Consider the following 133863-nt stretch of genomic DNA (forward strand, 5'->3'; position numbering starts at 1 on the left):
ATTAACATTAAATAGTAGAAACCTAGAATATATATTCTGCTTCAACAAAGCCACAGCACCGTGGTTTCCATTTAAAATGTTTGCAGTACTAAACCAGATCATCATTGCTGCTTGTCAGCTATCCTCACTTTTCAGTTGTTTGAGTGACTATTTTCTTTTCTTTTGCTGAAAGACATCATGACAGTTTGCCTGAATCTCTCCCGAGAGAATAAAAACTGCTTACTTTCTATTGATTTCTCCACTTTATTCCTCTTTCCTATTCTGCAGACTCTTCACTTTTTGCTGCCTATCTGTATGTCTTGCATTTTCCACCTGCAGATAACAGTTATCCTGACAATTATTTGCAGCGATGCGATGATCAATAAAACTAATATAAAATGGTTTAAGATTATGCTGGCTGAACCTGGAAACCACATTAACATAAGAGGGTTTGAGAGTAAAAGTCAGCAGGACAACAATTAAAGGAGATGGGTTAGGTGATGGACATGGAAATGTACTGTGAGTGTGGCATTCACTCACACCCAGCCACCTAACAACAGACCATGCATAGATAGTTATGCTTTAATTTAAACACACAGACAACAAAGCAAGAATAAGTCAAAGCAAAATTACCATGCTGTGTTAAATGAATTAGAAACATGTATGTCTGAGTCTAAAACGTACTGTAATAATAAACTATGGAAAACCCCTAATAGGATCTGGCTGAAGCATATTAAAGGTTATGTTGTGTCTATATTGTGACTGGACAGTTTCCACATTGCCACAACAGATCAAATACATGTGCCAGACTGGGAGCATATTACAAAAATTTACATTTAAAATTAGTTTCATCTGATATTATAGCTGGACAAACATGATGTGCATATGTCACAGAGATCAAGGTTGAGAAGATAACAATGGAGTAGTTCCATATATAAATCAATTTTTTTTATATAAGGTGTTGTTTATATATTTTTTGGCACAAAAACTGATTATTCTATACCAGACAGCGGGCCCAACATGTTCACCGGACATAGAGAACAATTTAAAAGGTTTTTTTCAATGACTTTGCTGGTGGGAAACAGGAAGCTGGTGGAAAACGAAACTGGACAAAGGGCTTGACCCGGGACATATCAAATCTGGATGGAGCATGGGAGCTGAAGTCTGACAGCCACTGGGTTCACCACCTTGGAAACGGAGGAAGGCACCAACAAACTGAGGTGCCAGCTGGCGGAGAGTCAAATCTCTCATAAAAAGCGAGACCATTCAGCCAACTTGGTATTGAGAACAGAGATGTGGTGACGGTTGGCTGATTTGGAGTAAACCTTTGACATCCTTAGAAGAGTCTTTGTGGCTATTTACTATACATCCTGGCACCTCAGGGCAGCAGAGTGGGCAGATGGGACCTTGGCCTCCCTCTCTTGGGTGGTGAACACCGGAGGCTGGTATCCATACGCAGTGCAGAAGGGTGAGACCAGTGGTGCTGGAAGGGAGTGAGTTGATAGCATACTCGACCCAAGGAAGGTTGTGCGACCACTTGGTGAGGTCGCAGAAGATGCGAAGCTTAGTTTCCACCTCTTGGTTTGCCCTTTCAGTTTGTTCATCCGACTGGGAAAGAAACCCACATGACAGGCTGACAGATACCCGCAGCAGCGAACAGAACTCCTTCCAGAACTGGAAGATGAACTGTGGACCTCTCTCCCAGTTCCTTAGCCAAAGGCAGCTTCTTGAGGGGGACCAGATGGACCATCTTGCAGAATCTATCAACAATGGTCAGGATGACTGAGTGACCATGCGACAAGGGCAAACTAGGGATCAAATCCATGGAGAGATGGTCCCAAGGACGTATAGACAGTGGAGAAGGTTCAGGGGATAAACTTGATTGTGCTGCTATGGGAGGTGGCTAATAGATGCATCAGATGATCTTGATTACTCCAGAGCAGGTGGAGTGTGAAAACATACACACAGACAGGGCAGAATCATAACAAATTCAGTCTTTCCACATTTTAAAATTAAAGTAAGACTTCACAAAAATATAGCTGTTTGTGTTTTTGAGTTGTGAAAGATAGATTGCTTACAGAAACTCCACAACACCCACTTATACAAATCATAACTACCCCTTTAGTACTATTATCAGTAACTATCTTTTTTCCACAGTGACATTTTTCTATTCTGAAATTATTCTAGTCTCAAAAATCTTATAATAGTTTATGTAAACATGATTTTGTACATTTATTTGACTTTCTGTTGTAATAGACGATGATTTACAGAAACGTATTTCATCATTTACAGACTGAGTTGGTATGCTGTTCATAGACATATCTAAAAAGACATTTATGTGAATACAAATGTGAAATTTTATAGATTTTGTGAAACATCAGTTTTGGTCATGTGTGTGATTTGCTTATGATGTGCTTCAGCTACATATTCTGCATATATATTGTGTGTCATGAATTGTTTTAAATTATCCGAAGAGAGTTACATTTTGTCATCATCTCCCCATCTAATTGTTTTTTCTTTTACCTAAATAATGATCTTTTTAACATCTTGGGCTGAAAGTTCAATGCTCAGTCTTATGCAGTCTACAAGTCCCTTAGGTGGTCATTACCTGACTTAATCAGAAAATAAACTGCTCTGCTTTGTGAGTCACCACATGCATTTAGCATAAGGAGCTCAGTGAATCTTGATTACTGCACACAAAAAAATCATCAACACAATGTAATATGAGACTAAATAACACTATTGTTGGATTATAGCGGTTACATTTGCAAAGCACTTGCATAAATGTTATTTAATTGGTGTCTATGTCACATTGTCTATGCTACAGCATCAGATGCACAGAATGCACGTTTTCAAACGCCATTAAAATGCAAGGCAGATACAAAGCAGAGGAACAGGGGTATCCTGAGTTCCCCTGGATGCTGGTAGAATACTAACTGTTCATAACAGCTAGAAAAAAAGATATCTTAAACCCAAACTATTACTTTTTTATTTATATAGTGTGCTGTATAAACAGTTACAAAATGTAATATGAATGAAACATTAGCTAGTAGCCACTAACCTTTACATTTTGATTGCTTAATTTGAGGATTGGTTTTCCTATTGTTCTTATAATGATTCATGGGGGAGTTTCTTTGTGTTGTATCCTTCAGTTTGTTTCAGTCAATTGAATGAAATTAAAATGCAGTTTCTAAACAGCAGTACCGGGTTTAGCACAGAATGATGGTGGTTTTTAATTGTTGATCTTCATAGTGTGTTGTAGTCTGCATATAAATGATTATTTATCCACACTAGATTCTAAGTACAAAAAACTATATTTTCTAAACAAAAGGTTAGATATGTGAAATCTGAACATTTAATAGTATCACAAAATAAAATTGGTGTTTACATCATGTTCTCCTAACTGTCCACATTTATTACATATTTGATATAGTCTGACAAAGAGGACAGGATTAGTAATCTTGCCGTTGTTTGTAATGTTCTTGTTTTACTGTTATTAAAAGCTTTGTTTAACAAGGAGATCCATCATGGGAGTTTGATGAAGTGGGGAGAAATTGTCATTTTGCTGTGTGGGCTTTAACAAAGCCTGCTCCACTGTGTTTTCTCTCTCTGGTGTTTTAGCTTGTTTTCACTTTCAAGCACCTCCTCAAACAAAACGTGACTGGTACATGCCGAATGTTCTGAGGGTGTAAGAGGGAGTGGGGGTGTGTTGAGAGGGTTAAAAAGGGGAGAGGGGAAAAAAAAGACGGAAAGAGAGTTGTTTGCTAGTTTATTTTGAGCTCCATTACCCCTATTACAGATGAGTATCCACCCTCCTCCAAATGTTGAGGATGCAGGTGGCCCACTGAGGAAAGTACCTATCAATCTCCTGCTGGCCATCCAGCTATCTGTCTGCCCATTTATTCATCAGTTCATCTGATGACAATCCTCCCAGTCTTTTCCACTCTTCTTCTGCCTCTCCTCTATCTTTCACATAATCAGCCCATCAACAAATCCATCTGTGCACCCATCCAGCAGTTCATCACCCCACCAATTTATCTACCTGTCATTCATCTATTTGTCTATCATCCACCCATCCATCCATCCAGTCTCACGCAGTCGTACTTCCATGTGTTTCAAGCGGCTCCGTCAAGTCTGCTCCTCAGTTGTTTGAAGTACTTCACATGAACACAACGGGCTGCAGTGTTGGACTTCCAAACGGATAAGAGAAGAACAGACCAGCTCTTCGATCAATATTTAGAAGAGTCTGCATTCATGTGACTCAATAATCCTGTAAGAGACACTTGTTGTAAATAATGAACCATCGTTTGAAGGAGTGGACGATGGAGTTGATTACCAAGAGGGTTTAATCGAGTAATTGAAATGGATTGGTGTGGGAGAAGTTCTCTGTTGAAAAGTGCAAATGAACAAATACCATAAAAAAGAAAATATAACTGGCCAGTAAAAACAAATTAAACATGTCCACAAAGATAGAAACTGATAAGAAATCTGTTTATGAAAACCTTTGAACATAGTTACTGGTTTTGTTATTCGACCCAGACAGTGTAAGAATCAGTCTTATGGAAAAATACACTTAATGGAATGATGTGTCTTATGGAGTCCTCCATATATGTCTTAAGTGACTTCATTAAATCAAACACGTGTAACAGTGTTGACTCTTTATTTTTCAACATTCTCTACACACTAAAGACACAGGATAAGGTAAAGGAAATAATACATTTATAATCATAAAACATAAAGCACTAAGCTGCTAGGAAATCAATCTCTAAATATAGCTTCCTCCACTATTATTGGCACCCCTGAAAAAGATATCTATATGTGTGCTACAATATGTGCTTTAATTTAAAAGTTAATGGTATTAATTCTTTCTACATTGACCATGTCCCACTAAGCTCTGTTGGGGAACATTTTGCTGTAGAGTTTGAGTTTTATCTGCGTGAAATAAAGACTAATCCACTGGCTTGCATCGCTAATACCAGTTTAGCTGGTTTGCTAAGTTCAGATAAAATTCATGCTGGTTTGCCATCTTTAAACTGAAACAACATTAAGTTGGGAGCAGTGTTGGTTAGCAAGTGGTTCCCGCAAGCGTCTAGATAGAATTGTTTAACCCAAAAATCAAGCACAGACACGTGAAGCAGGTTCAACGTCAGAAGCCCCAAAAACTCAAAGAAAATGGCAAGCTGATATTAAAGCTGCAAGCAGCATTAGGAGGTCCTCGCAGCTTCGTGTCCCTTGGCCTGTGTCGCCATCAAGGGGGTCTAGCATCGCCACCTACATGCCAACAGCAAGCCCGCTGCTCAATCTCGCATGTAACCAATAGGAGGTGATGTGAGCAAGCGTTCCCATTACCTTTGGTCAAGCTGAGCTCTGCTCCGACGAGAAGCCTTCGAAATGATAGATAGATAGATAGATAGATAGATAGATAGATAGATAGATAGATAGATAGATAGATAGATAGATAGATAGATAGATAGATAGATAGATAGATAGATAGATAGATAGATAGATAGATAGATAGATAGATAGATAGATAGATAGATAGATAGATAGATAGATAGATAGATAGATAGATAGATAGATAGATAGATAGATAGATAGATAGATAGATAGATAGATAGATAGATAGATAGATAGATAGATGACTTTGGGTAGGTGACTTTTATTATTTTTTTCTGTTTAATCCAAAACAATAAAGGTTTGGACAACATAACATTTTAACATCTTTTACTAATATTAAAAAAAAAACCTGAGTAATTTTTAGGGTGTCCTCTGGTCTCTGGAGAAGATTTCCACTTGTCTGCAGAGGAAAATGTCGCTGATGATGTTGAGAAGAGGAAAGACAAATGCAGAGAGAAGAGCTTAACTGCCGTTGTCTGACACCCCTCCAGGCCAACCATTAGCGAGCAAGAGGCAATCACCATTTCATCAACGTTCACTGCACGGTCTCTCCCTCTCTTTTTTATTTATGTCTTTTTTCTTTTCAGTTGTTTTTCTCCATCTCTCATTTTTATTCTGTTTTCATCACCTTCGCCGAGCTCTTCTCTCGTCCCTTTGGTTAACTGCGGTGGTGGACATATCTCCTCATCAGCCGCTGTATGAACTGATGAATGCTAATTTGAGTGAAGAATACAAGCCAGCTGTGTGTGTGTGTTTCTGTGTGTGTGAGTGTGTTTCCATGTCAGGTATGTGTGATGTATATGGAGCCACATGAGGGCGACCTGCTACAGGTCCAGCAGCAGTGTTACTGTGGGATAATGGATGAGGTCTCCCTCGTTTGTCCTCCGCTCAAACACACATGTGCTGGTTTCCTGCCACTTTGCTGTCTCTCTGAAAGGCTTCACTCCCCAGCTTATCGGCTTAAACCAACCCTGACAGGACCAACACCTTGTCTTGAGGGTGCAGGACATTATGAAACAATTACTCCTTTAATTGACAGTTAATTAATCTAAAGTCAATTTGACCTTGCAAGTTTCACTTTGAGATTGAGAGCTATGTTGAGGATGAGATGAAGGTGAAAGTCTGATGGTGGGATGAAGGGAGAAGACGAGGGATGGAAGGATGGAGGGAAGTGATAGACCATATCTCTACACCGGTAGGAATAACCGGCTTTATCTCCTTGTCAGAGTATAGATATATAGACCTCATGAGTGTGGGATCATGTTTGATGCTCAACATTACACCTTATCAGACAATTACCATCTTATATTGCTGAGTTGATCACTTAGATGTTAATTATGTTTCTCACCTAAAATCTCAGCAAGGTTCTTAAGTAAATGTGTGTGTTTTAGGTTTCTCCAATTTCAATTAGCTTTCTGTTGTCAAATGTTGGGGGACTAAACACCTACATCTGATGCAATAAAGCTTTCCCTTAAAATGAAATAACTTTAAGTTGTTTAAGACAAATCTAATTTAAAAACATTGCATATGATAACTAGTACCTTTGGAGAGTTTTGCTCTGTCAAATATTATCTGATGTACATTTCTATAGGGTAAACAAAGCTTGGGATAATGTCTTATAACCCAACCCTGCTTTAGAATCCTCCAGAGCTTTATCACTGACCTGTTTGGTGTGTTCTTTGGTTTTCAAAATTTTATTTTTTCATTACTGTGAGGCCTTCACAGGACAGCTGTATTTAAATTAAATGAAATTGGTGATTATAAAGTTAAAGCATGCAGCTATATCAATGTGAACTCAGTATATTTATTCTCAGGCCATCCCACAACCAGAAGGGCAAGAGACATTTTTTATTCCCCTTCACCAAGCTTTTTATCATCACAGCTGTCAAGTTCATCTTATTGCAAACCAACAGCAGTCAGCACCTGTCAAAATAGTATCAAAGCCGACCTCAACACTAAGACCACCATTTACATTTAGGTCCTTTTCTCGACAAATGCCGTCACTTTTTCTCTATCAAAATCTATGGCGCGCTGGGTAAATTTGTCTCCACTTTGTGTTGCTCTGACAAGACAGAGCTCCAACTTCATGGCCGACCGAGTTTGTGTGATTAAAGAGATGACAAGCAAAACCATCTGCTTGTCACATCCATCTGTCATCACCCAGCATTCGCCATCAGCCGCACATCACTCAATAACAACAGCAAGTCATAGAGAAGAGGAGGGAGGGGGGCATACGCCATGATGCCTCAGAGTAAAAAAAGCTAGATAAACAGGGAAGTTCAGGGCTGAAAGTTGGAGAGGCTGTGAGTGAAAGTAAATGAGGGGAAAAGGGTGCAAAGACATAGCGCAGGGTGACAAAGAAAACTATAAAACAGATGTGGGTTTTCTACATCTTTCCTCATGTCTGAACTGACTCCTTGATGCTTCTCTGTGTGATCTTCGCACAGATGCCTTACAGAAAGTGTCCTCTCGAATTCCCACCACCCTGCAGAATTCACATATCACCAAAGTGATACTTCCCCTGCCGTCTTGCATTCATTCCTTCCCTCTTAATGTGTTCACAGGCCCTTGGTTCATTGGATAATTTGCCACAAATATTCCCCCTCAATAAATTCACTCTTCAACCTTTTGGGCAATATTTTGGGAAGGTTTATCAGTGGACCACAGCCAAATTTGTTCTATAGGGAGAACCATGAAGATCTGTTAAAAGCTGATTGCTCAAGAGAGACTGTTTTCTAAATATTTATAAGCCTCTGGGAGGTGTGTGAAGCTAAATGCTGAAGTGACAGAGAACCAGACAATGCTTTACTGCTTCACTTAGGTAAATCTGCACAGTTAGAGACAGGCAGCAGTTTAGTATTACCCTATATGGTTATTATACAGCTTAGAGTTAAGAATACCTTGAAACACTGCTTCAGAGAAGGGTTCCCCCATTTTCTATGAAAAACTTAGTATTATTGGCTTTGCTTTCTAAGAAGTCAAAAGATCATACCAGTAGCCAAGCCGATACTAGTGTGACCTCTGCATGGTTCACAATACAAACTACTTTGGTCTGAGGTGACTAGATGTTTAATATTTGTTGAAAATAAAGTACAGAACCAAAAGAAACCTACAGAGTTATCTACAAAATGCCTGTTTCCTTTAAGCTAGGCAGAATTTGTTTAGATGATTTAGATGAACATTTGCAATGTATTTCTACCTAATATCTCTTTAAATTTTGAAAGCAACATGATTGTTGCTTGGCTAGCAGACTCACACTGCGTATTTGTGTTCCTTTTGCTATTCTTTCCTGTTAGTCATTTTTTCCCTTTCTTTCTAGTTTTCTTTCACCTTTTGCCTCTACAATGTCCTCACATCATCAGATAAAAACACAGTCAGCAAGGGGGCCTTTGGGGTTTGAGGGAAAACCAGCCCTCATCTTTCATCTCCTTCTTCCAGGCCCTGATCTCCCTCTCAGCCTTCTCTTTCCCCCTCATCCCCTGTCTCCTTTTCAAATCATCCACCTTTTCTTGCTCTCCCTCTCTCCTCCAGCAACTTTCTCTCAATCTTTTTCTCTCTCTCTCCCAACTATCTGGAGGATTATCGATTTAGCGTAGGCTGTGATTGAGTCTCGCTGGGTGTTATGCAGACCCTAAGGTGTCTTCTGAATGGAGAGCATCATGAGTTATGGACTAACTATAGTCACTCCACCACAACACCTGAATCACAGACAGAAGCTGTATCATCTACACACACACACACAAACCCATCTCTGTCTCTGACACAGACACACACTCAGACAGAAGTGATTAAACATGAGTAACGTGTGATCGCTGCTGAGTAAAAGTAGATTAGATTGAAGTGCTGAAAAGGACATAGTGAGAATATTTGGAGCAATATGTGCCAAACTGGGACATGGCAACACGAACATATCGCAGACTTCTTGCTCAAGATTTCAGATCACACTGGCAGTCAGTGTGGCAAGTATAAAGAATCACAAAGAAATTTACATTGAGAAATTAAATTTGTTAAATGCATTAGGACTTATTCAACTTAGACCTCAAACATTTCCTAGCATAACTTTCACTGTGTCAGTTTTTAAATCAGATGTTTCCACAACACTTGTGATGTAAAAACAAAATCCATTGCAACTCAAACTATGTGACTCCTGTGTTGCAAAGTAAAAAAAAATAAGTTTATTAAAACTGTACAATGATGCAATTGGATCCAAAGGTGTCATACGATCCCACGATCGTTATGTACTGATGAATTACTGCTGAAAAATCCGGTATTCATTCATAAAAAAGGGGTAAATTAAGGTATAAGCATTGCTTACTTTCTCTCTGAGGCCTGCTGAGAAGCTGTCTCTACAAGCCGAGTGAAGTGGTTTTCCCTGCCTGAGAGAAGGACAACAGGAGCCGCATCACCGTGGTTACAGCTAAGGAGGTTAGCTGTAGCTAACCGTTTAAAGACTGTGGATGTTTCTTCAAACTTCGCCACCTTGGACAACGTTCCTCACCACAGTTCATGAGGTTAAGTGTTTGGGCAGAATAATATAGAAGTGATTTAGATTGAAATGATCTAAACGTTTTTCATTTTATGAAGTTTGGTTTTGTTTGTGTTGAACTCAGCTATCTTGGTGCTAGCAGAATATCTGCAGCACATGTGTTCAGGTTGTGTTCTGTGTTTGTGTGTTTTTAAGACAAACTTTACTTCAAGGGTGATTTTAAACACAGAAGATTGCAGGTGCTGGAACAATGACTGTCTAAATATGGTAAGCCGGAAAAAGTGTGTACGTGACTACATGTGAGAAAATATTGTAATCAATGGCGCTGCCCATTTTCATGTGTTTTAATAAAAGCAATGTGCCCAGTGAGAAGCTCTGAAGTCGTCTCGGTGTGTGGCCTGATCACATGAGAGCTTCCCCAGGTCCAGGTATTTTAATTACATACAGCTGTCTCCGTGTGATTTATTCTTATGTGTGTAATTCCTCCAGGTTATGGTGAATAAACGAACGTGCAGAAGGCCTCTTTAAAGAGGTTCTTCAACAGCTTTCAGCCTCCTTTGTTAGATTCAACTGCTAACAGGTAAGGACACGTGCCTGCTGCCAAATATTTACCCAGAAAGGTTTAGTTTTCAATCCAGTAAATAATATGTCCCTAAACATCATTTTACTAAATTCGATAACTAAGTAAACACCATTAAGCCCCATTTCTCCAGAAAGATTTGGCTCTTTTCCAAAATATTCCCTAAATAATATTTCTTTCTAGTCATCCAGAAGGTTGGTTTTATTCAGCAGATCATTATTTAAAACATTATTTTATTAAAATAATATTTTATCTGATCTTGCATTGTGAAGGGTTGTCTAAACGTTGCTGATTATTTCCTAAGTTAGTTCCAAGACTAACTTCACTTCACTTCCAGATTCTTCAAGATAATCCTTGGTTCTCAAACATAAACATTGCATGATAATGTTGCATCACTCTTTTGGTCATGGTTTTCAACCATCTTTAATCAACTTGTTTATATTGTACATAGTCCATTAGTCTTCCCTATTCTTTAATTCTGCTTGGTAGTTTAGTTGGATTGTTTTAGCATAGTGAAGAGTTTGTTGATTGAAATATGTTTGACTTTGAGTTGACTTGTTTTTGTTAATAAATTCTTTTATTTTAAGAAATTGTGTGAATTCATTCCATATATGTGCAGAGTTTATGCTGTTCAATAATGTCAGAGCTCATCTCACACCTTTCTATTTTGTCCTAATACCATCGCCTTACTGGGCTGGTATTCACAGAACAACCCTTAACAGACCAAAATATTATTGATAAAATATTAAATAATATTCTCAGATTAATAATCCTAACACAATGCAAAAGTAACAATTTTAAATCCATCAGATTTAAATTACTGGAAATGTGGTAAAAACATTGAAGTGAGAAAGTTATCTGCTGCAATTTGTATTCATTCAGGTTATCTTTGTCTGATATTAAAACTAGTTTAATGGTCTGGAACATTTAAAAAAGCCATAACAAAAAGTCTGAAAAAGGGCAAATGTTTTATTTCACAGAAAGAGATACTGAAAATGAGGAACATATGTGGTGATAAACTCTGCAGGTGTGATCCAGGGATGAGAAAGGAAGACAGACAAAAGAACCAAAACTACAAAATAAAACAGGAAGCAACACAAGACAACAACATCGAGACTATATCGGCAAAATTCAAACCAGTAGAAAACCTAGGAACTGGGACAATACATAGACGATTACACCAAAGTTTCAGAATACAACCATCAGTGATAAAACACAGCTTAAATTTAAAATGCATTGTTTGCAAACAGAACAAAAGAAGCATTTATAAATCTGGACGTATCTTTCTTTAAAAATTACAGAAATGCCCTGTAACATTTATTCAAGGGAGATGAAATCTCACACCTTCACAGACCCACCAGTATTAATGATAGTAGTCAAAAACATTTTTCACTTTGGACCAAAAAAAAAAAAAAGAACATTTCCCACTGTGAAACAAGTTTCCCCACTGTGTGATGGTACATGTTAGATGCCCCTCAGCCACGAGAAGCCAACCTCCCCTCTGCGCAGGTTAAAATAAGTTTTCTTTTTGGCACAGTGAAGTTTAAAATGGTATCTGTGATTTTCTTCCATCAAAAACTCATGTGGGTGTGTTTGCTATGGATGAATTATGATTCTTTAGATAGTAGTTCAGAAATTACAGATGGCCAACTTAGCTTTAAATCTTTATTGCTGGATGCACTAAAATCCCTTCTACAGGTCCTTCTCAAAATATTAGCATATTGTGATAAAGTTCATTATTTTCCATAATGTAATGATGAAAATTTAACATTCATATATTTTAGATTCATTGCACACTAACTGAAATATTTCAGGTCTTTTATTGTCTTAATACGGATGATTTTGGCATACAGCTCATGAAAACCCAAAATTCCTATCTCACAAAATTAGCATATCATTAAAAGGGTCTCTAAACGAGCTTTGAACCTAATCATCTGAATCAACGAGTTAACTCTAAACACCTGCAAAAGATTCCTGAGGCCTTTAAAACTCCCAGCCTGGTTCATCACTCAAAACCCCAATCATGGGTAAGACTGCCGACCTGACTGCTGTCCAGAAGGCCACTATTGACACCCTCAAGCAAGAGGGTAAGACACAGAAAGAAATTTCTGAACGAATAGGCTGTTCCCAGAGTGCTGTATCAAGGCACCTCAGTGGGAAGTCTGTGGGAAGGAAAAAGTGTGGCAGAAAACGCTGCACAACGAGAAGCGGTGACCGGACCCTGAGGAAGATTGTGGAGAAGGGCCGATTTCAGACCTTGGGGGACCTGCGGAAGCAGTGGACTGAGTCTGGAGTAGAAACATCCAGAGCCACCGTGCACAGGCGTGTGCAGGAAATGGGGTACAGGTGCCGCATTCCCCAGGTCAAGCCACTTTTGAACCAGAAACAGCGGCAGAAGCGCCTGACCTGGGCTACAGAGAAGCAGCACTGGACTGTTGCTCAGTGGTCCAAAGTACTTTTTTCGGATGAAAGCAAATTCTGCATGTCATTCGGAAATCAAGGTGCCAGAGTCTGGAGGAAGACTGGGGAGAAGGAAATGCCAAAATGCCAGAAGTCCAGTGTCAAGTACCCACAGTAGTGATGGTCTGGGGTGCCGTGTCAGCTGCTGGTGTTGGTCCACTGTGTTTTATCAAGGGCAGGGTCAATGCAGCTAGCTATCAGGAGATTTTGGAGCACTTCATGCTTCCATCTGCTGAAAAGCTTTATGGAGATGAAGATTTCATTTTTCAGCACGACCTGGCACCTGCTCACAGTGCCAAAACCACTGGTAAATGGTTTACTGACCATGGTATCACTGTGCTCAATTGGCCTGCCAACTCTCCTGACCTGAACCCCATAGAGAATCTGTGGGATATTGTGAAGAGAACGTTGAGAGACTCAAGACCCAACACTCTGGATGAGCTAAAGGCCGCTATCGAAGCATCCTGGGCCTCCATAAGACCTCAGCAGTGCCACAGGCTGATTGCCTCCATGCCACACCGCTTTGAAGCAGTCATTTCTGCTAAAGGATTCCCGACCAAGTATTGAGTGCATAACTGTACATGATTATTTGAAGGTTGACGTTTTTTGTATTAAAAACACTTTTCTTTTATTGGTCGGATAAAATATGCTAATTTTGTGAGATAGGAATTTTGGGTTTTCATGAGCTGTATGCCAAAATCATCCGTATTAAGACAATAAAAGACCTGAAATATTTCAGTTAGTGTGCAATGAATCTAAAATATATGAATGTTAAATTTTCATCATGACATTATGGAAAATAATGAACTTTATCACAATATGCTAATATTTTGAGAAGGACCTGTAGTTCTTTGATCTGTTTGTTTCTTCCTTTTAGAAATAACAGTTTTAACCATTTTTATAATGTTCACTACCATCTGTTGACTAATAAACAGTCTGCCCATCTTTGATTGTGGCAAATCCCTTTGTTCTGGCAGGATGATAAAAGGGTAAATGCCAGTAGGATGGCACTTCTTTTTGTTGCATTTCTCACAATGAAAATAAAAAAACTGCAACAAATTCATCCATCTTCTAAACTTGCTTAATCTATGAAGGTTCACAGCGAGGCTGCTGCACATGGTACAAAGTTAAGGGCAAGAAGTACACCTTGAAATAGCTGTCTGTCCATTTCAGAAACACAAATCTGTACATGCACCTAAGAGTGATTTAAAGAGAATAATTAACCTAACATGTATGGTCTGAGACACAGAGAGGAAGCCAAAATACTCAGAGAGAACCCATGCAGGCCTTGTAGCAAATCAGGATTAGAATATTGTTGAAATAAGGTTTGAATTATATAATAAAACAGTTTTAAAAAGCTAACATATCCAGGCCAAGTCAGGTTGTAAAGGTAGGAATTGTTAAAGTTCTCTGAAAAAACTGAAGGACTGAAAAATATTCCCCCAAAAAGAGAAAAAAAAAATCAACAAGTAATTTTCTAAATGTTCTAAATTTCAGTAATAATATGAACCGGCTTCTCTTGCTCCTGTGAATTTAATAGCATCCACCTGAAATGACAAGATAGATTTTAGACGCCAGACCGACCCGGCACCTCCACACTCCTGGGAAAGCCTCCTGGGTAATATTGATGATAGTTTTGGGAACATACAACAGGTCTGCATAATTGATTAAACAGCATTACTTTCAGCATCAGTTGGCCGCAATAGTTTAGTGCTGTTTCGCGTGCTTGGTTTTTTATCCGTGCTGTAACACCACCTCCACACGCCTTCCTCCTGAGAACCATATCTGGCCCCAAAAGCAAACCGCTCATTGCAATTCGGGAATGCTATTAGGATTGGCCCCAGAGTCGGCCTCTGCTTAGCAAATAAATAATGGTAATGATGATGATCCCTCATCTTGTCACTGGGGCTCTCCCTAGGGGCCTGGCAGTGCAGGTGGAGGGAGCCTCTCTTGGCCTAATTGGTTCCAACCCTGCAGCCTTCTCTCCAGCCTCCTCTCCTTCTCCTCCTCCCTCCCTCTCTCTCCCTTGTTGTGGGCCTCAGGACTCAATCTGTAAACTTGTCTTGTCGCTTTTTGTGTATGGGTGTCACCACCAGCAATTTATTACTGCGCAGGGATAAAATCAAATGTATTAACCAGCACTTATGTATTTATGTGTCTTGTTCATCTCTGATGGACAGGCAGACTGGAAAACCCCCACAGGCACAATTTAATGCTGCTGCCACTGCCTTCCCCTGTGGTGTCTGCCGGGCAGCTGGTTTTATATTAACACCCTCAACTGATTAATGGTCCCAGTCAGGAAACAGTTTCTGTCTGTATGACTGTATGGTCCGAAACACTGACACCTACATGGTTACATGTTTTTTTAATCTCACCATTTGTGTCTCAGACATCATTTCAAATAAATGAGAAATGGAGATTAATCAATATCAGCTTCAATATATTGGATTAGAAACATACCTATAAAAAAATAATTAATCATGAAATTAGATAAACAAAAAACAAAAACCATAAAAGTAAACACCGTCAAAAAATAAACCTTTAAAAGCTCAGCAAATGGCCTGAAAAAACACCCAAAAATGTTGTTCCTGACACCCGGAAAAGAGGCAACATTAGCATCGGCTCAGTGAAGAGGATTTGTGAAATATTTCTTTAAAAATCAATACCTTCTCTGCTACAGTAGGCAAAGAGGATCTCTAATATAGTTTTATGTTATTATTTTTCCTCACACATTGCAACATTTCTCAGCGGCTGGCGGGGAGAAGATGGATTTTCTCTTCGACTAGATGCTAAATGTGATTGTGAATGTGGCGGTTCAATGAGATGATGCAGAGCCTGGGCTCTTGAAACAGGGATGCATCTCTCTCTGCATAACCATGGTTGCAGCTTTATGCCCCTTAAAGTTGGATTTTTTTTTTTAAGGCACTCAACATATCAAACCTGCTTTAAAAACTTTAATCCTAGACATGATACTTCACCTCTCCAACACATGTTTTTGACTTTGTAGAGCCATTTTATTCTCTCTAAATGAAAAATATTGTACCAGTAACGAACACTGGCTTCCAGCAGTTTGTTAAATTGGGTTAGTGGCATTTTAAGCAGGGTTTGCTCTCTTTCCAGTACAACAGTGACATCTGATGGGTAAAATGAGCATTACATTGTCATTACCTTGTCATTTTATGTATGAGTTGTTCACACTCACATTGTGGGGAGAAATTTAATTTTTGCACAGCTTTCTTAGGGTTGTGCCATAGTGTTTTATATAATTTCTATGTGGAGGTGGGTAGAGTACCCAAACATTGCACTCTAATCAGAGTAGCGCTACTTCATCATATTTTCATTCAAGTCAAAGTGAAAAGTAGCGATCCAAGAAATTACTGTGCAAATTCTGGTATTTTAAAGACTAAAATAAATAAGTAAATAAATGACATAATTACACTTTTCCAAGTTATTTTTAACATAAAACTTCTAAAACCAGTACTTATAGTAGGTAATGTATATATGTTGGGATAAAGTATTTTCAGTGAAAAACATTTACTGTTAACATAAGGTTGTAGGTGTGTATCTGTGTCTGCTGAACTTTTGGTTAAAACAAGCTTGTTCTTCATTCAATGACGTTACTTGCAGTGGTTAGAGTAGCCAGACATTTTACCCAGGTAAGAGTAGCGATACTTCATTATAATATTACTGAAATAAAAGTAAAAAGTACAGTGCAGTAAAACTACTCCTAAGAGTAAATGTAACTACCCACCCTTATTTTATGACTGGACCGTTAAATCTTTTCTTTTTCAATCATTCTGTATTGTTTCAACTGTAGTTGCAAACTTTATTGTCCTGTTTAAACAGTTTGGACTAGCAGTCTGATAAATGGCCTAATAAGACATAAGACATGGCGGCACTCAGTCACAGCGACTCGAGGCTCCCAGCTACTATTGCACCTTTTTGCATTGTCCTTTACATGTCTCTTTATTCTTTTCGTGACACACCGATGTCACAGCAACCCAATATTTTCTCCCCAATTTCATTGTACCCCCCAGTACAATGACAATAAAGACTATTCTATTCTATATTTGGGTCTAGATCAGGGTGCCCAAACTTTTTACCAGGCAGGTCAAAATTTAGTTTATATTCAAGCTTAAATTTTAAGCAGGCCACAAAGAGCAAGATATGTATATTGTATCACACTGTAATAAACTGATGTTGTAATTATGAATATATTATTTAATATTAATACTTTAATATTTTATTAAATAATATTTCGGTCTGTTAAGGGTTGTCCTGTGAATACCAGCCCAATAAGGCGATGGTATTAGGACAAAATTGAAAGTGATGAGCCAAGCTCTGACATTGTTGAACAGCAAAACTCTGCACATATATTGAATGAATTCACACAATTTCTTAAAATACATGTCAAACATTTCAATCAACAAACTCTTTACGATGCGAAAACAATCCAACTAAACTACCAAGCAGAATCAAAGAATAACGAAGACTAATGGGCTATGTCCATTATAAACAAGTTGATTAAAGATGTTTAAAACCATGATGCAACATTACCATGCAATGTTTATGTTTGAGAACCAATGATTATCTTGAAGAATCTGGAAATGAAGTTAAGTTAGTCTTGGAACTAACTAAGGCAATAATTGGTATACCTTTAGACAATAATTCACAATGCAAGATCAGATAAAACATTTTAATAAAATAATATTTTAAAGAATGATTTGCTAAATAAAACCAACCTTCTGGATGACCAATTCTCAATGGTATTTAATTAGCTGCCTTTATTTTTTAAAATAATTAAAGAAATAGTAAAATATTTAAGGAAATATTTTAAATAAGGACCAAATCTTTGAGAAATGGGGCCTAATGGTCTTTAATTAGTTATCAAGTTTAGTAAAATAATATTTAGGGAAATATTATTTTCTAGATTGAAACTAACAACCCTTTTGAGTAAATGATCTTTAGCAGGCAAGCACATGTTCTTAGCTGTTAGCAGTGAAAGCTAACAAAAGAAGCTTATAGCTTATCATCAGAATCAAACACATACCTGTAAAATACCACTAATAAAAGGGTTAAAATGCATAAGCTGGTCGGCGTGTTATGGCCGATCTTCTGTGTTTAAAATCACCCTTTAAATAAAGTTTGTCTCAAATAAAAAAAAAAAAAGAAACACAAACACAGAACACAAACTGAGCAGATAATCTGCTAGCACTAAGATGGCTGAGTTTCAACACAAACAAAACCTAACGTCATAAAACGAAAAATGTTTAGATAATTTAATTCTAAATTACTTCTCTCTGCCCAAACCTAACCTCTTACGTGAACCGTGCCGAGGAAAAGCTGTCGGGGCGACGAAGTTGAAGAAAACATCCACAGTGAACAAAGGGTTAACTTGCTAACCTCCGTAGCTGTGGAGTGGGCCGGCCAAACTGCACGTTACAGCTGTAACCATGGTGATGCGGTCCGTTGTCCTTCCTTCAGACCAGGAAAACTGCTCCACTCTGCATAGAGTCAGGGATACACAAACAGCAATTCATTCCTACTTAACTTAGTACATATGATCGTATGACACTCTTGGATCCAGTTTTGAATAGTTATGTCTGTTTGTCCGCAAAGAGACATTAGCACGCCGCGTCCCTCCCACCGTCCAGTTCCCCTGGGAACCTGCGTGGAAGAGGTCAGTTTGTTGCAAAATCGGAGTTTTTTATTTGGACAGTGACGTCACAGGAAGTCTGCTGTTATTCCCTATTTCTGGCTGTGCTGGAAGTAGGTTAATGCGATTTATTTTGAAAGTTCCAGAAAAGTTCTTACTGGCCTTTCATTTGTAACCAATGGCTGTGGTCTCAACACTAAAATCTCTATATTTTACCAAATTTAACAAATGAGTATGATTTTTGCAGAAAAGGATTTGTAAATCATGCATCCAAAACATGAAAGGGTCTCTCACATTTGTCTTATTCAATTCAATTCAAATTCAATTCAGTTAAAAAATACTGTATTAATTCCAAAAGGAAATTAATGTGCTGGTGTGGGTTTGCTTGTTGCCCCCCAGCTCAGCCGTCTCGTGTTGGGGTTTACCCCAGTGGATGAGAGGGTTGTATCCCTGCGCCTTCGGGTTGGGGAGAGGTCTCTGACTATCATTTCAGCCTACGGGCCGAGTGGTAGTACAGAGTACCCTGCCTTCTTGGCGTCCCTGTCGGGGGTGCTGAATAGTGCCCCTCCCGGGGACTCCATTATTCTGCTGGGGGACTTCAACGCCCACGTGGGGAACGACAGTGACACCTGGAGAGGCGTGATTGGGAGGAATGGCCTCCCCGATCTGAATCCGAGTGGTGTTTTGTTATTGGACTTCTGTGCTAGTCACGGATTGTCCATAACGAACACCATTTTCAAACATAAGGGTGTCCATCAGTGCACTTGGCACCAGGACACCCTAGGCAGGAGGTCGATGATCGACTTTGTTGTCGTATCATCAGACCTTCGGCCGCATGTTTTGGACACTCGGGTGAAGAGAGGGGCTGAGCTGTCCACTGATCACCACCTGGTGGTGAGTTGGAGCCGCTGGGGGAGGAGAAAGCCGGACAGACTTGGCAGGCCCAAGCGCATAGTGAGGGTCTGCTGGGAACGCCTGGCGGAGCCCTCGGCCAGGGATGTATTCAACTCCCACCACCGGGAGAGCTTCGACCAGATCCCGGGGGATGTTGGAGACATAGAGTCCGAGTGGACCATGTTCTCTTCATCTATTGTCGATGCTGCTGCCCATAGCTGCGGCCGTAAGGTCTGCGGTGCCTGTCGTGGCGGCAATCCCAGAACCCGGTGGTGGACACCGGCAGTAAGGGATGCTGTTAAGCTGAAGAAGGAGTCCTATCGGCTGTGGTTGGCTTGTGGGACTCCTGAGGCGGCTGACGGGTACCGTGAGGCCAAGCGTGCTGTGGCCCGGGCTGTGGCAGAGGCAAAAACTCGGGCCTGGGAAGAGTTCGGTGAGGCCATGGAGAAGGACTACCGGTTGGCCTCGAAGCGATTCTGTCAAACCGTCCGGCGCCTCAGGAGGGGGAAGCAGTGCTTTGCCAACACTGTTTATAGTGGGGGCAGGAGACTGCTGACCTCGACTGAGGACATTATCGGGCGGTGGAAGGAGTACTTCGAGGATCTCCTCAATCCTGCCATCACGCATTCCGTGGTGGAAACAGAGGCTGGGGACTCGGGGTTGGACTCTTTCATCACCCAGGCTGAAGTCACCGAGGTGGTTAAAAAGCTCCGCGGTGGCAAGGCTTCGGGGGTGGATGAGATCCGCCCTGAGTACCTCAAGTGTCTGGATGTTGTAGGGCTGTCATGGTTGACACGCCTCTTCAACATTGCGTGGCGGTCGGGGACAGTGCCTCTGGACTGGCAGACTGGGGTGGTGGTCCCCCTTTATAAGAAGGGGGACCGGAGGGTGTGTTCCAACTACAGGGGATCACACTCCTCAGCCTCCCTGGTAAGGCCTACGCCAGGGTATTGGAGAGGAGAGTCCGACCGATAGTCGAACCCCGGCTTCAGGAGGAACAGTGTGGTTTTCGTCCCAGCCGTGGAACACTGGACCAGCTCTATACCCTCTACAGGGTGCTCGAGGGTTCATGGGAGTTTGCCCAACTGGTTCACATGTGTTTTGTGGACCTGGAGAAGGCATTCGACTGTGTCCCTCGTGATGCCCTGTGGGGGGTGCTCCAGGAGTATGGAATCGGGGGCCCTTTATTAGGGGCCATCCGGTCCCTGTACGAGCGGAGCAGGAGTTTGGTCCGCATTGCCGGCACTAAGTCGGACCTGTTCCCAGTGCATGTTGGACTCCGGCAGGGCTGCCCTTTGTCGCCGGTCCTGTTCATAACTTTTATGGACAGGATTTCTAGACGCAGCCAAGGACCGGAGGGGGTCTGGTTTGGGGACCAGTGGATTTCGTCTCTTCTTTTTGCGGATGACGTGGTCCTGCTGGCCCCCTCTAGCCAAGACCTACAGCATGCGCTGTGGCGGTTCGCAGCCGAGTGTGAAGCGGCTGGGATGAGGATCAGCTCCTCCAAGTCCGAGGCCATGGTACTCGACCGGAAAAGGGTGGCTTGTCCTCTTCAGGTTGGAGGGGAGTTCCTGCCTCAAGTGGAGGAGTTTAAGTATCTCGGGGTCTTGTTCACGAGTGAGGGAAGAATGGAGCGGGAGATCGACAGACTGATCGGTGCTGCTGCCACAGTAATGGGGGCGCTGTGCCGGTCCATTGTGGTGAAGAGAGAGCTGAGCCGAAAAGCAAAGCTCTCAATTTACTGGTCGGTCTACGTTCCTACCCTCACCTATGGCCATGAACTTTGGGTCATGACCGAAAGAACGAGATCACGGATACAAGCGGCTGAAATGAGCTTCCTCCGTAGGGTGGCCGGGCACTCCCTTAGAGATAGGGTGAGGAGCTCGGCCATCCGGGAGGAGCTCGGAGTAGAGCCGCTGCTCCTCCACATTGAGAGGAGCCAGTTGAGGTGGCTCGGGCATCTATACCGGATGCCTCCTGGACGCCTTCCTCGGGAGGTGTTCCAGGCACGTCCCACCGGGAGGAGGCCCAGGGGACGGCCCAGGACACGCTGGAGGGACTATGTCTCTCGGCTGACCTGGGAACGCCTTGGGCTCCCCCTGGAGGAGCTGGAGGAGGTGTCTGGAGAGAGGGACGTCTGGGCGTCTCTGCTGAGTCTGCTGCCCCCGCGACCCGGTCCTGGATAAGCGGAAGACGACGAACGAACGAACGAAATTAAATGGTGTAGCTCAAATTATGCAGGTTTCTTCAAAGAGCCGTTGTAGATGCTGATGGCTGTGGGCAGGAAGGATCTCCTGTAGCGCTCCGTCTTACAGCAGATCTGAAGAAGCCTCTGACTGAAGACACTCTGTTGTTGTAAAACAGTCTCATTAAGAGGATGCTCAGGGTTCTCCATAATGTCCTTCGTTTTATGAAGAATATTTCTTTCCACAATGATCTCCAGAGGTTCTAGAGGAGTCCCCAGAACAGAGCCAGCCTTCTTTATTAGCTTGTTGAGCTTTTTCAAGTCCCTCGCTCTGATGCTGCTTCCCCAGAAGACGATTGGAGATCACACTCTCCACGGCAGACTTATGAAAGATATGCAGCATCTTATTAAGAAAATGAAACAGTTTTGTAAAATGTTTTCAGTGTTTTTAATTTCATGGTTTGGGAATTTGTTTTTATCTATTCTCAGTCACAAAAACAGATACTCCTTTTAATGAATAGGCCTTCCAAGTCTGATTTGGATTAAAGGTCTCTGGATGTTAGGGCTCAAATGAAATTACAATAAAAGCAAAAAGTGTAGTAATTAATAGATAAAAATTTTCCACTAATGTTCACTAATTATTATCTCCATTCAGATCAACTGACTGTTCTGCCGAACCACATTTGTACCATTTTTGAATTGCAGTCTCAAGTTGCACAGAATCCTTCTGAGCCACAAATGGCCCACAGTGAGCCACACGTTAGACACCTATGCTTAGACTGGATTTGACTATATTTTTTAAAACACGAACAGATCTGTTTTGTCTTGTAAAATGCCCTGAGATGAGAGTTGTGAATTAATGCATTTTAAATAAACTGAACAGACTTGAATTAAAAACATGAGGTTCAAAATGTTACTGAAGGTTATAAACGAGCTTACGCTTTTGCTTCAGTGGTCAGATGAACTGGAAATTTGCCCCCCTCAGTAACCTCGGCCTTTCACCAGTGTGCTCACTTACTCACAAAGACATCAAACCACCTACAAACACACACACAAACCATTTTGACAATCCTCCTTTATCCCTCCTGTCTGGAGTGGCAGGGTGACAGGGGTTGGAGATGACAACAGCTGCTGTGTTTTCTTCCTCTCAGTGATTTGGTCCAGAGTGGCATGTAGCGGACAGTTTCCCAGTTGGAAGTGACCCATGTCTGAGGGGTTGCTCTCTTCTCCAATCAGAGGACTGCTGAAGCCTGGCGGCGCTACCTGCGCAGGCCTTGTTGCTCCTTCCTCTGACAGATGACAGAGGAAGGAGGAGGCGTGACTGGGTGGCTCATTGTCTGCATCTGAGCTCAGTTGTTGAGAACGTGAAAGGAGAGGAAATCATACAAAGAGGGAACAAATCTGCCTCTGCACTTACAGAAATATGTGAAGAGCAAGAATTAAAGAGCAGGTTTTTCAAAGATGATTAAGCAATCAGGTAGAGAAGTGAGGCAGAAACTGTATGCTTGCTTTTCAGGACCAATAGTAATGTCTAGAAGTTTCCTTCGACATGCAGATACCAGAGCCAACATCCCTTCACACAGCAAACCGGTCTAATTACACTGCATTAAGAACAGCAACAGAAAATAAAAAAATAATAAACAGCAGATGACATAGCTTAACAAATATTGAGTGCAGAACGTTCAGACCTTGCCTCTTCACTCTTCCTCCAAACTTCAAGAGATCGATTTCCAAATGAAATGCAACATTCACTTTAATCTTTAAAGAGGACTTATCTAGTCTTCTTTCCTCTCAGCCCAGGTAAATCACTTCTGATGTCATCTCTGGTTCACATGTAGCTTAACACAAGGAATGTGATGGCCCAGGCCTGATATGTTTTTCTTCCACTCAACTTTCCAAAAAGTATTGCTTGGATACAGGAGTCTGTGAGCACCTATATTCTATGTTTTTTTGGGGGGCTTACTCTAATAATAATGAATATCTGCTGGATATCCCTCAAGTCAGCAGCATTCACTATGATTGTGTTGGGTCTTCACATTTGAATTAAAAACCATTTCTGATTGGTCTTGTGTGAAATTTTAATTTCTTAAGTACTTAAATTTTGGGTTTTCATGAACTGATAATGAAAATAAATACTGAAAGTATATATATCACTGTGCGTAATGACACTTTTTGAATTGAATTCCTGAAATAAACCTTTTGATATTCAAATTTTGTGAGCTCCACCTGTTAAAAAAAAAAAAAAAAGCTAACAGCTTTTGTGAATTCAAACAAACCACAGGACACTAAACATGTTTTCATAGATTTTTCAACTTTTATATTTTTAAAAACAAACAAAAATAACAGATTAAATAAAATTTACAGTAGACATATGCAATCATTGTGCACTTTAACTACTTCTTCTGATACGTTCTGCACGGCTGTCAACGAAAAACGCAAACACAATGGGGACGTCGGGGTGGAGCCGGGAGGGTGGATGGGGCAGTCATCGGGAGAGAGGAAGAGGATTGAAGAAGTGAGGTAGAGGGCAGCAAAGAGGAGCAGGGATGAAGAAGGAAATAGTAAAGGAGAAAGGAAGGCCTAAACTTCGTCACTCGGGAACGAAATAAAAATCACTGAATATATAGATTTCTTTAATTCCTTACATCAATTATATAAATATATTGAACCCTCAAAAAAGGAAAACGTCTGAGGAAGAAAAAAGCGCAATACAGAAACCCACAACAGCAGTAAGGCAAACAGAAAGCAAGAGAGGAGAGCGCAGTGACACTACATGAGAGGAACAGATAAGCAGAGAAAGATGGGAGGAACTATGAGAAATGGCAGCTGGGGAGAGCAGAAAGAGTGCACAACTGTGCGTATGAAAATTCATAAATCTGTGAGATTCAGAGACAATTGGGTTGCAGTGAGCTGAGGAAGGAGAGAAACACTGGCAGAAAGGGAGGGAAGGGGGGGGGGGGAGGAAATGGTTTGACTGAGATCGACTGTCCAGTGTGTTTTTGTTATGTGCTACGTGACCCTGTTGCCTGCACTTCGTCTTTCGGTGTGTGTGTGTGTGTGTTCTTGTATCATAGCAGCACACATTCAACAGCAACAGTGAAACACATGCTTGCGTGTCTTGTGTGCTCTTCTGCTTTATAAATACAAAACAAAACCAATGAATAAAAACAAACAAAAATCAGATTTGCAACCAAACACCAGCCACCTCATGATTCATACCTTCTTCCCTTTTATACATTTGACACATCATTAAACTCAAGTTTTTTTTCCCATTTTGATTTTAAATTGTACACCAACATCAGTCCCCCTCAGTTGTCATTCCTTTTCCACCAAAAGTTTCTGTGTCTGTCTCTTTCTGTGTCTGTCCTCACCCTCTCTTGTCCTTCACTGAGAGCTGGCTCTCTCCAGCACACGCAGGTCATAGTTTTTTTTGGCGGCCCTAAGTTTGAAGAGGCTGGCTCCGCTGTTGTTTAGTTTGAAGGAAGCACTCTGGGCAGCCATGGTGGTGGGGAACACTGCAACTACTGTGTAGAGGTGCGCTGGATCATGGCCATCTCTCTTCCCTCCCCCGACTCCCATGCCGACCCCGGACAACGCGCTGGCTCCGGCACAGGGACCGCAGCCTCCGGATACTCCTCGGCCTCCCTGGGGTTCCTTTAGCCACTGGATCTTAGCGCCGCACATCGACAGCTGGTTAAAAAGCTTTTCAGCCTCCGGACGTGAAATCCCTTCCGGCAGGTCGGTTACCTCGAGTACTCGACTCACAACTGGACAAGAAAGAAGCAAAGACACAGAACATTTTGATTTAAATTTAGGATTTACATGAATTACAACAAACTCCTTAACTTAAGTTCAGCGAGCTAAATGCAACTATCAACATTATGTGCTTTTTTAACTTTGGCACGACCCCAATACTTTTATACCTCGATTACCTAACTTCAGTGCTTTCCCCATGACAAAGAAGATGGTAAGGGCTGAAAAGATTTCTTAAATTACTTGATTAAAAAACTAAATATCTGCCTTGATTTTTGTAACGGTTTTACATGCAGACATTATCAACCTGTATTAGTGGAGCGACAGGCAGATGTAGAATCATGGATAATCAGTAACAGTACAAAAATGAGTTGGAGAGACTTCAAATGATCACCTGTGATAATGTAACTGTTCTGTGGCCCTCAGTATCATTGCACAGATTTTTAACAACCTCAGAGAGGAAAATAATGCCGTTTTAACCATGTTTAGATGTTCTTGTCGAGTTGGAGGACTTCTAAATTTTCTATGATGAGTATCTCAGGAGCTCACCTGTCAATTGATTTTGTGTGAAGGAAATATTTTACAAAAAACAGACAAAAACCTTTGGGTTATCAAGTGGCACAGTGTTGCAGTCTGGCATGACAAACTTTAGGTTATTCTTTCTCTGTTATAATTCAAACTCCAGCAATAAACGAGAGCCTTTAAGTTGTTGTTACAAGCATCCTGGCATCTCATCTCTGGATGAAGAAGGCCATGGTGATGGAGATAAGCAGGCTTTGAGGTTCGAGAGCCTGAGGTCGTGTGAAGGTACCGAACAGGATCATTTCCAAGGTGATTGGTATTTGGTCGAGCAACATGAGTTCACCTGCATTATCGTTTTAAAAGGATATAACCAGTTGTACCACACATTGTATGAGTAGTGCTCACCATTAGGTCCTCCTATATCTCTCTTCATGCTAACATCATAGAGGGTAAATTACCTCATTGGGGAGTTTTAAACAATCAAAGGCAACTTGTCTTTGTGGCTGCTTCACTATATGTGCTGTAATCTATTGTCTGAGACATGCTTCAAGAAAACTAGAAGATGAGTTCTGTGTATCAATAAAACTACAACATCCCAGACTCTTTAAATAAAATACCTTGAAGGATTTGCATGTGAGATACCTACAGATACCTGCATCTCCTATTCATGGAGTACCAACTTACCAACATCTGTGGTGCCAAGATCTGTTGATGCAGATTTGAGTGTTTGCTTCTTTCCTCGTGTTCCATGTTTGATTACTCCTTGACCCTAAACACAGCAACAGCTATTAAAGGGCTCAATAAAGCATTGCAATACCAGTGTACAACACCAGATGCCAGCATAAGTAACAAGTGAACGCCTTAACCCTGTGGTGTCCAAAACCATTACTCAAGTGCTGGTGTTCTTCGTCATTTAGATCTTTCCCTTGTTCATTACCAGTAGTCTGTAGAACTTAAGGACATGCTGAGAAGGTAAGTATTTAGATCAGTTGTGTTGGAGCAGTAAGAAACCTAAAACATGCAGGAAGTTGGTCATCCCTGCCTTAACCTGCAGATCTGATCAGTTGCAGCACATTAGTGAGGTGTAGAAAGATGAGACCTGTCACAGGAAGGAAGGCCCCTCAGAGCTTATCCTCGTACACTTGTAAAAGTGTTCATTTATAAGTCTTTAAAGATCCCTGTTAGACAGTGAAGCACAAATGGACTGAATTTCCTTTACCAATTCTAAAAGCAGACGCTCAGCAGATTCAATTTTGTCAGTCTTTTTATGGTAGCAATACATGTTAAAATGGACAAATCCTAACCTGATTTTTTTCTCCTGATGAAACAGACTTCTTTCCATTTAAGAAATCAGTTTGACCTTTTATTGAAGTGAGAAGAAACCAAGACCACCAGGAAACAAAATGCCTTCTTAAATTAGTGACCATCCTGACTGATGATCAAAGGAAGGTTGACTTTAATGTTTTTAATTATTAACAGCAGAAATATATGGCTGGTCTATACTAACCTGGTGGGAGTTATAGGACGACTGGCCGTGCATGAGGGGTGGAGGACACAGGCTGTACTGGAGGGGCTGCCCCAACAAAGAGTATCGCCCATCACCTGAAGAGCATAAAATATAAAAACAAAACAATCAAGTTTAAATCTTTTGAACAAGTTTTGCCTGCTGAAAATAGATACATTATTTTTACATTAAGCAGCTACTCAAAGCTTTTAGCACTATTTGAAAAAAGCATATAAACCAGAAATAATTTTGGTGAAGGCGAATGGAAATGGCCAACAGCTTTTGTTTTTCTGTGATGCTGTGGTGTCCTGACAAGAATCTAAGACTGATGCCACACCAGGTCTCTATGAGTAATGGTGCTTTCCAAATTCTTGATTTATTTTTCAGTAAAGACACTATGGCTCAGAGTTTAAGTAAATATAGGTCAGAGGACAGACATGAGGTAAAGTCATGTAGAAGGTTTGACCCCGTGGCGCAATGCCAGTCGTTTCAGCATGCTAAGGTGGACTGATATCACTTCTGGTTTGGGGCCAAAAGCCACCTGGTCAAATTTACCAGGTATGGATTGAAGAGAAAAGGCAAAGTCATGGTAGGGATTTTCAAACACAACTGAAACCTAGAGATGAAGAACAAATAAGTTTTTTTTTAACCAACCAGATTTTATTACATAACATCTAATAAAGCAATTTACTTTTATTAAACCCTGAGAGGATCTGATAATTAAAAATACATTCACCGACACAGCTTTTATTTTTCAAACATTATGTGGCAAGGAAGTAAAGTTACTATACTATAAATAGTCAAAACAGCACCAGGACAAGCTTGCTTTATTTAGTTCTCCATTTAGGGTGTACAGCTGACTGTACGAAGTACATCACTGGTGGCTCTCAAAGATAAAAATAAATTTTCCTCACACTTTCTTTGAACAATTTGTCCAGGAACATTAGAATCTATTTACATGTACCTTGAGCTGGTCCTCCAGGCCTTGGAAACTGGGAAATGAGGGGTAGTGGTCCGAGGCCTGGACATACACTGTTGACACTGCCAGAGGGAGACGGGGTGGGAGACTGAGTGGGAGAGGCGAGGGGACTCGTCAGCTGACTGTTGGCCTGAATAAAGAAAAATAAGGATTAGGGCAATATTGGTAATTAAGTGGACAAATGTTTTATTCCAAAACGTTTATTCACTTCAATTAAAAAGCTTAATTAGGGCACGGCGCTGGTGGTGTAGGGGTTAGCGTACGACCACATATGGAGGCTATAGTCCTCAAAGTGGCCGTCCCGGGTTCGAGTCCCGGACCCGGTGACCTTGGCCGAATGTCTCCCCCTCTCTTTGCCCCTCCTTCCTTTCTGCCTAGTGTCAAAAATAAAGGTCTCTAGTGCTGAAAAAATTCTTAAAAAAAAAAAAAGCTTAATTAACAGCTTACACACAAAAGTAGCTCATGTCCCTTTTCCACTAGTCCCTACTCAGAAGTTGTTCAGTACAGCTCTACTCAATTTTCCATTAGTAATGGTTACTTGGAACCGTTTCTATTTTTAGTACCTGCTTCCTTGCAGTTCAAACCGTGCCGAGTCGTGCTGAAAACACGTCAGGAAACTGGCGATCACTGATTGGGTAGGGGGCAACATAACTAGTCACAGCATATTTTGATAACTAATATCTTCAACCGATAAATCCTTGTACGCTGGGTTTATTGTGTATATGACCACTATAGCAAGCTAGCATGGTAGCTAGAGCTTACCCTCACACGTTAGCTTGTACCACTCCAGGGCTTCCCTCCCTCTCCTGTACTTATCCAGACTGCTTCGTCTTGCCACCCGCAGCTTTCCCTCGCTCTTCTTCCACCGAGTCTAACAAAGCTATAGACCAAGCAGCATGTCACTTAGTGTTGCTGTGCTGTGAGCAGCAGTCAAGGCTCTGTGTCACTTTTTCAGACTGTAGGATGGCCTTGCTATAGATGATCCCGCCCACATTGCGATGGTGTTCAATTGTAATGGAAAACGAACCAAGCCATGTAGAGTAGAACTGACCTGAGACAAACCGCACTGACTAGTTACTAATGGAAGAGGGCTATTACACAGTAAAACCCTGTTACCATTGACCAGTAGAGGATGGTGAGGATAAAAGGATTAAGAACATCATTCCTCATCAAGAACAGCTTCACGCTTTTGTTTACCTGCGGAGTGTTGTCAGGTTTGTAAAGGTCTCCTGGTTTGCTGGGCCTCTGCTCTATGCTGTAGTACTTGCATGGGTTCCACTGAACTAGAGGGGGATTCTGGGAAGGCTGTGGTCCATTGGGGACACTGAGCTGCATGACCATCACTCCAGGCCCAGGAGGAGTCACTCCTGAGAGAGCACAGACAGCAAAGATAAAATGAGGACAAACGGATTATTTATGATTTATGACACTAAGAGAAGCACTGAAATGTCTGTGCCACTGTGCTTTTCAAGCACAAGCAAACAAAATAAAAGATTTGATTCAACATATATGTGGCTTCAAACTACACACTGAAATCATTCTTTTTTTTAAATCATATCAAATACAACTGTAAAACTTTAAATCTCTCCATTCTGCATTTATAAAACATTCCAACATCATACAGTAGGTCTAAATCAGCTAATATTTAGTGGATTTGAACAGACTGCTGTTTAGCTGCAGAAGTTAGCAGTGAAATATCAAAAAAGACAACATTTATTATCAGACTTCATAACAGATAACAGAAATTACAACTGCATCAAATATTTTACGCCTGCATGTTAGTGTTACCTGACTGTTTTCATACAGTTTGGATCTTAAATGCCTAAGATAATCCGTTATGTATTTTTGCATTATTCTTCAACTCTCAAAAAGAATATACATAATATTGCTCATGTGTGTATGCAGTTTGTAGATTTTGTTTCTCACATAAGAACCAAAATTTAATTTACAGTCAGCTACATTATAGATGTACCTGTTTGTTAACACACAACGAGATCAGCCAATTCCATAGCAGCAGGTCAATGCATTTTGGCATCTAAATATGCTGAAGATGACTTACTGCAGTCCAAACTGAACATCAAATTGGGAATGGAAGACAATTTAAATGTCCTTGAACATGGCATGGTTGTTGGTGGCCAACAGGCTCGTCTGACTATTTCAGAAACCGCTGATCTACTGGGATTTTCATGCACAACCATCTCTCGAGTTTACAGAGAAGGGCCCTAAAGGAGGAAATTTACAGTGCACTGCAGTTGTATGGACTAAAATGCCTTGAGATGATAGGAAGGGAGCAGCAGCACCAAAGACCACTTGTCACAACTGAGGTATACAGAACACCATCTCAAAGTGCAACACGTGGTGCAAAAGATGCGCACTGCTGTCCAATAAGAACAGGAAACAGTCTATTCAGACAGTAACTGAGTACAAACTGAGCATTGTTTAAATGCTAGAGCCTAAATGAGGTTTGTTGCTGACCACAGTCACCAGATCTTAATCTATGGAGAACATTTGGAATGAGGGATCTGAATCAAGGATATGCAGCAGACAAACCATGAAAATATGGACTAAACTTTCCAAGGAAGTTTCAGACAGCTAGTTGAATTTATGCCATGAAGTCAGTTTAAAGCCAAAAGAGGTTAAACCCCCTGTAGTAGAAAGGTATACCTAATAATGTAGCAAATAGAGTATGTTATGAAGATAGAACTATGTACATAGTTGATTATCAGACCTTCAAAACTAACAGTTTTGTATGTGATCAATCATAAAAGAGACACTACCTCTCTAACATGTTATTTACTGAAAGCACTGATAGTACAGAGATAATGACCAAAAAACTATTCGTAACTCAGACCATCAATATAAGTAGTAATAGTAAACATGCTGGAATAACATTCTGAACAGTCAAATGCTTGGCATTGACTATATTTAGTCCTTAACAAAAGGATAAGCCGGAGTTAACAACCCTGGAAGAAATAAACATGCGAAACATGCAAAGTAAAAGATAACAGAACAAAGGGGGTGTCTTAGTCGACATAAACAGAACAGGGTCAAAGGCAACATGTCACATGACATGAGCGCGACTGGGAATAACATTTACTTCAGGTTTGATCAGCAGTAGGAAAAACTTGTTCGGTTTGTTTTCCTCAAACATTAACTCTTTCAAGGACGTTTATTTCTAGCTTCTTGACACAAACCTGATGTACCTCTGAGTGAACTTTTCCCGCAATACCTTTTACCCAGTTTTACAGATCACAGATGACGGTCTACTATCGTTTGATGGGTTGTAACTTTTCTTGTAATCTCAGTTAGTTACAGTATAAACCCCAAATCAGACAGATACTCTAGGTGACATGTACAGCCAAAACACTTTGATAAGGTAAAACTATTTAATAAACTGCTACAGCATTTTTTTAAATTCTTTCTTTAAATAATAAACAATGGGAGGTCTTACCTGAATATTGCTGTTGCAATGGTTGAGGGTTGCAGGGAGACGGTGACTGTGTGATCTGAAACTGCTCTGAGCTGGGGGGCTGCAGGTAACCTACAGACGGGCTGCAGAACAAATACGAATAAAAGGCGATAGTTGCTTTTAATGTTTGAAAAAGAAAATGTTAGCCTGCAGCTTTTATTTCAAAGCAGATAAAACGTTTTTTTAAATGTTAAAATCAGAATAATTCAGATTTACAACAGGTGAGGTCAAAGAGCAAACATTTCAACTGGATCCTTGTACCTTGTGCTGTTTTGCTGTGTGGGTGTGATAACACTGTAGTACACAGGCATAGGCCCCTGGACAGACTGGCTGACTGGCACCATGACCTGCTGCTGGTACTGTTGCTGCACCACCTGCTGATTTTCATTTGCCACTGGTACCTAATTCACGAAAAGGGAAAATCGAGTGGAAAAACAATATATAAATGGTTCTGGTTCACGAAGGTCAAAGTAAGAAATGATTGTCTAGGCATCAACTTCAGATTTTAATGTTATTTTGATAAAATATGCGAAAAACACATCACATATTTAATCAAACCAAAACAAATTCCTTAACCTATTAACATATTCTAACTGCTAGAACAAATGTAGATTTGAGATACAATAAAGTAGAGAAACTGAGGAGTTATATCTTATTTTTACCTTGTCAGCCTTTAATAATTCTGCAGTCAGTATTTCTCCATGTTTATTAATGAGTCACACACCTGATATGATGGCATCTGTGGGTATTGAACCATTATGCTTTGCATTTGGCCTCCAATACCCGTCCTTTGGGAATTGAGCAGAGCAGGATTAGGAGGCTGCTGCACCCCAATCATGTTCTGGTAGCTTGGCTGCTGGCTAGGCATCATGGTCTGAAGAGCTGATGAGAACACAATAGAAAAGAGGAGAAAAACAGAGATTTTGAAAATATTTATCAAAAGAACAAATTAAGTATTTCAAACACTGGAAAGGCATTTGTTTAATGCCAACTCTAAGTGATGATTCTCATTTGACCAAGTATGTATTAGTAATACATGCAAATTCATTGCAAAGGGTGACAGCTTAAGATTTATCAAAGGATGAGTGTTCACAATTAAAACTGAAAGAGCAGCTATAGTTTGATGCAATAGTTTACTGACCTTAGTGACCGTTAGCTACGTGGACTTGCAGACTTCCATTTTGAGTCAAAGTCCATTTCAGCAGTCAACAATGTTTATCACTCATTGTTTTAACACAGCCCACCTTTGAAAACCATAAATTAGTTTCCAAATGCTGCAACCGCCACTATTTCCCTTTAAAGACACAGAGCTTTAAATTGATCTGTGCCAAGTTGACTTGGCTAAACAGGGAAAAGTAGTTTAAACTAGACCTTTCACATGGTACACTCAGGGTAGGTCTGAGTCAAGTCTATTCATTGTTTATCTGGGCATAAAGTACATGACTAATTAAATAATGTGTTACATATCCTAAAAGTAAAGCTAATTATCATTACAACTAAATTACTGTATTAAATATTACTAATAACAAAACCATCATCCACCAATTTAGTATATAGAGACCAGGAATGTGCTGATTAGACGTCGTGTAGTGACATCCCAACTGCTCTGGTCAAGTCTTGCCTTCAGCCTCTCCTCCCCTTTATAACTGCCATTATTAACTCCTCACTTACCTCTGGAATTATCCTCCTTCAAAACAATTATCGCTCCTATACTGAAGAAACCTGGATCAGATTCCAACAACTACAATAACCTTTGCCCCATTTCTAATTTACCTTTTGTCTGCAAAATACTTGAAAAAAACAGTTGTCTCCCAACTACATTCCCATTTAACTCACAATAACCTCTACGAACAATTCCAGTCCGGTTTCCGTCCCCCCCACAGTACTAAATCTTCTAAAAATCACCAACGATCTTCTGATGGCAGCTGACTCAGGTCTGCTTTCTATTCTTGTTTTTCTGGATCTGAGTGCAGCTTTCGATACAATTTCTCACTCAATCCTTCTCCACAGATTATCTTCAACTGGCATCTCTCAAAACCCCCTTGAATGGTTTCATTGCTGGGGCTGAATGTGTCAAATCAGATAATAAAGCTATGCATGTTTTAGGAGTAAGAATGGTAAGAACAACAAAGAAGCTTTCTCAGCCAAGTTAACTCATGTTGAAGTAGGAAATTAAGAAATAAACTCCAGTTGTGAAAAGAGATCTGTAACTTCAAGAAAAGGGAGGATAGAAAAGAAGAACAGAAGAGACTGCAGCATCTGGAATGTCTTGGCTGGCTGAGCAATAATATTGATTAAATGTAGTGTGCTATTTTATTGCACATTAAAGCTACACAGTTTTCAAGCATATACATGGCTTTGATTTCAGTAACTTTAGTGGACTGTGACTTTGTTTTGACCGATGTCTATTCTTAAATGACTCTAATCAGTATCAGGGACAAAACCCTGATTGGGACATCCCTAACAGTGACATATAGTTGATAACAGTGCTGCACATCAGAAAGTACTGACCTGACTGCTGATTGGGCGGAGGCATGGGTTGTGTGCGTTGGGTTTGGTAAGACACCTGGTGGGACATAGGTTGGGACACACGGTACTGTTGGCCTGAACTGGGATACTGACCAGTAGGGTAGTATGACACCTGTATCTGAAGGAAGAAATAACAAAAACGTCAGGGGGGCTGAGTTAGGACATCATAAGTTGAGTTAAGAACGCAGGACACTCCATGCATTAGGCCATACACTGTGTTAACGGTTTCCTAAACTATGGTGAAAACCTACAATTTGTACGAGTGTTATTTACATATTATTAGACTTTACATTTAACGTGAGAGAACCTGGACCAAAAGATGAGCTAGCACTATTGTGAAACCTACAATCAATATTATAATTCTCATTAAACCTGGAATATTAGATTTCAGGCCACAGGGGAGTCAGCAGAAATGAGCTGTGAGATGTACCCCTCCTTAGTTGTTGCCATGGCAAAATAATTTCTGCTTGCCAGATACTGCAGAAGCAGAGGGACAACATCATAACAACTTCTGTATTATAAATTCTGTTGCAACCAACATACCTGTTGAGGTGGAGGGGGCTGGATGTAGCCTTGAGGAGGTGGTGGAGCCTGTATGACAGGCTGGGATGGAGGTGGTGGTGGAGGCGGAGGATGAGGGTGTCCAGTAGGGGGCTGGTAGCCAGATGGAGGCGGCAATGGCTGACCTGTCGTTGCCATGATGTAGCTAGGCTGAGGCGGGGGATGCTGCGATAGCACGGTGGGAGGGGCCTGATACATGGGGGGAGGCTCAGGGTTCTCACTGGAGCCCTGTCGACTCAGTGTCATCTGTGTGAACTGGGGTGCTAGCTCATCTCCCTGGGAAGAAGGGGAATGATTGGAATAGAGGAGTTCAATTTACAGCAAATGCTACTACATCAGAACATTAAGTTCAATAGGATCTGAGGTATAACACGTAATAAACTGACAAAGAAGACTCATATAGAAAAAATAAAGAGCTGAATAACAATTATATCCAAACAATGTGTTTTTAGAGGACACTATCCAAAAATACTCCCAATCATCAACATTTTTAATCTGTTGTTTTTTGTCATAAGTGAAAATCTTTAGTGATGTAAGTTTCAGGCATAGGAATTTATTCTCTGCAGCCTTGTTTTTAGTGACATCTGGTTGAAATGCATTGCTACCACAAGGTGGCAGTAATATATACGTTTTTTTTTTTTTGCAAACTGCCATGAAGCAGAAGAAAACCACAATATAGAATCAAGCAGAAGTTCCAACGCTGTAATCAAAAAGAAAAAGCATGCAAGTTAAGGAGTACAACCATTAAGGTATTCTGTATTGAAGTATAAAAAAAACAAAAATAAATAAAATGAGTTTCAGCACAAATAATGTTGTGTAAAGTTAGGACATCATAAGACTCAACAATCCACTGTCATTTGGGAGGAAAACATTCAGCTAAACCTTCATCCACAGATAAAAAATCAATGACTTTGTTCCAGACAAAGGAACTGCATTATGTCTTTTTAAAAAGCTCAATTAATTTTTGAATACTTCTGTTACAAAGTTTTACTTTCCTTCGAGTAAAATTGATTTCAATTTTGTCTGTGTTTAGTTCAGATAGAAAAATATGATTGTTTAAAGCTACAAAGACAGAACTATTCCTTAACTGCTGTTAAATTCCCATTCTAATGTTAATAGGAGGAAATAAGCAGAATATGAGCGTTTTTAGTAGAATCTCCCTTAATGTTTGAAGATGTCAGTCTTTATGTAGTCGATGGCTAAAGTAATAAAAATGAAGTTATAAGAGGCATCAGTACCATTGTGTACTGCTGGGGAGGGGAAACTGGCAGGAGAACCTGGGGGCAGGAAGGGCCGGAGTAGGAGACAGGCTGAGAGGGCTGCAGAGACGCCACCGGCTATACACACCAGAGAGAGAGAGAGAACAAGTATAGAGGCAGAGGGTAAATAAAGTCAAGAAAGGATTTGAGGGGGCAGTAGAGAAAGATGAAAAGAACAGAAAGAAGAAAGAATTATGAAGACAGGAAAAATGAGGGTTAGAACACAATGGTAAAGTTTTAATGAGCAGAAATAAGAAAAATGGAAACTGAAGTCGTTTTTTAATTTAAATCTGCAAATGAAACAGCCTACATTTAAAATGAATTGCTTTAACTACTAAGAGGAAAAGCAAGAGGAAAGGAAATGTCTGGTGTTAGAAATACAGCTATGTCTTGTTAAATCTAACGTTAAACTGCATTTAACCAAACTTCAGCACTCGTCCCATGATTAACCACCTTGTTACTCTGTAACACAACACTACAGATGTTTGAGTCAAAAATAGCCCTGCTAAAACTTTATATTAATTCCATTTCTTCTTTGAGATTCCTACCTGAGCAATCATGTGGTTGCCCATGGGGTGCTGCTGTGGGGTGGGTAGCAGAGCAGCTTGAGGTGGAGCCTGGGCTTGTGGCTGTGGTTGAGACGGGCAGGGTAGGAGGCTACGGCTGGACTGGGAGACTGAAAGTGGGGGACAAACATCAGGACTGACTAAGGGCAAGCCTAGGAAGGAACAGGGAGACACAAACAGGACATCTGCAGTATTTTATTTTCCATAATATGTGACCAACAGTATCTATGATTTCACAGTTCGAAAAATAGCAACTTTCAAATGTGCTAAACTATACAATAACCTGACAGCAACTTGACCAACGTCTGAGAAAACAAATCTCGTCCACTGCAAGACTTCGGTATTTCTTTCAATACCTTGCTGAAAGACATCCAAATTTGCTAGCATGACATGACACTAAGTAAAGGGAAATCTAAACTTGAATATGGATTATTTTAATATTTAACTTGCATACAAGCAAAAATTTTCTTATGCAATTGTAAGACCTGGAATTACCCTGAGCCCTGGCTGATTCAGATACAAGTGGACAGGTTGAACCAGGACTGTTTATGTCCAGCATCAATAGACCTGTGATATGATCTCTTAAAGGTTTTACATGCAAACACACAGACACGTCACACAGAGCATATCAACACTAGCTCTACTAAGAACTATGTAAAAAAAAAAGTCAACGACAGTATGTTGTTATTCAGATGGTTCAGATACAGCAGATTCAGATTTTTGACGATCTATTTTGGCAACTAAACATTTGATGAGCTTATCTATAACAGAAACATGGAACAAATTTTATATGATCTCCAAAAAGCTTAATTTTAGCACAAAGACTACTGTGAACCCATGCATGCATGGGAAGAACATGCAAACTCCATGCAGAAAGACCCCTGAGCAGGGAGTCGAACCCAGGACCTTCTTGCTGCAAGGCAACAGTGCTACCAACTGCACATCTTCTCATTCAAAGACTTGTCTTTATTTTCATGACTATGAATATTGTAGCTTCACACTGAAGGCATCAAAACTATGAATTAACACATGTGGAATTATATACTGAACAAAAAAGTGTGAAACAACTGAAAATATGTCTTATACTCTAGGTTCTTCAAAGTAGCCACCTTTTGCTTTGATCACTGCTCCGCAAACTCTTTGCATTCTGTTGATGAGCTTCAAGAGGTAGTCACCTGAAATGGTTTTCACTTCACAGGTGTGGCCTGTCAGGTTTAATAAGTGGGATTTCAAGCCTTATAAATGGAGTTGGGACCATCAGTTGTGTTGTGCAGGAGGTGGATACACACCTGATAGTCCTATTGAATAGACTGTTAGAATTTGTATTATGGCAAGAAAAAAGCAGCTAAGTAAAGAAAAACAGCAGCTCAGATTAGAGAACAGATCAATGCCACACAGAGTTCTAGCAGCAGACACATCTCTAGAACAACTGTTAAGAGGAGACTGTGTGAATCAGGCCTTCATGGTAAAATAGCTGCTAGGAAACCACTGCTGAGGAATGGCAACAAGCAGAAGAGACTTGTTTGGGCTAAAGATCACAAGGAATGGACATTAGACCAGTGGAAATCTGTGCTTTGGTCTGATGAGTCCAAGTTTGAGATCTTTGGTTCCAACGAGTCTTTGTGCGGCGCAGAAGAGGTGAACGGATGGACTCTACATGCCTGGTTCCCACCGTGAAGCATGGAGGAGGAGGTGTGATGGTGTGGGGGTGCTTTGCTGGTGACACTGTTGGGGATTTATTCAAAATTGAAGGCATACTGAACCAGCATGGCTACCACAGCATCTTGCAGCGGCATGCTATTCCATCCGGTTTGCGTTTAGTTGGACCATCATTTATTTTTCAACAGGACAATGACCCCAAACACACCTCCAGGCTGTGTAAGGGCTATTTGACCAAAAAGGAGAGTGATGAGGTGCTGCGCCAGATGACCTGGCCTCCACAGTCACCGGACCTGAACCCAATGGTGATGGTTTGGGGTGAGCTGGACCGCAGAGTGAAGGCAAAAGGGCCAACAAGTGATAAGCATCTCTGGGAACTCCTTCAAGACTGTTGGAAAACCATTTCAGGTGACTACCTCTTGAAGCTCATCAACAGAATGCCAAGAGTGTGTGGAGCAGTAATCAAATCAAAAGGTGGCTACTTTGAAGAACCTAGAATATAAGACATATTCTCAGTTGTTTCACACTTTTTTGTTCAGTATATAATTCCACATGTGTTAATTCATAGTTTTGATGCCTTCAGTGTGAAGCTACAATATTCATAGTCATGAAAATAAAGACAACTCTTTGAATGAGAAGGTGTGTCCAAACTTTTGGTCTGTACTGTATATATATATATATATATATATATATATATATATATATATATATATATATATATAAATAAAATATTTTATTTAGTTTAGTTTGAAAATCATGTGCAAATCATAACTAAAATGAGCAGAAAATGCAGCATCAATACAAAGTGATATCTAGCACAAAACCAGGATTCTAATTTGAAAGTTATAGAGTGCTTTGAAGTGTTAAAACCCAAAGGGGTTTCTGACTGATTCTGTAACATGTTTTGCGGCCACAAAGGACATACAGGGGTTGGACAATGAAACTGAAACACCTGGTTTTAGACCACAATAATTTATTAGTATGGTGTAGGGCCTCCTTTTGCGGCCAATACAGCATCAATTCATCTTGGGAATGACATATACAAGTCCTGCACAGTGGTCAGAGGGATTTTAAGCCATTCTTCTTGCAGGATAGTGACCAGGTTACTGGTGGAGGAAAACGTTTCCTGACTCGCTCCTCCAAAACACCCCAAAGTGGCTCAATAATATTTAGATCTGGTGACTGTGCAGGCCATGGGAGATGTTCAACTTCACTTTCATGTTCATCAAACCAATCTTTCACCAGTCTTGCTGTGTGTATTGGTGCATTGTCATCCTGATACACAGCACCGCCTTCAGGATACAATGTTTGAACCATTGGATGCACATGGTCCTCAAGAATGGTTTGGTAGTCCTTGGCAGTGATGCGCCCATCTAGCACAAGTATTGGGCCAAGGGAATGCCATGATATGGCAGCCCAAACCATCACTGATCCACCCCCATGCTTCACTCTGGGCATGCAACAGTCTGGGTGGTACGCTTCTTTGGGGCTTCTCCACACTGTAACTCTCCCGGATGTGGGGAAAACAGTAAAGGTGGACTCATCAGAGAACAATACATGTTTCACATTGTCCACAGCCCAAGATTTGTGCTCCTTGCACCATTGAAACCGACGTTTGGCATTGGCATGAGTGACCAAAGGTTTGGCTATAGCAGCCCGGCCGTGTATATTGACCCTGTGGAGCTCCCGACAGACAGTTCTGGTGGAAACAGGAGAGTTGAGGTGCACATTTAATTCTGCCGTGATTTGGGCAGCCGTGGTTTTATGTTTTTTGGATACAATCCGGGTTAGCACCCGAACATCCCTTTCAGACAGCTTCCTCTTGCGTCCACAGTTAATCCTGTTGGATGTGGTTGGTCCTTCTTGGTGGTATGCTGACATTACCCTGGATACCGTGGCTCTTGATACATCACAAAGACTTGCTGTCTTGGTCACAGATGCGCCAGCAAGACGTGCACCAACAATGTGTCCTCTTTTGAACTCTGGTATGTCACCCATAATGTTGTGTGCATTTCAATATTTTGAGCAAAACTGTGCTCTTACCCTGCTAATTGAACCATCACACTCTGCTCTTACTGGTGCAATGTGCAATCAATGAAGACTGGCTACCAGGCTGGTCCAATTTAGCCATGAAACCTCCCACACTAAAATGACAGGTGTTTCAGTTTCATTGTCCAACCCCTGTATATTCCTGTGTGAAAATGAGTCATAAGCCTATCTTGACATCTGTGGTGCTAAGTTCAATCCTCAAACGGCTTGGTCCCTAAATCAGACCTTTATAATGACAGAAAATAAATGTGTTTAATCTCATCTGTCATGCTTTTGGTAACTGTTAAATAGTAAACATTTTCAACAAAGTAGGTTTGGCTTCATGTCAGTTACGTTCTGAAAGGTTCAACAAGTTTTATTTGATGGATAAGACCTAAAGGAATCTGCATTGTTACCTTTGTCTATGTAGGCAAAATTGTTGGGGCAAGTTTATATTCATAGTATTTTGGTATAAGTTGCACCACCGGACAATTGTTTAAAAACCAAGATGGTTGATTTTTCTTTACTCAGTCATAAGGCTTTATTAATCGTCTTTGGCTCTTGAAAACATACAAAACACACATTTCTAAGTAAAAAGGTTGCCACACAGTCAGTAAGAGCAATTAAAAACAGAATGTTTCTATTTTCTCTAGAGTTGACCTGCAGCTATAAAGGTACACCTATTTAATTACTTTCAATATTGGAAGTTAATTCAGCCTTAAAATTACTTGCTCTTAGTCTTATTGAGATTTACTGAATAGATCCAAAGGCTTTTTTCTTCAGTCCTTACCAGAACGAGAGCCTTTGCAGCTTCCCTGTGATCCTTTGTTGCTGCCAAGACTGTCCCCTCTAGTGAGGATGGAGATGCCCGAGAAGCTGCTGGCCTTTGTCACGGGTGGTCGAAGGGTGCGGTTAGAACTCTCTGAGTCAGTGCTGCTCCAGGGCCGTGGCTCCAGGCACTTCATATCACTGTCTGTGCTGCTTTGACGACTGCTCGAGGCCCGACTAGAGCTCTCACGGTTGCCTCTAAAAGACAATACAACAGCAAGAATGAAGATAATACAAAGAACATAGCAAAATACAAACAGAAATGGGGGTAAAGTTATCAAGTGCAAAAGGTCAGCAATAAGCAGTCAGAGAAAGAGAGTAAGAATGTACAGTTGCATCTAAAATTATTCAATCCCCACTACAAATTAGGTTTTTTGGCAAAATATACTAATTAAATCCCAAAGGTTTTTAAATGAAGTTCAAGTCAGCAAACTTTGATGGTCACTCTAGTATCTTCCATGATTTTTCCTCAAACCAAACTTTGGATGCCTTTGAGATGTGCTAGGGACCACTGTCCTCCTTGAAGGTCCAATGATGCTTCAGCTTCTTCAGCACAACATTTTTCTCAGGGTTTTCTGATACTTGATTAAAAAGATCTTTCCCTCCATAGACTGCATGTGTCCAATGCCACAGGAAGCAAAACACTTGAGAGTGTGTCTGAGCCACCCTTCGTTCTACTGTTAGCATGGTGTTATTTTCAGTGACTTTGCAAGTTTCCGTGACCTCTGATGTCTCCTATAAACGTTTTGGACAATTCTCTTGACTTAGCCATATTTCTATCATGCAATCAAACATTACTGTCAGGCAGACCAGCTATTTTGGGTGTTTTTATCTCAAGCACACGTGATGCTTCTTATGAAGCCCTTGATTGTTTGAATTAAGTGTGCCTGAGACTATGCCTGATTAGCCAATAAGTGCTCCTATGAACAGTTCTATTAGCGGGGTTGAATAATTGTGACTGCAATAGTCTAAGTAGAATTTAGTGTTAAATTATATTCCTTTAATAATAATCAGTTACCCAATATCAGTTTTATTTAGCTAAACCTATAAAAAAATCTGAACAATTCTGAATCCTGCCAATAAGACTTGTTTAAGGGGGTTGAATAATATTACACACAATTGTATTTAGGTTAAAGAAGAGATGTACTATATATAAAAACAAAGATTTGCTCCTTGGAGTATTTGAACCAGAGGTGTGTAGGTGGAGGTAGACAACAAAGGTAGAAAGAGTCAGAAGAAAAGCAGAGTAAGGTCATCACCAGCTAGGAAGGATACACTTTGGCAAGCCTGAGATAGAACATTCAACAAAGATGCATATTGGCTGGTTTTGTGTAACCAAAGTACGAAAGCAGGCAACATACCAAAAGCAAATTATTTTCAGTTTTCAAGCACACAACCACACACACATTCCCACAAACAAACCCACTCATGGGTAGAACAAGCATGCAGGGGAGAAAAGATGCTTAAACATTAACCAGGTGTTAAGGAGCACTCCAATGACAAGATGAGACAGTTTCCATGACTTCAACTTACAACACAGCAAACCATGTAAGACTGTGGACACAGTTTATATCAAAGCTCTGATGAATGAACCCTCTCAAAGTTGCCAAATGTTAAAAAGAACATGCCCCCAAATGTCCAGGGAATAACAAAACAAGACAAACATCAACCTTTTTAGTAACACTAAATATTCAACCACTATGATGTTAAAGAGCATATGTGGATCAACACTCAGACTCACACACACACACCACCTACAAGGCAATCACTAAGTATTTCTACTTTAGGCACAGTTGTTATGATGTGAAGCCGTCACGCCGGTAGTGTCACACTACATGTGCAACCAGCACTCTACAGCATACTGCCACAATTCTGCAATTTCCAAGTAAAATAAAATACATTTTTAGCTGATAACACCTGTCATCTTATTATATCTTCTTCAAAACAATAAAATGAATAAAGGATATGAAACTCTGCTTTTGCCAGAACTAAAAAAAAAAACCCTGATTATAAAACCCTACAGATCAGCAAGTAGGGTTTAATGTGGCTCATGAATATTTCAGAAAAATTAATTAACGGAGGAACTATTTTGAGGCCACGCTCTGCACAACCTCTTAAGAAAGGGTGGGTGGAATGAAGCTCTCTGAGCACACACTTGTTTCCCCCTGTAGACAAAGATGATGGCCAGGAATAGCCAATGAAGAGATTCGCTGTTGATCACATGACATTTCATCTCTACTGATTTGCCACACCAGCAACCCTTTCACAGATAAACCGAATAGCTGTGGCCAACTGCATATTTTTCCTTAGAATATGGTCTTTCGTCATCATCATCTTCCGCTTATCCAGGACTGGGTTGCATGGGCAGCAGACTTAGTAGAGACGCCCATACTTCCCTTTCACCAGACACCTCCTCCAGCTCTTGTGGGGGAAACCCAAGGCGTTCTCAGGACAGCTGAGAGACATCGTCTCTCCAGCATCCTCTGGGACTCCTCCCAGTGGGACGTGCCTGGAACACCTCCCGAGAGAGGCGTCCAGGAGGAGTCTGAAACCGATGCCTGAGCCATTCGTCTGCAATGATGGCTACCAAAAGATGTTTGGGGAGTAAAAACAAAAATAACTCACAGCGGACAATGTGACTTGCAAGAAGTGATATTTGCTGCAGTAGCCTTAGATTGCACATGTAAGGTTGTTCTGTTTACATGTTGGTCCCAGATGAAAGACTCTTTTGTCCCTTTTGGTGTAAAACAACCAACAGCAAACTGAGCTAAACTTTCCGGACCGTCTTAGACACGAGTGAATTACGCACGACAGCTATTATAAATAGACGCGTAACAAACTGGGACAAAAGTTTAAGTGTAAGAAAGTTATGACCAGCCTGTAGTATGAGTACAGCTACAATTTATGTCTAACTTAGAGGAATGCAGCAAGAGAAGACACACTGATCAAAGCAGCACTGATGCTACCATGAAGAAATCAACACTAACCGAAACATAAAAAAAAAAAAAAAAAAACAATGTAAAGCATTAAAAATATAATGTCTGGGCACAGTATGAAGACGGAAATTGTAATTGTGTCATGAACATTTGCATTGTGTACATGACTGAAAAGACTGAAAAGAGGAATGGATATGATATGTGTACACAACACAGAAACAGCAGCTCTATGGACAGTGTCTACTGTAAACAAGACATATACTACAGCCTATACACCATAAATCATAAATGGGCTTGTTTTGTTCATTGTGTCGATTGAATTTAAAATATTACGCTTTTACCATATTAGCACATGCAGAAAAATGGTCAATGGGTTTGTTTAGGATATGTTTTATGATATGTTTGGACTGATAATCACAAAGAAAGGAAATCTAAGGTTCACAATCTGTCTATATTGCATGGAACAAATAAAATTAGCACACATTAAATAATAAGAAAGAATAAAATGTTCACGTCAAAAAAAAAAAGACTATTCTACCAGGTTTTAATAGTATTATTTTAAGTTCAGAAACACCATCAGATGAATTTGCAGATTTTTTGGACTATTATGTGTTAGAAAGTACATAACTAAATCAACCAGAAAACAAGCAGATCACTGTGAAATTGATGTAGGTACTTTCCATTAAACTGTAGCTGATGGTGGAAGGGTGGATGTGTGAGTAGATACATTTTCCAGTGAAACCACAAAGCAGCCATGCATCCACGGTGCAATACTAGAGTAGCCATTTATCAGCCCATTACGTCAAGCAAAGATAACCACCACACGTCACCAATGTCATCACCAAACCACTTTAAAAAAAAATGGGCATGGCAACACACTAGTGATTCAGCAGCTTCCCAATACCTAAAGATCTGCCTCCTCTTTTGAGAGCTAGAGGAGTAGCCCTCAGTGGAAAATCTGTTGGGGTTAACATTAGGAGAAAATGCTCAGGTTACAGGTCGGAATGGGAGAACAGGAAAGGGCTTAAAGAAAAGGAAAAGTGGAAAGTAGAGGTAGGCACAGTCAAAAAATACTCTTTAGAAGAAAGGGGGTAGGGAAAACTCACACAAGGTAGAAATTTAACTCATGAGAAGCCAATGCTGCGGTTTTGTCTCGCTCTTAGCAAATTAGGCCTTTATCTACCAGGCTAAATGTTAAGAGTGTGTAGGGAAGAAGACTTTAACTGCTGTGTGACCTTAGTGGCAAAAACTGCAGAACTACCAAAACTTAGCCCACAGAGTGTGTAATAAACCTGCTTACAAATATAAAATCTGAATAGAAAAAAAAATGAAACCATGTGTCATAAAGAACAATTCAGCAATTAATATAATAACTAAAAAAGAGATATTTTAATAGATCTTTTGTAGATTCCCATTACAAGAGAGCTTTGGAGAACCAATGTACAATGTTCAATTAGCAATGTCTTGGGATCCACCCTTCTTAACTAAACACTAAACAAGCAGTATCAAATATTAAAGGGGTGACAGTTATAAGAAACACACATAAACGTATCCAAGAGAAATCATCAACTCACCTGTTGTCACTGATGTATCCATTTTGAGACGACTGCAAAAAAAAGGACACCTGCACATTATGAAATGTGTAATTCTATTAGTAACACGTTCCCGACATTAGTTTGGCTTGACAACATTTCAAAATTCAACACAATTTTAAGCTAAAATAAGGGGTTTTCCCCCAAACTAGTGAATGTGCTGGATTAGCACCAGGTCTTTGCATTTCTACTGCTGCAGGCAACAAAACATTTGATCCATCACAACACCAAGTCTTAGCCAGCGAACAGGAAAGAACCGCTTTTCTCAGAAGATGAAGCTAGACTCATGGAGACAAACAATGCAATACAAACTTGTGACCACCATGGTTGAAACTCTTGAGTCAGTTTGATTTCTATACTGCCTCTAGAGCTGACTATCTAAATGTGGTTAACAAATCCACTCTTAAATGTTTTTTATAGTTATTAAAATCATGCGGCAACAATAAATGCCACTTCAACACAATTGTGTTTAGATCCTGTTTGCAGAGCTGCTGGTGAAAACCAGTCACAGAGATCACTTGGTTGGGATGGCAGGGAGTTTTTTTTTTCTACTTTCTTTGTACTGTTTATATAAAAATGTATAAAACTCTTTATAAATGACTTAATAATAAGACTTTCCATTCTGCTTTTACACTTTTAAAGCATTCTTACATAAGCATTTTTAGTTATATAAAATAATCAATAGCATACTTTTTTCTCTGTTTATACCTGTCTGAATATCTACTAAAAATAACATCCAACAATCTGAAAGTACTGTACTGATGTAAATTTAGGAATTAAGAATGAAACACCATGACACTGCACAGTCCATTATACACCACAAAATCATTCTTAAACATGTTTCTTGTTGTACAACTCATTTCTTTTGTAATTCAACTAATCTAAAACATAAAAAGATGTCATATTTAAATTAACCATAATCTTCCGATTGCATTTGTAAAACCTGAGGCTTGTAAAGCTTGTTTAAGTGCTGAATGACTGACAACCAAGACACACAAAAAGCTTCTGAGACAAATGTTGCAAACAGTGAAGGTCCTATGACAAGAAAAAGCCTCGATATCTGTCTAGAAAAAAATATACAGGTCCTTCTCAAAATATTAGCATATTGTGATAAAGTTCATTATTTTCCATAATGTCATGATTAAAATTTAACATTCATATATTTTAGATTCATTGCACACTAACTGAAATATTTCAGGTCTTTTATTGTCTTAATACAGATGATTTGGGCATACAGCTCAAGAAAACCCAAAATTCCTATCTCACAAAACTAGCATATTTCATCTGACCAATAAAAGAAAAGTGTTTTTAATACAAAAAACGTCAACCTTCAAATAATCATGTACAGTTATGCGCTCAATACTTGGTCGGGAATCCTTTTGGCAGAAATGATTGCTTCAATGCGGCGTGGCATGGAGGCAATCAGCCTGTGGCACTGCTGAGGTCTTATGGAGGCCCAGGATGCTTCGATAGCGGCCTTTAGCTCATCCAGAGTGTTGGGTCTTGAGTCTCTCAACGTTCTCTTCACAATATCCCACAGATTCTCTATGGGGTTCAGGTCAGGAGAGTGTGCAGGCCAATTGAGCACAGTGATACCATGGTCAGTAAACCATTTACCAGTGGTTTTGGCAATGTGAGCAGGTGCCAGGTCGTGCTGAAAAATGAAATCTTCATATCCATAAAGCTTTTCAGCAGATGGAAGCATGAAGTGCTCCAAAATCTCCTGATAGCTAGCTGCATTGACCCTGCCCTTGATAAAACACAGTGGACCAACACCAGCAGCTGACACGGCACCCCAGACCATCACTGACTGTGGGTACTTGACACTGGACTTCTTGGCATTTTGGCATTTCCTTCTCCCCAGTCTTCCTCCAGACTCTGGCACCTTGATTTCCGAATGACATGCAGAATTTGCTTTCATCCGAAAAAAGGTACTTTGGACCACTGAGCAACAGTCCAGTGCTGCTTCTCTGTAGCCCAGGTCAGGCGCTTCTGCCGCTGTTTCTGGTTCAAAAGTGGCTTGACCTGGGGAATGCGGCACCTGTAGCCCATTTCCTGCACACGCCTGTGCACGGTGGCTCTGGATGTTTCTACTCTAGACTCAGTCCACTGCTTCCGCAGGTCCCCCAAGGTCTGGAATCGGCCCTTCTCCACAATCTTCCTCAGGGTCCGGTCACCTCTTCTCGTTGTGCAGCGTTTTCTGCCACACTTTTTCCTTCCCACAGACTTCCCACTGAGGTGCCTTGATACAGCACTCTGGGAACAGCCTATTCATTCAGAAATTTCTTTCTGTGTCTTACCCTCTTGCTTGAGGGTGTCAATAGTGGCCTTCTGGACAGCAGTCAGGTCGGCAGTCTTACCCATGATTGGGGTTTTGAGTGATGAACCAGGCTGGGAGTTTTAAAGGCCTCAGGAATCTTTTGCAGGTGTTTAGAGTTAACTCGTTGATTCAGATGATTAGGTTCATAGCTCGTTTAGAGACCCTTTTAATGATATGCTAATTTTGTGAGATAGGAATTTTGGGTTTTCATGAGCTGTATGCCAAAATCATCCGTATTAAGACAATAAAAGACCTGAAATATTTCAGTTAGTGTGCAATGAATCTAAAATATATGAATGTAAAATTTTCATCATGACATTACGGAAAATAAAGAACTTTATCACAATATGCTAATATTTTGAGAAGGACCTGTATAAATAAGACCTCTTATTTTCATTTTATTTAACTTTTGTTTTTGTTTGTTTTGTTTAAATCAGAGAGTCCTGTGAGCTCAAATCTTTTTCAAGCTACCCAAGGGACCACCATTTTCCTGGTAAGCAGTATTTAGTTACAATCAGTACAATTTTATTTAGCTAAAGAGGCACTGTAGAAACAGTTTTCTGAGTTTTTGATCTAGGTTGAATTCAAGGGAATTCAGACTGCATTTATTCATCTGTTAGTTTGTTCATCTCCAAGATTTTACATTGCTGGGACTAATCAACCCTGAACTGGATAGTACTTTAAGGAAAAGAAATTAATTACGATACAGCTTGTGAGCTCTTAAGCATTTGCAAGAACACAAAAAGGACAACTTTAATATTTCACTGCTATTTTGGAATCATGACCTTCTTATATCTTCCCTGATTACAAATACTTTGAAACACTGTTTGAGATTAGTGAAACACTTTTAACACCCTGCCCATGTTAAATACTTACTTCTCGGGCAAAGATCCTGTCTCGTACCCGCTGATATTCTTCTTCTCTTTCTTCAATAGATTTGCTACGCCTCCCGTCCTGCAATGGCACACGGATCTAATACGCAAAGACAAAATATATAGTGTACTCTTAAATGCTAAATGCAGTTTATTTCTTCACTGTTTTTGTACTAAAAAAATAGGAAGAGTGAAGAATAATCAGTCAGAATAATCAATAGAATACTCGGTTACTAAAATAATGGTTAGCTGCAGCCCTAAATAATAACGCTCATTCCAAGGTGATGCACCTTCGACCCTATACTTATGCTAAAGCACCATTAATAGGATTTACCTTAGAAATGAAACCTGCAAAAGGCAGATTAAGAAGCATTATTTTTACTGTTGCCTCACAAAGCTTACACAACACCTGTTGTCACTTTTGTTACAGGTCATTAAGTCACAAAAGTGTGGTGGTATAAAAGGGAAAAAACTGGGTCATGTTTAAAGAGATTTAGCAATGACAACCAACCTACCTGATTATCATCCTTGTCCATACTAGCATCATCTCTTTTAAGGATGAACTTTTTTTGAAAGTCCATGTTACGCTCATCCTTGATGTGTTCAGAAAACCGTTGTTCTGGGCTGTAGAAAAATATTTAAGGTAAATTGTTCTGTAAAGGCTGCAAAAAAGATGACTGCAATGGAGAGAAGGAAAGCGGTAAGGAACCTAACAGCAAAAAACTGTAAAGGCTATTCAAAGTTAAAACAGCAATGTTACTGGGCAAATAGGCCCAGTTTTTTGCTTTTCCAATCTCTTGTACAATGACATTTCTCAATGATTCACAATAAAATACTTGAAAAGATGTGGAAAACCCAGCAACATCTAACTCTACACAAGTTCACAGACAAAACCTACACTGTTCATGATTGGTAGAGCAAGTAATTCACAGAAATTTCTCAATTCATTAAATCATTTTTATTAACTTTTATGAAGTTTAACTGCAATTATCTTCTTGCTAAAATCAAGAGTATTTTGTTGTTTGTGGAGAGTTTGTGAAACACTCACATGCGTGTGTTCCCCGTCTTATTGATGATGACGGCCTTTCCCGTCTGATCTACGTTGTGATCCATACCGAAGTAGGCGGCCACACGGTGTAACAGCATTCGATGATAAGATGTCATCTGAGGAAATTTCTTGTATTGGTTACTGTAGGTGAAAAAAATAAATTAATAATTGCTAAATTGTCCTTAAGGCATTTGCTCTGATGTTGAATGCCAGAATTAGGGTTTTAAACTGCAATTAGGGCTGCAAATTATTGGCAAAGCAAGTAACTGACATTATTGTTGAATCCTGGGATAACTATATTAGCAGCAAATAACCAATATTTTATTCCCTCATCTCTGTTTTCCAAGATTTTGTCATTCCAAACACTTTCTGGGAGCTGCAGCATCTTAGTCACTAAGATCTGTATCAAGTGTGAATATTAAAGGCAAAGACAGTCAGTCAAACCTTCTAAATACTTTGTTGGTATGAATGTTGTGCATCCAAAAGAACAATAATCCATCAAATAGTGCTTTCCAGACAGCAGTTTTAATTGTGATAATGCACACATTAATGTTGTGATAAAGACAGAGGTTCACTATATTGAGTAGCTCTAACTGTAATATCGTTATTTGTAGCCCATTACGGCAATCCTGTGGGCAATGGGATAATCAAATTTAAACTCACTCATAAGAAAACCAAATAATAAAAGATTAATGCATTACTGTAGCAATCTGCAAACAAAAATAATAACATATGTCTAAACTGAATAATAAGCTCAGTGTTTAGAAGGCCGGACTTACTTGTTGTCATTAATGAACTCCAGGATATCTTGTTCTAGTTTAAGCAGCATCATTCGATCCCTGCAGGGTCAAAGGAAAGAAAAAAAATAAAGAAATGAAACGAGGACATGAGTCCATGACTTAAATGCAGTAAACCTACCACAAAAGTTTGAGAAATTATTTAAAAATAAATTCTGATGGTAATTTCTGAAGTTCATCAGGAGTTTCTTTACATGCAAAATTATCATATAAGACTCGTTACTTGATAAAAACATAAAATAACAACTTGAGCTATTTTACTCAAGAGAAAATGCAGAGAAACATTAAATGTGACAATACTATCAACATTTGGACACAAATAGAGTAATTAAGATTGCTCTGCTGGCAACAATATGAGGATTTTTTTTATATTCAGGTAAGTCCATACAATGCAGTGCATGCAGCCCTCTGCTAAAACACATCAGAATGCTTCCAAAAAAATGCATTATTATCCCTTGTGAAGAATTAACAGATTTGGGATTTCTGTGATTCCTTTAAATAAATTTGTGTGCAAATATTGGAATAATGAAATTAAGCTTAACAAAATTCACAAATAAAATGCGGATTGTTTACGATGCCTAAAGAACCAAGATTTCTTTATTCCAGTAAACTGTTTGGACTATGTTCCGTGTGTATTATAACCACTACTTGTTGGCTGTAGTCATACCTGGGATTGTTTTGCAGTGTGTTGACCAAAAACTCATGAACATCGATGCCTGTGGAATCAGTGTATTCCTGACTGGAATCTATCAGAGAAAAGAAAATGAACAAATACAAATCCTTTCCCAAAAACAAACAAAACCATCAAACAACAAATGACAACAAGAAAACAGCGCAGTGTGAACATATACCAAGCTTAAGATGATGAAGAGGAATAAGCATGTCTCTTGTCTTTGAAAACAGTTACAGACATATGCACGCAGTGTTCAGTGTAAACAGAGACAAACACCCTCTAGAGGGCAACATTACTTCTACACTACACTGCACAGGTACACGGATAAGTCATTTAGTCTCTGCTGTATAATGATAACTGACAAGTCTTGCAAGGAGAGACTGAGGTCTACTTTAACAGTTTTGTTTGTATTTTTAGACTCCATTTTGAAAACCTCTCCTGGCGCCAATTAAAAGACAGAGTAGAAGAAAGAATCACTTTCATCAGGAACTAGACGGCAACAATTACTCCTAATGTGAGCAACACACTTTTGTGTCTGATCTTCCTATTAAAAAAAAAACTGTACAAATACCAAGATTCACCATAAACAAAAAGTGTAATTAGCACTTGAATAAGACAAGCTCACTTTGTTTCATGGTTCCACTCATTATTTTGATATCAACAAGTCAATGAGTTTACATGGGTGATTTCAGCACATAAACTTGCTCTTACAGCCAATAATGTTCTTGAACACTGTCAACCTCTTAAAAATCACCAAGGCAGTGACGGCTCTACACCTGCTGTTTCCCAACATGCTGCTACCGATCAGACCTGCTTTGTAGTTTGATGTTGGCCATTTTGCCCATTTGAAACCTTTCCAGTTTGACAATTCACACCAAACATTTCACGACAGTTGCCATCTGCAATGGGATGTTTCATACCGACCATGTGTAAAGTTGGACCCACCTAGCGGACGTCAGCCAGTCAGTCATTTTCTAACGCTTATTCCAAAGTGGGTCGCGGGGAAGCTGGTGCCTATCTCCAGCAGTCTACGGGGTACCCTGGACAGGTCGCAAGTCCATCGCAGGGCAACACACAAACAACCATACGTTTCATACTTATATTTAATATATCCCATGAATCCCTTCTGCCAGCTTAAATCCACAAATCTAACCTAGTGTTTAAAAAAACTTTAAGAATGGTTAGTAGTTTTACTTTTTTTAATTTAGACTATCCTTCTATAATTGTTTATAATTTATATATCTTCAGTCAGATGCAGTTACAAATTGTCATTTGTTTTGTTTGGTTGTATTTAACACCACAACTCACTGAAATTACCAAAGCAGAGAAACAAAAGTATTTGCCATCGTAAATACACGGGTAAAACATGTTAATATGCCGGTAAGAAACCGGCATGCAGGGAAGGAAATGGTTTGTTTATATGTACAAAATGGTGGTAGGAAGTGACAAAATGGCAAAATAGCAACCTAAGCAGGTATTAAACATACTTTTAAGCTCACATTTGTGCCATAAAAATTTTATTTCTATTGATGCAATATTCTGATATTAAAGGTCTTGTTTTCATTAACTGTAAGCGAGAAATCATCTTAATGAACACAAATACAAGCTTTACAACATCATTCTGTGTGTAAATAGTCTTTATGCTGTGTTTTACGTAGGGAATTAAGTTAATGAAATAAATTAATCTTTCAGTAATATTCAAATGTATTGAATAAGACTGTATTGTGTGAGATGTTTATAATGATGCAATTAGCTGGCTCAGATTTGGCTCTCATGTTGTGGAAGACCAAACAAGCTCAATCTATAGATGTCTTGTCATACTTTAAACAGAAGTGAACACTGATATGTTTGTGAATTTGAATGTGTGTTACAGTACATAAATATTAGAAAACTTCTTCCATTTGACAAACGACTCCTCGTTTTCAGAGACTTGGTTCTAATGAGTTGCTGCAACCCTCAAGCCAAGAGTAATGCATCATAAAAAGGACTAAATACTATCCTTCTTGTCAACTTACAAATGATATCTGATAAGAAGACATGCATGTCACCAAATATCCTAAAGTGTAAAGGAGTAAAAGTGTGAACAATGACTTTGTTACACAACAACCGCCGTAAAACTGCGTCTTACCACGAGACAGCATCTTTCGAGGAGTCTTGTCCTTTTTTTCCTTCTCTTCATTTTCATACTCATCCTTTGAAGACTTTTCCTCCTCTTTGTCTGATGGACAACTGATGTGAAGCTGGATTATTTCCTATTGAACAAACAAAAACAAATTGCTCTTTAATAATTACAAATAAAAACAACATATTTGAAAACGCTGTAAGCTGGGATGAGTTAAAGTTTACAGACTGCAGTTACTGGTTATGTTGGAAAAGTATACCGATTCTGGGGGTCCATCGTTTGGGAAGGGACCAGAGGACTCCTCACATACTGCCAGACTCCGTACTAATTTCATTTTGGCATTAGACTGAAACAAACAAGATTATTGCATTCTTCGATGAATTTGACAAGACACAAAAACAAAAAAGACACAATTTTGATAAAATGTAAAGTCAAAACAAGAAAACACAAGAAAACGTATCCATATTTTTTTAATTCATATGAAACTTTACAACATAGTATTTAGACAAAAAAGTGTTTAAACAAAATATCTAATGCAGTCTTTTAAAAATACATGTAAAAAATCTTTAGCAGAGGTATTTTTAGGCAAGTAGTTGAAATTTTTTGTTTTTTGAGAGATAAAAAAAATGAAAAAAGTATGAGAATATAAAATGTAAAATAAAGTAGAATTATTTTCAAGCATTCACATTAATATACTGTATCTGTAAAATCCAGTGTTTGTTGTAATAGGAGCAGTCATTTAGTCTTCCATTTTTTGTTTCCAAAGAATAAATGTCTTAAGCTAGTTTTATACTTCATGCATTGAAAATGATGCAAGGTGCGCACACCAGCAGGGATGAAATCGTAACGTCCCCCCGCGCTCCATCATGCTCCATTCAAAATGGACGAGTTTAAAAAGGTACTGCCGCAGACAGTCTTGCCAGGTTGAGCGGATTTCCACACAATTGGACTTCTTTTGAAAACGTTGGGCTAGAAAACAAAATTTGCTTCGTGCGGGTTACTAAAATTTATGCTGCTTCTCACAACAGTTGGTGGGTTTTTGGAAAATATTCATAGGAAAATGCTATGAAAGTAATGATCAGTCTGTTGTGCCTTTGCACTCATACCATTAGTTCATTTTTTTGAAATCTAGAAAAATCAGTCAAACTTGAGATAATCAATCAGTGATGGTTACTGGTTAATCAAGTGTGACTGTAAAACGTCATTTGTAAATGACCCAAATTGGGTTAAGAGTTAAACTAAGCTATACTGGTATGTCTTGACCTAAAGGCCTTCCCTTATAAGCTTTGACTTGACGTAGAGAGAAGGCATCATGCTAAAGGGGGAAAATACAAAGAAATATCCAGAAAGGAACGGGAGGCTGATACAGAACTAGAATCGTGGATTGCCTCTCCCACAGGATGATGCTAAAGATCTTTCCAAGTACTGTAATACAGAAATCCGAGCGCAGCTTCATGATTTAAAAAAACAGGGCACTGCAATCTTTATTATGCGTGTAACAGTTCCCTTTCAGTCGATTCACTCAGTACAACACATGAATATGGGATATCAAGCTCTGCGTGTCCATGCTGAAGCCACCTCTAATCACGCCTCCTAGGCAAATGATGTGATGACGACAGGTGACAGGCCCCGCCTGCAGTATATACCTGTCCGTCATCATCGTCATTACTCAGTTCTTACGCTCTTCACCTTGCTAAGAACACCTCTTTGAATCAGACTAGCTAGCTGCTGCTGGTTAGCTCTGTGTCTCTTTCGAAAGGCTACTTGGAACTAGTTCAACTGCTTTTGTTGGAGTTAGTCACTGCTGCCTGCTGGTAAGCATGTCTGCCCGCGAAGCGTTAATTTCAAGCAGTTCGGTCTGGCTTTCGTGGTTTGGGATGAGCACAAAGCTAACACAAGTGAAGCAGAAGTCTTCTATTTGTCCCTGTCCTCAGGGGTGCAGCTTCTCGCTTCATGAGAAGGACCAGCATGAGGCTTGTCCCGTCTGTCTCGGGATCGTTCACGCTCGCAGAGCGTTGGCGGAGCCCGAAGCATGTGCGTTCTGTCGCCTGCTTCGTCGCTCGACCCTGGAGAGGCGGGTTAAATTCCTCGAGAAGGTGCTGGGAGAGGCTGCTGTCTCATGGCAAGACCCACTGCTCTCCGAGGCAGGAACCCCAGTTTCGTCCGATTCTGACGAGGACGGCTTTTCGGTCGAAGTCCCCGCTTATGGAGTATGTTGATGGGTTAGCCGATAATGGAGGTGCTTGGTCTCAGCTTCAGCTAGAACCCCTTCAGGGAGAGGAGGACGTACTGGACATCGGTTTGGATGTTCATGGTCTGTCCGATGATGAGGATGAGTCTCTGCCAAGTCAGGCTGCCGCTGCTGCGCCAGCAGACCCGGGCGACAGGTCTTTTTTCTCTCTTTGCCGCCGTGCAGCTGATACCCTGGACGGGAATGGCCATCCCCACCTCCTGCGGAGAATCCATCGCGAATCGCCAGGTTTTATCTCCCCTCAGAGCTGGCCGCAGTCAAGCACCATCTACCCATGTTTCCAGACTTTGTCTCTGAGTTGACGTCTTCATGGAACAAACCACTGTCCGCCCGTGTCACGGTGCTGGGTTATGGACAGTATCTGGACCTGGAAGGCAGTGAAAAAGCTGGACTAGTGAATATTACGCTTATGGAACAGTCTTTGGCAGCATATCTGGCCCCGTCCCAAAATCATGGTGTGGGTGGTCCAACATCGCTTCCGTCTAAGCACTGTAGGTTCTCCGCTGCTCAATTGGAGAAAATCTACAGGGCTCATGCGACCACTGCTCGTGCCCTGAACTCCATCACCATGCAAACATACCAAGCTATGTGCTTGGCAGAGCTTGGAGCCGCAACACCGCCGGAGAGCCCTAAGATGCCGCTCTTGAATGAGGTCACCGCTGACTACATCCTCCGTGTATCACTGGGCAGAGGGATGGCATCAACGGTGGTTGCACAAAGGCACCTGTGGCTGACGCTCTCTGAAATCCCGGATAGAGATAGAGCCGTCTACCTGGATGAACCGAGGGGTAGCCGGCGGGCTGTTTGGGCAATCTCTCGACGCCATACAGCCGAAATTCGAGCTGAAGAAAAAGCAGACCGAAGCACTGCGCTGTATCATCCCCAGGCGAGATGTGAGACCCAAATCCAGCTCGGGCACTCGCAAACAAGTTGTACCGCCACCCCCACTGAAGAGGATGACGCGACCTGTGAGCTTGAGCCCTCAGACAGCATAGCCACAGAGGGACTTGACGTCCCGGAAGAAGAAGACACAGTCCTCCTAGCTGTGGGACTCGAGAATCAGGAGTTTCAGGAGCAGGGAGACATGTTTGCCAGTTCTCGGCGGGTACCGTCCAAAAGAGGTTTTCCTGGTGTTGTTCGGGATCCCAGTCCCAAGAGGCGCTACGTTTCCCCAACACAGTCTCCCAAGCACAATTTCCCCACAATTGTATTTGCACTAAAGGTTTGGGTGCGTTGAATGTGTTTCTGAGCACTACAGTTGTTCCAAATGTTTGTATGTATGCTCCAAACGTTTCAATAAAGACAGCTTTTTCTATGGAAAAAGGTCAGAATCAAATGGCTGCAGGCGACAGCCAAATGAGGCTGCACCTCTCTCGCACGTCGGGAGAGGGCAGCACCGTTCCACCAACAGTGCCGCAGGCCAGTCGCCTGGCTGCACACTCCAACCTTGGGTGGAGAGGACCGTTGCGATGGGTTACCGTTTACAGTTTTGCCGGAGACCACCCCGCTTTGTTGGTGTGGTAAACACGGCGGTAATGGCCCAAGCAGCAGAGGTTCTGAGAGAGGAGATAAATACACTGTTGGCAAAAGGAGTTTCCGTGCGGTTCCCAAGTCGGACATGAACAGAGGTTGGTACAGCCGTTACTTTGTTGTTCCGAAAAAAGGGGATGAGCTTCGTCCAATCCTGGACTTAAGAGTTCTGTATAAATACCTCCGAACATACAAGTTCAAAATGTTAACACTCAAGCAGCTTCTGAGTGCTATCAGCCCGGGCGATTGGTTTGCCACGATCGACCTGACAGACGCTTACTTTCACGTAGTGATACACCCGGACCACAGACAGTTTCTGAGATTCGCCTTCAAGGGCAAGGCTTACGAGTACCTCGTACTGCCTTTCGGTCTGTCTCTAGTGCCTCGCACCTTTACAAAATGTGTAGAGGTAGCACTAGCACCTCTCCGAGAAACAGGCGTCCGCATTTTAACTTATCTGGACAACTGGGCTTTAATAGCCAGTTCCAGAGAGCAGGCGACAGTGCAGCTGTCGCAGGTTCTGTCACACATTCAGGCGCTAGGATTTTTGGTAAACTCTCAGAAAAGCTTGCTGATCCCAATTTTCATTTCTCGGTCTGGAAATATGCTCCCTTACAAGCAGGGCACATCTTTCCGACCACAGAGTGGCCACGTTTCACCGCTGCCTTACTCAGTTTCAGTTGGGACACAAACTGCGTTTCCAGACTATCTTACAACTGATGGGTATGATGGCATCTATGATTGCAGTAGTACCACTCGGTCTACTGAAGATGCGCCCGTTCCAGCGGTGGACCCGCTCTCACCGGTTGTGTGCATGGTGTCACCGCAGCAGAAAGCTAACAATAACCACTGCCTGCATGTCGGCTCTCGGCCCTTGGCGGGAACCAGGACTGTTGTGCCGAGGTTTGCCGATAGGGAGAGTAACCTTTTGCAAGGTGGTATCCACGGATGCCTCCCTGAGGGGTTGGGGGGCTTTGTGCGATTGCGCAGCGATGCGGGGGGTTTGGACACCAGTACAATCTAAACTCCACATAAACTACCTGGAGATCTTAGCGGTTCTGCTGGCTCTGCAACATTTCTTCCAGGTTCTGTTAAACCAACATGTTCTGGTCAGGACAGACAACACCACTGTGATTTCATACATAAACAGACAGGGAGGGACTCGTTCACTTCCTCTCCTGAAGCTATTACACACCTCTTGCAGTGGTGCAGCATACGCTTTCTGTCTATCAGAGCTACTCATGTCCCGAGATGACTGAATCTGGGTGCAGATTTGCTCTCCAGAGGCGGACCTCGGGTGAGAGAGTGGAGGTTTCACCCCTCCGTGGTGGAACAGATATAGTGTCTGTTTGGGACAGCAGCAGTAGATCTTTTTGCCACCAGAGCAAACACCCACTGTCCTCTGTTCTTTTCCATAACAGATCAGGATGCTCCACTGGGAGTGGATGCCCTGGCCCATCCATGGCCCAATGTACTCCTGTATGCATTCCCCCCAGTGGAAATGATACTACCTGTACTAGAGAGGATGCGCAAACAGGGTCTGTCCCTAATTTTGGTAGCACCCCGTTGGCCTACAAAGTCATGGTATTCCGAGATAAACAGCCTGCTGGCAGCAGAGCCGTGGCAACTCTCCGTTTGTCGGGATCTCCTCACTCAGGCAGGGGGGAGGGGATATTTCATTCCACACCCAGATCTGTGGAAGCTGCATGCTTACCTGCTGAGAGGTCCAGCTTATTAGCCAAAGGCCTCCCCCTTGATGTGGTGGCAACAATCCAGAATGCAAGAGCATCCTCCACTAGAGGCTTATTCGCTTATAAATGGCGGGCTTTTGAGCAGTGGTGTGAGGACAAGCACATTGTTCCATTTCAGTGCTCAATGGTGGAAGTTTTAACGTTTTTGCAGGATCTGCTGGATAAAGGTCTTTCCTTTTACACAATTAAGGTCTACTTGGCTGCCATTTCTGCCTGCCATATTGGTTTTAATGGAGTCAGACCAGGTGCTCATCCTCTGGCTGTACGCTTCTTAAAGGGGGTTCGTAGACTCAGACCTGTGATTAAACCCAGTTTTCCTTCCTGGGATCTCACATTGGTACTAGAAGCTCTTTGTGACCCTCCATTTGAACCTTTGGAGTCAGTAGATGTGAAGTTCCTTTCATATAAGCTTGCTCTGCTTCTTGCTCTGACAACTGCAAAGCGAGTTGGAGACCTCCATGCTTTGTCTGTAAATCCTACCTGCATACACTTTTCATCTGATGGTTCCAAGGTTACCTTGCGACCTAATGCAGCTTATCTTCCTAAGGTTATTACTTCGGACTACAGCTCCATGACTATGGAGCTCTCTAGTTTTTGTCCACCTCCTTTTGCATCTGAGGAAACACTTCCTGTGCCTTTTACGTGCACTGCGCAGTTACATCAACCATACACAGACTGTGAGGTTATGTGATCAACTGTTTGTGTGTATTGCTAACCCAAAAAGGGGGAAAGCTCAGTCCAGACAAATGCTCTCCCACTGGATTGTGGAGGCCATTTCTCTAGCTTACAGCAACATGGGTCTCCCAATGCCACGTGGTGTGAGGGCTCACTCCACCAGGGACATAGTGACCTCCTGTGCACCACTTAGAGGGATGCCCATGAGTGACATTTGTGCTGCAGTCAGCTGGTCTTCGCCGCACACATTTGTAAAGTTTTATCGTTTGGATGTGACAACTTCGCTGCACACATTTGTAAAGTTTTATCGTTTGGATGTGACAACCCCTTCTGTGGCTCACTCTGTTCTTTCTGCTGGGTCTGAAGTGCTGCACTAGTATGCAGTGCATGATTCAGGTTTGAGGGCTGTTCTGCAGGGCGTTTATATATGTCCCATACTCATGTGTTGTACTGAGTGAATCGACTGAAAGGGAACGTAAAGTTATGCATATAACTACTGTTTCCTGAAGCAGAGTAACGAATTACAAAACATTGCTGCCCCGTTGCTCAGCTGGGCTCGGTGAATAGCGGCTATCGAACTGAGTAATGACGACGATGACGGACAGGTATATAGTGCAGGCGGGGCCTGTCACCTGTTATCACATCATTTACCTAGGAGGCGTGATTAGAGGTGGCTTCAGCCAGGACACGCAGGGCGTGATATCCCATACCCATGTGTTGTACTTTGTTACTCTCCTTCAGAGAACAGTAGTTATATGCATAACTTTACGTTTTGTGCTTTTAACATGTTCAAGAGAGGTTGACATTTGGGTTGGTTTCATTTAGGTGGGCGGGTTTTATGTTGGGATTGGGCTGGAAACTGTCAGTCAGCTCTGGCAACCCTGGTCGCAGAGCAGGTTCACAGATAATCTGTTCTGCCAGGTAACTTTGGTAAGGAAAGAGCAAATATCTTCAAATTCACAGAAATAGTTGTGCATGATAAAAGGAAGACATGAAGTTACTGCTAGAGCAGATATGTTTTGTGTCTTAAAATTAACCAGCATTAACAAATAAAAGTTATGGTAGCTACTAGAAATTTCTTACATTTATCAGTTAATTAGTTATATTTTACATTAGAAATGTGGTTTACAAGAAAACCATGAAAAACTGATCTTTCAGAAAGGTTTGTCTTTTGTGTCCAGCAGACTGAGCTTCCAGCTTTTTAAACAAGTAATGAAAAATAAATAAACCTAATAACACAAAACTGTGTCAAAAACAAGACTCTTTTTTTTACTGGGATCTGCAGGTTTAAAGATAAAATAACAACCTTGACATGATAAAAGATTAAATGTTTTGGTTTAACTGAGCACTTAATCAGAAAATATGTGCAGACTGGATTCCACCTCACCAGCTGTTGTGCATGCAGTGGAATAGATTATTTCAGGGGAACTGAATTTCATACACCACCAGCATTTATAAGATGGATCATTTAAATGCTTCTTTTATAAAGAAAACAGTTTTTACTCATGTATGTTGGAAGAAGTGGAGATCCAAGTGAACACAAACCAGTTCTACCCATTGTACTAGAGCAATAAGCAACAGTTCATCCTCATGTATGTTTGCAGTACTAAATGCAGCCATTTTTGGTGTGTGACATCAAGTGTTTCTTTTGCAACATTTCCAGTGGTTATGTAGTGTACTGCTACCGGTCTTTTCGGAGAATACTGCACCAACATCAAGTATAAACGCCTGCAATGCTTGTTCAAGTTAGCACGTTGGCAGTGGAGTCCAGCGGGACACTGAAGTGTGATTACAACTGAGCCTTTATACATGTTGCAAAGCCTCATAAGACATAAAACCTGCCATAGACCTGAAAAAAAGCTAATTAGTGTTCCCTAAAACATGAAAATGGAAATGCAAGATGAAAAGAACAGTTTGATATATTTATGGGTAAGAGAAAGTCACTGAACTATGAACTACTGAAGCCACAAACTCAACCCTGTTCCAAGAACATGTTTTCACTATAGCTATTTAATATTATTTTAACAGCATGTAAAAACATTTCTAACAAGCATTTATAATCAATTTAAATGATCTATTTTAAAGAAAAGTTCTAAAAATAATAAACAGATTCACCAAACCTAACTAATTGGTCTGCTCTGCTTTTTTCCTGGTTATTTGAAACATTTTTCTGTTAGTTCACCTGTTTAAAGTTCAATTCCAAAGCTTTACTAAGGTCAGTAATATATTTACTCTTAACCTTCTCATCAGATTTAGGATTTTAAGTCAATGATATAATGCAGAAGGTTGACTATAGATTAGAGGATTACAACGTTGGAAGGCTGGAAAGATATCGGATTATGCAAATGTCATTTCAAGGACCAGGATTATAAAGTAATATCAGTTTATTAAAATTAACTTACCTTGGCCCGTTTCCTGCCATGGCTGTGGTTAGTAGCTCGCCTCTGCTATTAGAGCAAAAGAAAAATAATACTTACTTTAATAATGACAGGATGCAATATAAATATCAATAAAAAGTTATGGATTACAATTACCAGCTGGAAAAATGTAGGGTTAAAAGGACAATATTAAACTAACACATCTGATTGTTAGAAATCTTCGGAATGCCATTACCTCTGATAATAGACTCCACATTATGCAGTAACACTGTAAGGAGACTTGAAAGCCAACATTGACACTATGTATTAAAAACTACCTTACATTATTAAATATTAAATAAACTATCATGTTCACTGACTGAACAGAAGCAGCATGAACAGCATTTCTACTGTTTACTTGGTGCCTGTGTATTGTTAAAGTGTGGTGCACATTAATGACATAGATCCCTATTCAGAAACTGATTTAAAGAGGTGATTTTTAGACGTCACCGTATTTCTCGTCTCAGATTATTACGTTGCTGCCTAATTGCATGAGGGCAGAGCTTATCACACACTGTTCAGATAAGAGCAGCTTGAAAGCAGAGAACCCCACTGAGAACTGACTTATGGAGTTGTTTTTTACTAAACTCAAAGACTGCAATGCTTAACTGCCTCCTGAGTCACAAAATATCACTGCAAGTGAAACTGAGTTAGAACTTCATATTATCACATCTTCTTACCTGTGCATCCTGTGGAGAGTTATCATCTGGCTCTGGGCCCTCTCCTGTCCCATCCTTGGTACCCTGTGGTTGAGGAGAGGTTTTGCCCCGACTGCAGGGCTCGATTTGTTGCCCACGCTCTCCCTCCTGCTGGATGTCTGTTGTCAGGCTCAGTGACATCTTCTTAGGGGAGGGGAGAGGGTGGGAATGGGGAGGGGGTTGGGTGGAAGACCCAGTAGTGGCTGCGAGCAAAAAAAGGTTTGAAATTACAAAGAAGTTTTGGACTTTTAACAGAACGGCGGTATTTTTTGTATTGACAGGTACTTCTCCTTTAAAGTACCTACCTGTTGGAGGTACCAGGTCTATGCCGAACGTTTTACGGTGAGTGTGGAAAAGAACCACAAACAGGGAGATGAGGGGAATCCACTAATGTAGTGTGCTAGGCTGGGCTGCAGCAGGGGGTAAAGCGCATTCCATAGCAAGCTTTGGCCTTAGGGTAAAGGCTGTGGGAAAATAAAAGAAAAGTTAATGAACTACAGGAAAGGAATAATTTAGTTAGTAAAATGGTTTTAAAATCAGAATAAATGTCTAGAGATGCACCGAGAAGTCGGCAGATTTACATCTTCAGGATACAGCAAGGCTGAAAGGAAGATAATCAAGTGCTACATTTTATCCTTTATGGTTTTCAACTTGTCTGTCATGAAAGATGCTTCAGGATATTTCAGAGCTAGGTAAGCACTGACTCTACTCTAGAATCTACACAATGATTGTAGTTTCTTTAATCCTTGCTTTGCTATTTGCTAATATAAGAGAAAAAAAAGCCAGTTTAAAATGTCAACTCCATAATCATTTTGTCTTTGTTTTAAAACGACAGCGACTGCTCCATCACACAGCGCCTTGACATCATCTCTCCTCCTAACGTAATTGATGGCCACTTGCGGGAAGGATGCACAGAATAAAATAGTTTAACTGCTCTCATCTTTTCTTGAAATATTACAGTACTTAAAGAGAAATAAGACCCCCTAAGCATCAAAATTTTTCTCACCACATTTCTATAAATATTATTTCCTCCACCTTTACATATTCAGAAAAACAAAAAACCCACCAAAATCCATGTGAAAGGGATACATTACTTTCATGGCAACAAATACAACTTACGCTTTCAAATTCAGATAGTTAGTTATGTAATAACATACTGCCACATCTCTAGCAATGAATCATTAATACTGGCCATGGTTAACTCTTTCTGCAAACACTGCATTACAAACTGACATTATGGCAACCCAATTGTCTTATTTGCCTATGATAGCTTTTTTCTCTCTCAAACAATTTAGACAGCAATTTCTTAATAAAAGTATTGTACATAGAAGACCTATGACGATAATTAAAAATCAAGCAGTCTGCATATTGCAATGTTGGAGAGTAACAACAATTTATTTGGGCTAAACAATCATCTCAAGCTTTTCCACAATATTTTATCGTCTGTGTTTTGCAAAGTGAAGGAAGACAACTACAAAAAAACAAACAGAAAAAAAATGTGTGGTTGGAGTTTGTTTTTGAAATTGATTGTTTTTAATTCCTAAAATAAAGCCACTGTGTTTTGTTTTCCAAGAAAGCCTGGTTTTGCATTTCAAACAATGCAAATGAGACTCTTAATGTTGTTTTAACAATATTACCTTTCTTTAGTAAAATGTTATTGTCCAAGCAACACATGAGTCACAACAGCAAACACCAAAGCAGTAATGCTTCTTTCAATCTAAAAAAATATTTTGCAAAGGTAAACTGAGATTTGTTTTTTAAACATCTTGATTACAATACTTGGTAAGGCCCTTTTAACAATCTATTAAGACACACATAAAAAGCTGCTAAACAGTCATTCTCCCAAAATGTTCACATATCTGCTGCAAGACATTTTTAGTCAGACAATATCAACATTGCAAACAAAACAAAAACACATTAAATTAAATATATTTAAAGCAATCACACGAATTGACAAGACAGTACTCTGCCAGCCAGACAGTGAGGTGGGGGGACACCAACAGGCCAGTTACCACCTTTAGAGGTCGTCTAGGGCCTCTCCTCTCTGCCTTCGGTTTACTGCAGTAGCAGGGTCTTGCCTACAGTCTGGAGCCCTGGGCACCATGCATAGAGGAGGAAGACACGAATGACGTCATGTTTCACACACTGCGTGACTCATCGCTGCTGCCATTTCTGGCAGGGAGGAGGACAGAGCAGCTTACTGGGAATGGGTTTTAAAAGGAGAACAAACACTCACTGTTCAGTATTTGACTTTACAGCCTGAAAACACATGTTTCAGGCTCAGCATGAGCATCTAAAAACTTTGCAGTTAAAAGAATTTGACAACCACTGAAAAAAAGTCTATTACAGCGATGTTTCATTAATAAGCAGATTTGACCTCCTTTCAGTTATTCTTTCTGAAGGAAAAATAAAATTAAGTAAATAATGCAATATTAAATATACAAAAAAATAAAGGAAGCATAAATCTAGGCATATGTTTAATGAATGACATGTATAAACAAAGTATAGCTAACGGACTTATTTGCAGATATCTGTGCATCACTACACTCTCCTGACGATGGAACCAATGAGGTAGGGATTTCCAATGTGGGAAAGACCAAGGTGATGCAGCAGCAAAGGTTTCATTATCAACAGCATCAGCAACAACACTAGATCATTGACGACACCCAACCTCACTTCGCTTGCAGAGATCTACCCTGGCAGCACAAAAAACAGCTGTACTGTAATGTAGATCAGACTTAGTCATTCCAAAAATAAACCTTTGTGTGCTCTGGGAGAAAAAGAAAAAAGGGGTTCTGAACTACCAAGCAGCAATTATTCATTTTAAATGTCAGTCGCAAATCTAATTGCTGAGCGAATTGTCCTGGCTTAACACAGAAAGGTAGCAAAAACACTGTGGATCAAAACCTGTAATGGGGTGCTTATAAATAAACCAGCTTCTGCTCCCAGTCCCCTTATGTTTACACAGTTCTGTGATCAACACTCCATTGCTTCTTTCAACACACAGACATGATGCGGCCCACTGGGTTGCCAAAGAGATGATAACGTCACTCTTAACTGCTGCCATCTGATTTGAGTGAGTAAAGTGGGAATGAATGGAAGAATGATAATAAAAGAAATACCATCAGTTGCAGTGTGCACTGACGATAACTAATGCAAAGACAAACAGTGACGACAGGAGAATATGAAAATAAAATGCAAGCAGGGATGCTATTGTTGTTCCAGGTTCTTTTAGGTGGATCTGTTATAATATTTTGATAAATTAATGTAGTTCACCTGGTTGCCAGGTCATGTTACACCTAATGGCAAAACATCAACATCGGTATGGATAAACTGATTTAAATCTCTTGCTGCAGTACCAAGATGTGCTTCCAGTTGTCTTTACAAACATTTGTGAAATTTTTCATAACCTGCTTAGAGGCCAATCTTATGTGTCAATGACTCGGCATAAAACTGATAACATTTAGCTTTCGTTTAGTTGCAGTGACAAAAATACAGGGGTTGGACAAAGAAACTGAAACACCTGTCATTTTAGTGTGGGAGGTTTCATGGCTAAATTGGACCAGCCTGGTAGCCAGTCTTCATTGATTGCACATTGCACCAGTAAGAGCAGAGTGTGAAGGTTCAATTAGCAGGGTAAGAGCACAGGTTTGCTCAAAATATTGAAATGCACACAACATTATGGGTGACATACCAGAGTTCAAAAGAGGACAAATTGTTGGTGCACGTCTTGCTGGCGCATCTGTGACCAAGACAGCAAGTCTTTGTGATGTATCAAGAGCCACGGTATCCAGGGTAATGTCAGCATACCACCAAGAAGGACGAACCACATCCAACAGGATTAACTGTGGATGCAAGAGGAAGCTGTCTGAAAGGGATCTTCGGGTGCTAACCCGGATTGTATCCAAAAAACATAAAACCACGGCTGCACAAATCACGGCAGAATTAAATGTGCACCTCAACTCTCCTGTTTCCACCAGAACTGTCCGTCGGGAGCTCCACAGGGTCAATATACACGGCCGGGCTGCTATGGCCAAACCTTTGGTCACTCATGCCAATGCCAAACGTCTGTTTCAATGGTGCAAGGAGCGCAAATCTTGGGCTGTAGACAATGTGAAACATGTATTGTTCTCTGATGAGTCCACCTTTACTATTTTCCCCACATCCGGGAGAGTTACAGTGTGGAGAAGCCTCAAAGAAGCGTACCACCCAGACTGTTGCATGCCCAGAGGGAAGCATGGGGGTGGATCGGTGATGGTTTGGGCTGCCATATCATGGCATTCCCTTGGCCCAATACTTGTGCTAGAGGGGCACGTCACTGCCAAGGACTACCGAACCATTCTTGAGGACCATGTGCATCCAATGGTTCAAACATTGTATCCTGAAGGCGGTGCCGTGTATCAGGATGACAATGCACCAATACACACAGCAAGACTGGTGAAAGATTGGTTTGATGAACATGAAAGTGAAGTTGAACATCTCCCATGGCCTGCACAGTCACAAGATCTAAATATTATTGAGCCACTTTGGGGTGTTTTGGAGGAGCGAGTCAGGAAACGTTTTCCTCCACCAGTATCACGTGGTGACCTGGCCACTATCCTGCAAGAAGAATGGTTTAAAATCCCTCCGACCACTGTGCAGGACTTGTATATGTCATTGCCAAGACGAATTGACGCTGTATTGGCTGCAAAAGGAGGCCCTACACCATACTAATAAATTATTGTGGTCTAAAACCAAGTGTTTCAGTTTCATTGTCCAACCCCTGTAGTTTTATCCTCATTCAATCACAGTCAAAACATTCTTCTATATACTGCTTACTGACTGTTATATTGTTAACCGTCTCCAGCCTTTTATGAAATTAGAGGAATCCAAAACCTGTGTTTCCATGTGTGTGCCGTGCACAGGGATACAGAAAGCATGTAGAGCCAGATAGTATGTTTCATGTTCACATTGCGCCAAACAGGAGTTCTCCAATTGACAAAGAAAACCTTTACAACTGCTCCTAAAATTTCCAAATGTCAGTGTTATTAGGATGTTTCTAGTAAATACAGATTTCTGAAGCACAATGTTAAATCTTCAGTGGTTTCAAAGAATAAAATACCACAAGCAGTGTGTATCCATGTAGGGCAGAACAAAATAAATACATTCGATGTATTGAGCTTCATGCAACATGCAATCTCTGAAATGACAATATCGTGACAATCTGAGTAAAAATTTCATTAACATTGTTACAGCTTTTAATTTCCTCGAGTATTCTTGTTTGCGTAAAGATTAATTTAGAAAAATTTTATTTATTTTAAAACCTAAAATGGTAGCCTGCGATGAGTTAGGCTACGTTCGCACAGCAGGCAAATCCGACCCAAATGCAACTTTCTCATGACAGTCTTAACGGCCCATTTCCCATTTTTTTTACTTCCCAAAAAAAATCGGAATTGTACCACTTCCATACCTGGTACTAAATCAGACACGTATCCGTTTCCAAAGCATCCACTTTCTAACAGCCATATCGCATTTCATCTGACTTTTACGTCAATTCATCTGGCTTGGACTACATATCCAGACATACTTCTCAACAGAAGTAGCAGTCACCGATTCATTAAAGGTAGCACTGGTGGCCTTTACTTGTTATTTGAAAACAGGCAGACAGGAAATGGGGTGAAGAGAGAGGGAAGACATGCAGCACAGGTCGCCGGGGACGTACTTGAACCAGGGACAGCAGCTGCATCGAAGACTGAAGCCTCCGTATATGGGTACAAGGCCTCCGCTCTACCGCTATGTTATGCGTTGCGCCACCTACAAAAGGCCATTATTAGTAGTTGTGTTCTCTTTCAATTGAAAGGTTAGAATTTCGGCCCACTACGTTTTTGGTTAGTATCTTTACAGTAACAAAGTGATTCTAAAGTTTAAATTAATGAAGGTTTTAATGATCACCATGATAAGTTTTCCTACAGACATTTATACTGCTTTAAGCTGACCAAACTTACCAATAATCCATATGTGATGTGTCACAGACACACAGTTAAACAGATAATAAAAGCAATGGAGAGCACCAAATATCAAATGTAGTTATAATTTATACTTTAAAGCAGTAGAAGGAAACAAAATGAGTAATCCTCCGCCCACAGCTGCCACTAAGGTAACTTTTGGATGGATATTTGTGAATATTTTGAATCACCTAGTTTTGGGATTTCATGGCTATCCAGTATATTAGCCAAGGGCCAGCTTATGCTTGTAAGGACTGTCAAAATAATATGAGGAACACACACACAGTTCTCTGAACTTCAGTTATTTTAAGCCAATTAAAACACTCAAAAGTCTGGATGTTGGGCCCATTGTGTGTTTGAGCTCCACACCGATTTCTCTGTGGTATAATTTATTGATGTATTTTTGTATACTGAACTGTTCTTTAGTATATGCCATCAGATGTTTAGACTCCTTCTGCCACAGTAAGAAAATCCTATTGCTTTACCTGGGCATGGTTGTAATTATTGCAGTAAAAACACATTTTCAGTGAGGCAAAAATGTTAATGCAAAGATGTTGCTGATTGGATTTCATATTGTGTTTTCTGTTTGTTTACCCTTCGTCCATCAATAAGTTTTACACTGTAGTTTTTTTGCAACATCACAGACTACATAAGCTAAACACAATGAGGGGCAACCTCAAACTTCAAAATATTGTTTGTGAACAACCAAAATACCTAGGCACAACACTCTCTTTTCCACACAGTAATATGTTTTTTAACAAAGGATTTCCATCTCTGACATACTTCTGTTACACAACTAGATACCAAACTTCTTATAACACTAATGCCAAAGCATTAAACGTGTAGTTTTTTTTCTCCCCCAATTTCTGCAAAACTCCTCCTCCAATCCTCAAGTAATAGAAAATAAACGGCCTACGTTTATAGTGGATCACCTATAAACATACCACAATGTGTCATCAAAACACACTAAAAATGATTGCTTTTATTTTAAAAACAGCATTAATTTGAATTAAATTACTGCATGAAATAAAGTCAGCTTGCAAAAATTAGTATTCATTTCCGGTTAGAGAGAAATTAATAAAGCCTACTAGACACCTGAAATGACCAGGTTTGCTTCCATGTGCTTTCTTATGATGGGTAAACAGATGAAGCACAGATGTCATCCACTTTGCATTGAGTTACAATGAAATCACACCTAAAGAGCTCCTGAGTTGAAATGTGGTGAAAACTAAAAAAAGAGTACTCAATGCTGTGTGGTAAGCAGAACCATTGAATCTGATAGTGGGCTAAGCAATACAAAGTATTTCATGAGCTCTCTTGTCAAATCTAACTATCCCAGTCAAACTATGACATTTCACAAAGGAAAGCGTCCTTCTGCAAAGCAGTGTGTGGAGAGACCATTATCTAGTCTTATAAACCAAGCACATTTTCAATCCAGAACATTTGGATTTTTGGAATCATCACCTCAATAAATTTAAAATCAGAATACAAAATCAGAATAAAATTATGAAACAAAACCAGAATAAAATTATATGGTACAGCATCTGGCCACATGCCTAATTTTATAGAAATTTAATTAACAGACACATTGTAAATGAAGACTACTGTTATACTTACAGGCAGAACTTGATACTCAGCTCAACTCATATTTAATTCACCAACTACCTAAAGATTCTGCAATGAAGAATCATGCGTAGCAAAAATGCCTTTTTTTTTTTACTTGATGGAAACTGAATGAGAGATGAATGAAATGGTGAATGGAGGCACAGAACAGGAGTGAGCATGCACGTACAAACCCACAGAAAGAAGTGGGAGACACACACAGGCAGCTCGACCCAATTCAGCTCGTCTGTATTCAGCTGCGCACCTCGCCCATTTGACGTCAGAGAGAACTCATTTCACTCAAGGCAGTAAGGTTATGTCTTCGCCGAGTGGAGGCTGAAGTGTGTGTGATGGTGGGAGAGTTTGTGCAAGCTCAGTGCCTGCACATATCGTTTATCAGCAGCCCTCGCAGTGTTTGTGCACCAGTGCTCGTCTGTGTCAGTGAGGATTCCCCTTTGCGTTGGTTGCAGTTTCACACAGGGCAGGGAGGAGGGGGCTGGCACAGAACTAGAGACTAAAAAAAGAAAAACCCTGGGACAATTGCATGTAAGTGCAGCATCTCTGCTGCACTTACATAAGATTTAGCTAGATGCAGCAGCTAATATGTTTTTCCATCAATGAAGTTTTTAAAAAGCTAGTGCATCAATGGATTACTAACAGAGACAGTAGCTTAAGTACATCGGCAACAAACATACAAAGCCAGATGAGGGAATCACAAACTCAACGCACCGGAAGAAAGGGTTTCTCTCCTTTCATCTGTTACCGTCTTCCCTTCTACTTGTCATACACTCTTCTTTTTTTCACCTAGTTATGGGGATACCCCATCCTTCCACACTGAACTCAAACGATATCTTAGTTGTTAAACCCACCACTAAAAGTTACCTCTCTCTCTTTCGTCATCTTTTGAAGTATTTTCTTAAATTGTCAGGCTTGCTGCTGACGCCATCCTCCTCCACTCAGCCAACCCACTTAGTCCTGTGGGAAGAGCTATGAGTCATTCTCTCCTTCATTCCCATTTCTCCCTCCCTAGTTACCTACCAGCCTACCTTTCTATTGCACTTTTCTTCCGTTCATCCTAATAGTTATGAAGTATACACATTGATATGCTTCACATTCTGTGTAAAGGAGAGGACACAGATTTTTTTTGATAAGTTAGACAGATGAGCACAAGTATGTAGTTGGTAGAGATATTTGTTGGCCATATAAACGACAACCCTCTCCTTACTACTCTTCATAATAAGTACATTCTAAAACAGAAAGAGGGGGATCCTGATCATAAATACATTTTGGATGAAGAGAGAAAGAAAGAGAGGAGACAAGAGTGTGATCAAAGAAATATTGAGTGTTGTGTGAACCAAAATAAAACAAGCTATAAAAACTTCACAGAAAAAAAAGTAAGAAAGCAAAAGAAAAACATGAAATACTTGAGAGAACACATAGCTGGATTATTTATCTAATTGCTATTGCAATATCAGTGTTTGCAATTCCACAACCACAAAGACTGCGTGGATGCATTATTGTGTGGACTATTATATTTCAAGTGAAATGCATTAATACTCTGCAGGCAAATAATATAGCTGACATGTTGCATGTTGATACCTTGTCTGCAACAATAGACAACACTGCAATTGCATGACATCCTATATTATGCAACCCTACACAACACTGTGTAGAACATATTTGTTCGCATTCTTTAATAGTGAAATAAATTTCTAAAAGTCTTTTTAAGTATTAAAAAAGGAGATACTGTCATTGTGAAATCTGTGGGGAAAATGCATCGTTTTATTACACACTTGTTATTGGCAAACAATTAGATTTTTGTGTCACTTCTAAAATGAATAAAAGATTTATTTTGTGAATGACAGAAAAATTCATGATTCCTGAAATTGCTTGTCCGAGAAAGTTTTGGAAACATTAAATCACAAAGATAAAATCTTGGACAAAGTAATAAGAAAATAAAACATTGCGGAAAACGTTGCCTGTCCTCTTGCAGCCCTAAGGATCACCAGCTCTCCAAAAATACTTTCACAGGTTTCTCACATGATCTAAACCTGCTCCTACAGTCTCACAACTTCCTTCTTTGGACTGTTGCCTAGCAACAAGTGTACATCCCCCCTATTTATTCAGTTATTAGTATTTTTCATTTTCCAAACAAATTTACATTCTGCCAAATTGGTCTTTATATTTATCGTACATTTATAAAATGTAAATATTGTTTTTAGTTGGCTTAGAAATTGTGGACGTAAAACAATCACTGCATCAGTTTTAACACAAATATTAGATAACAGTAGTAAACTTTCATTTACAGTATTATGATACATTTGACTGAGGATAATTACAATTTAAACCAAAACTAGTTTCTGACTGATGCAAAAACTGACAGTTTTCTTTTTTTCTTCATAGGGAACTGTTCTAGTTCTAAAATATTGTTACAAAATCTGTCAGTTTATATCCAAGACCCTAAAGTACAAGAGCAGGAATAACCTTTTGGCCAGATGTTTTTACTCAAATTCAATTTCTTTCTTGCAATTTCGTAGTATTACTTACTGATTCCAATACTTGGAGATTCAAATGTTGTTTCTTTAAAAATTCCAAAAAGCTAAATTGACCTTTAATCTTCTAAACAAAACATAGTAGATAAGTCATTACAACAGGTTTAAAGACCCTTTCATTCCTCCTTCCCAAGATGAAGAGCTCCAGGCTACCATACACAGCTTACAATGGATATTCTAATTAAAGTGAGTTGGAATTTAGTCCCCCATGCAAACCTTTGACGTCTTTGACGGAGGGAGGTTCCCCGCTATATATGTGTAATGTGGGAGCTAGTTACCTGCTACAGGTTGGAACTTAACTCATTGTTCACCAATTTACAGTCGTTTATAAGCCTACTATTCTTCCAGCAGCTGGAGAGACTGGTATATCACTGACTGTCCTCTGAGCCCTGTCTACAGCTGTGCTCAGAGGCTATACACTTTTAGATGTATACTGAATAAATATTCTCAGGGGTGACTTTCCGGTACTAGTGCCAGTTCTTTCTGTTACAACACATCAAAGCCTTAGAAATTATTCATATAAGCAAGTCTATATCTAGAATTATTTTTGCTTCTGATCTGCTTAACTTCCGACAAAAAAAAAATAGCTTTAACATTTATAAAAAAGGTAGTATATTTACATTGTGTCGCATAGAGATACAGTCTCGGCCAATATGCTTGCAGAATTCGTAAATGCCAGTTTTGGTTCAGTTCTTAAAACACTGTTGTGCTTTTGGCATCACAGAGTAGTCGGTTGTCAAAATATTATAACAAATACTGAAAAATTCAATTCTTTACCTATTTGCATAAAACGTTATACAAAATTAGCCATTTTCATCTTCCCATGCTGTGATGCTGTGTGGAAATCATTAGGACTACCTTCATACTGCCCGGGCTTTCTGGTTGGATAACAATTGTAATCTTCCATTCATCCACTGAGTTCCACTGCCATGCTACAATGAAAACATACATTGCCATCCTGGAAGGACAGACGGCCGTTCCCAGTATTGACCAATTAGGATGAAGCTTACAGAAAAATGCATGACTTGACATCTACTAAAAACAAAAAAATGATTCTTGCAAACAGCCTTCTGGAATGACCCAGGGGTGATTCCCCATTCTATTCCCCTTCTGACAAACCTTCCAAACGAGGTTTAGAAGTACTCTCTCTCTCCATTGGGAGATTTTAAATAACCATTTTTCTTATCAACAAATTACTGCAGAGACCTTATGTTACACTTTTTAAAGTTGTGCACATGAAAATAGAGTGATTTTCTTTAAACTGGTTCTGAAAATGGGGTTACATGGCTCACTGGCTTACATTTGAGTACAACTCGTGGTTTGGATATTTATTTTCACACACACTCGAAATGCACAATTTAACAAATAAATTGTAAAAAAAAAAAAAAAAGACAATGAATACCTTCTAAAGTAAACATGTATATGCCAAAAAAAAAAAAAAAAATATATATATATATATATAAACATGTTATTTTGACCTACAAGCTGAAATAACTTCCAAGAACTCAATGAGTTTGTAGTAAAACATATATTCAAACTGCTCAAGACAACTAAAGAAAACCAAGACCAACATGAAAACCAGCAACACCAAAGAAAATAGCTCTTAGAATCACTAATACATCTAAATAATTCCTAAACTGAGTTAAACTTTGGGAAGGCAGCAAGGTAAAGAGTGTTATTCGATGATATAATAATATCTTTAAACTGTCAGTGAAAGATACCTCACTGTAGTTTGGCGAGCACTGAAAGAAAAAATTACAGCAGCAATGACTCTTTAGCTGCTGGCCTGTCTCCAAGGTGCTCGTCAAACATTTAAACCTTCTGTAACAATTAGTTGTGCAATGAATAGATTTTGTTTTCCAAGCTGCTGAGTTATTTTACCTTCTCAAGCATGGTATGATATGTGGAAGATTCTTCTTGCAGTATCCATACTGCTGGTTGAACTTTCCCAGAATAAAACTGGGTGGTAGCTACTGCACTTATAATAAACCTTATGTAATTTATCGGCTTCCTTCAGTGTGAGAAGCAGGGAGCAGAGAAAGAGGGTGTCAGAGAGATAGGGAAGAGAAGACAGGAGAGAAACATGGAGAAGCAAGTGGGAGATAGTGAGACAGGAAGAGAGGAAAAACTTCTCAATGATGAAACAATCTGCACTCTTATGCGATTGGCCCATGCTTCCACCAATGGGAGGACCAGCTCCATGGCAACAGGCTCTGTCACCAAGAGAAAAGCTGCCATATCCCTCAACACCCCCATATTTTTCATTTCCTTTTCACTCTTATGACCCCTGCTTTAACCAATTACAAAGCCCGGTGTATTTTTCATTAGATAGAAAAAAATAAAACATAAAAGAGCACAGGAAAACACACCAGAAGCAATACGAGTGAATTAAAGCTTGGATAACCCAGCTCCATCATGCATGCACAGTAAAACCCACACATGCAACAAAATATGCTTTGGAGGTGTTCACACAGACACTCTGGGATTTTCAAAGTGATCAGAAGGTGAGTCATTCATTCACACACAGTTATAGAAATGAGCAGACTGATAAATGTTTCCTTAACACGCCGTCTAACCACATGCAGTTCTGTTCCACTCCATCTTGATGAGGGCAGAGATTATCTCATCTCTTGAAGCTGAACCTTGAAATAAACAAACTGAGCTCACATCTACAAAGTGAGACTTCCAGATAGGGCTGGGCGACACGACAAAAACACTGTGATAACTGGCTATTAATGATCAATCTGAATCCTGATAACATATGGAATGTTCATACTAATAATTAATGGATGTGTGTGTTGTGGCAATAATTCCATTATATCGATGTACTTCTCAATTTTTATCCGTCTTGGTATTTATTTTAACGTATGATTTGACTGCTGTCTAATTTTTATCATAATTGACCTTAGTTCAACTGCAACTTAATATTAGGACTGCTGCGTTTCATCCAGATTAAGTAAGTAAGCACAACATGCACTGTTAAAGTAGGTAGCTACTCATGCAAAACCCATCTTGTATTCACCTGCAAATAAATGGTCACTTGTCCTAACATTTGAATCATAAATAAAAACAAACTGACTTTCAAAAGTGCACAAACCCTTGTTGAAATGCTAGGTTTTAGACTATTCCAAAACTTTGATTTTCTACTCAGGACCTCATTATTTTGTGAATTTGGATGTATGTTCAGACTCAGTGTGATGCTGAAAGTAAACTCATTCTTCATCTTTTGGCTGACCTTGTTTTAGTTCAAAACTGACTAGTATTTCAAACTGTTCATAATTTCATTCCCTTTGACAAAAGCCTCAGTTCCCTATGAAGAAAATGAACCCCCGATAATGATGTAGCCGCCACCGTGTTTCAAAATAGACCTGGTGTTTTTGGGTGATGCTCACTGCGGTTTTTGTGCCAAACAGATATTCTGGAACTGTGGCCCAAAACTTTAGACTTAGCTTCATCAGACCATAACCTTTTTTTCCCTTAGCTTTTACTTTAATATTTGATTACTTTCTTTACTGTGCCATGAAACATAAATACTGTGATGTAAATCATGCCTGTACCCTTCTCCTAAGGTTGAGAAAATAAAGGAATTATATCAATATAATCCATATTAAAACAAATGAATCATTCATAGATACTTATTTGTGTCAAAACCAATACAAACTGACACATTCACATTTCCCAAATTGAAGGTGGAAAAAGTTTTAAAATTATTTAACTTTTTTGTTTGTTTGTTTTAACCACAAAACTTTGCATTGTAACACAGGTTTGAACACCTAAGATCAACTGTAAGAGTCGAACTTCGACCCCATCAGATTAATCAGGAAAACCTTTCAGAAAATGAAAGATATTCTAAATTGCAAAACAACTGAATTTTGTTCATCACAGAATAAACAATTAAGTTTATGATAAAAATCACATAAAAAAATTACTTCAGGTTTATTCATTTAGTTTTTGTTTTGTTTTTTTATTTATAAACCTTTGAAAATAACTCAAAACATAATATAATATTTGCTTACTGGGTATGGACTGTGGTCTGAACAGTAGAAGTTTCATGGCCAAGCTGATATGCCAAGAGAAAATATATATTGATTTACAGGATTTTTACATTTCTTATAAGTTATATTTTATGAATGTTACCAAGTCTCTCTTACATATGCTGCTCTGCAAGGCCTAATGTTTTTATGCACATTAGGATTCCACTTAGATTCAGCCTGTAGTTATTGTCGTTCTGCTTTGTTCTGGCTAGGTATTATGAGAGCTATACATAAAGCTTAAAGCTAAAAAAACAAGCTATTCGTGAAATATATAAATAAGGTTTTCAGTTCCAGTTTTAAGCAAGAATAAAATGTTTGTGGCAGAAACCTTTAATTTTATGTGAAAAAATGCCAGAAAAAAAACCAAAATAAAAGTTAGATATCTATGCACTTTAAAAATAAAATATGAACAAATCTAAAGATCAGCATATTAACAATCAACATCTACAGAAAAAAAAGACTATTTTAATAGCATAGTAAACATTTTATTGTTCACCCGCTTTGTACACGTACACAACATGCAACAAAGAAGCAAAGCTTTCGCCACCAACCCATTTTGTACAATGTGTTCTTATTTTACCAAATTATTGTTTCTCAAAACTTGTCGATATAAACAACAAAATCTCTTATGCCAACTACCTAAAAGATGCTTGTATCTCCGCGGTGAAAGATTTTTTGGCAGCGGACAAAATTACTGACTGCTGATTTATGAATAAAGCTGAAGGTTTTGCTCTAAACTGAGAGCACATTATGGTGGACCTATGGTAAATGGCCTGCCCTTTAAGTAGCGCTTTTGTCCAAAGTGCTTTACACTACAGTCAGTCATCAAACCATTGATACACACCAACAGTGGTAGACTACATTGTAGCCACAGCTGCCCTAGGGCAGACTGACAGAAGTGGGTCGGCCATAAGCAACCCACTGGTTATAGGACAAACCCCTACCACCTGAGCCAACGTCTCCCCATTCATAGTTTACACTGGACTCCAGTTTGTTTTATCTTTTTTTTTTTTTTTTTATGTGTCCCGTTCAGCAGAGTAGCACTCAGACTTCTTGTCTCAGTGCCAAGAAGAAGCCCAACAAATTAACGGCTAATGCTATAATGCTTTGTATGATATGAAAAAAAAAAAAAAAAAAAAAAAAAACTTTATTAGAAACTGCTTTGGGATTATTTCAATTGCAATGGAGACTGAGACTGAAACGAAAAGGAAAAAAAAGAAGCAAGAAAGAGAGAGAGGTGAGTCAAAATGGAAAAAGAGAGAGGAGAAAAGAATGGATGAGGGAAAAAAGGGTGTAGAGAATAATAGAGAACATCCTAGAAGACTGCTTCTACACCTGCAGAAACGTATATAACAAATGCAGTGAAACCAAAAAACGTACGGTACTAATGAATACAAGATGTATTTGGTGGTTACTGCAGCTCAATATACTACTAATACTCAATACTCAGTATACAACTAAATTATTAGTTATTTAGTTTTACGACAAAGCAATGCATTAAATTTATGAAGCCAAAAAAACTTTTATTTTACCCAAGATTAACTACAATAGACATTAAACAATGTTGCAAGCCAAATTATCAATGATCAATGTCAAAACAGAAAACATTCTAAAATTAGCCTAGCAACTCAGCAAACTGCTCTACATGAAAACACCGTCTACAGCAGCAAGATGTAAGTTTAGTGAATGTTGTTGCTGTATTCCTCAAGTCAGATATACTTTGTTTAGAAACATGAACTTGTCTTGAACGGACTCCTGTTGGGACAAAATGTCTGTCGTGGTCAATAAAAATGGATATGGCTGCAGCCAAAAGGTCATTGGTGTGAGTTACATAACAGTCAAAGTAAAATAGCCCATTTAAAACTGATAAATGTAACATGCCATTTTACTGCATTTTTTACTGAATTTTTAGGCATGTCACTAATTTTAATGTCTTATGGAATTATGTTTCCCCAAATGACTGCTCTCAAATGACAAACTGGTATCGGGGACGGAGTGCAGATCAAACACTCCTGTTAAAACAAGCAAACCTTTCCGTATACTATACGTCACTGGAACCTAAATTACTACATGGAAACATAACTAAACCACAAACAAAGCTTCCTGCCATACTTTTTAAGCCAAGCAGGAATGTATCTGACAATTTAACAACTCTTAAATTAAGTAGTTAGGTATATAAGAGTCTCATTTTTCATTATAGGATTTGGACATCCTTTTGTTTTGTGTTATGTGGAAATATACATTATCTTCATAGGCAAATCAAATATTATTTTAAATATACCGAAAAACTCCCCCCTTCTTGGCAAACAAATGATTCTAAAAACAGCTTTTAAGTGCAAAATGTGTATTGTTGTTATTGTGGACCATTGTTCTGATGGCAGCTACATATTGTGTAAGACAAAATATATGCCTGGACCTCAAAACTGTATCTCTGATCACTCTGTAAACATGGATGAAATTACAGCACAGAAGCACAGCTTAGAGCCCTTCAAATTTATTATTAAAATAAGATTTAGTCTCAGTACGTTCATCTATGATATACATAAAACAGAATTGTTCTAAATGATAATTACCCTTTTTGATCAACACAAATGCACCGACTTACCATAAGCACACTTATAAGCAGGGTTTCTAGGCTGCCATGCAACAACAGGGATCAGGGCTTGAGTGTTGCCAGCCAGCTAGCTTCATGCTGGGAAAAAGATCCAGCCAATCAACCTGCCAGGCTGTCACTGTAAAGCGTACACAAAGTTGGCTGAAAACAAGTGTGCAAATCCTGAACTTCAGTTCCACATTTTACAACTTGTCAACTCCTAGAACTATTAATCATATTTTCATCGGGTCCTTTTATTTGAGATGTTCCGTTGGTGATTTCATTGGTGCTTTGCTCCCTTTTTCATGTGTGAAAGTGAGTGTGTATGTCACTGCTGCTCTGGCTCAGATTAGAAGCTAGTCTCTAGGTCACGTAGCTGACCTGACAGCAGTGTCACATCAGCAATGTGCCATGCCATCTGTTTACCTGTTAAAAAAAAGACAGTTCTTATACCCCTAAAACCTGCAGTATTTTTCTTGTTTTTCTCAGTTTCCTTACATTTCCTCTTTATCCTAACCAGGTTGTTATATCAGAGAGAAAACTCAAATGTGTAGAAGCAAATCTGTACTCTGTAAAAAGGTGTATATATTTATAAAAAATAAAAAAAAAGCAGCAATACACCCACATGTAGTGAAAATTGTCAGAATGTGACTAGGGTAAAATAAAACTAGAAGAGATATTGTCATCCAAAAAGAGCAGTAACTCTTGTAAACAAAGACTTCTCATCAGCCTGGTCGACAATGCTCTGTTATAAAAGAAAAGAAGAGGATCCCACACCTTTTAAATTGTTTCTGTGATAGCATTTTGGATACCCAGTAGAAATATGAACCGGTTACAGACTGGCAGAAAAGTTATGACTGTTTGTAAGCACTGTGAAAATACAGAGACTGCCTAACAGTTGCTATGAAAGCTAAAGTTTGCCTCTGCTATGAAACGTCCTATAGGTCCTAAACTAAAGGGCTGTTTTACTGTTTTAAGGAATCTGGACTTCAGTTGTGTGCTTCTAGTTCAAAATCTAAAATAGAGTGATTAAACCTGATCCTGATAATTCTACACTGAACAGAGACACATAACATTTTTCTACTTGTGAAAACACAAAAAGGGGAGTATATTATACACTGCTCAAAAAAATAAAAGGGAACACTTAAACAACACAATATAACTCCAAGTAAATCAAACTCCTGTGGAATCAAACTGTCCACTTAGGAAGCAACACTGATTGACAATCAGTTTCACATGTTGTTGTGCAAATGGAAAAGACAACAGGGGGAAATCTTTGGTGATTAGCAAGACACTCAATAAAGGAGTGGTTCTGCAGGTGGGGACCACAGACCACTTCTCAGTACTTATGCTTTCTGGCTGATGTTTTGGTCACTTTTGAATGTTGGTGGTTCTTTCACACTCGTGGTAGCATGAGACGGACTCTACAACCCACACAAGTGGCTCAGGTAGTGAAGCTCATCCAGGATGGCACATCAATGTGAGCTGTGGCAAGAAGGTTTGCTGTGTCTGTCAGCGTAGAGTCCAGAGCCTGGAGGCTCTACCAGGAGACAGACCAGTACACCAGGAGACGTGGAGGAGGCCGTAGGAGGGCAACAACCCAGCAGCAGGACCACTACCTCTGCCTTTGTGCAAGGAGGAACAGGAGGAGCACTGCCAGAGCCCTGCAAAATGACCTCCAGCAGGCCACAAATGTGCATGTGTCTGCACAAATGGTTAGAAACCGACTCCATGAGGATGGTATGAGGGCCCAACGTCCTGCACGGTGTTGTGCTCACAGCCCAACACCGTGCAGGACGCTTGGCATTTGCCAGAGAACACCAGGATTGGTATATTGACCACTGGCGCCCTGTGCTCTTCACAGATGAAAGCAGGTTCACACTGAGCACATGTGACAGACGTGACAGAATCTGGAGACACCGTGGAGAGCCATCTGCTGCCTGCAACATCCTTCAGCATGACCAGTTTGGCAGTGGGTCAGTAATGGTGTGGGGTGGCATTTCTTTGGAGGGCCGCATGGCTGAGGAGTGTGTCAGCAGTTCCTGCAAGATGAAGACATTGAAGCTATAGACTGGCCCGCCTGATCCCCAGACCTGAATCCGATTGAGCACATCTGGGACATCATGTCTCTCTCCATCCACCAACGTCACGTTGCATCACAGACTGTCCAGGAGTTGGCGGATGCTTTAGTCCAGGTCTGGGAGGAGATCCCTCAGGAGACCATCCACCGTCTCATCAGGAGCATGCCCAGGCGTTGTACGGAGGTCATACAGACACGTGGAGGCCACACACAATACTGAGCCTCATTTTGACTTGTTTTAAAGACATTACATCAAAGTTGGATCAGCCTGTAGTGTGTTTTTCCACTTTGATTTTGTGTGTGACTCCAAATTCAGGCCTCTATTGGTTAATAAATTTGATTTCCATTGATGATTTTTGTGGGATTTTGTTGTCAGCACATTCAACTTTCTACAGAACAAAGTATTCAATGAGAATATTTCATTCATTCAGATCTAGGATGTGTTATTTGAGTGTTCCCTTTATTTTTTTGAGCAGTGTACAATTGTAGCTTTTTAACCTCCTTAAAATTAGAAAAACAAAAAACACAACATATGAACATGTACTGAAATATTCTCCACTGATTACAGATTGTTCCAAACTGTTTATGTTCGGTGAAACATTTACTCAGTATAAAAAAACCTGAATTTTTAGTTTCTCTAAGGGTGTATTCACACTTGCCACTTTTGGTCCGCCTTAAACGGACCAGAGTTTGTTTCCCCGCTTGGTCCGGACCCCACAACCGGACCGAGACCCACTTTTTAAGGTGGTCTCGGCCCGCTTCCAAACGGACTCTGGTGCGGTTCGCTTATGGTCTGAATACAAACCGGCCCCGATCCGAACCAACTACAAAAAGGTGTACGCCTCTTTGGACATAAAAAGCCACCGTAGCCGGTAGCAAAGGTGTGTGTTGTAAGGTAATCATACCTGATAAGCTGTGTGTTGCTTAGCAACGCTACTGGCTTGTTGTGGGACAAGGCACGTAGAGAATGGAATGGGGTTCTAAAATAAAAAAATGGAACGTCTCAAAATCTGTGTTGAATGAGCTGCTCTTCAGCCACACAATAATATTGCAAGTGTAATAACGACACAAATATGAAGAACAGAGGTGCTGCACGCAGCACGTCTACAGATGTTTTCCTAAATGTCCGTGTCTGTGCTCTGTTCTGCCCCCATCATTTCTGTCCAATGGGAACAATGATTTGTTTACAAGTAGTAGTTCACTTGCAAAAAGTACAATATGAAAACAAGCCGCACCAAATGAAAAAAATAAAGTTAGCTTTTGGCCCGGACCAAACAAACGGACTAAAGGACTTTCCTGGTGTGAATACACCCCAATGATAGTGCTGAACACTTGTCTCATGAATCCCACTGCATTTTGTAAGCTGGATGTACCGTCAAATAACTAATAGGTTGACCATCTTTCACACTCCACATAAACTGCAAACCTTCTCACTTCCATGCACTTAAAGAAACTGTTATTTTGAAGTCTGCCATTGGATTTGTCTTCTTTTGTCTCATCTCATTGCTTCCTCAAACAAAAATCAGTACTCGTCTAAACGCACTGACAATTTAGTCATGCTGAATGCCCACTACCTGGAAAGTCCGATTACAAAGCTGCAAACTATGCAACCAATGGTAACACCTACAAAATAATTTCCACACTTAAGTTCTCCATGCAGAGTTTGGCAAACTTTTCTTGCTTCCTTCTCTCCATAATTTGTGGACCGACAAGACACCAAGAAGGAAAGAGCTCTTCCAACCTAACACCCAAAAAGCTTTTTTTTTTGTTCAATGTTGGGTTGCTCTGGTGGTCATTTGTCTTTTCTAATCCACGAGAGAATAGTGTTATTAAATCCTTTTCATTTTACAAAAATCTGACAAACTGAACAGAAGCGAAACAACTGCTCATGAGGATACAGATGCATGTTCACTGTTTTTAATTCTGAAAGAGAAGCACACACATGCACATAGAGGCACTCATTATATAAACAGGCCAGATACAACATAGGATGGATTCAGGCCAAGTGAACAGAAAACAGAAAGTATAAGGGAGGAAATGATGAAGAGCATCGTGGTTCTGATTTCAAAGGGGTAAAACCATCATACAAGTTAAAGATGGGAAAAGCCTGGTCCTCTAAACCTGAAACAGTGTTCACACCATGAGGATGGATTGCTATTTATAGCAATAGATTTTGTATTTAAGAAGGCCCTGTTGTTATGCTTTTTCTCACGCTTGTGCAGCCTCCCTCTCACCTATCTACTCTGTTTCTGCACACAGTGTTCCATAAATAAAGGCGTAAACATAATTGTAAATGCTCAGACAAACCTCAGTTGCATTTACAGATCAAAAAGGTTACAATTAATAAAATGGAGAGGGTGGGGAGACTTTCCATGAGCTTTATGTAAGCATTTTTCAAACCTGCAAGCCTCACTTCTTCCATCCCTCCTTAAACTGAGTGTTGCAGACCAGCGCCTACTTCTCGTTGACTCTCCACCCAACTAGACCACCTCCACCCTCCCTCACGGAGACAGGGGATGGGAATTCCTTATTACCTCATCATTTGCTTCAGTAAAAACAATAGGTTTGTCCTTACATACATAGTGCGTAAACATAAACTGAGCAGTAAACACAAACTTCATTAAAAGTCAAACTGACCAGTATAAACAACAATGAAAAATCACCAACAATAATGTAACAGGAACATAACTGCCTAGATCATGGTCTGCATGGTATGGTAAACCATTGTCTAGCTACTCTATGATTTTAGCAATTTTACAGTAATCTCTTAACATTAATGGTTCCTAAAAGCAAGAACAAAATGAATGCCATCATAAGTAATCACAACAGTGACCAAGTCATGCTAAATTAAATGTAAAGCTAATTAAACTACAACATACACCAAATTAATAAAGCTCACAGACAATTACACAGATAACATCAACTGCAGTTTTGTTGATCTTCTGCTAAGACCGGAGTTTAACAACTAAAAGCACTTTACCAAGGTAAAAATAAATCAGATAAAGCAGCACTCAATAAAAACCAAGCTTTTAAAAGATTTACCTCAGCATGTACTAGCACAAATGCAGGAATTCCATTTTCTGCCAAGTGAAGAGCGATTCGAGACACTTCAGGTCTGCCACTATCTTCAGCTCATTGTACTTTTTTTCATCTTCATGCCTGGTGCGTTCTCTTCCTTGCTGGAGGTACTATCAGCTGTGCTTTTTTAAGTTATTTTATGAAAATATTTTAAAAAGGTCTATTTTGGCTCCCCCCTTTTCTCTGAATGAGGCACAAGCATAACAGCAAAAAGAGAACACCTTGCTCGCAAACTAGCCCCTTCTTTGCCTACCAGGCTTATGCTATCATGCGCACAGTTTGTACTGCTCCCTGCTCCTCAAACCCTCCCTTTCGTGTAGATTCTCGCTCTCTCTCCAACACATCTTGTTTGCTCTCTGTCTCTGTAACAATATAATTGCAATGATGGCCAAAGCAGGGCATTCAAGAAGCCCAGCTGTTAAAAGGGCTGCTTGGATCAGCTAGCACGTCACTTCATTCAGCAGCCCTTCTCTGTAATGACAGATTGCAGTGAATGTTATTTTTTGATAGCTGCATTTCAAGGTTAGGTATTATTCTGTAAAAAAAAAGAAAAAAAAGATGATACGTCACACAGTCTGAGGACACACTGGGCGCCATTCATCACTATCCGTTTTTCTGAAGCATCTGTCATCATCTGCCGCCTGTGTCTGGACAAACTGAATAAGCTTCAAGTACTGACAGCTGCTGGTGAAACTCTAGCAGTGCTGCAATGGCCAAAATAAAAAAGCATACCAGTGGGAGTGGTGTTTGAAGGGAAGAGAAAAAAATTAATCCACCTCATTAGCAAGGAAAAACCCTATTCCCACCAGACAACATATTTGCACATTCTCTATGCAGTTAACTTAACTGCAAACATCAGCTAAAAAGATGCTGAGGAACAAAGGCAATCAAAAGTTCGGTGACAAAAATCCTTTTAGCAGCTAACTTTATGTAAGGCAGCTGCTTAAGCTCTGGAGTTAGGGTCTCCTGTACACATGTCTGATTGAGCAAGGCTTAAACTGAAATTTGTGTGACCAACTAAGGTTCTGGTCCAGCTTCTAATTACTTTTGAGTAGTAGTGACCATGCCAGTTTCTGACAACTAAAACACTGGATGTAGATGCAATGGCAGGAACAGTAATCAAAGTTACCAAAAATGTTAAGACTATGAAAGAGTAACTTAAACACGTGTATTGTTCATTACTTCTAAATATGTAGTTCTGCTACATAGCATTCTAATGCTATTTTTTGAAAACATAAATCATGTCACTAGAAACCAGCAGTTAAAACTTTACAACCCCACATGACCTTGACACTTCAAAAAGGAGCTAATCTGGTGTTTCACAGTAGAATGATGTGTTTCATAACCAGAAGATAACAGTTACATAAATAAATAGTAGCTAGCAGATCAATGTCCAGAATAAAAAAAAAATAAAAAAACAAATGTCGCTTAAACTCATCTCTTAAATTTCAATTAGCTACCATTTGTCTTATGCTAGTTGCCTACTTTTGGACCATTTTGCATGCTTCATTTTAGTGTGATATAAACATTCCTTTGTTGACTCATAAGAAGCAAAAACTCTGCAAGTTTCCTGAACTTTATGGAAGCTACATGTTTACAAGTTTCTCTAATTCTGATCAAGTGTGAATAAGAGTCTGCATTTTGGCCAGCATTCATTCGCTGGTTTAGATTCACCATCCTAAGCTCTTAGGATTAATTTAACAATTATAATAATAACTTTATAGCCAATGGCAGTGATGTAATTTCAGTTTTATTTCCAAGAAATATTAACTGAGTGAAACATAAATAACATGCAGCTTACAGCAATCTAATTAACTGAATGCCATGCTACCACAGCATTACATTCAGTGGCATAAGGCTCTTGAAATAAGACCCTTTTAGATATTGATCATAAAATTAAAAACATTGTTACCCATATGCTAAAGGTAAGAACCAATTAATCTTCGTTAAACATTGAACTGTAAAGACAACAGTGTCAATAATGTGACAGCTACAGTCCCCTTTCTGGCGAGTATAGACAACATTACAGCTTCACGATATATCACAATTATCACAGTATCGTACTCGTACTCGTCGTCTTCCGCTTTATCCGGTATCACAGTATCGGTTTCTATAATTTAACAACCTCAAAGGCCTTTTTGGATGCAATATTTGGCAGACCATAATATTTTAAGCAACATGCATTCACGCGAAAAAAATTACATGTAACCAGCTGGGTAGATTTTCATTGCCCACTGACGCCAGCACATGACAAAGATTTCGTAGGGTCTAATTCTTTATAAAACTCAAAAGGTGGTTGGGAAAATGTGCATTAATTACGACCAATATAGTCAATAATAAACAACAATATTTTAACGTTGTCCATATATCATGCAGTCAACATCTTTTAGTGACAGTTGAAAAAGTTTTAAAACTAAACAGAGTGTACAGCTCCAGCAGTAAAGCAATCAGTTTTGAAAAATCTGTTTAATAGCTACGTAAGCTTCGAAGTTTGGCTTTTAGGCTTAAACTGTGTAACTATCTTTGTATCAATCTATACATATTTTTGTAATATCAATGCCAATAATCCACAGTTCATTTCAAATTAAATGACCTCTGAAAGCACAGCAATTTTTGTGTCAAAACAAGTTCTGCTTGCTTTAAATGTTTCTCCAGTAAGAGATGAAAAAGCCTTTCATTTACCTTCAAGATTGTTTGTCTGCTTTGAAAGAGAGGTTCAAATTTATAGTCTATTTTGCTCATATCAAGAGAGCAGATTTACTATGCTAATATCGTAAATTTCACTTAGATATAAAAAGGGCAGTATGAGTGGCACCAGTGATAAGTGCCATCACCTCACAACAGTTGCAATTTATGGATTACGCAGAACATAAAACAGGCAGAGAAAATATAGTGATGTTTATCTTAAAACTTGCAAACCATATATACATTAAGACAACAAACTAATTCATACCTTTGCAAGCCTAGCATGGCCCTGGACAAATTTGTCTCAGGGTGAGCACATGACTAGGATAAAAGGGATGCCATGCACTAATGCCATGTAATGCCTAAAACAAGTCCAGCTGCTTCTGCGAGTGAACAACCTGGTTGCCTCTCTTACAGGGCTGTTAGAGACAGAAAATAGCAAAGGGAAAGAAGCAAGAATACACAGCCAAATTTACAACAGACGGGGGTTTATCCGATTAGTTTTGACATGCATCTTAAAGTTCTTCTGAACCTAATGAGAAACAAAAAAAAATATCAACATTGAAAAATAATATATACATTTTACAAGTACCATGTACATCATCAGGTTTATTATCAGTTGGTGAAAGCCTAAAGCCTTTGCTAAGAAAGGCTTACACACACTAGGCAAAGGTTTCTGAAATGTTGGTATAAACACAGCCTTCCATTTTTTAAATCTATTCTGTTAGAGCCCTCCACTATTGTATCCCTGACACTTAAGTGAGTAAGACATACCCAGTCTTATGCCAGACTTGACGCCGTCAATTTCCTTCAGCTCTGATCAACAATTTATATAAAAGAAATAAAAGATGGACACAAAAATCTAATTTAAAAAACAAAAATGCTAAAAAGGGTAATACAATTGGAGTAACAAGAACATGAAAGAAAGTGGAACAAATAAAGATGGAGAGGGAGATCAGAATCAGGAGTGGTAAAGGGAGGAGAGAAGCAGCAGCACCACGCTCGGTGCTTTGGAAGAGATCTATAAATAGCTCTTCAAATCTCTCTAGAAAAAGACACTCTTCTACTTATGCTGCTGTACACACATGCAGAGGCAGAAGCAGATCTAGATACCTTGCTGACAAACTGATAACATCGAACATGATAACAGTCAAGTGATTTTACAATAGGCTTCTATAAAATACAGAATAAAATCAGACTTTTACAGAGACAACAGTGGCCTGTATGAATATTTGATAAGAAACAAAATACAGTAAGAGTGGGTTACTGTAAATGTACAACTGTTGTTGTGCATTTACAACCAAAATAAAAACATTTCCAACATAAATTGTTTTAAATGTATTTCAAATTTTCAGGTAATGTAGAAAAAAGGTACCACATAAAGATCCACAAGCAGCAGGGTACAAAGGGGAAAAATGTGTTGTCAGAGAAGCAGATTAATTTCTCTTTCTCACTGGTGGCCTTAGCAACAGTAGATTGTAGATTCAATGATTCACCTATACCAGATCATACTACAGGTTATTCTTCTCAATGATTATTCCCTTACACCAACAACTTAGGTAGGGTATGTTTCTGTACAACGCACACATTTAGAAAGAATGACCAGCGATAGTGACATCAGCTGCAACAAGCCTTTTTTATTTAACCAGAAAGTGATGGTAGACCTATTTCAATTTTATAAAGAGCTCAGGTTTGATTTCTCCCCCACGACACAGCCATGTTGGTGTCACTGAACATTTCCACTGAAATGTCTTTAAACAAATCTTTCTTGTGGGTGCATCCACCACCTGCATCTCTTTTCTCCTGCAGAAATGTCCTGGTGTAACCCGTTTAGTTCATAAAAGGCAGCTTGTGATGTTGCAAATGCTGTTGAATCACTTTGAAAACAGTTAACTGTGAATGCAAATCAATGTACTAGGCAGGCCAAGGTCCATAGACACCTTGTTCTCTATACTTTCATTTTTCAATAGTGTGCACAAAAAGTTTATTTATGTGGTTGGTGTCAATTAAAGCCTATGATACCAACCGTTCTTTGTTCTGGACCAGGAAAGAATTGGTGCTATAGTAGCACTAGATTATCTAGACCAGAGTCAGCACTTTATTAGCTCAAACAGAAAGAACTAGTTCTCAGTGAAACACTTAACTTTTAAGGCAAAGTGTTTATCAGAGCTTTAAACCACCAAAAACTATAATAGTCCATTAAACTACAGATCTTCTTGGCAATTTTAACAGCAAATGTGGCTCTGCTGGTAATCCTCAACTGCCAATTTTGAAAATGCACATGTTTTTTTTCCCGTTACAAATGCACATGTCGCTTTCCCAGAACAGATGGTTGAATCACAGCACTGAAAACCTGCACTATGATCCTATCTAATTGTCACAGCAATCTTGCTATTTTCAGCTTGACTGTCACAATGTAGGGCCATAGCCAAGATACAAAGAGGAATGGCAGTTTTTTAGAGTGTGTTTAACAAAACTGTAAATCCTTCATGAGTAATAACAAATTGGTCTGCAATGTGAGAGAAACTTTAAAGGACATAATACTACAAACAACAAAAATTGATATAGGGAAAACTGATATCTAAAAAAATAAATGTCATTCAACCTCCAAATGGAAAAACGTTTTTCAACTTAAACAAAGCATGTCACCAACAGAAACACCAAGATGTGTACCAAATTCAAAAAGTAAATAGAAGGACAAAGATGGCCAAAAAGCTGCCTCAACAGCCTTAAGTACAAGGCAAAGATTATTTGTTCTTTGACTGTCCACATTGTTCCACTGTTTAATGTTGACGAGCAGTATTCGGTGACATAATTAAGGAAACAACTGTAAGTTTAGAAAGGATGTCATGTTACTGCATTCAATGGAAAACAAAAGGGACAGCAGAATTATGTTAACCTAAATGCTAAGAAAACACTTAAAACACAGAATTCTACTCGGCACGAAACTTCTGCCATCCCACCTATAATTAATGCACAAAAGTCAAGGTTTCTGCAAGCTGCCTGAGTTTAAAATTAAGACGTAAAGCCTATTCAAGTTAAATGCGACACCTAAATGAATAATGAAAAAAACTTTTGAATTACTGTTCTGTATAAAGTTAAATTCAATTCATTTGTTAGCGTAAGTTAAATTCAACTGTCAATTTCACTGGTGTTTTTCAGCTCTAGTGTATGACTTGAGTATTTTTATTTAGGCCGTCTAACTTCAATGCTTTCTTTAAGTATACAGAGTAAGCTGTGTTGACAAGAGTATTTAGGCAACTATAGCAATCCCTGTTTTAAAGCAAAGTGCACATAAACTTGCCATTGCCATGATGGAGCTGGTAGCGGATAACTTATGAAATTTGATTTTAATGGCCTTAAATAAGCCAGTTTTAAAAATAGAATAATTATTCTGCAGGTTGAAGCAATAAAAGCCCTAAGATACAAATTTAGGACATAAATGTTATATAAGACTAGATTTGGAATACTAGTGTTGAAGACATTACCAGGCCTAAAATCTAAATTATTAAATAAAGACTTTTTAAGACCTTGCAAAAAACACTGCAAAAGTACAGTGATCAAATAACTCCATATAAGTGTTTACAAATGTTCAGGTTTACTAGGGAGGACTTCATACATTGTTATGTAATCATAAAATGGCAAGTATTAGGAAAACTATGCATTATTCTTATTTGAGCCTCCACCTTTCCCTAAAGCCTGACACACTGTGAGACTTACAAAATCACAAAAGACTTGAACATGTCACACTGTGCAAGCAGGACATAAAAAAATGGAAATCTGTGTCACATTGTATGATGGTAGATGCTAGACTACACTATTTGTTGCCAAATTACAGATGTTGATGGGCCTATTGTTAGTCAGGTGCTAAAAACAGGGAAAGAAGGAAGTGGGAAAAGAGGGCAAGAATCAGAGATCAGTGATGGCAGCAATCGCACTGCACACATTGTCCAGAAAATATTTGACACCATTTGATTAAACCTTTGGTTAAAAGAGAGCTTAAGTGTTTCACACTGAATGACCACAAATTCAAGTTCACAACCAGAGATTTGTTTTTTGAATAATTCTTTCTCAGTGAAGTTTTGGCCAGTAATTGCAGTGTGAACCCAGCTTGAGCAAGCAGCCAATAGCCATATGTATCTAGAGCAAGGAAGAGGTCTTCAGTTCCAAAACAATGAAATATGTGTGTTTTAAATTAATTTTCAACACTGTATTGTTCGCATGATAGTCTTCTGAGTAAAAAGTATTTTTTTGGAAATATAAAATTTTTAAAATCTAACATGAGATCATAAGTACTGGGGGGGAAATTATCCAACTCAATCATGAAAGACTTTTTTACAAAAGCTCAAATTACAAACTTTGCACCGCTTTTATTCACTGAATATTTCATAGAAAGACAAAACATAATATGGGAAGTCATTATTTTCTGGTATACTGTGTAGAATAAATTGTTATATTACCTCAACCATTTCTGCAAACAACAAACCGATAACCAAAAGTTAATTAAATACAACATCTACATAATGTTGTCGTCACTGAATCAGTGTGCACATGCATATCTAAATGCTGTGTGTATGGCACACTGGTGAAACCATTCACTGTGTGCTTTAAGCATGGCTGTAAAATGTCCTAATTTTAACATTTGGACCCATCCACAGCAATAAATGCCTTAATTTCCACTTTAGTCACACATTCGCCGAGTTTAAAAAACATTTCTCATTTACCAAGAAGAAGCTTGAGAGCTATCTTGGCCATCTCGTGTCAGCCATTGAGAACGCGGATTTTAAAAATGGTGTTTCATGTTACATTACAAATGAGACTAAAGATAGTAGATCATCAATTATAGATTATACCAAGTCATCTTCGAGATTAAGCTTACCCGTTTGGTGGCCGTGTGCTTTGACTCCCGTGTGGAAAACCTTCAAGTTGTCACTGTAAAGAATACATGGCAGTATGGTGAGTTGTGGCTGTGCAGTTGACTGAAAATATTAGCCGCTAACAATAGCTAGCTCCTCGTTCTAGCCTGCTTCCTCCAAAGAGTATAATTAGCCACCAAGCTAATATTAGCCCGACTAGCTAGCCTTTTCTTTTCAATGTACGCTAACTATCCAGAGCGCATAAAACCCACTGTTTATGTTATTAACGTATAGCAGGCAAGACAATACGTGTCAATAGCGACGTGAATCTTGTTATAAAGCAGTTCCAGCATTGTTGTGTCCTTAAATCTGGGGATTAGATTTGCTAGCTTCCAAAATGACTTACCACTGCTAATGTGATGTTGCTGCTAGCCTGAGTGGATCACTGCGACCCGACTGTCAAAATAGCGCCGCGTGAGGAGACAGAGCCACAAAAGTTAACGGCAGAAAAGCAAGCGCTAAAAAGCAGGGCAGACAGCACTGTCAATGGAATACTGTTAAATACCAACAAAACACTAAAGAATAAAATGACAGAAATTAAAGAAAAAAGAAACAAAACACTAGTCCCCCTCTTCTCGGCCCCGGCTTGTGTGTCAGTCAGTTTTTGCCCCCCCCCCCTCACTGGCGGTTGACGTCAGTGACGTACCTCGCCGTCGCTCAGAGACGTTGAGAATACAGAGAAAGTTGATAAAGAGCTTAAATAGAAAAAAAAAGGAAAACAAGTAAGAAAATTAAAAACGCAGGATGTGATGCCCTTTGTGTTTCTGGTAGGTGGTTGTCAGTCAGACAAGGACTTTCAGTTGGTTCTATCCTGCTTCTTTGTACCTCATATTTGATTGGCTGCTTCTTGTGCAGATAGGCGGTAGCTGCCAGGTGTAAACTAATAAAAACTTTGTGTTTCAAATCGTACCCATAAGTATTTTAACAGAGGAAGACAAACACTGATAGCATATTTTGGTTTTCTTTGTCTATTTATAAGGGGACCTGCACATTAATCAACAGGAGTAGTCTATGGCAGTACGTTCTCTATGACTGGGCCAGATTTTTGACTACAGGCAAGAGCTGATTAAAGAAAACAAACTCTGATATACACCTCATTAAAGTATTGGCAATTTTTATTTTTTATCCAATAATTCATTTATGGGTTTTAAGAACAATCAGTCAGATATGCACAGAATATGTATGTACAGTGTTCCAAGTGGAATACCAACCAGAACAAGCTCCATGGAACATTTTGTGTGTGATTTTGGTTCTACAGTGTTGATTAGAAGATTTTCCACCGTCATCTGTATGAATGTCACCTTAATATTGGGCTTTTAATGAATTAACAAAGTTAATTCATGTTCAGGACTCTATAATCCATCAACAAAGAATGTCACTGAATTTCAAAAATAAGAGCAAATTTGAAAGTAGTTCAAATTTTCTCTCCTCTATACAGGTTCAAAATATACATACAGACTCAAAAACAGTTGCAATCATATATTTGCATACACCGTAAAAATATACCATAACCATTTGTTGCTGCCTGATACTAAATCAGAATAAACTTTTTCTGTTTTATGTCAGGTAAAATTACCTAAATTATTTCCATTTGCAACATACCAGAATAATGAAAGAGATAATTTTTTATTCATTTCTCAAAATTTAGAAGTTTACACACACTAAGATAACTGCTTTTAAACAATTTGGGAAAGCCCAAATGATAATGCCATTGCTTAATAAAATTCTGCAACAAATCAAACACAGCTTGGGTGATTGGGTAGCTTACAGGTTGGTGAATCCAGCCTCAGAGTAGGTAGCTGGGGTTATTGAGGGCTGTTTACAACTACCTGGATCCACTGGTTTCTGGGTTCCAGGGTGATCCGAAGGGTTACTCTCTTAAGCAGTCTGTCTATGCCAGAAGGTGCATATCCACTCCACATATCAACCACACAACAAAGCAAAGTACGTATGAAGAGGCTCTATGAAGCTGGTAAGAGAATGTAAGTATTTACAGTGAAGCAAGTCATGTACCACGATGGGCTGAAAGGGCACTCAGCAAGGAAGACACCATTACTCCAAAAGCAACATAAAAAGCCAAATTACAGTTTGTACATGAATACATGGACAAAGACCTTAATCTTTGGAGACATGTCCTGTTCTCTAATTAAACTAACATTGAAATGTTGGACATAATGGCCATTGTTACATTTTGAGGAAAAGGGATGATCTTGCAAGCCTGAGAACACCATCCTAAATGTGAAGTGTGGTAGTGGCAGGCTGGCAGCACCATGTTGTATGGGTCTGTTTCTACAGGAGGGACTGCTGCTTATCATAAAATTGAAAACATTGAAGCAACATCTCAAGACATCAGACAGGCTTGGGCACAAATAACTCTTCCAAACTGACAAAGACCCCACACATACAGCCAAATTAGTTACAAAGTGGACAACAAAATCAGTGTTTTGGAGTGACAATTTTAAAGGCCTGATTTCTGTTTCATTGAAAATTTGTTAGCAGAGGTGAAAAGCTCCGGTGAGCAAGGTGGCCTGACTCACTTACACAACGTCTGTCAGAAGGAATGGCCCAAAACTCCAGCAAACTTTGAGAAGCTTGTAAAAGGATAATCAAATGTTTGACCCAGGTCATAGAGGGTAAAAGGCTTTTCCAAGAAATGGTATGGAAATGTACAGTCATGTTTAATAAATCACAATATGTGTTTCAATGAGGCTCGTTTGTCAGATTAAATGTACATTTTCAAAATAACATTTGAGCAGGTATTAAGCCTACTTTTCATTAAGCCCACTTTCTGTATTAGAAATGTCTTTTTTATTGGTCTGATGTAATAGTGTTATCTTAAATGTTTTCATTAGCTGCTGTTGGGACCCACAGCCATGGATTGCAACATGAAAACTCCGGTACAAACTTTTCTGGAACTTTCAAAATAAATTGCATTTAACCGACTTCCAGCACAACTTCAGAAAGGGAAGGGGGGGTAACAGTGCACTTCCCATGATACCACTGCCCGTATAAAACCCCCACCTTCCCAATGGTCCGATCTCTTCCACACGGCCTCCAGAGGGACCGGACAAGGGGGACACAGCACGCTAATGTCTCTTTGCTGGCAAAAAGCCATAACTCTTCAACTGGATCCAAGGGTGTCATATGGTCATCGATCATACGCACTGAGTTAAGTTAAGTACGAATGAATTACTGTCTGTGTACCCGGTAGATTAGTTCATGAACGGGGTGATTAAGTACAAGTGTTGCTTGACTTTCTCTCTGAGATCTACAGACTGCAAACTGAGAATTCCCTGCAGAGACTCTGTTTCTACGACGACGAGTGGAGTTTTCAGTCTAAAAGGAGGACAACGGCACCGCATCACCGTGGTTACAGCAGTTAACGTGCAGTGTAGCTTTCACTGCTAACAGCTAAGGACACATGCTTGCATACTTAAGCCCATTTCTCCAGAAAGATTTGGTTCTTTTCCAAATTATTTCCTTAAATATTTGACCATTTCCTTAATAATATTTCTTTAAATATTATTTCAATAAATAAAGGCAACTAATGAGACACCGTTGAGAATTAGTCATCCAGAAGGTTGGTTTTATTCAGCAGATCATTCTTTAAAACAGTATTTTATTAAAATAAGATTTTATCTGATCTTGCATTGTGATTGGTTGTCTAAATGTTTGCTGATTATTGCCTAAGTTGGTTCCAAGACTAATTTAACTTCACTTCCAGATTCTTCAAGATAATCCTTGGTTCTCAACATAAACATTGCATGGTAATGTTGCATCACTCTTTCGGTCATGATTTTCAATCATCTTTAATCAACTTGTTTATATTGTACATAGCCCATTAGTCTTGCCTACTCTTTAATTCTGCTTAGTAGTTTAGTTGGATTGTTTTAGCATAGTAAAGAGTTTGTTGATTGAAATATGTTTGACTTTGAGTTGACTTATTTTTGTTAATAAATTCTTGTATTTTAAGAAATTGTGTGAATTCATTCCATGTGTGTGCAGAGTTTTGCTGTTCAATAATGTCAGAGCTTGGCTCACCCTTTTGATTTTGTCCTATTATCACTGCCTTACTGGGCTGGTATTCACAGGACAACCCTTAACAGACCGAATTATTATTTAATAAAATACTTAAAATATTAATATTAAATCTTAAATAATATTTTCAGATTCATAGTCACAACATATTATGGCGTCCCTGGGTCGGCATTATTATGCACAGCTTGCACTGTACATAAATGAGAATTAATAAACCACAACTGCACATTATTGATGTACCGAGTGATGAGCTTAAAACCAGCTGTCACTGGTCACAATAAGACTCAAAACATCAGAGTTCTAACATCAGATGCCACTGATTATATTTAAGAGAACATTATAACTCGTGACATTCCAGGAGTTCGCAATTTTAGACTTTTGTCAAATTAATAACTCCAATATCTCCGTGCTAGTAACAATCAACTCTGCTACATAGGCAACATTTTAGATGTTCTGACTCACTCTGGTTTCTTCTGTTTTAGCAATAACTTGAGACTTGGTTTAACTTCAGTTAACCTCACTGTCCAGACATTTGCTGCATATTTGTTGCCAGAGGCTGTGTTTTGTGTAAGGCTACAATTTGAAGCTGAATTAACTTTTCAGTTAATTTTAGGATCTTACCTAATTTTGATGCATGTATCCATTCAGGAACTTTATAGTTTGTTTTATGTTTTGAAAGAAAGGATTTATTGCCAGATTAAATCCCAAATTTGATCTAATCCACCGTGCCATAAAAAGGGGGGGGTGTATCAAAAACCAAATTGCAATTATTACACTTAGGAGGTGTAGCAATTTTCTTTTTCCTTTGCATTTTTAAACAAATTCCCTTAAAGGTTAAGAGTAGTGTCTAATCACTAGTTCTCCCAAAGAAAGGTGAAAAATTAACACTAAAATCACAAAATATCCCTAAAGAAAGGAGTAGCATTGTAACACTTAGAGCATAATGTTGTCATAGGTCACAGGTTGAATGATCAACTTCTGTGCCCGTTTTACAGTCATACAAATGTTTCCACTATATGTATAGTCAAAGATACATATATAGCTGGATATTGGTTAGATGTTGTTGCTTTTAGCAATTTCTCATAACTTTGTTGTTGCTTTGTAGTGTCTGCCAGAATGATGGAATCACACTCCATTATGAATTCAGCAGACGTGGAGATGCAGAAGGTTGTTGTTGCCGATCTCATCCGTTTGTCTCCAGATGAGCGGGATGCTTTAAATCAGTTTGACCTTGCTGCATGTGATAAAAAGATTAAAGAATTATTTGACCTAATTGAAAATCCAACTAGAGAGATTCTGATTTCAGATGTTGTTGCTAGACTTACCTTGTTGTATCAGCAGAAATCCCAACTGGAAGCTAAAATATATTTTCAGTTACAGACTGACCACCAGATGGCCCTTGATAGAGAGAATGCTGCAAAGCTTGAGCTCTCAAAAGCTGAGGAGAGAGCTGAGAGAGCTCAAGCAAAGTTAGTGGACCTGAAGGCAGATGAGCTCAAGAAAGCCTTATCCCAAAAGGGGGGACAGACCCACACCTCTCAGGTACCTGATTTGCATTTTCACTCACAGCACCCACAGCATGGGGCAGACTCAGACAGCAGGCGTACAGCACATACAGAGTCTCCCCTTTCTAAACTTAGTCCAAGTGTTCAACTTACTTCCACAGACCTTAACAGAAATGTTGGAAGTCAGATGGTCTCCAGTGGCATCCTGCCAAATCCCATTGCAGTGAACAACCACTAAGATGACCAAGTGCCGGACTCAACGTGCACAAGTCGTCCAATTGGATGGAAGGCCCACCCGATCTGCACCCCTCTCCCTTCTGACTCTGTGTCGACCCCTAGGGGCCAGGAGAGACGCACATGGTTCTCAGGTGACTCAATCCAACCTGACCCACCTCCACTTGCACGAGTCCATTCATTAGAAAGCTCTCATTTAAATCATGAGAAAACCTGTTTCCTTCCCCAGAGGTTAGATCATAATCTTCCACCATTTCATGAATTTAACCAGCGTGACTTCTCAGATGGACGTGGTCCACCTTGGGAGCACGGGGTCCGTTTTAAACAGCTTGAATCCCTTGCTAAAGACATAGAAGTTTTTGATCCAGGTAGCCAGGAGTCAAATATTGAGGCTTACCTGCTTGAGGTTGAACATTGTCTTCTTGACTTGCGTTTTCCTTCTGATCGTGAGAAGCTGAGGCTTATTTGGAAAACAGCTAAGAGTGTTCATGTGTTCATAAAAACTCTTCCTCCAGAAATTAGTGACAGTTATCCAGCTCTTTGCCAGGCTCTTAGAGAAGAGTACTATGTTTACAGAGATGAAGCCGCTGCCACTATTAATGCTTTGACAGTTTTGCAAAAACAAGATGAACCTCCCGGAGAATATTTCCACCTTTTGAAGAATGCTTATTTTCAGGGATGTTATGCTCCAGCAAACTTTTAAGTCTTTATTTCTTCACAATCTCCACGTTAGCGTGCAGTATGACGTGACCATGCATCGGATAACAGAGAATCTCTCCATGCAAGAGATTCGTAGATATGCACAGGTTGTGTGGGAAACACGTGTCTGTTCAGACAGAGCAGGAAAAGGCAAAGTTAGAGTGTTAAACATTCAAACTGAGAACAGGCCTAATAAGAAGCGCAAAGTAACTCCCCAAGTGATGCAACAGAACCAGGGGGGTGGTAACTGGCATCAGCCAAAACCCAAGCCACCAGTTAAAAGACAAACACCTTTTCACAGTGCAACATCAAACTGTAAGGTTGGTGGTAAAGAGTGGAGCCACTCCAAAGATGTCATCACAAAGGAGGAGTTTGAGATGATCTGCAGGTGCGTTATAACTGAGGTAACGACGTTCTTAAAAGACACGGCAAGCCGATGCAGTCCAGAATCAACCCTGTAAAATCTATCAAACAAGGTATGAAGATGGTAAATAATTTCCAACACCCTATATTCTGTTTTAATTTTTTTCTTTCTTATGGTTTTGAACTTCAGAAATTATTAAGGTTTTAAAAGCAGTATTATTATGGTGTGAAAATTATTACATGATTTTTTTTTTTTTTATTTAAAACATTTTATTAGTGTTAGTCTCTGCCCAAGCCTGCCTCACTCCTGTCCAAACACTAACCTCTGAACCAAAATGAACTGTTGAACTTTGCCTACCTGCAGGAACCCAGTGACTCTTTTCACATGGCTGAGGACTGATGGTTAGCCACAAAGACTGTGGACTTCATCTCATTCTTCGGAACTAAAGGGGGGATGTTGGGACCCACAGCCATGGTTGTAACATGAAAACTCCGGTACAGACTTTTCTGGAACTTTCAAAATAAATTGCATTTAACCGACTTCCAGCACAACTTCAGAAAGGGAAGCGGGGTAACAGTGGACTTCCCATGATGCCACTGCCCGTATAAAACCCCCACCTTCCCAATGGTCCAATCTCTTCCACACAGCCTCCAGAGGGACCGGACAGGGGGGACACAGCGCGCTAATGTCTCTTTGATTTTGTCCTATTACCACTGCCTTACTGGGCTGGTATTCACAGGACAACCCTTAACAGACCGAAATATTATTTGATAAAATATTAAATTATTAATATTAAATAATATTTTCAGATTCATTGTCACAACACTGCAAATCAAACGTTATCATAATGAACAGCAATAAAGGCTTGGAAACATCAGTCTATATCTAGTCTATATAATGTATTTCCCTTAGTTGAGTAAGCTACTGAAATAAATAAACTTTGCCACAATGTTCAGATTTATTCAATGGGTCTCATGGTAAACTTCTGAATTTGAAGACAGTTAAAAAACATCTCTTGCTCATTATTCTGAGTAAACTGTTTAGCATATATATATATATTGTAATCTAAATAGCCTATTCTCAGGCATTGAGAAAAAATGTTATGTCCTTTTTACATGTTATGTGTCTAGTTTCAAATGTATATACAGTCCCAGCTATACTCGGAGAAATGCATGTTAGTACGTTAAGGAAAAAAACCTTTTTGTAGCAAGCAACAAGCTTAATCTTTAACCACTATTCTTGGCAGTAATGGTAGACCTAATTTAAAGTGGTTTTCTTTCCTGGTATGGGTAGGGCAGCTTTTAAGAATTGTCTATACATTTTGGGACCATTCCAGAAGGTTAATGTTAGCTTCTTTATCAATTCTAAAACCTGTTGTGGCGTGTTTGGGGTCATCGTCCTGCTGGAACATCCTGTTCTGCCAAAGTTTCAACCATCTTGATTTGTGTTGAAGTTGAATTTCAGTGTAGTCAACTTTCTTTAGAATCCTATTTACCCACTTTGTTCAGTTCACCAATATCGGTTGAACACATTTGTTCATCTCATTCCTTGGCTTTTAATATCATTCCGGTTTGAAAGTCTTGTAACTCCACCTTGTAATAAATGACCCTAAGCACCCTGAAAGACAGACAATGAAATGACTGCATCTGTGTTAGAATGACCCTATCAAAGTCCAGACCTAAGTCAAATGCAGAATCTGTTGACTTAACTGGAAATGAAGAGAAATTTCTTCACAAACTACAGTCAAGCCCAAAGTTATTCATAACCCTGGCAGATTTGGATTTAAAGTAACCTTTTAATTTTATCAACATGTTTTAGCATTTTATGATTGTTTTCTTTTTATGCAAGAATTATAAGTGCTTGACATATTAAACTGTCTTTTAAAACAAAGTTTTAAGTTATTTTAATGTCTCTTGTTTGATTTCCGGCCTGATTCAGACCTAGTGTGCTGTGTCAATAAACCAGCATTACCTTGCGTTTTGAGAGATTTGTCTCATGTCCAATCAGTAACACTTTCTTGGTTGAATGAAAATATAAATTTTAAATCATTATCTGCCCGGTGTGTAAAAAGTTTGGGCTTAACTCTACACTGGTCTCAAGATTCTAATTAAATGCACAAAAAAAATTATTATTACTATATTGGTGCATAATGGTGCTTTAAAAATAGTATTTATTATTTTTTTAATTGTTCTTTTATTACACTTTGGACAGCCAGTGAATTTAGTTGTAGTACCTCCCATTCCCCACATGTCGGCAGACAAGTAGCCTAATCCTGCATCAGGGAGTTGGAGTATTTAGCCTTGAGGTTAAAACGATCAAATGGAAAATTAAACCGTGGTTAAGTTTATGTGAAATGTATGGTTGTAACCATTTAAAAAAAAAAAGTTTTATTAGCATGTGGGGTGTAGGTGTCAAGGAACGCTACAGCCACAGCATATTTATGCATTACTACCTACTTTATTTGATAACTATTTGCAAGGATTTGGTGTATGTGAGGGACGTTAGGCTGCACACAAATTGACAAGCAAGTCTAGGAAATTTTTATTAAAAGGTTTAATTTGAGCATTTTCCAATGTTTTCGATTACTGGCTGACATAGACATCGCCAGAACCCGGGCTGAGAAAAAACTTGTAGCAGCTTGACAAAGTTGTTCTTCTGCTGCATCTCTTTTTTCACTTCGTTACACTGCAGAGACACAGGCGAGGCTTTCTCTTGCTGCATGGTTATTGTGCTGCGATCGTGCAGACAACAAGACGGAACCTGTTTTTAAATGCCGCTGCCGCCCTCACAGAACCCAGCCCTTTCTCACACGTTAAACTATTCAATCGTTTACTGGCTCTGCCTCTCGGGTACCATTCTGAAACTGGGTCAAAGGGCACAGCTTTGCAACTTTGAACGCTTGAGATGTTATGGTTGCGCTAAAGAGCCCAACGTGGCACAGAAAGCGTAAGATGAGATCTGTGTCCACAAACCGATAACTTTACGCATTCATTGGGGTGCTATAAAGTGAGATCATGGTGTCACAACTTTAAGAAAAAAGTGAGCGTGAGTCATCTGCCAACGTGTGAGCGCGTGCTGTATGTGAGCGCCCGTGTTGTGGGAGAGGACAATCTGATGCGTAATTTCCCCGGTGTCCCGTTGCGCTCATTGGTGCGTCTCTGCAACGTGTCACGAGTTTTGGTGGATTACCCTAGATATCTGCAGCATCAGGAGGGTGAGATGCCACTCTGCCTCTCCAGCTTCTGCCCTCACAGTGTCACGGCTGCCAGCAAGAACCTCTGACAACGTCGGGTGGAAAGAAGCACGCTGGAGAGCTTTTAAAAGATTTTTATTAGTCAACTTACTCTGACTCCAAACATGCAAACCTTTTCTTCACACTGGAAGATGACGCCGTCAATTTCACTTGTTTCACTGCTTCTACTGAAAACCTTGCTGCTGAAGGGTCTCTGGGTGAGCGGCACCCCAGCCTGCGTGTCCTGTGGCTCACCGGCGATGGAGAAAGACGCAGAGGAGAGGCTGATGATAGAGATCGCCAAACAACAACTTTTGGAGAAGCTGCACCTGAAAGAGAGACCAAACATCACCCACACTGTGCCCCGAGTGGCGCTTCTCAACGCGCTGCGCAAGCTGCACTCGGGGCGCGTAAGACAGGATGGTACCCTTGAACTAGAAAACAGTTTACCAACCAAAGAGCAAGGCTATGAAATTGTGAGCTTTGCAGATATAAGTAAGTTGTGCTGTGTTTTCATACTGTAAAACTGTTTTGGCATGATATTTAAACACTGGACCTAAGCGCTTTTTGCTCAATTCCGTGCGTAAAATAGTGTCATCTTTATGGGTCAGCGCTCCCCTGCCCCTTTGACTTTGAATTATTGTTCTCATTTGAGAAATCAAGATAACCAGAATTCTTCCAATTTTATATATCTATTTATATACAGAAAAGTTAGATTTATAAGGTGCAAAATGCGCATTTAGTTGATTTTTGAAGTGCGACAAGCACCACGCCCCCTTCAGCAGTCATGAAGATTTAAAAATTCTACAGAGTTGTTTAAAAGCTTCAAAACCGTTTATCTCATTAACCTAAAGTGAACTTTAAAGTCCTGTAGTCACCATTTGTAATGTTCCCTGTTATGGGTAACTGACTCACTATCTAATAATTTGGATGCTTGATGCTTAAACAATACTAGAAAGATAAAGCTAGACTGACAGAGAAAACCATTTTAAGACAACGATGTCCTCTGGGCACATATTCACTTTCATAAAAGAAAAATGTGATAAGTAAACTACATAGAAGCTTTTAAACATAGAGAAATTACTGGAATTAAAAGTTATATAGTGCGTATGCATGGCACAGATGTGGCAAAAGCCTCTATTTGTCCAAGAAAACAGGTGGAAAATCTCAGTAAGTTAGGGAACAGATGTCAAACATATTCTTCATGCATTTTTCAAGATATAAAAACTCTTTGCGTTGTACAGAAGGTGTTAGCAAGCAGTTCTAAAGACATCTAAAGACTTAATCAAAAAGTTCCAGCTTAATTATTTTGTCCTGTCAGAGTTAACTATTGCATAAACATTCTAAAAAAGAATAAAGGTGATTGAAATAGGAGACAACGCTTGTCTTCTTCCTCTAAAAATCAATTCGATTTGAATTTTCTACCATCTTTGCCTTGGAATAGTATTCATACCCCTTGAATTTTTTTCTTGCTGAAAAGTGAACCTCCGCCTGTGTTTCAAGTCTAGTAGATTTTCTTCCAGTATTGCTTGGTGTTTAGCTCCAAACATCTTCCCAACCACTCTGACCAGCTTCTCTGTCCCTGCTGAGCAAATGCCTTCCTGCAGCACATGCTGCCACAACCATGCTTTATTGTGGGGATGGTGCGTTAGGGTGATGTGCAACGTTAGTTTTCCTCCATACATGTATAAAAAGTTTATTTCAGTCTCATTTGACCAAAGCACCTCCCTCCACATGTTTGATATCTTCCCATCATGGCTAGTGGAAAACTGCAAAGAGGGCTTCAAATGGCTTTCTTTCAGTAATGTTGCAACGTTTCCTAATAGGTCAGACTTGTAGAGTGCATGACTGACAGATGTCCTGCCAACAGATTCTCTGTGAGATGTTCAAGGCTTGGGAGGTTTGGTAAATCTAAACCTGGTTTTTAAGGGAATTGGCTACACTGGATTTTACTTAAAAGGATCACATTAAAAGAGGCTGAATACATATGCATGCCATATTTTTCTGATTGTAATTAGGGGAAATTTAAAAGCACATATATTTTTTGCTTTTCTCTTCTAGAAAATCCCAAAACATTCCTTTAGGTTTGTGTTTGTAAATTGACTGCATCTGAAAAACACAATCAAGGGGCATGAATCCTTTTGTAATGTACTGTTTGACTATTGATACAATGTTTCTATAACATGGACAAAAAATTACTTTACCTTTATTTAGATAAAGAGGAATTAATAGCTTTATCGTGCCAGTTTTGTTTTAACACATTCCCCCTTGGATTGAAGGTGACAACCTCTCAAAATGTTCAAAATATTAACAGTCTCTGTGTTCGTTTTTAAATTGTCATTGTTTCATAGGTGATTCAGACAGCGGTGAAAAGGCCAGCCTTAGCCTTACCTTTCAGTTTCTGCAGGAACGTGGCAAGAGCATCCAGGTCCTCCAGTCCTCTCTGTGGATCTATGCCCAGTCCTCCAAGGATCCTCACCGGAGCTCCCGCCTCCTTGCCCGGGTTTTCCTCTCAGCAGACGAAGGGACCTCTGGTTCTAATCGCACCCTTGTGATAGAAAAGATGCTGGAGGTTAGGGAGAGTAACTGGCACACTTTTCCCATCACCCGCACGCTGCAGACATTCTTGGATGGAGGTCAACGGCAACTCCAGCTTGAGGTTATCTGCGATGAGGATGGAAGGAACCTTTGCTCCTTAAATGGCTCAGCTGACAAAGCAAACCAGCCTTTCATGGTGGCCCAGGTACATCTGCGTGATGACCACTCCAAGCACTTAATCAGAAAGCGCTCTCTGCGCTGTGGCAGTGAGGTGACAGTCTGCTGCAAGAAAGACTTTTACTTCAAGTTCAAGGATATCCAGTGGGATGAGTGGATCATTGCACCTGAAGGCTACCACATGAACTACTGCAAGGGTCAGTGCCCCCAACATCTGTCTGGTTCCCCGGGCATAGCATCCTCATTCCACGCGGCAGTCTTCAACCAGCTTAAAGTCAGTGGCATCATCACAGACACGGTTTCATGCTGCATTCCCACAGAGAGCCGGCCACTGTCCATGGTCTATTTTGACTCTCAGCATAACATCGTCAAAAGGGACATCTCCAACATGATAGTGGAGTCCTGCGGATGCACATAAGGAACAGTATTAATGGCATTTTATTATAAAACAAATTTAACAGACTAAAAAGCTGAAGAGGTACGCCCGCTTTGGACAACTTACAGTAATGTTAATTGTTCAGACGCGGCTGAAATAGAAAATGAGGAGTATCCTAAGACACTAAATGCCTATATTATAATTTGTTTCATGTAATTGTTTTAAAAACCATCACTGTATATAAATGATAATATCATTTGTTTTAGAGGTTTTAAGTAACAAAATGCTTTGTCTCAAGGTTTACAGAAAAGTTTCTAGTGTTATTTTATACAAAGATAATCAAGGTTTATATTTGTAAAACTTGGATGTTGTAAAGAGATTATATTGATAAAGGAAAAATATATTGTACTACAAGGACAGTAGTACAACTTTTAGCAAAAGTTCAGAATATTTTTTAATTCTCAGGAAAATATTTCTTAATTTTTTTTAGAAAAGTGGAATTTATTCACCCAAATTTGGAAATTATGCAAATACACTAGATACATTTTGTTAAACAATATTTATTTGGTTCTTTGTTTTATAGCCGCTGTATTTGGTCTTTTCAAATCTGACGCCAGCAGTAAAGAAAAAAAGAAATCCAAAATAAAATTCCCAAAAATCTGAGGCAGGGGCATGTTATCCAATTTTTATTTGTATCTTATTTTCATTTAATTCATTTTCTCTAGTTATTTTGTGTATTCTTGTTCATGTGTTACATGTTGTTCTAGCCGTTTTCAGGTCTGAACTGCAGTTAAGCTACCACATTCTTTAACAACAGGGACACATTTTTATATTTTATTGCTTTTTTCCTCCCCTCATTTCATCCTCTCAGGCCCTGTTTTGTGTTCTTTATATTCAGGTACTGGTGGCTGTCTGATCTGACTTTTTTTTTAAATGTGTTACTGAGATCATGCTGGGATTTTGATCAGAAAATTCTGCCATGTCATTTTTATGAAGCACAGATCACCATAGATCACATCTATATTCGAGTTCCTTTTCAATTTAAGGCAACTACATGGTCTCTATTTAGATTTTTAAACTGACTGCCTGTTTTAGTAATGTGAAATTACACCACTGACCTGTTGCACATTTTTTAAAATGTTCAATTCAGCAATTTTTTGCAAAACGTGTGCTGTCTTCCAACTCTAAACAACAATACATAGAAACCTGACTCAGCTTTCACCTATGTCATACAAATAATTTAGCTCCCCTGAAATAGTGCTGTAATTTATATTCAAGATGAAGTCAAGTGATTTAAAAACAAATATGTTTTACATATACATGCAGGTAAAGTCTGCCCTGACCCCTGCCTATGGGCAGCCAGCACAGCATCCATTTGAAATGTGTTTGATCAGCATCTTCACTGTATTATTTACACAAACAATGTAATCACCTTTGCGGCTTTGCAAGTTTATGAACCCAAGGTCATTTCTCAGAAGCATGAGCAAACATTTAGCTATTGCCTCAATGTCTGCTCATGTGAAGGTCTATAAGGCAGGAGGGTCCGCATGTGCTGATGCACGTTGGCATTTATAGCTTTCAAAGTCTAAAGTTTCCAGGGGTGATGTATATTTAGTACCTTTCCAGCAATAGGTAATCAAGCTGTCTCTGTTTGTTAAAACGTCTTTATTGGCTTATATATCTAGACTTTACAATGCGTAAACTTTCTTTTAAGATTGGTATCATTATTTTGGTTATTAAACCGGAATACTCATACTGGGAAAATACACAGTGTAATAAAATAAAAAATATCACCATCTCAACTGAAATAACTCAATTTGAAGCATGATGATGGTAAAATTGCCTGTTATGGTAAAAGAGCACATGCTCATAAAAAGCCCTCATTGTTTTACTTACAACGCAGCTTTTCATAGAATTCAGTCATTCTGACAGTCAAAAACTGTAGTTTTGATAAATATACGTTTTTTCACACAAGGTTTTGAAAAGGATTTTGGGGAGAGATTTTATAGGCCTTAGTTCACAATAAGCGTTTTTTCAGTTGATGAACATCTCAGGGACCCACTGTGCTCCATCAACCAAGAGACACTGGGACGGAAATGTTTTATCCCCAGATAAATCATGACAACTTGGCATCAATTTCTCTGTTGGCCCAAATCATGATGACATCTTATCTTTCAAATATAGGTTCCAGATTTTCAGTCCTCCTTTTTTTGTAACTTACCCTGTTTATTTCTTCTAATATCTCCTGTCCCAGGAATTATTGTGACATGTTAATGCCACTGCTGCACAGTTAATACAAGCACTTTATCGCCCTTACTGTAGTTTCAGTGCAAACTTTGCCAGAGGGGTACTTTTTTACTGTATTTACAGCTAAGGTGGGCATGACCTAAAGTGTAAACAGACCCACAGGGAGCGTGTGTCCATCTGCTTACTTTCATAAGCTTTAGCTGTGTTCAAACATATTATGTTGTACATATACTTGCAGATGATGCAATGGATGGAAGCCATTCAGCCATTTAAATATATAATCATTCTCTTTATTTTTTTATATGATTCTATATTTTTGAAAACATTAATAATTTGTAATAGCATTTAATAAAAAGTGTTGAATTTATTTGATTTTAATGCATGTATATTTTTGAATAAAATATATGATAAACTAATCTATTGTGTTGCATTCATTGTGCATGTTTACATCATGACATCAACTCTTAAGGCTCAGGGACTGCACCACATAGAGGAGAGAAATCTCATCTCAGAATATACAACTTTAATAATCCATATTAAGCAATGTTCATGTAGTTGCATGCATATTAGAAAAATAAGCACTTAATTCATTACCATAAAATTATTTTTGTGCACAAAATCATGAAATTCATACCTTTATACTGCTCCAAGAAGATGCACGTGTCATGCAATCATACCAGTGCGGTTTCTAGGGCAAAGAGCATGTATGCTCATACAAACAGTACAAGTGGCTTTATGGACCGTCTGTGTTTGATGGGTAAACAGTTGTTCCATTCCCCTGGCATGTAGTGACTTTTAAATTACGCATTTACATTATGGACTAATTGCAATCTAAGTTTGAGGCACTAGTATAGGAGTAAGTATATAATCATTTCTACAAAGAAGAAAGAAAGCATCTTTTCTATCATAAACTGTGGCAAGCTAACGCACCAAACATATTCCACATCAGAAGAAAAATTGCATTTTCACTGACATTAACACATTTTTTAGTTTAAATCTGTGCTAGCCGAACTGTGCAAAATGTTAAGGACCAAAATATCTGACTTTACTGAAATTTGCTAGGTCATAACATAATGTCCCTACCCCGAAACAAATTTCCCAACTCTACCTAAGAGGCCAACAGTACAGTCATGTTACATCATCTAAAATGGACTATAATCGTCTGATGCACCATGGCACAAAAAAATGTGAGCAATATTTGAGCAAAGGAACTGTTTATCTACATTCGATCCCAAATAACTGTTAATATAAAATGCCAAAATCAGTAATAACTCAACTATTATATGGCACAACTTTGATCATACAGTTGAGTAACGTTTCTTTGCACTAGCCGTAGGTTTTTTAGTGCTATCATCAGAAACACAAATTAATATTAATATATTCTGGTCATTTAAGTGGTTTGAATCAACATGTTGGACACTTTACCTCTTGCATAGAGGCACAGCTAAGATAAATCAATCACATGCTGTCTCATGACATGTATTTGGGAGAAAATGTTCAAGAATTTTTCTAACTAGATCTTTGGATTCAGACTGGTATCTGAAGCGTTTGTAGTCGTCTGATCTACCAGGGCCTGCAATGAATTTGCTAACATCTTCACTGAAAAAACCCAAAATATCAGTGGGGCAGCCGGCACATCCATACCAAGTCCAGTACCACATCCCATAACACATCCCTTTTGTCAGGTGTTTTCCCCCAGGCCCTAAAACCAGCAATTATCAAACTTCTATTGAAAAAGAGCAACTTGGACAAGCTGCTACTACAGAACTACAGGCCAATATCAAACCTCCCCTTCATCAGTAAGATTACTGAAAAAGCTGTGTTTCAGCAGTTAAACGACGACCAACCGCTTTGATGTCTTCCTGTCAGGCTTCCTCCTCACCACAGTACAGAGACTGCTCTTGTCAAGGTGTTCAATGACATCCGTATAAATGCAGACTCTGGAAGAACCACAGTGCTGGTATTATTGGACCTTAGTGCAGCATTCGACACTGTTGATCACTCCATTTTATTAGAGCGCCTGGAAAACTGGGTTGGCCTTTCTGGTACAGCACTCAATTGATTTAAATCCTACTTGAAAGACAGATACATTTTTGTGTCAGTAGGTAACTTTACACAAAAATCACATGTGGCGTTCCCCAAGGGTCCATCTTAGGGCACCTCCCATTCAATATCTAGATGCCCCCCCTAACTAAGATTATAATAAACAACAACATAAGTTATCATAACTATGCAGACGACACACAGCTATACGTTACAATGTCACAAGGTAACTGTGAACCCATTTGAGAGTTTGGTAAATGCATAGAATAAATCAATGCATGGATGTGCCAAAGTTTTCTTCAGCTGAATCAAAACAAAACTGAAGTAATACTTTTTTTGGACTAAAGGAAGAGCGTTTAAAAGTTAGCACACAGCTTTAGTTAATACAGCTAGAAACCACCAATCAGGCTTGAAACCTGGGTGTAGTGATGGACTCAGACCTGAACCTTCAGAGGTGCATAAAGACAGTAACAAGGTCGGCCTTCTATCACCTAAAGAACATCTCCAGGATTAAATGACTAATGTCTCAGCAGGACCTTGAAAAACTAATTCATGCGTTCATCTTTAGTAGAATTGATTACTGCAACGGTGACTTCACAGATCTGCCTAAAAAGTCGATCAGACAGCTGCAGTTGATCCAGAACGCTGCTGCCCGTGTCCTCACTAGAACTAAGAAATGGAGCACATCAGCCCGGTTCTAAAGTCCCTACACTGGCTCCCTGTAGCTCAGAGAATAGACTTTAAAATACTTCTGTTGGTCTATAAATCACTGGCTTAGCACCAAAATACATGACAGACTTGTTGTCAGTATATCAACCAGCCAGACCTCTCAGGTCTTCTGGCTCAAATCTACTTTGCATACCCAGAATCAGAACCAAACATGGAGAAGCAGCTTTTAGTTCTTATGCTCCACTAATCTGTAATAAACTCCCAGAAAATTGTAAAAACGCCGAAACCCTAAGTTGCTTTAAATCAAGATTAAAAACCTATTTGTTTAGAGTGTTTAGATAGTACTGTGGCTATGCTATCTATACATTATTTGTTAAGTTTTCAGTCCATCTTTCCTGTCATTTTCTTATCAATCATTTTATCATACATTTTTCATTTTTAATCTTTTTTATTATCATCTTATCATTTTAATTTACATTTTTTTTCTTTTAGATTATTTGTGTTTGTTAATTATTTAATTACCTTTATGCCACTGTAATGTACTTGTACATTCAAGGTTGTGCTGGAATAAAACAAAGGACTACAACCCCAAAAATGGAACCAAAGCCACAATGGAATGGCTTAGATCAAATGTAGTTGACCTACTTAAAAGGTTAAAAATTAAAATGACCTAGTGAAAATCCAGATCTAAAGCCATTTGAGAATCTTTGTGTAAGACTTGAAAATGTTCACAGATAACCCATATCCAGTTTAACTGATCAAGAACTATTTTGCAAAGAAGAATGGGGACAAATGTCTGTCTCGAGATGTGCAACACTGATGGAAACATACAGTGCCTTGCGAAAGTATTCGGCCCCCTTAAACTTTTCAACCTCTTGCCACATTTCAGGCTTCAAACATAAAGATATAAAATTCTAATTTTTTGTGAAGAATCAACAACAAGTGGGACACAATCGTGAAGTGGAATGAAATTTATTGGATGTGTCAAACTTGTTTAACAAATAAAAAACTGAACAGTGGGGCGTGCAATATTGTTTGGCCCCCTTGTGTTAATACTTTGTAGCGCCACCCTTTGTTGCAATTACAGCTCCAAGTCGCTTGGGGTTTGTCTCTATCAGTTTTGCACAGCGAGAGACAGAAATGATTGCCCATTCTTCCTTGCAAAACAGCTCGAGCTCATTGAGGTTGGATGGAGAGCGTTCGTGAACAGCAGTCTTCAGCTTTTTCCACAGATTCTCGATTGGATTCAGGTCTGGACTTTGACTTGGCCATTCCAACACCTGGATACGTTTATTTGTGAACCATTCCATTGTAGATTTGGCTTTATGTTTTGGATCATTGTCTTGTTGGAAGATAAATCTCCATCCCAGTCTCAGGTCTCTTGCAGACTCCAACAGGTTTTCTTCCAGAATGGTCCTGTATTTGGCCCCATCCATCTTCCCATCAATTTTGACCATCATCCCTGTCCCTGCTGACAAAAAGCAGGCCCAAACCATGATGCTGCCACCAACATGTTTGACAGTGGGGATGGTGTGTTCAGGGTGATGAGCTGTGTTACTTTTGCACCAAACATATTATTTTGCATTGTGGCCACAATGGTTCGACAACAGTTCAATTTTGGTTTCATCTGACCAGAGCACCTTCTTCCACATATTTGGTGTGTCTCCCAGGTGGCTTGTGGCAAACTTTAAATGAGACTTTTATGGATATCTTTGAGAAATGGCTTTCTTCTTGCCACTCTTCCATAAAGGCCAGATTTGTGCAGTGTACGACTGATTGTTGTCATATGGACAGACTCTCCCACCTCAGCTGTAGATCTCTGCAGTTCATCCAGAATGATCATGGGCATCTCTGATCAGTCTTCTCCTTATTCGAGATGAAAGTTTAGAGGGAAGGCCGGGTCTTAGTAGATTCGCAGTGGTCTGATACTCCTTCCATTTCAATATGATTGCTTGCACAGTGCTCCTTGGGATGTTTAAAGCTTGGGAAATGTTTTTGTATCCAAATCTGGCTTTAAACTTCTCCACAACAGTATCTCAGACCTGCCTGGTGTGTTCCTTGGTCTTCATGATGCTCTCTGTGCTTTGAACAGAACCCTGAGACTATCACAGAGCAGGTTTATACGGAGACTTGATTACACACAGGTGGATTCTATTTATCATCATCAGTCATTTGGGACAACATTGGATCATTCAGAGATCCTCACTGAACTTCTGGAATGAATTTGCTGCACTGAAAGTAAAGTGGCCGAATAATATTGCACGTTCCACTTTTCAGTTTTTTATTTGTTAAAAAAGTTTGACACATACAATAAATTTATTACCTGGCAAAATATATGAGAAAGGAATATCAAAGCACTCTACCGATCTTAAATATTAGATGTACTCTGACTTCCTGTCAGTATTTCAAACATTAAACATGCTGGTCCTGATGAATAAACTTTCTTAGTTACAGTATGTGGATGCGAATATATATAATGTACATCACAAAGAGCCTACTTGATGTTTTTGGTGAATAACTCTTGATCAAGTCTGATGTGACAGCACTGTAGAAATGGCTGGAGAAATGAGAATCGTTTAACAGGGAACCTATAAAAAGATCAGAAACAGAAAAAAAAAAAAACATCAATAATGGCACTTTTTTTTTTACAAATGTTGTGGTCTTGGAACTAAACTTTTCGGAAAACTTCTAAAATAATCAGTCAGGTGTTTTTTCTGTTTCCTTGTTTACTTCATTTAGTGGTTATTTCTTGATTCTATGCTTCATGTGTTTTACCTTTTCTTATAGATTTGTTAGTTAGTCTAAGTTCTGCTCTGTTCCCCGTGTTCTTATCTTCCTAGTTAGTTTATTTGTTCCTGTACTCCTTGTGATAGTTTGCTTAGATCTGTTTCCCCTGGTTAGTTATGCAGTTTAGTTTCCTGCCCAGTTCCTCGTGTCTCTGTTTTTCCCCCTACTAATTAGTTTCACCTGTCCCTCAGCCTCCCTGCAAACTCGGTCCACACCTGTTTCATATCCCTGCTGATTACCTGCCTCTCATTCCCATTGTTCCACACTCATCTCCCTCTGTATTTAAACTGGTCTGTGTTCATTGTTCCCTGCTAGTTCCTCATGTAATGTCACGTCTCCCCTCGTGTTTACCTGTATTTTTGCTAACGGAGTATTTCGCCTATGAATCTCCAGCGAACCTGTAAGCGCTGAATTACGAGCCTTATTAAAGAAGATATTACTTACGATATGCCGAGCCCTAGGACCTGTTTGCATTTTGTTCCACAACAACCCCAGACCTTGACACACCTATTACTATCCACCTCTAAACTGGACTCTTTATTTATAACTTTATATCTTCTTCTTACATTTGCTATAGTTTCTATTTATACTTAAAGCTGATAAAATAGTACACTGGGAATTTAGCATAGGAAGCAGGTTCTATATAACTAATGGCACTAACCCAGACCTGAAAGGATAATTATTGTGGACTTTCAAAAGACCTGAACATACTTTACAAAATAAAAGCCTTTATATCTTACGCAGCAGATAATTGCAGCATTGGTTTTAACAATACTGCTGGGCCTCAATTAATGATGGAAAAAGGTCTCCTTTATCCTTTCTAAATAAGGCTTCCTGAAATTTCCAAAATAAAGCCTCCACGTTCCATAGTTCCTATTGATTTTTAAGCTGATAATATTATACACATTGCTTTAAGAATAGCAATTAGGTTCCATTTTACTAATGGGCCTAAACCAGTCCTCAAAACACAACCCTGCTGGACTTTTCAAAATAAGACCAAAACATTCAAAATAAAAGCCTTTGTATTTTACACAGCAAATAATTGCACCATTGGTCTTAATAATACTGCTGGGACTCATTGATGGAAATGGGACTACCTTGGTCTTATTTTACAAAATAAAAGCATCAACATTCCTTAGTTACTTTTGGCATTTTCAGCCTATAATTGAATATAATGTTATTTTAGCATAGTTTTACACTTAGGATGCAATCTTACAGCTCTTCAAGGTTATGTCTCAGCTACAGAACCTTTGGGTCTGGTCTGAGAAGCACACACCAAGAGGCAGGTCCCATCTAAATTTCTTCAGAAATTTTCTAGTTAATTATAATTTCTGAAAGTCCTCCAGAAGAGTGGAAGCAAGAAAACTGAGCTGCTACTTCAAAATTATCCTGCAATATCTTTCCTATAAGAGAAGCTTTTAGAGTGAGCTTTTTTGTAGAATTTGGTTTTTCTGTCTACAGCAACTCGTGAATCGTGTTGATATGGCAGCAACTGGTGGGGGATGACTCTAAATCAGCCTTTGGCAAACGATCGTGCTTTTTCCTGCAGAAGTTCCATTGAAGAGGCACATCTTATTGCAATACCGAAATTGTTGACCTGAATTTGCACAGAAAAACTTGGACTGTAAAAAGGTCAATTCAGACTGATCTCAAATTCAGTGCTGATTTATACAGCCTGGTTCATGGTGCCATAAGAAATAAAAATCAAGAAATTAAAATTTGTGATAAATAATATTTTTAATGTAATTGTGTTTTTCTACACCCCTTGGGGTGGTTAAAAACATGTCAAATTCAAACTGAACTTTTCCATACACAGGCCTAACATTCATATTAAATTAAAATAATTTTCCAGTTTCAGCATATAAAAGAAGAAAACACTTGTACATGTGGACTGATTGAGCAATGGATCAACCACTGACCTTCTAATTATTGGGCAACCAGTTCTAAGGTCTGAGCCACAAAAGTTCAGTAACATTATCCCACATTCAGTGCCCTGAACAGTATTCATACTGATTGAACTTTTTTTCATTTTTTGTCATATTACTAACTAACCATTCCATTGTTTTTTATTAGGACCAATACTTTTCACAAATAAAAATCTGAAAAGTGTGGTGTGCACTTGTCCACAGCCCCGTTGAGTGAACCACCTTTTGCTAGTTACAGCTGTAGGTTCTTTTGGATATGTCTCAACCTACATTCTATTTTGTGCAATGTGTTTGTTTAACCCACAGAACAAAAAAAAAAGACCTTGCTGACTGAAGCTGGTAAGAGAGAGTCATCATCCACGGTAAAACAAATCCTCTACCAACAGGGGCTAAAAGGCCACTCAGAGAGGAAGAAGCTATCATTCCAAAAGTAACATAAAAACCCAAATTACCATTTGCAAATGGACACAGAGACAAAAGTACTGCTTTTGGAGACATTTGGAGAACAAAGGAGGAAACGTTCGAGTCTAAGAACACAATTTCAACTGTGAAGTACAGCAGTGGCAGCATCATGCTGTGGTGGTGTTTTTGAGGAAAGAACATTATGTGTAAATATTGAAACACCATCGAAAGACATCAACCAGAAAGTTAAAGCTTGCATGCAATAAACCTAAGCATAGTTCCTAAACAGTCACAGCGTGGCTTAAGTACAATATAATTGGTGATTTGGAGTGGCTATAACAACACCTTCCTCACAGTCCCGTATACAATCTGTGGGCAGAGCTAAAAAAACCTGATTCAGTTAAACCAGTTCTGTCAGGAGGAATGGGCCAAAATTCCAGTACACGAAGATTTCGGAAGGATACCCAAGTCATAACGTTTAACAGACACTTTGACAACATATTAAAGACATTTATGACTTCAGCATTTGAAGAAAGTTTAAAAATAGCAAATATAAGTTATTTTTGATAATCCTAACTGACCTACCACAGGAAAAGTTTCATCTGTCTTAAATGCAAATATAAATGATGAGAAAAAGTAAAATAACAATAAATAAATTAGTGATTCAATTGTGTCTAGTATCTTCAGTATAGTAAAGCATGGCCTCGGTGTAAGGGCTATCTGGAAGCCCTGCACACAGTTCCTGCTGTAGGTTCAGTTTCAGCTTACTGGTATACTTTTGTAATTTGATCTCTAAATGTCATCTGTACCCTCACACTTTCTCTTCAGCTCAGCATGACAGGATCTGTTGAAACAGAACTGTAACTGGATATTGAACTATAATTTTGTATCTGCTTCAAATGTGATTGGCAACATAAAAAAATACTTTCCACCAGAGAGCCCATCTATCCAACAACTGAGAAAAAAGGCTTTTTGTGTATGTTTGGTGAGGACTATAGATGAATGCTGAAGCTGCGACTGCACGTGTGATGCTTTTAGAACATGAGAAGAGTTTGATGTTGGCAGGTGAGCACAGTGTGACACCAGGAAGTTCAAGCTTGAGCCTCATTCAAGGAAAGTAGATAGCTGACCTAGTTTGGGAAAATGAGAACCCTACTGACTCACTGATATACTGACACACTGACCCACAGAGCCACTGTTTTGCTGTGTGCCACTAAAACCCTAAGTCCTTCACTCCACTCGCAATCCCACAAATCCTCTGCTGAGGGTTAAAGGTGTTAGCCAGAGTCGCTCAAGGTGTCATGGTAGGACAGGACGCTGTGAAACCAAACTGTTCCCACTCTCTCCCTTTATTCCACAGGTAAACAGTAAATTACAAAATAGGCTTAGTGGGAAGATTACTGTGCACCGCTAGAGCTACATGATCCTTCCATACAACAAGTTACGTAGTTAAAAATTGTACGATGCATGTTCTAAGATTCAGTTAAATAAAACCAAATAGTAAAAATGGTTAGGAAGTGACTTTAACTAGGATTTACTTTCAGACTCTATGTTAACTCTGTGAAATAAATTGTATTTTATTAGCTGCATAAATATTTGCATACCAATTCAATTAAGAAAATTAGATAATATTATGACAAGTTCTGCATTTAATTTAATTTGAAACATTTCCTGTATAGATGCCAATTTATATGATGAAAGAAGGGCAATTTTATAACTTTCCTTAACTCTACCAGTGATCACACAGATCATGTAGACAGATAGCATATGACTATATAGGCTATGAATTATCATCTATTATGCATCTGATTACATTTAATCATCCTGAAAACGTAAAATGGGGATATACAGCTAAGCTTTATGACATACTTTCTGGATCAGGACTGTTGACTGTGTCCTTGCCTTAGCATACACAACACTTCAAATAACTTTTAAATCCACAGGATGATCCCATTACGGCAGTTCCAGTTACCTGTTATATCTCTTTAAGTTACATCAGGAGTAGGTTGTTCCAGAACAATATCCTTCAGCCTCAACGGGACCTCAGGTAAAGCTTTACCCTTAACTTATTTTCCAACGGTAAAGACCTCATATAGGTTCAGCGATCTTTAATGAGTGTGTTCCTTATAATAAAAGATAATGACAAGGAACAAAGTTAACATAGTAATGTACCAGTCATAATGAAAAATTACATTATTGATAATGTCTCAACTTTAGATGATGATAGCAAATCAAGACTTAATCAACTAGTGATAAACTGAAGTTATTGAAAAGTTTTAAGATTTAAAATTCACTTTAGATAATTGAAAAAAACTGTAAATACAGAAAACTGTAATATATCTTTTTTGTTTGGCTTAAAGAAATGTATTATAATGTTTTTTTAGCCGTTCCATACAAAAAAGTTGATTCAAGATAAACCTGTGACAGATTATGAAGCACAGAATTATTGCACATTTTTAAAAAACTAACGTTTGTATATAGCTGTAAAACATAATGATTACTGAAACACATTTTAGAAATCCAGCAAATAAGCCTGATTAGATGGTGGCAGAGTATTAGTTACAGCACTGCCAATAATCACTAAATTCACTACAAGAACCAGTTTTACCACATGGTGACGCTGCTAAAGTAAGAGGACTGAGAATCACTCTCAGATTTACTATTGAGAATAATCCAGTTAAGTGACCCTTTCTCTACCCTAATCATGTTTTTTACTCGTTTGCATTAAAATATTTTCACTTAAAACTGTTGTCAAACTGAGACAAAAAAATAACACCTAGCCTCCTAGGGGCCTAAGGGGTCTAGATAAAGAATGCTGTATGCTCGTATTTGTAATCACATTACATAAACAGATATAGAATTTGCATACAAATTCTGTATCTGTTTATATAATCACTGGGTTGTCCAGAGACATGAAGTCATCATTACAGGAACTGGATTAGCCTGACCTATTTAAAATGCTTAATCCATGAAACGTTTTTTATTTTATGGTGCCTCATTACACTTGAAGATACAGTTCATAGTGCATTCATTCTTATTGCTGTTTATTGATTGGACAGCAGAGGGCACTACACTGATTATCTGTACGCATGAGTGAAAACTGATGGCAGTGAAGCTGTTAATGGTTACTAGCACTTTAGCACAAAATGTGTATGACTGCCACTTACAGACTGTGCCAAGACTCCTAGGATCTTGGTCATACTGATTAATGCAACAATGAACACTTAAGCATAGGATGAGCTACATGCTCAAGTACTATCATTATAGCATCTCTGTGAACTCACCTGATGCTTGGCTTAATTTGTTCTTAGACCCATTCTTCCACTGTTGTTGTTTTCTATGTATTGTTAGTATAGACAACATAAATTCTCTTTTTAGGTTGATTTACCCAGGTGCACTTGAAATTGGATTTTGGGAAAAAAACAAACAAACTGTCAAAGATGTTTATTTTGCTGAAAAGCTTGCTAGCGGCTAAAATACAACTGGCCAGTAAAATAAGTTAACTTGTAAATCAAAGAGTAACTTAAAGAGATCTTTCATATATTACTGAACTCTAAAGAATCTCCCAGAAATATTAAAGTGAGGAAACTGTTAGAGCGGGTTAGATGATGCTAGGGTGCTGTCACGTCAACCTTTTTGTGACTCACAAGAACTAAGTATAAGGATAAAATGCTCAGTTAAATCCACACTTTCCTTTTGACAGAGGTTCCCCAGCAACAATATCTTCCAACCTATCTCAAATGTCACAAAACACACAGATCCTATTCTAAGAACTGAGTCTGGGGCAAGTCAGAATCGGCATCTGAATCCCATGTTGAGACATAAAAAGGCATTCACATTTAAGTACCCCATAAAATTTTGATGCATTTTTAAATGCCTGCAATCTATACACAAATCTGTGCCAAAAATAACAAAGGGCACTTACGTGATCTGTTAATTTTCAGGTTGAAGAAGACAGCACACCTTCAACAGACACTGAAATATGACTGATTTGTCTTTGCGATCACCTGTACCACAAAAATGTCAAATGAATCTGTTTGAAACCAAATTAACAGGACTATGAAGAAAAAGGGACATACTTACAACTTCTATCTTCAAGATATATGTAGAAGCCTCTTTCGCATGCCTTTCTGGGACAGGGTAGGTTGTAACTTATTTGCGAGTACCACCAGCACCTAGCGTAAATAACACTTCAATCTAAAGCAAGGCAGAAAGGCAGTCGGCACTTTGATTGTGCCTTGCATTTTGTTTGACAAGCAACGGAAATTGAGACCATAGTTTATGAACATTCAGAAACCATATAAGGGAGTTTTTCCTCTCCACTGTCGCTATATGCATGCTCAGTATGAGGGATTGCTGCAAAGTCAACGCCAGTTACTGTCCACTGTCTCTACATGCTCATCCAGGAGGAGTGAATGCTACAAGTCTCTGACTCGATGCAATCTGCTGGGTTTCCTTAGATAGAAAAGTTTGTATCCAATTTGAATAAATAACTGAATCTGACTGCACTGTTCAATGGTTAGGATTAATTGGAATGTATGTAACTGACTTTTGTGAATTGCCTTGAGACGACATGTGTCGTGAATTGGCACTATATAAATAAACTGAATTGAATATATTGGTCAGTTATTTTTGTGACACAGCAACCCAAATAATTTCTTTGGTGTAGGCTACATGACTTGCTTTATCAACAACCAGCCTCTTTCTTTGTAGCACAAACTTTCTAGAACACCAGATATGTCAACATGTCAAAGGGACTGGAATCGGTTCCAGATAGAACCGTTTATGACAAGTTGAAATACATTCATTAGTACTTTTAGAGTAGAGTCTGAGGTACTCCAACAGATAAGAAATAGAGCAAGGGATGAACGTTCATTATCAGAATCAGAATCAGAATCAGAAAAGCTTTATTGCCAAGTACGTTTTTGGACATACAAGGAATTTGTTTTGGCGTAGTCGGTGCAATACAGTACAAATTAAACAGTACAAACATATCTACAATATAATATAAATATAAGTGCACAGTTTTAAGTGAGTGAGAGTAAATATAGAGCAGTATAAGATGCAAGAGCAATACAACAGTGCAGGTGATCATTGTGCAAGTAAAGCAGTGCAAGTAAAGCAGGAGTCCAAGCTGAGCGTTAATGTAACACATAGAGTTACAAGTTACAGGTGTCCTGTCAGCAAAAAAAGGGGGGGTGTGGGGGAAAGGGAGAGTGTCAGTGTGGTTTCCGGGCTTTGTTAACCAGGCTGGTGGCAGATGGGAAAAAACTGTTCTTGTGGCGTGAGGTTTTGGTCCGGATGGACCGCAGCCTCCTGCCAGAGGGGAGAGTCTCAAAGAGTCTGTGACCGGGGTGGGAGGGATCAGCCAGAATCTTCCCTGCCCGCTTCAGGGTCCTGGAGGTGTACAGTTCCTGGAGCGACAGTAGACTGCAGCCAATCACCTTCTCAGCAGACCGAATGACACGCTGCAGCCTGCCCTTATCCTTGGCTGTAGCAGCGGCGTACCAGATGGTGATGGAGGAGGTGAGGATGGACTCAATGATGGCTGTGTAGAAGTGCACCATCATAGTCTTTGGCAGGTTGAATTTCTTCAGCTGCCGCAGGAAGAACATCCTCTGCTGGGCTTTCTTGATGAGGGAGCTGATGTTTGGCTCCCACTTGAGATCCTGGGAGATGATGGTTCCCAGGAAGCGGAAAGATTCCACAGTGTCAATTGTGGAGTCACAGAGGGTGATGGGGGCAGGTGGGGCTGGGTTCTGCCTGAAGTTCACAACCATCTCCACTGTCTTTAGAGCGTTGAGCTCAAGGCTGTTCTGGCTGCACCAGTCCAACAGATGGTCCACCTCCCATCTGTATGCGGACTCGTCACCATCAGAGATGAGTCCGATCAGGGTGGTGTCGTCCGCAAACTTCAGAAGCTTGACAGACTGGTGACTGGAGGTGCAGCTGTTGGTGTACAGGGAGAAGAGCAGAGGAGAGAGAACACAGCCTTGGGGGGAACCGGTGCTGATGGTCAGGGAGTCAGAGACGTGCTTCCCCAGCCTCACGCGCTGCTTCCTGTCAGACAGGAAGTCAGTGATCCACCTGCAGGTGGAGTCGGGCACACTCAGCTGGGAGAGCTTCTCCTGTAGCAGAACTGGGACGATGGTGTTGAAGGCAGAGCTGAAATCCACAAACAGGATCCTGGCGTAGGTTCCTGTGGAGTCCAGGTGCCGGAGGATGAAGTGAAGGGCTAGGTTGACTGCATCATCTACAGACCTGTTGGCTCTGTAGGCAAACTGCAGGGGGTCAAGGAGGGGGTCGGTGATGTCTTTTAGGTGTGACATAAAGTGACAACCTAAAGGGCACCCCCCTCGATTTAGACAGCCTAAAGGGCTTGGTCCAGGAATGGTTGAAGAATCCCATACCTATGGTTTCTCAAGTACAGTGGACAAAATGTAAAGTTAATGCTGCTTTGGGCAGTTTATGTAGGTCTTAATTTGCTACATGGATGTGTCCAATCTTTACAGTTTTCACACAGTATCCTTATTCTCATGCATCTGAGTTACCTGGCATAAATCTGTGGGCCTCAAGCAAAGGTACAAGGAATCAGTCTGATTCAACTAAAATCTCTATGTAAGAACAAATGGTTTTAGTCAGTTGCTTGTACATATGTAGCAAATTAAATCACCATTTTCATACAACTTGGCCAATGAAGTACTACATATTTGATGGTCGGTTCTGAGGGAGTATCCCTTTGCTAGCAAAGGACCTCAGGGCTATGCCACTATAAAGTTCTACTAGTGGTCACTTTCAGATGGACAGTTGTACCTTTGCTGTGCCTAGCTGAAAGTTACAATAAAACTGGTTTTATAGATGGTACACACTTGTAAGTCTGCAATCGACATACTCATTAAGGTTAGTTGAGAAATGTAAGGAAGACATGACTTAGCATTATTTGATTACAACACATTGAGACAACAACAGAGGCAGTTAAAGGCTGATAAATGCAGCACGTCTAATAAATACTCAAATTACTATTGTGGTGCAAACAGTTTATTGGTTATAAAATGATAAAACTAATATAATTATATTCTAATCAACAAGTCAACATTTATGGCCACTTGGGGGCAGCACAATGCTTGGAACGCTACTGGATTCTTGCAAGCCTGAAAGGACCATGACTTTGACCAAGAATTGACCTTGCCAGACATTAATTTTTAAGCTGTGCATGTTACAAAACAGTTCAGATTTAGAAGGTAACACCTGGTGCCTACAAGATAGAGGTGTAATTATGGCTCACAAACCATGGTGAAAGATCTTCACTATGAACAAAAACAATTAAATGGGTTTGTTGTACATTCTGTATGGGCATGCATTGAAAGAGAAAATCAGTGTGCCTGCCGGCATATGTAACATGATAATTGCAGTTGAGGTTAGCTATAAATTCTGCAAATAGATCTGCCTTGGGGAGTATTTCTTTAGTAAAAGGAAGGCAAGTAACAACATGGAGGGGTTCTGTAATGTAAAAGACTAAATTGGTTGGCTTTTCACTTAACTCAGTCTTATATGGTCCCTTCCCTAAGTGATTGAATTAGATAACAGCTGTAATGCAAACATTTGTACTGAAAAAATTTAATATAATGCAGAACACTCCATAAAGCTGCTTTAGCTCATGTTTGTGTATTTGCAATAACCAAACTGCACTACCATTGTATATGTTGGGGTGGGTGGGTTAGAAAGACTTTCTCATCATTCATAAGACTAGGCAGCTGGTTATTTTGGTTTTTATTGTGGTGATATTAGACTTTTATCTAATAATAAATACCATTGTATTATTATTCTTTTTTTCACCAGTAACATTTGACCCATTGCATCATCCTGGGAAAGTTTTTAAACTACTAGTGAACACCTCATTTAAAGCAAGGTTCTGAGCAAAACTAATGTTGATAAGTAAAGAGCACACTCTATAATAATAATCTGCCTTACCAAAACCATTCATCTGTCCAGTTTCCATATAAATTTCTTCTGTACAAGGTTGTGGGGGAGCTGGTGTCTACAGGTCCTTCTCAAAATATTAGCATATTGTGATAAAGTTCATTATTTTCCATAATGTCATGATGAAAATTTAACATTCATATATTTTAGATTCATTGCACACTAACTGAAATATTTCAGGTCTTTTATTGTCTTAATACGGATGATTTTGGCATACAGCTCATGAAAACCCAAAATTCCTATCTCACAAAATTAGCATATTTCATCCAACCAATAATAAAAGTGTTTTTAATATAAAAAACGTCAACCTTCAAATAATCATGTACAGTTATGCACTCAATGCTTGGTCGGGAATCCTTTTGCAGAAATGACTGCTTCAATGCGGCGTGGCATGGAGGCAATCAGCCTGTGGCACTGCTGAGGTCTTATGGAGGCCCAGGATGCTTCGATAGCGGCCTTTAGCTCATCCAGAGTGTTGGGTCTTGAGTCTCTCAACGTTCTCTTCACAATATCCCACAGATTCTCTATGGGGTTCAGGTCAGGAGAGTTGGCAGGCCAATTGAGCACAGTGATATCATGGTCAGTAAACCATTTACCAGTGGTTGTGGCACTGTGAGCAGGTGCCAGGTCGTGCTGAAAAATGAAATCTTCATCTCCATAAAGCTTTTCAGCAGATGGAAGCATGAAGTGCTCCAAAATCTCCTGATAGCTAGCTGCATTGACCCTGCCCTTGATAAAACACAGTGGACCAACACCAGCAGCTGACACGGCACCCCGGACCATCACTGACTGTGGGTACTTGACACTGGACTTCTGGCATTTTAGCATTTCCTTCTCCCCAGTCTTCCTCCAGACTCTGGCACCTTGATTTCTGAATGACATGCAGAATTTGCTTTCATCCAAAAAAAGTACTTTGGACCACTGAGCAACAGTCCAGTGCAGCTTCTCTGTAGCCCAGGTCAGGCGCTTCTACCGCTGTTTCTGGTTCAAAAGTGGCTTGACCTGGGGAATGCGGCACCTGTAGCCCATTTCCTGCACACGCCTGTGCATGGTGGCTCTGGATGTTTCTACTCCAGACTCAGTCCACTGCTTCCGCAGGTCCCCCAAGGTCTGGAATCGGCCCTTCTCCACAATCTTCCTCAGGGTCCGGACACCTCTTCTCGTTGTGCAGCGTTTTCTGCCACACTTTTTCCTTCCCACAGACTTCCCACTGAGGTGCCTTGATACAGCACTCTGGGAACAGCCTATTCGTTCAGAAATGTCTTTCTGTGTCTTACCCTCTTGCTTGAGGGTGTCAATAGTGGCCTTCTGGACAGCAGTCAGGTCGGCAGTCTTACCCATGATTGGGGTTTTGAGTGATGAACCAGGCTGGGAGTTTTAAAGGCCTCAGGAATCTTTTGCAGGTGTTTAGAGTTAACTCATTGATTCAGATGATTAGGTTCATAGCTCGTTTAGAGACCCTTTTAATGATATGCTAATTTTGTGAGATAGGAATTTTGGGTTTTCATGAGCTGTATGCCAAAATCATCCGTATTAAGACAATAAAAGACCTGAAATATTTCAGTTAGTGTGCAATGAATCTAAAATATATGAATGTTAAATTTTCATCATGACATTATGGAAAATAATGAACTTTATCACAATATACTAATATTTTGAGAAGGACCTGTATCTTGAGGAGTCCACGGGCAAGAGGTGGGGTACACCCCGGACAGGTTGACAGTTCATCACAGGGCAACACAGAGACACACAGGACAAACAACCTAAGGGCAATTGAGAGAAACAAATTAACCTAACAGTTATATTGTTTGGACTGTGGGAGGAAGTCAGAGTACCCAGAGAGAACCCATGCATGCAAGGGGAGAACATGCAAACTCTATGCAGAATTACCCCTGACTGGGAGTCAAACCCAGGACCTTCTTGCTGCAAGGCAACAGTGCTACCAACTGCGCCACTGTGAAGGCCCTCACCAAAACCTACATAGTAAATTAAATAAATAAAGGAGTCAGGGTGTAATGCTTTGAGTCTCACTTCATTTTTTAACAAAGACTCATGGTCACTTTAAAATTGTACTTTTCTAACTTCTTGTATAAGCTAGCATTACTGCGGATGTGTATGCAAGTGAAAGATTGTTAGCTGTTCTTTTTTTATGTCTGTTCTTCATACCTAACAACAGTTAGAGGGCCTCAAAATTACACCCCGTCCCTACTTGAAAAACCTGGGATTTGCCTTTTTTTTATGGCTTTATTGTTGTTGTGCTGGGTGTTTGTGTTCTTTTTCCAGAAGCTGCAGGTCTTGTGCTGGAGGACGTAGCCTGGGCTGAATGTTGCAGTCACTCCTGACTGTCATTGGCTACCAACATCAGGATTTTTATGCAACAACTGCTCAGTGCCTGATAATCAGCCATTTTTTGTAGTGAGTCAAGTCAACCCTTGAGCAACCTCTAAAGAGGTTTTCTTAAGAAATACTTGTTCTTAGAGTATTCACGTTTTTGTCCTCTCGATCCCTATAGAACTCTGCAGAAGTGAAGGACCTTTGTGGCAACCGCCTTCAGAGCTTTCAGTTCCTGACACCTTCAGCCACCTCCTCCCTAGCCATAAGTTTCCCCAGATAAACATTTGTGCCCATGGTCATCTTACTGAGTTTTCCCCCCAAGCCCTCTACCTGCTCGCTCTCCAATGGTTTACCTGAATTTCCTGGAACTCTCACCATCTGCACCACATCAAGCATCGCATCTCCAGATCGAACTGAACCATCCTCCTTCAGAGCAACCTCCACCCACTAAGACAGTAGGCCTTTGTACTGCACATTGTTGGCACCCAGGTTCCAACTCCCTTCTCTAGTTAGCCCACTTGTTGGCTCCTACAAAAAACTCTTAAAAAACCACCAGGTCTCTGGGTTCCCTCTGCGTGTAGGTCAGAAAGCCCTTTGAGGGCCTAAATTCCCTTTAGGCTTTCTAAAGCCTTAAAGTACTTGAGAAAAAAGAATGACAACCTTTAAGCCTTTAATTAAACTTTTCGTTAGGCCCAAATTTTTGTATTGAAAATGTGTATTTTAATTAGACAGATGTAATGTTCTAATGTTAAATGAAGTGTTTTCTTTAGTAGTAAGCAGAAAATCATCATAATTAACAGAAATTAACTTTAATTAAATTAAAAGCTTAAAAATGACAGAATCTCAGTACTGTTATGAAACGGGGGAACCTAGGAAATGTTGGTTTTCTATTCACTTTTAGTTATGTTTTGACCTCCACCAATCTTCCAATGGCCAATTTGTCTAGCAGCTAGCAAATAATTTAATATGCCTTTAAACTGCAGGTACTCCATCCAAAACCATGGATAGGGTTCACCACAGTCATAAGAGGAAGCATGTTTCAGAGAGCTTCACAGAGCAAAACTTACAGGTTTGCCATGAAAGCAATTTTGTCAGGTAGAATCTGTAGTTCTGGAATATTCACTGTGAGTATTCTAAATTTTGTGTTTTTGATTTTATTTTTGAGTTCAAAGAATATTTTTCTTGTCATTGTCACCACCGTTTCATGACTCAAGCTACATTTGTCAATCAATAACGACTTTGACATAAGACCTCTTAGTGCATTTGATCAAGTTTCATCATTTTAAATTGGTTGTGTTAGATGCCTCAATTGCCCCAGATTCTTTGACTTATAACAAAAAATTTAGGCATAACCTATCTCTGAATACTTGTTTTTTATCCACATGGTGGGTTTGTTTAAAAGCAAATAAATGAAAGTGTTTTAATTAGGACAGGGGCAGCTGGATTTACACAGTTCAGGATCCAGTACAGGAGCCTGCATCAGTACAGCTAAAGGAATTAATGCCACAGTTCTTGCTTTGCCTCCATCTTAACAGGTCTTACCCCACTCAATTTCCGGTGGGGACCTAATTCTGTCAGAGGCAACTTAACAGAATCCATCTAATCAGGGTGATGAATGTCAACATCTATTGTGTGTAATGTAACACCTTACAGATGTAAGCACAGGGTCTTGTTATATAAAATTAGGAGTGTGCTGGACACCATTATTGAAGTATTTTAGAAAGCAGAATGTTTTATAATGTTTCAACATTTTAAACTTCATTATTGAGGACATAATATAAAAACTGTACTTGAGATTATGGCAAACAAAACATATACATTTGAATTATCAGAGGGCATTAAACAAATACTGGTGGAGTTTGAAAGAATCAAAAACAATAAAAAAAATCAAAGAATAATTTAGAAACCTTGAAAGAAAGTAAGGCTCCACCCAGCTTCAGGTTTAAAGCTTCTTGTTGTAGAGCAACACTGAACGAACCGCTTTGCTGCCCCCTAGTGGAACATTTAGAATTGTCCTGTGGGGCTTACTTTTCTTCTCTAAAACCTTTAGGTCAAGGTTAGACTTTTTTGGAAAAAGATCATGCGTTTGCCTTCAAAGACAATATAAGGTATATTGCAAGGCTTCATGCAATGCTTGATTGCATACCTGCCTGATCTGAAAAGATAGAGCTTCTGTGTTTCTCCTGCTGTTTCAAAGCATGCTGGTATGATCTGGCCAGATGATGGAATTTCTGAAACAAACAAACAAAGAAATCATGAAAAGAGACAAATGAGTGAAAAAAGGTATGATATGAATGTTTTCGCTACAGAAACTCCACAGAAGATTGTGGGGCCATTCTGCAGGTTCTGTCTGCTTGAAGAAAAACAAACAGAATATGCTGTACTAAATAACATATATAAACATATGTGTATATATACACACACATATACATGTATATATATATATACATACATACATACAGTACAGACCAAAAGTTTGGACACACCTTCTCATTCAAAGAGTTGTCTCTATTTTCATGACTATGAATATTGTAGCTTCTCACTGAAGGCATCAAAACTATGAATTAACACATGTGGAATTATATACTGAACAAAAAAGTGTGAAACAACTGAAAATATGTCTTATTTTCTAGGTTCTTCAAAGTAGCCACCTTTTGCTTTGATTACTGCTCCGCACACTCTTGGCATTCTGTTGATGAGCTTCAAGAGGTAGTCACCTGAAATGGTTTTCACTTCACAGATGTGGCCTGTCAGGTTTAACAAGTGGGATTTCAAGCCTTATAAATGGGGTTGGGACCATCAGTTGTGTTGTGCAGGAGGTGGATACAGTACACAGCTGATAGTCCTACTGGATAGACTGTTACAATTTGTATTATGGCAAGAAAAAAGCAGCTAAGTAAAGAAAAGTGAGTGGCCATCATTACTTTAAGAAGTTAAGGTCAATCTGTCTGAACAATTGGGAAAACTTTGAAAGTGTCTCCAAGTGTAGTCGCAAAAACCATCAAGCGCTACAAAGAAACTGGCTCACATGAGGACCGCCCCAGGAAAGGAAGACCTAGAGTCACCTCTGCTGCGGACGATAAGTTCATCCGAGTCACCAGCCTCAGAAATCGCAGGTTAACAGCAGCTCAGATTAGAGAACAGATCAATGCCACACAGAGATCTAGCAGCAGACACATCTCTAGAACAACTGTTAAGAGGAGACTGTGTGAATCAGGCCTTCATGGTAAAATAGCTGCTAGGAAACCACTGCTGAGGACAGGCAACAAGCAGAAGAGACTTGTTTGGGCTAAAGAACACAAGGAATGGACATTAGACCAGTGGAAATCTGTGCTTTGGTCTGATGAGTCCAAGTTTGAGATCTTTGGTTCCAACCACCGTGTCTTTGTGCGGCGCAGAAGAGGTGAACGGATGGACTGTACATGACTGGTTCCCACCGTGAAGCATGGAGGAGGAGGTGTGATGGTGTGGGGGTGCTTTGCTGGTGACACTGTTGGGGATTTATTCAAAATTGAAGGCATACTGAACCAGCATGGCTACCACAGCATCTTGCAGCGGCATGCTATTCCATCCGGTTTGCGTTTAGTTGGACCATCATCTATTTTTCAACAGGACAATGACCCCAAACACACCTCCAGGCTGTTTAAGGGCTATTTGACCAAGAAGGAGAGTGATGGGGTGCTGCGCCAAATGACCTGGCCTCCACAGTCACCGGACCTGAACCCAATCGAGATGGTTTGGGGTGAGCTGGACCGCAGAGGTGTGAAAAAATGCTGTAATTAAAGATTGGTTTCAGAAATATAAATGACGATTGTTTATTTTTTTTATCAATTTACAAAATGCTAAGTGAGTGAACCCAAACATACAGCCAAAGTTATTAAGAACTATCTTCAGGGTAAAGAAGAACAAGACTTACTGGAAGTGATGGTATGGCCCCCACAGAGCCCTGATCTCAACATCATTGAGTGTGTCTGGGATTACATGAAGAGACAGAAGGATGTGAGATAGCCTACATCCCCAGAAGATCAGTGGTTAGTCCTCCAAGATGTTTAAAACAACCTACCAGCCAAGTTCCTCCAAAAACTGTGTGCAAGTGTACCTAGAAGAATTTATGCTGTTTTGAAGGCAAAGGGTGGTCACACCAAATATTGATTTGATTTAGATTTCTCTGTTGTTCATTTACTACATTTTGTTGACTGATGAAAATAAATGATTAACACTTCCATTTTTGAAACTATTCTTTGTTTACAGCATTTTTCCACACCTGCCTAAAACTTTTGCACAGTACTGTATGTACAGATACTGATATATAATAGAAGAAAAGAGATGTGTGTGAATAAACAAAAATCCTACCACGACAGCTGAACTTAATGTTACGTTGATCACATTCACTATAATTGATGTTAGGTGTGTACCCAAGAATACAAAATTAGCTCAAAAAGTGCATAAAACAAAGTATTTGTCAAAAGGGTGTGCTCACATATGTATTGCAATATATTTTCTTCAGTTTGTCACAAACAAATTATTATTATTTTTTTTTCAGTTGAATTGTAGATGGTATATCTCACATAGACGTAACACTTTTTTTGCCATCCGTTTTAGAAGGGGTATATACACCTCTGAGATTTATTGTATATGGAGGATTTAACCTGACTGCTCTTCATCTTGTAAAATGCTGCCCTCTAGTGGTAGGAACCCTACAACAGTGTTTTTTACTGTAATTCATCTGAAAAGATGCTTTCTGTTTTAAATCTATTTTATATTACTACTATATATATTTCTTTCCAGAAATATCCACATTTTATCGATTAATATATGTGTTTTTATATCTATGTTGATATATAGAACACAAAACAAGCCATAGAATAATCATTTTTACAGATTTTATAAATAAAATTCGGCAAAGGTATAATTTTAATCTCAACTTATTGTTCTTTCTCAGCAAATTTTGTGTAATTCCAAAACATGAACAAGTGATGATTTATCAACTAGAGAAAATGCAATCTGCATAGGTTACTTAAAAATAATATGTGTGCTATTTAACTTATGATTATTAAGTGTTTTTATCTATGATAAAACAACAAAAAAAGTTATTAGGAGTACAAAACAGTAAAAGTACATTGCTTGCATTACTTTCTTTATGTAATGCACGTATTTTGTTCCAAACATATTGCTGATATGGTCTTATGCTATATATTTGCATTCACATCCATATTCTGGTGTTACTGACAGATTGCTCACATAATGTGATTCCAAAAAAATATTACAAAATAATGTTAGATAGTGATGTGTTGTTAATGCAGCACAAATATAATTTGCAAAAATCCCACATTCTTGCTAATTTGTGGCTTTTACATTTTTGCAGATATTGCAACAGTTATTTCACTAAATTAAAATTTAACTTCTGTGCAGGACTTACCTTTGCACCTGACAAAATGTTTGAGGCACTCATGTGGACGTCCCGCAGCTAGTCATAACGTTGTCTTTATCATAGTTTCCTCCCTTCAGTGTGAAGGGGCTTGCTGCAGGCAGAGCACACCCTTATATGTGGTACCTGCATAGATGCAGCAGTGCCAACCCGGGACCCCGAGCCAATGGGAGGAAAACATGTGCAGAGGACCATCTGCAATGGAAAAACAAATCCTTTAACAGATTTGTTGGATTTTGCTGCACTAGGGAATGGTGTCCAGATGCCCTGAGCCTTGGTGACAGCTGCTTTCTCTACTACTCACTTGGCTAACATGCATGATCCACAATTGCCTTCCATTACCTTGGATTTATCACCCTGGGGCTTAAGGTCCTTCACTTTCTTTCCATTAGATAAAGCTTTTGTAGCTGTATCGTGTGCATATGCTCTTATAATAAACCTGCTATCCTTTAAGAGGTTTTTGTGTATAAAAACACTGAAGGAACATATGATAACAGACTTTAAACGATATTTTAGGAATGGACAGCAACAAACGCTGAGATAGCATCCTGTCTGCAGCTTTCAGTCCTTTCTTGATCTTAACTGCATGGCCAAAAGCTTTTGCTTTGGCTTACCTTGTCGTTAATCTCTTTGGTGCTTTAAACCCCCTAGAGGCTTTGGAGGTGGACATCTGTAACTTTTTATTTCTGTCCCATTCACCTTTTCTCCCCGTGCTTCATTAAGAAAACAACTATTGCTTTCATAAATTGCATATGGCTGCAAATAAAACTGAATCAGAAATGTGCAGTCCTGTTTTAAAAGCCCTGCAAAGCCTTTTTGGGATAACGTCATTTAATTGCTGCTATGAAAGGTCTAAGCTACATTCTGCCATAAACATATTACATGATGGTGTATCATATATTTGTTTAACAGCATAACATGGCTAACATTTAAACTGGGAGGATGGACTACTAGGACAATGTCCCCAGATTACCAGGAAAAATGTGGGTGCAGGCTTCCATCAACATCATGTTTGCACTGAAACCATCTGGACCAAATCATCTACATGAACAAACCTGAACAAATCTGTAAATATATGTTTTCAATATTTGGGTAAAATGTGCTTTACAGTTTCAGAAAGCTCTGAAAAACCATTTTGATTAGCTCCAGGATTTGACTCCTCACCTTTAATCCCGCTCATTGATAATCTGAAGTGAAGCTGGTGTGAGATTCTCTCTGCCATCAGATGAAACATATGGCTGCAGCATCTGGGGGATGGTTTACAGCCAAGGCATCCCTGCTTGACTGCTGCAGCTATATCAGGCCCAAAGCCCACCACGACTCTCATTGACAAAATCTGATTTAACCCCTGGCCGTATGCTGTGAATGGACTCCAGCCTTGGCTCAGGTCACCAACTGTTCAGGCTTTGACTCAGCTTTCCTGGCTGCTGTGAAAATAAAACCACCTCATGAATGTAGTTATTCACTGATCTGCAGTTAATAAACACTCTTGGTCCTGTGGTGATGAGTTTGGATTCTGTTAAACAACTGAATACAAAACAGTATGTTTTCTTGTTAGTTCTGTTAAGTTTTTTCAAAAATTTTTAATGGCCAACGCTGTACAAACACATTATTATTTAATAGGTTACTACACAACAAAAACAAAAATACAACAGGAAGCGTACCATACATAGTTATTAACACCCTTGACTAGCTGACATTAGAGCCTCTCCGTGTTTCTTTTTCTATGCAGAAGCTTTTCATCTGCTCAAAGATCTTTAAATATCCAGGAGCTTTTTTTGGATTAAGGGAGTTTGACCCTCTCCAAAGACTTTCCGCTATTATTACTAGAAAAACCAAAACAGACCTTTTGATTATCGTGCATTATTTGGTGTTTGGATTTGTGCAAAAAGTTATTCGTTTTTATCTTTCAGCAGCTTAATGTTTGACATGCTGGTTGACACTACTGCTCAAAAAAAAAACCTTTTCTTATTCCATCTTTTCTAGAAGGTTGTTTCTGTGCTTCCAGATGAGGAAAAAGCAAGCACAACACATGCCCCCACAAAACTAGATTTTAAAAGGCTACAAATAAATAATTAAATAAATAAATTACAATATTTTCCTAAGATGAAAATACAGCAAATAACCAGATATACATAACATATTAATAAAATATATTGTTTAAATATCTAACATATTAGATATGTTTATGTTTACATTACAAATGTTGAAAACTGTTTTATTATTCTGAAGTGCTGTGTTGCTGTTTTTGCTCTTTTTGAAATACAATAGTTAAAATAGAAAATATATAAATAAACATTTTGACTTTTTCCTTGAAAAAAATTGTCTTGACAAATAAATAAATAAATAAATAATTCACTAAGATGAAAATATAACAAACTTCCA

The 133863-nt window shown here is 39.4% G+C and overlaps 2 protein-coding genes across 19 annotated transcripts; one reads left to right on the top strand and one right to left on the bottom strand.

Annotated features, from left to right (window-relative positions):
• Window positions 1–23929: 23929 nt before the first annotated feature.
• LOC124856622 (R3H domain-containing protein 2) lies at window positions 23930–93114 on the bottom strand. Of its 18 annotated transcripts, none has more exons than XM_047347266.1 (27): window positions 92847–93112; window positions 92464–92516; window positions 63282–63440; window positions 62959–63179; window positions 62264–62308; window positions 53914–54000; window positions 53661–53784; window positions 51527–51605; window positions 50842–50901; window positions 50063–50203; window positions 49530–49638; window positions 49019–49114; window positions 45805–45836; window positions 45135–45188; window positions 41257–41492; window positions 36762–36964; window positions 36193–36291; window positions 34937–35230; window positions 34376–34511; window positions 32589–32746; window positions 32126–32265; window positions 31847–31947; window positions 29593–29762; window positions 28381–28525; window positions 27420–27514; window positions 26597–26681; window positions 23930–25404 (listed from the first exon to the last, which is right to left on the bottom strand). In XM_047347266.1, exons 4-27 carry the CDS (start codon window positions 63115–63117, stop codon window positions 25022–25024), a joined length of 3231 nt encoding a protein of 1076 aa, XP_047203222.1. In that variant the 5' UTR covers window positions 63118–63179; window positions 63282–63440; window positions 92464–92516; window positions 92847–93112; the 3' UTR covers window positions 23930–25021. The 18 variants fall into 18 exon arrangements, with proteins under 18 accessions (XP_047203222.1, XP_047203228.1, XP_047203218.1 ...); XM_047347272.1 differs by having other exon boundaries at window positions 36762–36889; window positions 45805–45854; XM_047347262.1 differs by having other exon boundaries at window positions 45805–45854.
• A 9415-nt stretch (window positions 93115–102529) lies between these two features.
• LOC124856416 (inhibin beta B chain) lies at window positions 102530–106326 on the top strand. Its single transcript, XM_047346802.1, has 2 exons — window positions 102530–103067; window positions 104924–106326. The coding sequence occupies exons 1-2, from the start codon at window positions 102698–102700 to the stop codon at window positions 105703–105705; spliced, it is 1152 nt and encodes a 383-aa protein (XP_047202758.1). The 5' UTR covers window positions 102530–102697; the 3' UTR covers window positions 105706–106326.
• The last annotated feature ends 27537 nt before the right edge of the window (window positions 106327–133863 follow it).

This window comes from Girardinichthys multiradiatus, chromosome 20 (genome assembly GCF_021462225.1).
Source record: "Girardinichthys multiradiatus isolate DD_20200921_A chromosome 20, DD_fGirMul_XY1, whole genome shotgun sequence".
Classification (NCBI taxonomy): domain Eukaryota; kingdom Metazoa; phylum Chordata; class Actinopteri; order Cyprinodontiformes; family Goodeidae; genus Girardinichthys; species Girardinichthys multiradiatus.

What these genes read in the sequence shown, in the direction of transcription:
- LOC124856622 (XM_047347262.1), bottom strand. Translation starts at nt 63,117, where the DNA reads ATGTCACTGAGCCTGACAACAGACATCCAGCAGGAGGGAGAGCGTGGG. An exon ending in ACGATGGACCCCCAGAATCG is followed by an intron (nt 53,785 to 53,913) that starts GTATACTTTTCC and finishes TTTGTTCAATAG; the next exon opens with GAAATAATCCAGCTTCACAT. An exon ending in CGTCCTATAACTCCCACCAG is followed by an intron (nt 26,682 to 27,419) that starts GTTAGTATAGAC and finishes TGCTGTGTTTAG; the next exon opens with GGTCAAGGAGTAATCAAACA.
- LOC124856416 (XM_047346802.1), top strand. Translation starts at nt 102,698, where the DNA reads ATGCAAACCTTTTCTTCACACTGGAAGATGACGCCGTCAATTTCACTT. An exon ending in TGTGAGCTTTGCAGATATAA is followed by an intron (nt 103,068 to 104,923) that starts GTAAGTTGTGCT and finishes ATTGTTTCATAG; the next exon opens with GTGATTCAGACAGCGGTGAA.